The following is a 142,976-nucleotide window of genomic DNA, read 5'->3' as shown; positions in this document are numbered from 1 at the left end:
ACGCGCCCACTGTTCAAAACGTAAGTCAAAGTTCCAGGTTAAAAACTCCTTTATTTGTTATCAAATCCTTAAAATCTGTAGAAAAACAGTGATCAAAAGACATTCTAAGCTTGAGCGGTCAGCAAAAGTCGACTTCCCCATCACCCACTCATTCACAAAAATTCCCTCGGGACGTGAACAGGTGATATAGCAATCACTATTACTATTACCGACACCATGTGACCCAAAGCTACGCCTATCCACAACAAGGCATTTAGGTTGCAACGCAGCACAAGCCAGGACTCGAGCACTGATGCACAAATAAGCAAGTACCTAGACAGCATAAATGACTGTGACTGTGATGCACTCACCTTTTGGTCAAAAAACAAAGAGCGTTTCCCTAGTCTACACACTGTTGCCTTGAAGGTCCTCTCAAGCCCTGCTTCTTCTGCCCCAGTTGAGAGAGTTTTTAGTAGTGGAGGCATTCTAATGAGACCCCACCACGCACAGCTAGGCTATAAGATGTTGCAATCTTTAGTTTTCTTGAAGTGCAATCAATCACTGTTTTAAAATGTGAACTGTTTTCTCTCCCTCCTCTCTGAAAATATGCTGTTTGTTCATCAGATATTTTTTGTTCATAATATTTGTTCATAAGATATCTGTTATTTGTCTGTGTTCTATTGTTCCTGCCCTACTGAACAACAGGCTTGATTTCATTGGCAGTGTGTTGTAATCACATGCCACTGAAGACATCAAGATGGCAGAATCTTTTAAGCACTTGTTCTTATTCTTATTAATGCACAATTTCTATTGCTATGTAATATTTGTAGTTTGCATCTGATTAATGTGAGGTGTGCATGTGCATAAGTAAATGTTTTTCAACTCGGTCACTCACACCAAACAAAAGAGCATTTTGTGTCAAGTATATAAAAAATGTAGCCTAAAAAACATTACAGATCTATGCAGTATATTAATCACTTATATAATTTTTTACATAAAGATAACATTAAAAACTCACGTCTCATCATGATTGATGTCTCAATCAGAGACATTATTCTATTTTTTCCAACACATTCCAGACATTCTTGTTTGATGAATTTCCAACAGTTTAGGTTCAAACATATTTTACATTTTTCTCATCAGCTGCAGTTTGAGAAAAGAAATCTATAATTGTGAAGAAAACTTAGCAGTGTCTGATTTAATGTGCCTTATTTCCTGCTGAGGCTCCACTTCTCACTGTGTGTTTCTATGAAGTCTTGTACATTTAACATATTTTGTACTCTAAAAATCCAAACACAGTTTGTAAATATGTTCATGTTTCCTCCTCCAGATGCTTCCTCTCAAAAGCTTCCCTCTGTGTCAGTGAATCCCTCTGCTGAGATAGTGGAGGGGGCCTCTCACCCTGCGATTGTTAGGATATTTTTAAAAAGGGGATTAAAAAATAAGAAAAATGTAATAACAGAAAGTCATTTTTAGCTGTTTAGACCATCTTTGCCTGCTTATGCCAACAAACAATGTTGGGGTGTAACGGAATACATGTACCAGCATAACAGGGGGGTATTTAAAATACAAAATATGAGTAACTGTATTCCGTTATGTGTTACCGTTTAAAAAGGTGGTATTAAGAATACAGTTTGTACACTCAATATGTAAATGACACGGCTGTCTTTTCCTGTGTCAGGCTGTCCCCTCTCTATTTGTGGTAATTCCATGCCGATGGAAACCCAAACAAAACACGCATTAAGAGGCTCTAATGCCGGGGTCTCAATCTCGGGGCCCATGTCACCTTTACTTGCGACCCACATAATTTATGTGTTTTTGCCACACACTCGCACTCTCCTCCTTAAAGCTGTCTCACTCACTGAGGGGTAGTGATCCTGATCCTGAAATATCGATACTTCCAATACCAACGTTTCATGTTGCATGATCAATTCCCATATGAAAATATCAATATCTAATGTAATTACATTTGATTTTATCATAAAAATGACATACAGAGAAAATTAAACTCAGAAATTAACAGGATAGTCAGCAATACCCTGTTAATAGGTTATTGCTGACTCTCATTCATGTGCGTGCTACGGCTCCGCATGAGCGTGAGCCAATGAGAGTCCGAAGGCACTTTAGACCACAAAACATGCAATCTTGACTTTGTTCACAGATCATAACTGCATTTACGTTCAACATAGAACGTAAATGCGATGTGCTTTGTGCGATGTATGTGTGAAAACAGTTAAATAGGGATGGGTACCGGTTCTGACGTAAATGGTAGTAACCAGACCAAAAAGCAGCGCACATTTCGGTGCTTTATATCGGTGCTTTTTTTCCTGAAATGTCATACACTTTGGATTCTAACCAATCATTTTATAGTTAACATTGTTATCTTTTTACAAAAAAAACAGCTAAACATGAAAGGTTTTTGGACAAAGTTTGTGTTCTCCATTCTTTAAGCACCGGTTCAGCACCGTTTCAAAAGTACCGGTTTGGTACTGGTATCGGATAAAACCTAAATGATACCCATCCCTACAGTTAAATACTGTGGCAACACGACAAACCTCATTAAAAAAAAATGGGGTGCCGCTCTCAATGGGAATTGGCTCTTCTGATTCACTACATTGTTATGATTTAATCTTTGTTTTCTGAGTTACCTTTGTTGCAGCTGCTCCAGTTCCTTGATTGAAGAGGCAAGAGATGGAAAAGGGGCAGAGCGAGCTTTAATGGAGGACTGCAAATTGTCTCATTCCATAACTCGGGACCATGGGGGGGTTTGGAGTTCATTATGTTAGTTTCAGTTAGGTTTTGTGTGTTTTTGTCACGGCTGGGGCAGCAGTCGTGTGGTGGAGTTAAATGAGGACCCAAGATGCAAGAAACGTCTAGATGCAGGTGAGCGTTTTATTTACAAATGGTGAAATATACACAGAAACGAGGGTGGCGAGGACTGCACAAAGACAAGAACCTAAACTGGGAAAAACTAATAAACCTGGAACACGAGATGGAACAGAGAGACACACGGAGAGATACCAACTAACGCAGAGAAACACAGACGACGCGACGAGGAGCACAGGCAGACACACACTATAAATAGGTAATCAGGAAATGGCACACAGGAGGGGACACAGCTGGAACTAATGGGCATAACGAGACACAACCAAGTAAAACAGACTGTTTTACTACATGACTCGTGGACACGAACAGAGCACAGAGGAAAGACACAGGTAGGGCTGATAAAACACTTGAGCACTAAACACAAGAACCAAACCCTAAGAACTAATACCAAAATTAGAATAAACACTAGTGATGGGTAGATGAGGCCTCGTGAAGCGTTTCAGCACATTCCCCAAACTGTATCGATACTGTGTCGACACAGTGTTGCTGTTTTTCTCCATACTGTCACCTGCTGGACTTTAAGTATCATTGCAGGCAACTTACTTCAGACTTGCAACAGACACTAATTCAATGACCTAGTCATACTTGCATACACTGTAAGGTATTGTACTGTCCATGGAATCATTTTATATCTTTTACATTTCAAATATTGTAGACATCTTTAAAATATATTGTGAATGACATTAAGTGAAAATTAGAATGAAAGTATTGTAAATGTAATTTTACCCATTTAAATGTAATTGACTCAGAGTTTATTATAAATTTTTATTCAGAAAAATAAGTTTATCCAATGTTTTTGCATTCAGTCTATTGTGGTTTTTTTTTTACACTATTTCCCCAGCTTTGGAAAATACACGTTCACTGTAATGCCAGGTGGAAAAGGTTAGGATAAGATGTTCGTTAAAGGATCCTCTGATCGTGGAATGTTTCTCTCCGCCAAGTAGCGCTGGACCTCAGTGATGGAGTCTGCTGTTGCATTGTTTGTTTGTCTGCCAACTTCTTCATCGAGCCGATGCCACGGGTTTTCTGAAATAATAAAAAATTAATGCCGTTTTAGTTTTTGTCATCTACTCCAAATTAGTACACATTAGCATCAAAATAAATGTATGAATAAGCTGATAATACTGAACTTGCCTGGAACAGGTGACTGCTCTGATGAAGGTCCAGGCTGTGGCTCAGATGTTGTGCGGGCAATTACTGCAGCACACTCCACTTTTAGGCAATTGACTGCCTCGCTACACTTGGAGGAACTACGAAATCCGAGTTTTTTAAATCTGGGGTCTAAAAGTGTTGAGAGGGTCAACACACTTAATGACTCCAGATTAGAAGCAGTGTCTGTGACACGATGCCTAAGTTGGTCATGGAGATGGGTGGCAGCTTGTGTGTGTAGATGTAAAGAGTTCCGCTCAAGTGCACAATATAGCATTTTCATCATCGGGATTACCTTTGATCCTGAAACTCTCCTCAGACAACTCCACTGTGGCCTGATGGAAAGGGGCCAACACAAGAAGTGCTTCCCTTATGATGTTACATTCATCAGTCGTAAGTGGACTTAAATCTGTTGGAAGAGAAGCAAGAGATACCCAGACTGCTTCTTTCTCATCATGTAGCCGTGACAGCATCTGATATGTGCTGTTCCAACGCGTTGGTACCTCGTTGATAAGTTCCAAGATGGGCCGTCCCATCTGCTGCTGCACTTGAGCAAGCTTTTCTTTGGCTGTAGTGCTGGATCTGAAGAATGATACGATTTGTCTAGATTTATCTCTTATGGATGAAAGTTCAGGGATTTGATCGCATGATTTCTTGACTAATAAATTGAGTTTGTGTGCAATGCAAACTGAATGTCGAATTTGGAGCAATAATGTTTGGTGCTGCATCGGTCACAAGACACCTTACCTTATTTGTGATGGCCCAGTCATCCATCATGCCCTTTTTGAATTGGGCCAAACTGTCTGCAGTGTGACTTTGTGGAAAGTGTTTCACACCCAACACAGATGTACACAACTGCATTTTCTCATTAATGTAGTGACAGGTAAGAGCCAAGTAAGCCTCCATATTCAAAGAGGTCCACAGGTCGGCTGTTATACTCACTGCCACAGCTTGCTGTACTTCCATTTTCACTCGTTCGAGTTCCTCCGTATGTTTTTTGGCTATCAATTCCTTTACGGTCTGAAGATGAAACAAAACTAAATCAGTATGCAGTACAAACCTTTCTGGTTGGCAAAACATATGATGGATCAAGGACCTGAACCAGCTCCCTGAACCCCTCACTCTCCACAATGCTAAGGGGTTGGCAGTCCTTTATAATAAAATTCAGGACTGCCTGGTCCAGAGCAATCTTCCTAGATGCTTGATTTCAAAATAATAAAACATTAATTTAAAAAAAAAAAAAGATAAAGCTGCTCAATGTCTATATAGGCCTACCTGTGTTCATTCTTGGTGTGTTTGTCTCCTGATTTTCATGTTTGGCTCTGTAATGCCTAAACATTGAGGAGGTGCTTTTGTTTGTGTACGAAAGCTCCGCAGAACAGATGCGACATTTAACCTGCAAAAAATAAAATAAATATTTTACACTGCAAGTCACAATGCTGTTTTTCCTATTCTGATAGATTACACTGAAACAAAGGCAGACACACAGTTAACTTATTTGCAGTTAAAAGATCGAAATGATCCCACACAGCAGAAACTTTTCTTTTTCTTTCGGGCTCCATTTTGTTGTAGAGGGATATGTATTTTTTTTTTTCTTTGTGAGAGTAATTTTGGATTTTTTGGTGGCGACTCATTCCGTTGACAGATGCTGATGCGGTACCTTTTAAACACAGTTTGGCGTGTTGGCAATGAGCGATACAGCAGCTGTATCGATCACGTGACTTTTTCTTAAAGGACACACTATAAGGTATTGTACTGTCCATGGAATCATTTTATATCTTTTACATTTCAAATATTGCGTCAGTGTTGCTGGACCCATCACTAATAAACACAAAAAACAAGGGTCGCTGGGTCAAATGACCCAGGATCATGACAGTTTTACCCCCTTTTTGTGGGCTGATCAGCCACTATTTAAGTTTCCCCTATGTCTTGTTAAGTTACCTCAGTTTTTTTGAGTTATCAGTATTGTTTGTCAACTTTGAGTAGAGTTCTGTTATTTTGACCTCTTTTATGGGCCAAGATTTTGATTCTTTTTGCATGATTTAACCAACTATGTTTTTGGGTTAAATAAAAAAAATCCTTTCTTGGCCTTTAACCTGTGCCTAAGTTTCCGTCACTGCTCCGTCCATCACAGTATCTGATCGATACTTTGTTTCTCTCCCCCTTAAGTTCAGTAGGTATAACTAAATTGTATTAAATAAAGTTTTTAAAATTTTAATTTCAATCACAGCTCACACCCTGTATTTTCACTTCCCGGCAGACTCAAGACTATTTTGTCATACACTCTGGCAAACCCACACATGTGGTAAAACTGTGGGCAAAAGTGATTTTTGTCATGGCTGTGTGCAGGCAGGCAGGGGGATAGGACCCAAAATGCAGGACTCGGAGGCAGACATGAACTCAAAATACACAGCTTTATTGCTGGAGCAACGGAACAGAAACTAAACTAAAGTGAGAATACAAAAAAATAAACTAAGCAGGCAGATGACCGGAACACACAGATAACCTGAGGGTGCGACATGACACTGAGCAAGGGCAAACACAGGGCTAATATACACAGGGAAGTAATCAGGGAATGGAAGACAGGAGGGAGACACAGCTGGGAGAGATCAAGGCTAACGAGACCGGGGGAGCAAAGCTGGACACACTGGCATAGTACACAACCTTTCAAAATAAAACAGGAAACAACAAACAAAGATGCAGACTAAGAAACACGGACTTTACACGGGCAGAATTAAACCTAAACTAAACATGAGACACAACCTAAGAGCTAATCCCTCACCAAGAATAACTGAAACAGATCTATAATAATAAAAATTAACAAAGCACCAGAGCATCAGAAAATAATCCATAATGCAAAAATAAACCAAAACATAAGAAACTCAAAATGCTGGGTCAACACTGACCCAGAACCGTGACAATTCTTTTCTTGTCCTTGCCTAAGTGTGCTTGCTTTTTCTTTTGGGTTTGGTTTTTTTCAAGTTACTCATTACTTTCAAAGTAACTAGTTACCAGGGAAAGTAACTTTGGTTTTACTCAGAATTCTTCTATAATTGTGTTGCTTCCCTAACTGGATACCAGCTTGCTTACATGTTAGCACTATCCTGCCACAAGTAGTGCACTTGTGGCAGGATAGTGCCACCTAATGGCCTGAACCTAGAATGGCAGTGTAGTAGTGCGAGTGCAAGTTAATGATGAAATGAATGGAACTAAATTTGAAATTAACAATGTTTGTTTTATGTCTCACTTTTTTATCTGTCTGTTTTAAATCGATTTCTATTGTTTCAAACCGCTATAAATCCAAACACATCATTTTGGGGTTGATGCAGCAGTGTTATAAATCTAATCATTGTACATAGTATCACTAGGAAGAAGCAGTGGATCACAAAACACCACATACAGTGTGTTGAAACTTTTGAAAAGTATATTTATTTTTGCCATTGAAATGGGTAGAAAGTTTACTTTTAGCAGTGCCAACATTAAACTGTGCCTCAGACCATTTAGGAGCTGTAGGTATCAAAATAGTGCAAAAAATGGTTCAACGTGAACACAGTGAGGTTTGTCCATTCTGTGTAAGCTGAACTGCACCAACTGCAGACCTCGTGTTCAGTAATGATGGGCAAACAAATTATGGCAATAAATGTAGTTTACCGATTTGAGATAACCTGCACATGATACTTGTCTTGCTGATGCTGAATGCTCTCATGATACAATTGTTTACCAGTGTGAAGTTTGATTTCACTTCCAGATCTTGTTTTCCAGGCTATGATGGTGTGTATGCAGGCTTCTAGCAGAGCCAGGTTTTGAGGAAACTTAGTATGCAAAACACACTAACATTTTTTATTGCAGTGTTATAGGTCCGGGGTGGTGCTGCTCCAGAGGAGGAGACGCCTTGATGTTGCCTGGGACATGCTCTGGCTAACCTTTTTCTTTAAGACAGGAATCTAGGGTTGATGAGTTGACTCATGGGAGTGTCCATGCGTCAAGAGGAGGGGTCCAGAATTACATGAATTACATGAAACTATGTTTTCTAAATTAGGATTTTTGCAGTGATTTGTGTGATTAACAGTTCATTTACAGGTATTGAGCCTATGCAAAGTGTTGCATCCATGTTCAGATGAGGCTTTGATGGCCTATAAGTGAAGTTCACTGAACTAAGGAGTGTTATTTGATGATGGTTGACATGCTTTCCAAATAGACGTTTTTCCTCCTAGCAAGGAAATATAGGTGCAGCAGTCAGAGTGTTGCTGAAAGGAATCTCCTGAGAAATCTTCAGAGGCCCAGTGAGAAGCAAGAACCATTCCAGGCATAGCTGACAGCCCAGGCAGTGGTTGAGGTCAAAGGTCGAGCTGGATGGGGACCACGAAACTGCGTTGGAATGAGAGCTGTGCCAAGGGGGCTTTCCAGAGGCCAACAGAGGAGATTGTGGACAACAGATGGAAACCTGAAGCAAAATATTTAAAGTTAAAGTTTATTTTTTTAAGTTTATTTAATCTGGAATAATATTCCTGTCTGTTTTTATTCATATTTATGTTTAAAAAACATTGTTTTTCTGTGTTCAATAAATATTTATCTTGTTTGGCCCCCGACCTAAAGCGTGCCTTAAGTTTTGGCCCCCTGTGCAATTGAGTTTGACACCCCTGTTTTAAACCCTTTGGAGAGAATGAAATGTAAGTCGTCCTTTCTTTATCCAGGATTCAAATGTTTTTAGGGAAAAAGTCTCATCATATGTGCACCATCTGAAAGTTTCAGCATAATTTGTATTTTATATAATTTGACAACTTTCTGCCATAATTTCAATGTAAAGCTTTTCCAGTTCAATTTTATGTCTAATTTGTCTGCAGGAAATCCATCTGCAATAACTGCTTGAAGTGTAATATTGGTGCATAATTCAAATTCAGATTTTTTCCATTATCCTTGTAGTCTTTGTTGTCCTGCAAGGTAGTAGTTTCTTAACCCTTGTGCCATACTGGGACCTTTTTGGGTCCCTTTGTTTGTTCGCATGAAAGCCATTTTCACTGTGTTGGGTGTAATATAGACAAACTTGCCAAACGGCTTCGTTTTTGTAAAATATTTAAAATTCCAGTCTGATTTTCTTAAATCAGCCTAACACGGCTGAGCAGCAAAAATACTCACACTGATCACCCTAGGGACCGTTTTGGGCCCATTGACTTCCATTATAAACGCTATTTTTCACGCCAGAAAAATTACGGTCAAAGGGATCGTCAGGTCTCCAGCTTAGGTTTCGTTTTGGACTACAGGCCTTAGAGTTGTAATTTTTTTATTTGTCCACCGGGTGGCGCCCTTGCTTCACATTTGACCTCTGCTGGAAAACAGCGGGCTGCTTGGACAGACCTGCCGGAAATGACGCCTCTTTTCCGGCGTGCAGCAGCGGCTTCGCCCGCTGATTGGGCGGACCATTTTTTGGTCCCTAGGACCATGAGAGGGTGCATTTTTTTTTTAGTCAACAGGAAATGACGTATTTGTTGTCACGTGGTACCGGAAGTGTGCGCTGGAAAAAGGAGTCCGACGCAACATGCCCCGATCATCGTCGCGAGTTAACCCGGGAGAATGCACTCATTTCGGCCTCGACGAGCAGCATTTGCCGCCTGGAGACCATTTTCTGGTTCTGGAAAAAAAAATAAAAGGCAATCGAAATGACTCTTGGTGCCAATCTTTAGTCCATCTAAAGGCCTAATTATAATAACAATCAAATATTACTTCAAATGTTTTTTTGGGAAAATATTTAGTTTTTTAGTTTTTTTTTTAGTTTTTTTGTAATTTAAAGGGTTAAAACAACGAAAATATAATTAAAACTTTATATGAATATTTCAGGGAGAAGTAGTTTTAAAAGACTGACCAATTTAAAGTGAAAAAAAAATTAATATTTAATATTTTTATTGCACTTTTTGGGCGTGGTCGATAGTGTGCATTTTATGAAATGCGCTCCTGGAAAAAAAATAAAAGGCGATCGAAATGACTCTTGGTGCCAATCTTTAGTCCATCTAAAGGCCTAATTATAATAACAATCAAATATTACTTCAAATGTTTTTTTTTGAAAATATTTAGTTTTTTTGTTTTTTGGGGCTAAAAAAACAGGGCGCTCATGTAATGAAACTGGGATTTAAAGGGTTAAAACAACGAAAATATAATTAAAACTTTATGTGAATATTTCAGGCAGAAGTAGTCTTAAAAGACTGACTCATTTAAAGTGGTAAAAAATATTAGTATATAACATTTTTATTGCACTTTTTGGGGCGGGACCTTTTTTGGTCCCCAGGGTGATCAACGTAAGTTTTTTAAAGGATGACACTTAAGCATGGTAGAGCCATCCCTCCTCTTTCTTATCCTTGCTGCAGAACACTGAAATGATTCTAGGTTTCATAACCTGCCAGATGAATTAGGAAATCTATTTGTCCCACTCTGTAAACTCATTATCACGTACTTCTACCGACAGTGTTCAAAAATATATAAAAGATAATATATAAAAGACGAGGAAGGATATTCATCTTCATTTTTAAATAGTATAAGGTTCCATCTTTGAGAGTTTAAGTTTAAATAATCAGCAATTATATCAGATACAATGTCAGGCACATACCACAATGTGCCCGTGCACATTGTGCAAAAATATCATTTTGCACAATTATAAGTGAGGGTGGAAGATGATCGTAACAGATGGCAGAGAGAGGGGAATCTTTCCCTGACATTTGCATGCTTTTTTCAAACAAACATGATCGACATAAACTTGTGCAGCTATTCGCTGTGAATGGCAGGTGTGGCCATTCATTCCTTTGAGGCACTGCCTCGCTTTTTCTGTCATTTCCACATAAATTCTATGTTTACTTTAAAACTCCCTGTTATTGATGTGAGTTAATGTGAGTCTTAAAGTGTCTGACCTGAACCACAATGTTAGAAAGTTGTGTCCAAAAGAGGAAAGTAAAAATTGTTTTAAAAATACTCAGTCAGTGAAAATAGCTGACAGTGATATGACCCGTACCACATACAGGAGAAGACCCACAACATTGTCAAACTCATTTCTTTTTAACAAAACAAGCCAGAGATGTTTCAGTGTGAGAATAAAACCTGAAGTCTTTCCAATTCTGTATTTATGTTTACAGCCTTACATGCAAATTCTTACATACAAAGCAAAATTTTTACATTTAATTTTAAATCTTTACCAAGGACATAATAAAAATGCAAAGGCATAATTTACAGTGGTTCCCAGCATTAAGCACCACTTAATGATCAAAATAACAAAGAAGGTAGAAAAACAAATGTATTTTTGGTTCATCAGGCTGAGAGTGAGAATGACTTGAAGGGATTTCACAGTTATGTACAAGAATTACAGATCCTTCCATCGTCATTTTTTTTTCTAAAATGTATCTTGAATAAAAACACTTTTGATAACAAAACAAATACATGCTAACTTGTTTTGACTAAATATGATGATGTGGGAACTTTCAGGCTAAATATCTTTAGCCTGAGTCTCTGTCACGGTTCTGGGTCCGTTGGACCCAGTATTTTGAGTTTATTGTGTTTTGGTTCACTTTTGCATCATGGATTATTCTTTGTTTCTCTGGTACTTTGTGTTTCAGTTATCTTGGTGTTTTGGATTGTTTCTCGGGCCCCCCAGCAGCCTCAAGCCACGTCTGCTGGGGGGCCCGAGGAGCCCGTCCAGCCTCAAGCCACGTCTGCTGGAGGGCCCGAGGAGCCCACCCAGCACCACGCCTCGTTAGCTGAGGGTCCTGGAGGACCCAGCCAGCATATCCTCACATCTGCTGGCGGTCCGGGGAAGTTTGTTCAGCTACCATCTGCTGAATCATCCCCTGTGACTCCTACACCGTTGCCTGCATCCACATCACCGCCTGCAGCATTCACGCCACCGCCTACAGCATTCACATCATCACCATTCGCATCACCGCCTGCAGCGTCGCTGCCGTCAGGTTCCGCGTCCGGCCTCCGCGTCTTCACCCACGCCTGGTCCGGCCTCCGCGTCTTCACCCACGCCTGGTCCGGCCTCCGCGTCTTCACCCACGCCTGGTCCGGCGGTTGCCACACCGCCGTCAGAGCCAGCTCGACCTGTTCCGCCTAGCCTCTGCCGGCCATTTTCCAGGCCTATAAGGTGGCCTCATGGCCTTCGGGGACGGCCTCCGGAAAAGGTTCGTCGCCGCTGCTGGCATCGCGGCTGCCCTCCGGACCTGCTCAGTGGCCGCCACTGCCTTCCAAGTGGTCGGCCTCCGGAACTGTTCGCCCGTCGCCGCCGTTGCCGTGTGCACGGTCGGCCCCCTGAACTCGTCGTGGACTCTAGAGCTCCTTGTTTTTTGTTTGGTCTCTGTCCCTCCGTCCTGGACCCCCTCCACCTGCCCTGGCCTGGTGCTTTGTGCTTTTTTTGTTTGGGGCTGTCGGGAGCCAGCCCTTTAAGGGGGGGTACTGTCACGGTTCTGGGTCCGTTGGACCCAGTATTTTGAGTTTATTGTGTTTTGGTTCACTTTTGCATCATGGATTATTCTTTGTTTCTCTGGTACTTTGTGTTTCAGTTATCTTGGTGTTTTGGATTGTTTCTCATTCTCTTGTTGTGATGATTATTATTATTATTATTATTATCATTATTAAAGTTTCATGTTTCTATTATCCATGTTTTAGGAATGGTGCTTTCATGTATAGTTCAGTTCCATGTTTCATTTTCTGTCTCTGTGTTGAGTCCATGTCTCTGAGTTGTGATTCATGTTTCCTGTTTTATTGTGAAAGACTTTGTCTTATGTTAGTGTGTGCAGCTTTGTTCCCCATGTCTCGTTAGCCCTGATCTCTCCCAGCTGTGTCTCCCTTCTGTGGCCCATTTCCTCATTACTACCCTGTGTATTTAAGCCCTGTGTTTTCCCATGCCCGGTGTCGCGTCGTACCCTCAGATTATGCCTGTGTGTTTTTGGTTTCGGTGTTCAGTCCTCACTTCATGTTTTGTTTTCTGGCCAGCAATAAAGCTGAGGTTTTTGAGTTGCATTCCGTTTTCCGAGTCCTGCATTTGGATCCTCCTCTCTGCCTGCCCGCACACAGAGCCCTGACAGTCTCAGCTGTGTCAAACATATCGCTCACTCTACCCACTGTCTGCCACACTGCACCGAAGTAAGAGACAGAAAGCATTAAAGGATGAACTGCTGAAATGAATAACAGAAGATTGACATTATTTTTTTTGTATAAATGATACCATTAAACAAAAGCATCTCGGTGTCTTTCATAGTGGGCACAAACATTTCTGTAAATTAATAGAAATTGTTGATCATTTTGATTATGGAGCAAAGCACAGAAAAAGAACTCCCAGTACTGTCTCTGTATTTTATTTTTTATATTTATTTAGAGTATAAGCTCAGATTTCTTTGTAATGACATTAGATTGGCTGACTGTGGAAAAACACCACAGGCTGCTCAGCGCAGGTTTCATACATGAAGAAGACATTTTAAATTGTGGCAGTCTTTGTTTTATTAAGCAAACATTTTAGTTTTAATGGTCTAACACACAAAAGGGCTGTTTGTGACACTTGAACTGAACACCTGCTGTAACCTGACTGGACTTGACACCAGCTGTTCCTGCTCCTCCTTGTCATCTGTCTGTGCTGCAGTCAGAGCCTTTGACGATTCATCGGGATTCAGTCAGGATGAGAGTATACCTAATGAAGAGAGATTAAATGCTCAGACTGAAACAGCTTCACTCATAAAACATGTGCATGTATTTCATAATAAGTCATTTGCTGAGTGGCATTTGCGCCAACTCCAATAATGCAAATAAACAAACCTCAGTCATCTCTACAGGTTCATTTGATTCAGTTTTTAAGAGGATGCGCTTCTTCCTCCTGGATATAATAAAAAACAACAACAACTTTAGTATAAATGTTATGAACTTTCAACTTTCAAGCTAAGGGTCTAATGGGAAAATAAAAGAGGGGTAAAGTGTTTGTATTGTTTTACCTCGTCAACAGACTCAAGACAAGCAGAGGAATCAGGATCAGGACCACCAGAGTCAGCCTGATGATATTCATGATTATTATTTTGGATTTCCCTAAAACAGAGACAAATACATGGCAGAGATTTCTCAGCAGTGAGATTAGATTGTTTGCCAGGTGATGCTATTAGTTATTTATTGTCATAATCCACTCATACAAACGTTTTTCCTTTAAAATGAATGAATAAATAACTATTTATCTTATCTCCAGCTGAACATATCTAAAATATTTTAGGAAACAACAAAATGGGCACGGAGTCACTTTAATTAAAGGTCAGAAAATAGAGCAAGTGCAATCATATAAATATCTTGGGACCATAATAAATGAAAAACTGAACTTTGATCAAAATTGCAAATCAGTTTGTAAAAAGGGTCACCAGCACCTTTATTGCCTTAGGAAACTTGTTCATTTCCACATTGACCAAAAAATTTTAACTTTGTTTTATCGTTCTTTTATTGAGTCTGTTTTATCCTTTTGTTTGGTGGCATGGTTTGGTCAGACCTCTGTCACAGAGAAAAACTCTTTAAATCAGATAGTGAGATGGTCCAGTCGTCTGATAGGTGAGCCACAGTCTTGTTTAGCCTCCCTGTACTCTAAGCAGGTACAGAGGATGGCTTTATCAATCCTTAAAAATGGTTATTATTTTTTTTAGAGATCTGCACTGAAAAAAGACTAACATTGAACATCTATGGATAGAGACGTAGAGTTCTTCTGTCCATACTGATTCTCAGACTTGCAGGAATAATTCCCACTGTTCTCCAATTTGATGGAGATAAAGTGATAAACATCCTTTTGTCCCGTTGAAAGTACTTTGTTGTCCTTGTACCAGGTGTATTTAGCTGCTGGATTAGCATCACTGCTACAGGTCAGAGTGACTGAACTGCCCTCCACTATCTCAGCAGAGGGACTCACTGACACAGAGGGAAGCTTTGGAGCATCTAGCAAACATTAAATAAAAAACATGTATATAATTACATTCTATTAATGTTACCAAGTGTTATTTTTTTAGAGATCTCCACTGAAAAAAAAAACAACTAACATTGAACATCTATGGATAGAGACGTAGAGTTCTTCTGTCCATACTGATTCTCAGACTTGCAGGAATAATTCCCACTGTTCTCCAATTTAATGGAGATAAAGTGATAAACATTCTTTTGTCTTGTTGCCAGTACTTTGTTGTCCTTGTACCAGGTGTATTTAGCTGCTGGGTTAGCATCACTGCTACAGGTCAGAGTGACTGAACTGTCCTCCACTATCTCAGCAGAGGGACTCACTGACACAGAGGGAAGCTTTGGAGCATCTGTTAATATATAAGAGTTTAATGTAAATTATCAGTGTCTTACACACACACTGTTAATGAAAAAACTAAGTTACATACGTAAAAGAGTACATTGATGTGTTATATTTATTAAAAGACATTCACAGAACAAATAAAAAAATCCTAAATAACCTTTAGTCCAAAAAAGTGTGACAAAATTGTGTAAAATATAAATAAAATACAAATACAATATATTGTTTTGCAACTCATCAGAACACAGAAAACATACCACATGTTAAACTAAGACAATGTACTTAAAAATATATTTATTTTACTCACATTTCACATCAATAGTTCTGCTTTCAGATTTATTTTGTCCCAGGTCATTATCAGCTGTACAGTAATACTTTCCAGAGTCAGAGGGCAGGATGGAGCTGAAAACATGTTGGTTTTGGTAACTGAGAGGGTTGATGACATCCTCCTTGTACCAGGTGTAGTTAGCTGCTGGGTTAGCATCACTGCTACAGGTCAGATTCACTGAACTGCCCTCCACTATCTCAGCAGAGGGACTCACTGACACAGAGGGAAGCTTTGGAGCATCTGGAGGAGGAAACATACAATATGTAATTACAATATATACAATATATAGTTAGAACCAAATTTTCAAATATTAATAGCTTATATTCTAAAAGGAAAACATTGTAAACTTCCCAAAACGAAACAAATCAGCTTTATTGAGGAGTAAAGGAGTAAGAGAAGTGAACTCACACACTGTTAGAATGGAAAAGCTCTTATCCTTTCACAGCACAGTTAAAACTGTCTGCAGGTTTTTCTTCAGCTAAAAACTTGTTTGATTTCAATATTAGAGGAATCTCAATGAAACCGCTTTGCTTTGAAGAATTGCTTTGTGTGTAATGAGAAGCTGCAGTTGATGTTCTCAGTTGGATAAAGCAGTCTGTTATTTAAAGAAATGTCTCAAATATTTGTATGAACACACTTTTGAAAGTGGAAATGATCGGATCAAACTATATATCACTATTTACTGAGATTTCGATGTAGACATTTGTAACGGTTCTTACATGTGTTCATATACAGTGGCTTGCAAAAGTATTCGGCCCCCTTGAACTTTCCCACATTTTGTCACATTATAGCCACAAACATGGATCAATTTTATTGGAATTCCACATGAAAGACCAACACAAAGTGGTGTACACGTGAGAAGTGGAACGAAAATCATACATGATTCCAAACGTTTTTTACAAAGAAATAACTGCAAAGTGGGGTGTGCGTAATTATTCAGCCCCCTTTGGTCTGAGTGCAGCAACAGAGGTTGTCTAAGAGAATACTGGGAGCAACAACACCATGAAGGGATAAAGTTACTGAGAAATTTAAAGCAGGCTTAGGCTACAAAAAGATTTCCCAAGCGTTGAACATCCCTCGGAGCACTGTTCAAGCGATCATTCAGAAATGGAAGGAGTATGCCACAACTGTAAACCTACCAAGACAAGGCCGTCCACCTAAACTCACAGACCCAACAAGCAGTGCGCTGATCAGAAATGCAGCCAAGAGGCCCATGGTGACTCTGGACGAGCTGCAGAGATCTACAGCTCAGGTGGGGGAATCTGTCCATAGGACAACTATTAGTCGTGCATTGCACAAAGTTGGCCTTTATGGAAGAGTGGCAAGAAGAAAGCCATTGTTAACAGAAAACCATAAGAAGTTCTGTTTGCAGTTTGGCACAAGCCATGCGGGGGACACAGCAAACATGTGGAAGAAGGTGCTCTGGTCAGATGAGACCAAAATGGAACTTTTTGGCCAAAATGCAAAACGCTGTGTGTGGCGGAAAACTAACACTGCACACTCTGAACACACCATCCCCACTGTCAAATATGGTGGTGGCAGCATCATGCTCTGGGGGTGCTTCTCTTCAGCAGGGACAGGGAAGCTGGTCAGAGTTGATGGGAAGATGGATGGAGCCAAACACAGGGCAATCTTGGAAGAAACCCTCTTGGAATCTGCAAAAGACTTGAGACTGGGGCGGAGGTTCACCTTCCAGCAGGACAACGACCCTAAACATAAAGCCAGGGCAACAATGGAGTGGGTTAAAACAAAACATATCCATGTGTTAGACTGGCCCAGTCAAAGTCCAGATCTAAATCCAATCGAGAATCTGTGGCAAGATCTGAAAACTGCTGTTCACAAACACTCTCCATCTAATCTGACTGAGCTGGAGCTGTTTTGCAAAGAAGAATGGGCAAAGATTTTAGTCTGTAGATGTGCAAAGCTGGTAGAGACAAACCCTAAAAGACTGGCAGCTGTAATTGCAGCAAAAGGTGGTTCTACAAAGTATTGACTCAGGGGGCTGAATAATTACGCACACCCCACTTTGCAATTATTTATTTGTAAAAAATGTTTGGAATCATGTATGATTTTCGTTCCACTTCTCACGTGTACACCACTTTGTTGGTCTTTCACGTGGAATTCCAATAAAATTGATTCATGTTTGTGGCTGTAATGTGACAAAATGTGGGAAAGTTCAAGGGGGCCGAATACTTTTGCAAGCCACTGTATCTTAGATTATAAAACATATCCTGCCATTTGTCCTCCAATTTTCAAAAGCATAAAGCTGACTAATTTCTGCAATAGGCTGGATGGAATACCCAGCATTCATACCCTACACACTTTTTTTTATTAGTGATATGACCAACTAGAAATATTGCTGCCCTTGCTAGTCACCTTAAACTCTAGTCTGTGGTCTTCTTATTGTATTAATATATAATGGCAGTTACTTGTTCAAAGATGAAGAGCCCACTGGCCAGTAACCTGGGCTGCACTCTTGACCGATGACTGAGCATCCAAAAAGAAGGAAGGATGTAAAGGAGAACCAGGAAAGGAAGCAAATGACAGCCCACTGGCAAAGGCAGTCTCATTCGGCATAAAGGAGTGGATGCTAGCTTGGAAGAAACCAACTTCTGTCTGTGCTGCTAAGGTTAGCCAAACTCTGCAAACTAATAAGCATATTTTGAATTCAGTGACAGCAGCACATTTTCAAAAGATCTGGAGCAGAGACACTTTTACCTTTTTGAGGGTCTGAATATCACAGGCATCCAATATTCATCTCAGTCAATGCAACTTATGCACACAGATTTCTCTAGATTCGCTCAGTATTTGATGGTATCATGTAATGTAGTTTGTCAGATATCCAGAGTCTTAAAACATAAAATCGTGGACGATAATTTTGTAAAATTCCCACAATTTGTAGTCACAGGTTTTTACAGATTGAAGAACCTTTGCCCGTCTTTATTTCTGAGAAACTGCGTCTCTCGGATTTTATTTTTATACCCAAACATGTTGCGAGACTGTTGCCAGTTAACTTGATGCAACATGTTCCTCCAGATGTTTTTAGTAACTCTTAGTTTTCCAGCCTTTTGTTGGCCCCATCCAAATTTTTGGACTTGTGTTACTGTCATGAAACTCAGAATGAACAAATACTTTACTTGTACTCTTTAAATCGTACATTTTCTCAGCTGATATTTTTTTATGTTCTATTATGAATAGAAAACATGTAAAATTTGTTTATGACATTTTCTAATCATGGAATTCTGTTTTTTTTTTCTATTTGAATGCATAAAAATAGTTCAGCTCACACACTCAACCATTGAAAATAAAAAGAATAACAGTATTTCTAAAAACTGCAAACATGGTCTTCGTGATATGTAATTCAAGTTTTTCCATATTCCTGCAGCAGTCTCACAGCTCTTCAAAAAGTCTTTACAGCTTATAAATGTATTTTACTCACATTTCACATCAATAGTTCTGCTTTCAGATCTCTTTTGTCCCAGGTCATTATCAGCTGTACAGTAATACTTTCCAGAGTCAGAGGGCAGGATGGAGAAGAAAAAATGTTGGTTTTGGTAAATGAGAGGGTTGATGACATCCTCCTTGTACCAGGTGTAACTAGCTGCTGGGTTAGCATCACTGCTACAGGTCAGAGTCACTGAACTGCCCTCCACTATCTCAGCAGAGGGACTCACTGACACAGAGGGAAGCTTTGGAGCATCTGGAGGAGGAAACATAAGAATCACAACAAAACCAAATTTTAGAAATTTATATTCTAAAAAGAAAACATTGTAAACCTCCCAAAAGAAAGGCCTCTGACTAAAACTAACATACAGACACATTCACGTAAATAAAGAAAAATTAAATATAATTCTCTTAATGAAACAAAAAGTAGTGAACTCACACACTGTTGGAGAAGGGAATTGCTCATATCCTTTCACAGCACAGTGAAAACTGTCTGCAGAATCAAATGTGTTGAGGTGTAAATATTGTTCGTCTGATGAAAGCTTGTGTCCATTCCTGTACCAGATGTAGGAAGATTGATCAGGTAGCTGACAGTTGTTGTGACATGTCAGCTCTTTCCAGTTAGAATAAGAGTTTACTGTTGATCTCCTCACATGTACCTGGAGCTGTGGACCTGGGAGCAAACAACAGATATTATATTAAAACAAACTCTCAACATACAGACAGCTGAAAAGCTTATAAATGTTTAAAGTTACTTCCACTGAAAATTATTTTACCTGTGACAGTCAAAGTGACTCCAGGTGATCCAGAATATTTCCCTCCTGGATCGTTTGTTATGAATTTGAACTTGTACTCAGCTGAGTCGCTCTCTCTCAGGTCTGTGATTCTCAGAGTGCAGTCATTGTTTTCACACTGATACTGAACTCGACCTGAATACTCTGGATCTGTTTTCAGGTCCACAGGCTCATTATTTTTGTGTGTGATGAACCAGAATTTTTTGACAACTCTTGTATTTCTTCCATTTATAGTCGATGGGTATCTGAAGGTGCAGCGTATTTCTGCTGTTGCTCCTTTGAAGGCACAGACCTGAGTAGAAGTGTAAGTCACATCCCAGACATCCTTCACCACTGTGAGACAGAGAGAGTTGGATATTAGTCAGTCACAACATCCGAGGACAGAAATGAAAACGATGTGATAAGGCCTCAGTATAAGCCCATGAGAAAGGTCTCCTCCCTTCAGTGACCTCAGTGTAGGATAACTATTTATGAGCTCCGACTACACAGGTTGTGTGATCAACAGAAAATACAAACCAGTAGTGTTACCCTTATGAAAACCTATAAAATCTACAGCTCATTTGCCACATGGCTCCACAACATGGCATTATGTTAAAGCATAAACTCACCCACTGAAGGAGAGTGGAAGTTCTCATATCCTCTGACAGCACAGGAAATCCTGTTTGTAAGATCCAGGTAGTTTAGAAGAAGATTAGATGTTTGTCCTGTGATGATCTGTTCATTCTTGTACCAGATGTAGGAGAGATTATCAGGACAACTGCTCTCACACTTCAGATCTGCTGACTTAGAAACACCTCTGACAGCTGATCTGCTCACCTCCACCTGCAGATCTGCCCATTAGTAAATAAAGAACATTAAGCTCAGCTGACAACATTCAGATAAACCACACAAACACACTCACAGCAAACACTTGGATTTAAAATAGTAAACGAGTGGATGAACATGTTACCTGTGACAGTCAAAGTGACTCCAGGTGATCCAGAATATTTCCCTCTTGGATCGTTTGTTATGAATTTGAACTTGTACTCAGCTGAGTCGCTCTCTCTGAGGTCTGAGATTCTCAGAGTGCAGTCGTTGTCTTCACACTGATACTGAACACGATCTCTGTACTCTGACTCTGTTTTCAGATCCACAGGCTCATTATTTTCGTCTCTGATGAACCAGAATTTTTTGTCAACTCTTATTCCATTTATAGTCGATGGGTATGTGAAGGTGCAGCGTATCTCCACTGTGGATCTTTTTACAGCACAGATCTGAGTAGAAGTGTAAGTCACTCCCCAGCCATACTGACCCAGAACGACTGTAACACAGAGCACATCATAACAAAAAATAAAGTTAGATTAACAAAAATTAAACAGACTCATTTGGATTAGTATTTTTCTGTAGGCTACATTTTCAGCTTCATGTCATGGAAAACAAAGTTTGCAGGTTTTTATTTTCAGCTAAAGATTCATCTGATCTTCACATTAGACGGCAGGAACTGAGTGAGAGCAGCTGCTTTGTAGACCGAGTGTAATGAGAACCTGCAGTTACTGTTGTCATTTGGACAGATAATTAGACTCTCACTTAATGTTAGAATAAAACAAACTATAATGAAAAATGATTTGCTGATGATAAAGGTAAATGTGTAGAAGTTACAGGCTGCTAGAGTTGACTGCATTGACCCACTGTTGCTCTGTGCACAAGGTAAGATGAGCTTGAAATTAATTTAAACATATTTCAGCCATCGTATGAGAGTGAAGGCAGCATGGAGATGGTTAGCACTGATGATGGAGACAGGAGAGGACATGGGAGAGGAGAAGCACGTGTAACAGTAACAAACACATAAGAGTAGAAACCTTTGTTGGAATTATTGCTCATGTAGTTTAATGTATTTCAGTCTAAAATCTTCAAAATCAGAAAAAGAAACAAAAAAAATAAAGCACAACTAAATTTTGAATAATTGTATAAACTTGTATAAAAGTAAGTTATCGTTGGGTTGAAAGCCTTGTTACTTTTTGTTTTGTTATATATTCTGTTGTGTTTAATGATCATTATTTTCTGACCTTGATGGACGATTTCATTTTTAACCAATCGGATTTGTTGTCCCGCCTTTAGCTGTTTCCTGTCTGTTTACACTGGTAAAGCTGCTTAGCGCTACACCCGCTAAAGGTGTACCTACAATGCTAAAGGAATGTTGTTGCTATTCAGGCTGGATAGCGGCTGAAGCCTGAGGTCTGTTCGGTCAGCTGCTACATCTGGAAACCTGTTTTTTGTGAATACACGGTGCTTTGCATTGGTAAGGTTGTTTTTTTTAATTGGATATCAAGAAACAGAGTCCACAGAGAACTTCCACAGACCTTCTGGAAATCAACAGAAGAATGATGATCTTCCATTGCGATGGATGGTGAGGCACAGCTCATATGGAACTGAATCTTGCAGTCCGATTGTGGCAGAACAAAATGTGCAAAACATACGTTGATTGTTGGACTGGTTTCACACCAGTAAAGTGCCCAGATCACCCAACAGGCCTGAACTGGACAACACTGACATTGAAAAGACCCAGGTCTGAATTCATTTTACTTTATTATATTTTTTTGGTATTCGTGCACGCACGCTGTATTCGCTACTGTTGTTGGTTGTAATACAGCTTACAATATTTTAATACAACGAGATGCAGTTTCAACATCTTGTGGTTGTGTTTTCCTTGTGGTTACCCATCCTCTTGGCTCCTACCATTCCTTAAGTTTCTAAAATTGGCCATCTTTTGTTATTTTTCTTACATACTGGTTACACGGGCAGAGTGGCGACGAACGGAACCACAAAGAAGAAGAAAGAAATAAAAATCGAGGCAACCATGGTCCTAAAGTACTCTTTTTATTACATTTATGGCTCTTTTAATGGGACATTAACTGGAGGGACAACTGTGCCACTGTCCATGAAAGAGCTGAGGAGAGCCCAAGGGTCACCCCGCAGCCGTGGAGCAAAAGCCAGAGGGGGTTGCAGTGACATGCCCGTCACTGCAATGATATAGATTCTTACACAGTCAGTATCAGAGTTTTTGTTATGAAAGGGTACATTTTAGATAATCAATTATTAACTCAGAAACACTCCAAAACAGAAAGGCACTAATCACTACTGTAGTACTCTAAGCACTACTGAAGAGCAGTGGTTAGACCCAAAATAAGCCTAATGGAGTATTTTGTTAGTTTAGTCAAATTGAGTTCTAGCACACACTTAAAACATCCACTGCTGACCAAAATGAAGCACAATAAACAGAAATAAAATGGAAAACATAGGAGAACAGGACAGGATTTTAAAAAGAAAGTAAAATAATAAATAAATAAAACAGATAAAAGTAGTTGGACCTCATTCTGATTTAAAGGGTAAAGAATAAAAAGTAAAAATGTAGTCTATGGAATTAACAATTTCTTACACAAGTAACTTCTAGGATAAATTACACCCAATGACACTTATATAATGAGAGACACACTGACACATAGAGACACTTCAGCAGAACCACAAAGAAGGACACAAACACAGACACAGAGACATGTTCTCATATGGGGACGTTACATGTTGGCTTTTCTGTGTAACGAGCTAAAAACTTCCATTTCACAGATAAAGTTTTGTTAAACGTTAAATGACTCGTTCATTTTACAGAGCAGCTAGAAGTGGCTGTAGTGTCACTATCACTTAGTCAATGGCAGCCATGACTTTACAATTTGGTCTTTATGTGGAGAAAGAAAAAAGGAAAGAGGTGAAGTGAGACTGCTAGTCTGGGTTTTGTCAGCATGAAAACAAAAAGAGGAACAAACAGTTCACACTGATAAACGTCGGCCATGTTCATCCTGAGGAAATCCACTTAAACACAACAAATACATTCTGTGAATCTAAGACGACAGATGATTTATAATAATTAGACTAAATTATTGGGTCTTTCACCCAAACATCATTAGTGTCCAGATTTATGGCACTGGAATAAAATGCAGATAAAATGATTAGACTGTAAAACTCTGAACTGCTGAGTGTTAACAGTGCAAAGAAAAACATTCAAGAATGGAGACAGAAGGCTGGAGCTGCAGAGCTGTAAGGACAGACGATGTTTCACACAGCATCATTTTACAGATGGAAGAAAAATACATTCACCTGAAAACAAATCAGTGTCTGAATTATATTTTCTGTCACATTTGGTTACTCAAAGTAGAATTACTCACAGCAGACCAACCTGTCACAGTGAGGAGAACAAATCCACTGACTGCTGTTATTACACTCATAGCTGCTCCTCTCATTGCTCTGTGTGAGCCGTTAAAATGCAAGTAGATAACTGACTGTCCTTTCTGTAAAGCAGAAGTCGACTCAGCACAGTCTTTAAGATACAGAAGTGAAGTGTTAAAAAATGACACCCTCTCATCTTCCTCCTTATTTGCATACATGGTTAACCAGATGCAAGTGGATAAAACTTCAAGACAGCAAAGCTGCAGTTTTACCAGCAGTGACAGCGTGTCTGATATTCTTTACAACGTCTTAGTCATCCAGGAGATGCTCTCTGTGGCAGGAAGCCTTTTTCAATCTGTGAACAAATGTTTTTGATGTGATACAAGTGTGTGAGATGGACTCACAACACTTTACAGAATTAGAGCTGAGCTCAAAATGAGGTCAGAGTTAAAAATGAGCGTGGTCTGAACCACGAGTGCTGAGAAAAGCACACATGAACTGTGAAAGCTAATTCCTGGTTATCTTCTTTGCATATTCATTATAGTTTAAATGTGTGTGTAGGTGCCCGTATGATCTGCTGACTAAACACAGTGTACATAATAACCTTGATAGCATAGAGTAGACAATAGAGCTCTGCCCGTCACTTGATATTGGCAGAAGAAGCGTGACGAGACAGGTTCAACTTTTTATTGCAGACAAATTCAACAAATGCACGTTTGCAGATTATCAAGTTACACATGAATATTGAAAATGCAAACTGGTTAATACACACGGCAGCTTCAGAAAAGACATCAGAGGGTTGCTCTGTGTGTGTTACATACTACACATATTACACTTGTGGTTGGCAGAGTTGGTTTATTGTGGTGCTTTTCAGTGTTTCTGCAGCATCTTGCACAGCAACAGTTGTTACAACACAATTCATCAGAAACTCTGTTTTCACTTTAAATAAAGATCAAGTTTGAATCAAAACATCAGCAAAATGAACAGCTGTGGTACAAGTGTTACACCTGTTACAAGTGGTAACAGGTGTAACACTGACAATCTGATCATTGCATTTATGGACTGAAAACATTCAATAATGATGTGAGTACTGTCACATCAGCTGTTTGTCTTTAAGAGAGAAAAGTCAGAGGAAAGAATCAAACCCATTTCATTTGACTTCACTCGTCTGTCATTTGTCTTTTAGAAGAGACGAGGAAATGGAAACCAAAAGGTTCTGTACGTTTCTCTTTGGAGGCATTTTTGAAACTGTTTGAAAGAACAAAAGTGTTTAACGAACCCATTTTCAGATCAGTGGAGCCAAGCAGATAAACACTTTTATGTTCTGTGTCAGAAAAAGTGAAATATCCCCACATTGATCTGACATGTGACACAAAACAGAGAGATTAACACTGTCTGTCAACAGAGGCGACAAAATACTGACACTTTGTCCTTATGAAGAAGTGCAGATACTTGTACTTAAGAAGTATTTAAAAATGCTTGATATTTAAAGTACTGTGAAGTACTGATTCAACATCTTTATTTAAGTCAAAGTACCGAGGGCTCTGAAATGTACTCAGTTTCTACCAGATAGTTTTGTTACAAGTTTACAGAACCTGGTGCTACATTAATATAATCATAATATAATATGAGTACATGGGAATACTAACTATTAACTGTTCACTGTCTTTATTATAGACAGTGAACAGCTGGTATTGTATATTTACTTTGAACATGTTAAAATAGTAAAACAACAACAGAAAAAAAAGAGTCAAAAAATACAAAATATAAGGAAAACAAAATAATAATTATAAATAACTTAAATGTTCAAAAAGCAGTAGGAAGAAGCATAATCTTATTTAATCCTGCCCCCTTTTCAATATTTAATAACACACTTTTTCTTCCAGTTTAGGCCCTATCCATCATAAACTCTTCCTTACAATTTGTTACATGTTTGCTTTTATAGAGTAACACATCAAACCATATGCAAATGTACAGCTATATATACTTATATATATATATATATATATATATATATTTGTGTTTATTGAGATTATCAGTGGTCTTGTATGTCTTCCATTTTCTGATGATTGCTCCCACAGTTGATTTTTTCACACCAAGCTGCTTGCCTATTGTAGATTCACTCTTCCCAGTCTGGTGCAGGTCTACAAAACTTTTCCTGGTGTCCTTCGAAAGCTCTTTGGTCTTGGCCATGGCGGAGTTTGGAGTCTGACTGTTTGAGGCTGTGGACAGGTGTCTTTTATAAAGATGATGAGTTCAAACAGGTGCCATTCATACAGGTAACGAGTGGGGGACAGAAAAGCGTCTTACAGAAGACGTTACAGGTCTGTGAGAGCCAGAGATTTTCCTTGTTTGAGGTGACCAAATACTTATTTTCCACCCTAATTTACGAATAAATTCTTTACAAATCCTACCATGTGAATTCATGGATTTTTTTTTTCACATTCTGTCTCTCACAGTTGAAGTGTACCTCTGGTGCAAATTACTGACCTCTGTCATCATTTTAAGTGGGGGAACTTGCACAATCGGTGGCTGACTAAATACTTTTTTGCCCCACTGTAAGTGCAAACAGGTGCAAGGTAAGTGATGACACGTTCTGTTGCCCTCCAACATCCTCAGGTTCTTTTGGAGTCAGACGCTTCTGGGAAAGGCCTTTTAACCTTTCACTTGATGACAGCGACTCTGACTAGGTAATGTTTTTAAACTAAATGTTTAGGTTGGCCTCTGCGTCTTGCAGTGTTTGTAAGACACTATTTAAATGACTAACATTTTTTCTCAAGCTCTAGCTCACTTCTTCTTCTGTGAATAACGGTTGAAGAAGTTCCTTTTTTTTTCCTTCTTTCTTTGTGGGGGAAGCAGACAAGCCCGGCTAAAGGGTTGTCATGTAAGTCAGCAATAAACCACAACACCAATATGAAGATTTTTCTTTCTACAAACTTTAGATAATCTCTCACATGAATTTTCATTTCAGGGATCCAGGCTGCAGTGATCACACCCATCAGATTCACATTGATGTGATAGTTACATGTTTGCTCACTGGTTTTTCTCATGTCTGCAGATATCACCAGTATCGCAAGGGCTGGGAGAGGCAGCCCGCACCGGGGGAGCGGGATCACCACCAGCTGCGGTGGAGGATCCGGGTATGTGTGGGATGAGGCATGAAGTTATTACACCGTCAGTTTCATTGACCTGGGCAGCAATGTTTGTTGGAAGTACTTATGTTTTTTTTAATGTATTTTTTCAGGAGCAGCTGGCACAGGGAGTAGTGCCAGTAAGTAACTCTCTGTAAGGAACACACACACTTCTTTGTGTGTGCATTATAAATACAATTAAACAGCGTCCGACAGTGCTGCAAACAACGTTGGACTGGTGGGTAATAAGCAAGAGAATAATGCAGAAAACTGATTTTTAGATGGGAAACTCTTCCTCAGAGACAGAGCTCTGCATGAAGTGTGATTTTATCGTGGTGGAAGAAAAACAGCCACAGTAAGAGGGAATAAATGACGATGTTTATGTGAAGAGATAAGATAAGATAGAACTTTATTAATCCCTCGGGTGGGTTCCTCTGGGAAATTCGATTTCCAAAAAAGCACAGCACCGACAGAAGTTACAGAGTTATACACACACACATATATATAAATACAGAGACAATATAAATAAAATATAGGAAGGGGATAAATAGAATAAATAGGAATAAAAATAAAAATACAAGTGAATTGCACATTTCAAGTATTGAGGTCTATTGCACCGTTGACTATTTACAAAAGTATTGCACAGTGAGGTGAAGAGGCACTACAGCTTAGTTGTTCCCCCCTCCTTTGTCCTCCTGTTTCCCCTCCCTCTCCCCTCCAGAGAGGAGTTAAACAGTCTGATGGCGTGTGGGACAAAGGAGTTTTTAAGTCTGTTAGTTCTTGTCTTTGGGAGAAGCAACCTGTCACTGAACAGACTCTTCTGGTTGTTAATGGCCGTGTGCAGAGGATGCCTGGCATTGTCCATAATGTCCATCAGTTTCTTTAGTGTCCTTTTCTCTGCCACTGTCACCAGAGTGTCCAGCTTCATGCCGACCACAGAGCCAGCCTTCCTGATCAGTTTCTCCAGCCTGGATGAGTCCTTCTTTGCTGTGCTGCTCCCCCAGCACACCACAGCATAGAAAAGTACTCCAGCAACCACCGACTGGTAAAACATCCTCAGGAGCTTCCTGCAGATGTTAAAAGACCTCAGCCTCCTGAGGAAGTACAGTCGGCTTTGGGCTTTTTTATACAGGTGCTCTGTGTTGCATGACCAGTCCAGTTTGTTGTCCACCCACAGCCCGAGGTACTTGTACTTGTTGACCACCTCCACCTCCTCCCCCTCTATCTGAACCGAAGCGAAATATTGGGGTCTACTTTATATTCCAGCTCTAAAGTCAATGTCGTCTTCACTCATGAAGATTTTTACTGTCCTGGGGACAGGAGAGAGGAGTCTCGTCAGAGGAGCCATAATTTTATAGCTTGCAAAAGTAGAAACAAATAAGTGTTCATTTGAATTCTTGTCTTAGTGAAAATGGTCTCACTTTCTGCCCTTCACTGTTTGTGTCTAAGGCTAAAAAACTACTTTATCTAAATTAAACGTAACTCTAAATATCACATATGTAGTTGTGTGTGTGCGCACACACGTTTTTTTATGTATATAGACTTCTTTTCAATTATTACTCATGATATAACAGTGTGCAGACAGGCCCTGCGAGGACATGAGGAGGAGGCAGTGATAAAAGGTGTGTGAGGCTGCTACAGGCTGTGGATCCCTCACCAGCTGGAATAAAAAGAGCACAGCTAACAATAACACGTGTACCAGTTGTTCCTGTTCTGTGCTTATTCCTTCACCCCGAGTACCAACAGGGCCATAAGGCGTGTCAGCCACACAGGGCTTCAGATTCCCAGCAGTCAGTGAGGAGATAGGAGGAGGCTACAAAGCTCAGAGTAACTTGGGTTAGAGAACCTGGAGCTGGTGGAGTCATAGCTGCCTTTGTTCAACACCATCTTCTCATCTGGATTGCAGGACATAACAGCATCCACAGGCGAGGTTAATTCTACAGTCATCATTTCCACTGAGTTCAAGAAGAAGTGAAAGTATTCACTGGGGAACCCACTCTGGAAGAGAGAAGTCACAGAACAGAAGAGGGCTTAGAAAGATTGGAAATATACAAGATATTCAATCTCCACTTTAATGGAATCAGTTAAATAGGTAAGCATCAGGTGTTTGGGGTGCTTCACTCATACTTGACTGAATTTGAATTGCTTGGATCATGAAGGTCATAAGTCTGTGACTGGATCAGTGAGTCGCTTTGTCTGTCTGGTTACACCTCCCACAGAGTTCACATCTATCTGCAATACTCTGTCTTTTTATGGTACATGTTGTGTTGCTCGACTTTTTGCACTGAGCTTATTTTTGCTTTTAGACTCCTTAAACTCTCTGTAGCTCCCTGCTACTTTACAGGGTTTTTTTCAAGTGAATATTTTTAGACATGAACATTAGACCTTGATGCAGTCTACCTCTGTGGTTATACGGTGAGCCTTGTTCCCAGCAGACAACAGGTTAACAGAAAATACTGTGAAGTGACTGTTGTTGTTAAATGGTGCTGCATTAATAAAACTGTACTGAACTGAAATCAAATCATTGTATAATAAACTTCCCCATGAACTTCTCCAGCATCTGATTTTAACACTGTGATGAAGCACTCTACTCTTAACCCTGACCCAGCGCTCCAGCCCCTACCGGTCCGTGAGTCACTTGAATTTTACAGTGTTTATTTATCGGACAAAAGAAGTTAAATTAAACAGCTGTCCAGTACCTGTGCAACAGATGGTAGTGATGGTTCAACAGAAACATCCTATACAACAACTGATACAGTTATATACATAAGCAGAACTGGGGATACTCGTCCTTAACTATAACAATATCCATAACATCAACACTCCTCTACACATGGTTGTATTTGAAGCTGCAATGCTTCGCAGCCAGAAGCACACCCCTTGAAGCAGCACAGGTGTGGGCAGCACCTGTGAAATTTAATTTACTTGGAAGAAGTGAGTTATGGGTTGAATTGTCCATCCTTGTTCTATTCTGTGTCACCATCTTTCTAACCATGCTGAACACCCTCTCTGATGATGCCTTGCTGTGTGCCACACACAATAGTGCCTTCATCAAATGCACCAGAGTCTGGAATCTCCCATCTCTCCCTAGCATGGCCCAAACCCTGTCAATCCTTGCTTCCTGAAGAAGATCTTCCCTGCCAAGCACCTGGTACTCCACTAATTCTTCCCTAAGTCTATCCAGGCCCAACCGCAGCTGCAGCAGACTTTTCCCTAGCTCTATGACTGCACATGAAAATGAGCAAATTAAGCACAAGTGAGCTGGAGATATAATTGCTTGCTCTATTATTATACTCTGTAACTTCTGAAGTTGATTATTAAACAACTACCACCATCAATTAAAAAAGGGGATGTACCTGAGTTTGGAGAAAATTGATGCCGTGACGCTGGATCCAACACGGTCAGGCTTTGGAGGATGATGTTGTCGAGGGGGGATGCAGTCATCATCTTTGTGGTCACAGATACAAAGAAGTCTCTCACTGCTTTGTGACACATGATCGGATCAATGATTACAGGCATTGTATGATGGATTATCAGTCAGTTAGCTCTTAGGAGGTAAGCTTATTTGGACAACACAATAATCATAATGCTTACTGGATCATCATTGGGACAGAAGAGTAAAGTTCATCCATGTTGTCCTCCAAGAGGCTTTGTGCAGCTACTGCAAGAAAGAGTTCTTTGCCTGGCAACTGTAGGCTGGCATCCATGAACTTGATGTCCTTCAGTGGGACGTCAGCAATAAGGCTGGCAGTGAGAAATCTTCCCATCAGTCTTCTCACCAGGCCGGTCATCTCCCTCCTTGGGTAGCCTATGGACCATCACTCCTTCAGCCTAGAAACACAAGACGGATTATCAGTTTTGAAAAATTATGAGAACAGCTTTATTTATTATCACAATTATTAAAGTTTATCTTTTGCTGGGCTGGCTGAGCTGAAACATAACCTTGAACTCTGCCAGTGGCTTCAGAACCTGGAAGAAGAACTTTGTCTTCTTGCTGGTTAAATGCTCTGCCAGCATCTTCACCTAACCAGGCTTCTCCACATCCTCATACTGGCCTGCAGTGCATCCCACTGGTTGAGCACCCGCTTTATGCAAGTCAGCAAGCTGAGCCACCTGGTTGCACAGTATTGGAGTATCTTCAGAGTCTCTGAGTCAGTGAACTGCACAAACTCTTTGAAGATTTCAGCATGTTTGGCACTAAAGTTGAGAAAGGTCAAATAAAAATACATAAATAAAATACAATCAGGAAAGAAATTGTTAAGTAATGAAAAGCCAGGAAGCTAAAAATGATATCCAATAACAGTCAAATTGTGGAACAGAGGCTCTCTTTTAACTTATGTTCAAGTGTAACATGTAGCATATCAATATGCTTACCTGATGTCAAAGAGCATAAATACTGCTGCTGATGTGATCAACAGGCTGGCCTAGAGCCCTAATGCCACATCCTGTGGCCAGCTGGACTTCGTCACCTCCTTCTGAGTTTTCAAAGAGAAAACCCTGGCCAATATCACAAATTCCTTTAAATAAAATAATATTTATTTAGAGAGCAATTTTCACTGACGACAGCCACAAATTACTTTATAAGAGAAGCGTGAATACAAAATACATACTTTATCAGACCAAAGGGTTGGTTTTGGCACAGTTTAACCCTCACGTCATACTTTAAAAAACTTACGTTCGTCACCCTGGGGACCGTTTTCTGCCACGCCCGAAAAATGCTATAAAAAGATTATATATTCATATTTTTTTCCACTTTAAATTAGCCAGTCTTTTAAAACTACTTCTCCCTGAAATATTCATGTAAAGTTTTAATTATATTTCGGGGGTTTTAACCCTTTTAATCGCAGTTTAATTAGCCCCCCAAAACAAAACGAAATATTAAAAAAAAAAACATTTGAAGTAATATTTGATTGTTATTATAATTAGGCCTTTAGATGTACTAAAGATTGGCACCAACCTTCATTTCGATCGCCTTTTATTTTTTTTGCAGGAGCAGAAAATGGTCTCCAGGCGGCCAATGTTGCTCCTCTAAGCCGAAAGAAGTGTCTTTCCCCGGCATAAGTCGCGACGATCACCGGGGCATGTTGCGTAGGACCCCTTTTTCCAACACACACGTCCGGTACCACGTCACAACAAATACGTCATTTCCTGTTGATTAAAAAAAAAATGCACCCTCAAACGGTCCTAGGGGTTGAAAATGGTCCCGCCCGATCAGCGGGCGAAGGCGCTACTGCACGCCGGAAATGAGGCTTCGTTTCCCGCAGGTCTGTTTAAGCAGCCCGCTGTTTTCCAGCCCGGGGTCAAATGTGGAGCAAGGGCGCCACCCGGTGGACAAATAAAAAAGTTACAACTCTAAGGCCACTACTGCAAACGGAAACGGAAGCATTACCGATCACGATCGATTTGACCGTAATTTTTTTGCCGTGAAAAATAGCGTTTATAATGGGTTTCAATGGGGCACAAAACGGTCCCTAGGGTGTCAAGTGTGAGTATTTTTGCTGCTAAGCCGTGTTAGGCTGATGTAAGAAAATCAGACTGAAATTTTGAATTTTTTACAAAAACGAAACCGGGTGGCAAGTTTGGCTATATTACACCCAACACAGCGGAAATGGCTTTCATACGAATAAAAAAAGTGGCAGAAAAAGAGCCCAGTATGACGTGATTAAACAGTTCATAAAAAGCTCAGGGTTTTAAGTGTTATATGTAACAAATCTCTTCTTTAAAACTCAGTTTATTTGTCATATTTTCTCTCTCAGGTCTGAATGTTCACAGCATGCTGAAACATGAAGCCATCGTCCTCGCTTTGGAAACATTTCTGTAGGATAAGCTGCACTGGCACGATGAGCGTTACACGCCTCTCCACCCGTTGAAACTACCCTACTCTGACTTTCCTTAAACAGTGACCTGTAACATATTAACTGAGTTAAGTGAGTCATTAATAAATAACTCAAATGATAACAAACTGAAAAGTTTTCTTAGTCACTGATGTTTAGAGAGGCCACACTCATTATGGTTCACAGGAGTTCAGGAGTGAGCGATGAAAGTGATGCTACATCAGAGTCTGTCTCTGGACTGGTTGTTTGAGTTCAGCAGGAGGTGGGGAACCCACAGCTACCAGTGGCGCCGCTTGGTTGGTGGGAGGATCATACTTCAGGTTCAGTATTATAGTTACGTTCTTCCTGGTCAGTTTTTTAAAGTTCTGGTACAGAAAGAGAACTAAGACAGCCACACCATCACCTGTGGCTGACCACACACCATTAATGATTTGACTTCTCAGTGTTGACAAAATATTTCCGGTGGCAACATAACTAGAAGCCAAAAGTTCACTTTTGAAAATTCAAGACTAAAGTTCCACATTATGAAAAGTTACTCCAAAAAGTCTACAAAGGTTTTCTTTTTGTCTACCAAAGTACATTTTTGTAACTTCATGTGTCGAAATAGCAAATAAAGAGATTAAGGAAAGATTTACAGTCAGAATTACCAGAGTTAGCAGAGCTACCGTAGTTCAGCTTATGGACTTTAATAAGGACAGATAAGAATGGTGAGAGTTTACATGCTGTAACTTTAATGATGCTTGAAAATAATCCAGGAACTGCACTGAGCCTGTCCAGTCAGCACAGTCTGTGTAATATGTGAATAATAATACATTTGACTTCTCCTCCCTTTTCCAATTAAAAGTTGCCAGTAGGGTTGTTGGACTTTGGGACCATGGAGCTGTGGTTTAAAAAATTCGTACACAGTGTAATTACTGTATTTGGACAAAATAACCATTAACTGTAGTTTAAAAGTAGGTTCACGTCAGGGCCAGTGGGGTTAGGAGTAAATTGGATTTAGTCACTGTCTGTGGCAAATAAATTCAATTTACCACCAGAAAAAGCCACAAATGGCAGTAATACTTTTTAAAACGCCTAATGACCAAAATCAGGTAACTTAGGTGCACCTGCTTAACTGCTCATTAACACGTTAAGTGGGTCACTTGCCTGCGTGCAAGAAAGCAACAAGTTTTAATGGTGACCATCAGGAAAACCAACACACCCACACTTAAAATAGGGTACACAGATTTATTTTTCCTCCAAGGCAGCAGCAGCAGACTAGCAGCAGAAGACAGTTCTGTCCTGCAATCCAAGGCCATGGTCAAAATTACTGGTCTCGTCAGCCTTGTGTTGTTAGGGAGTGGGTTTCTACACCAGATCCTACAACTAAAACCTCTACCCCTCTTAGTCTTGGGCAATCGTGGTTCAAGAGTTGGCAGTTTGTCTTGTAATTGGAAAGTTGCCGGTTCGAGCCCCGGCTCGGCCGTTGTGTCCTTGGGCAAGACACTTCACCCGCTGCCTACTGGTGGTCGTCAGAGGGCCCGGTGGCGTCAGTGTCCGGCAGCCTCGCCTCTGTCAGTGCGCCCCAGGATGGCTACGATGTAGCTTGGCATCACCAGTGTGTGAATGGGTGGATGACTGAATGTGTAAAACACTTTGGGGTCCTTAGGGACTAGTAAAGCGCTATACAAATACAGGCCATTTACCATTTTTTGTACAATTTCCTCTCATTGGTTACCTCCTCCTCCTTTTCTGTGTTTTGCCAGTTGTCAAACAACGATATGGTCCATTACCGCCACCAACTGGCTCGGAGTGTGAACCAGAATTCACTCATACCAAAGAATCAAAAAAATAAAAGTACTATTGCAGTACTCCATAATAGCAACGACTGACCTGAGGCTGTTGCTGTATCTCTAGATTATCCACCACTAACTAAAAGTTTCCGTTGCATACACATTCATGTAGACACACAAGGGGCTGACAAAAATCATCTAATGCGTCTCTTCATGGGGGGATATGTGGAAGAGAAAATAACTGACAACTGCACAACACTGTTTCAGCAAAACATGACTTTATTTGATTCCGTTTCACTTCTGGCTGGACTCTGACTTGGATGTGGACGCCCTCAGAGAATGAAGGCGGCGCCTCATGGCGATCTGTTCCTGGCGCTTCTCCTTGGCCTCCTGTCTACAAGAACAAATGCGTGTCAGTCAAACAGCTCCCACATGTCCAACTTTGTCTCCTTAACATTTCACCATCAGGTGCTCCTTGAAGGTTTTCAACCCATAATCGGCCGAATGCCATTACAGCTATATCATGCAAGGCAACTCAGAACTACACTGCTGAAAAACACAGTCCGGTACTTTAAATTTCAAGTGACTCACGATTAAATCACAACTTAAAAGTATATTTAAGGTCAGGAAATTAATTACAATATGTTGTTAGACACAATGCACTTGATGTAATACAGCCGCTCCAACACTCGTGGAAATATCACACCTGCCAGAAATGTATTTGTCACATTATCTTCATTGATCTGAACCACTAGAAATAAATGTAGTGTTCAGCTACACGACAAAAGCAGACTAGTGTGATCTTTGATTCTCAGCAGCTGGTTAAGAATAAAGGCCTAGATTAACACATACCTTCATCCTCTTGGCCAGCAGCTTGGTGTACTCCGAGGCCTCCTCCTTGATCTTCTGGGTGCACTGTCTCTTGAGAGCCATGCGGCGGCGCTTGCGCTGCAGCGCATGAGGAGTCACCAGTCTCTGGATGTTGGCAGCCTTAGTTCTGGGCTTCTCACCTACCAAAGCGAGAGGATTGAAAGAGTCAATACTGACACAGTTCAAGGTCAAGTGCGGTAATGAGGAAGAAGCTTAATGTTCTCACTTTCTGTACACACAACTCGTACTGTACTACCTCAAAGGAAGCACATTGCTTACTTTCCAATTCTACAAAAACAGTAACTTTGATCTCTCTGCAGTTGGATCATCATAACTTTTTCAACAGCACAATGACCCCAAACACACCTATGTGTGGCCAAGGAAAGTGATGGTGTGCTGCGTCAGATGGCCTGGCCTCTACAGTCACCTGACCTAAACCCAATCCAGACGATTTTGGAAGAAATGGACGCAGAGTGAAGGCAAAAGGGCCAACAAGTGCTCAGCGTCTCTGCGAACTCCTTCAAGACTGTTGGAAAACCATTTCAGGTGACGACCTCATGAAGCTCATTGAGAGAACGCCAAGAGTGTGCAAAGCAGTGATCAAAGCAAAGGGTGGCTATTTTGAAGACTATACAATAAACATTATTTGAGTTATTTCACACTTTCTTTGTTTACTACATAATACTATATGTGTTCATTCAAAGTTTTGATTCTTTCAGATACAATCTACAATGTAAATCGTCATGAAGAAGAAAACCATTAAATTAGAAGGCGAGTCCAAACACACTCACTCTCTGATATATAAGATATAAGAACACACACACACACACACACACACTATGACTATTAGGAAATATTCTTTGGTACTGACACAAGATGAAATATGAGAGAAATATGTAAGATGTACAGGATCACCTGACAAAGCTGTTCTGCACAGTCCTGCAGCAGATTCTCTCTGGACCTGCTGCCTTCTTTTCCTTCGTCCTTCTGGGCTGTCGATGTGGGGTTGGGCTGGGCCGGTGCGAGGGATCCCCCCCCCCCCCCAGGTGGGATAGTGGGGGTGGTTGGGGGCAGAAATGAAAATCCATGTGAGAGATTATCTAAAGTTTGTTTGGACTGGGGTGGGGTGAGGGATGGGGCTAGCTCTGTGCTTGCCCCCCGGGGGACAAGAGACAGTACAACTGATCAGTTGAGAAGTCAGTTTACCTGATCAGTTGTGCTGTGGGTTGGGGCTGGGCGGGGGTGAGGGATGGGGTTTACTTTGTTGTGTTGCCCCCTGAGGAGGGGGGGATTGCTTACAGGCACAATGCCCTGCGTCAGCTGCTCCTGAAAAAAATACATTAAAAGAAAAAACAAAACAAAAACATAAGTACTTCCAACAAACATTGCTGCCCAGGGTAATGAAACTGACGGTGTAATAACTTCATACCTCATCCCACACATATCCAGATCTTCCACCGCAATGGGCGCCGGTCCACCGCCAACTAAAAAAACTATATACAGATGTGGTGTGGGGGAAAAGGGGAGTCAGGCCGGGGAAGCAGGTTTCTGAGTCACTCAGTGTAACGAGAGGAGACAGGGTTCAGATTCAGCTTACTCGCTTGAGACTTGAGAATACATCACTGTAGAAAATTCATGTGAGAGATTATCTAGAGTTTGTAGCAAGAAAAATCTTCATATTGGTGTTGTGGTTTATCCACGATGTGCTTTTGGTCAGGCTTGGCGTCTGCTTCCCCCACAAAGAAAGAAAAACAGAAAAAGAAGATATTACATCTTCAACAGTTATTAACAGAAGAAAATGTGAAGGCTAATTTCAATAAACTACTGAATTCAAATCAGTTTTATTATTATCATATATCTATAATATAGCACCAAATCACAACAACAAAACCAGTTAAACCAAATCCAGTTAATCTAGAACACTGGCAGCCTCGCCTCTGTCAGTGCAGCTACAATGTGACGTGCCATCACCAGTGTGTGAATGGGTGGATGACTGAATGTAGTGTAAAGCGCTTTGGGGTCCAGAGGGACTAAGTAAAGCGCTATACAAATACAGGCCGTCTACCATAAAAACACACTCGTGAATTATCGTTAGCAAGATGCCAAATTTAGCAAGAGACTAGCATACTTCTTTAGCAAGCACGTGGTCTCAACTCACCAAGATAAGCTATGGGCGGGAACACAGCAAGGTGCTCCGTTAACTTAACACATTAAAGTTTTCAAATCAGCTTTTGAACAGTGCAAACACTGGTTTATAACACTTTTTTCTGCATTAAAACTCACCAAAACGATGGATAGTTCAGCTCATTTGCTTTCAAAATGTGAAAGACCTAGCTAATGCGTGATGGTGGTCCTATGCGTGGAAGGTGGGACTAATATTGCTTCTAAACAAATGAAATTATCAACACCAAATGTGATCCTCTCTCTAACTTTAGAGAGAAAATCACATTTCCTCTTTTCAAAATAATTGTTTTTTCAAAATAAAAGAGTGAGAATGCATTTGTACAAAAAAAAAGCAGAAAGAAAGAAATAAGAAAAGGCGTTTTCTCTACTTGTTTACACTAACATCTGGATTGATTTACTAACTCAGCCTGACAGTATGTCAAAATAGATTTTGGCACAACTGTTTGCAAGTTTGGCTTTTTTGTTTGTTTGTTTCAAATTTCTTTCTGAGTACAGCATGCAGTGAAATGCTTGCATCTGAGCAGACAGGTTGCAGGCTGCAAGACGTTTTTATAGATGATGTACCCCAGGTAACGCGTTACTGTAATCCGATTACTTTTTTCAAGTAACGAGTAATGTAAGGGATTGTATTGTTTCTTTATGTTGTTGTGGGTTCTTAAGAATGACACCATTACTTGAAGAGAAGGTATTTTATCGAACTGCGGTTCACATGTAAACAAAGCTTCGCCATCACAGTCTAGTCAGAGGTAACTCCCTCTGGCTCTCTAGCTCCCCCTACAGTCTAGGAGTATTAACAACATAAAACATGATACTAGGCAAATAAGGATTTGCTGTTATCATTACAGGGATTACTATTGCAAAACAGGTAATTATACTGTTACTTTCTTGTAAGCGCGCTGCGTTAGTGCAACTGATTTTTTTCTTGTTTAAAACAAACACCACTCACGCCTCACAGATGTAAAGCTGCCTGCGTAAAGATGAAAGTGACTTCGTACAGCCACGATTTGCAGGCGCTGTGCAAGAGGTTCGGGAGCAGAAGTCCCATTGTACTACTGCATGAACACGCTTTTCACACATGGTTGCTGTACGCATAAAGCTGGCTGTAGCTTTTTAGCTCACAGCCCGACACATACCAACAACAGCATAGATGGCACAGGCGTCAAGGCGGCGAGGCGTGAATGCGGGTGCCGCTCAGGTGCGTCCGCCTCCTCTGCAGCGGCGCTGCACACCACGCCCCGCCACACACATTAACCAGGTAAAATACATATTTAGGCAGAATTTTGCAAATATCTATTTTTCATTTTTCAGCACATAGTGCTTTTTTATTTTTTTAAAAGTCAGATCAAGGCTCCAAAAGCCCAAAGGAGATATAAGGGCTCACAACAGTTTTTGTTTGCTACATGGATCATTTTAGTTCAGCTGGGTGTCTTTCCTTTTGTTAGTTCAAAATGTGTTAATTACATGAATAAAATGTAATTTTCTCTGTAGCACTTCATGGATTTCATAAACAACACACCTTAGTTGTTCACACAAAGCATAAAGGTAAAAAAACCAAACAAACAGTATATACAGTGTTATCTTCATTTTAGATGTCAAAAAGTATTTGTGGCTCCCAGTGTTTTCTTTTGCATGCATGGAAACCGGGTCCAAATGGCTCTTTGGGTCTTAAAGGTTGCTGACCCCTGCCCTGGATTGAAACAGGGGTCAAATGTTTCCTGGTCTTCCTAAAGTCCACGATCAGTTCCTTGGTCTTTGCCACGTTGAGCTGAAGATGATTCTGCTCACACCACGTGACAAAGGAGTTGACCACAGCCCGGTACTCTTTCTCATCATCCAACCACTGCAGAGTCATCAGAAAACTTCTGAAGATGGCAGGTCTCTGTGCAGTGGCTGAAGTCTGTGGTGTAGAGGGAAAGGACAGAGGATGGTCCCTTGTGGTGCCCTTGTGTTGCTAATTACCTTGTCAGACACACACTGTGGAAGACGCACATATTGTGGTCTCCCTGTCAGGTAATCAACAATCCAGGACACCAGAGAAGCATCCACCTGCATCGCTGTTAACTTCATCATCATTCATCACATTACGAGCATATGTACTTTTAGTTTTAGTTCACACTGACCGTGTAATACTCAGCAACCAGTATGTGTTTTACTCTGTCATTGTTCACACGAATTTAATACAAAAATAAAATACATTCTGTAACAAAGACCATCACCCAGTTTAAGGTTACGCCACAACTGACCTAAATTTACAGTATTGGTAATTACCAAAATCATTTTCTACGGTCCTGTAAAGGTTAATCCACCAGTATGCACAAATTCTTTAATGAAAATGATAATATCAATGATAAAATACAATTATTGTTGTTGCCCATGAAGCTTCATTTTTACTGTTTTACAAATAAAGGGGGTAAATAAAGGATTTTTTTTTTTTGGTTAAGAGGCCAAATTATATTTAGTTGCATTCCTGAACAGAAAATCTATTTTTAGTGGTCGAATGTTAAGTTTAATTAATTTCTGTTTCTTCAGAGAAATCCAGTGTGTCGGCCCAAACTCCTATAAAAATATTAATTCAACCATTTTAGCAGCACACTGAACAATGTGTACAAGAGTAAAAACATCCAGAATGATTGTGATTCAGATCAGTACAGTATCAGTGGTGTTAAAGTGTTTTTTTGTGTCACCTGCAGTGAAAGGGGCACTAGTTCACTGATTCCACTTGTTTTGGGGTTTATTGGTTCAAATTAAAGCTAAATTAGCTGAATTGTATTTTGCTTTGTATGTAAGTAAAAGAGCTGCATCAGTGTGGCAGACTGTTAAAATAAGAAATACGGTACTGTAGTTAGAAATAGTCCACCTGTCAGCTGATCATACAGCTCATCTTTCTCTGTGTGCTAATCTGGGCTTTTTATGGCCCGTATGTAAGAAACAGTTTGAAAAACTACAAAGGGATATGCTTTTAAGATGATCCATGGTGATAGATCAACAATGTAAAACGTCAGACTTTAAGAAGAAAACAGGCCCAGTTTGTGAACCCAAAATTCAGTTAAATATAATCCTTCTCTGGGTGGAATCCAGAAATGGAAATCCAGCTCACCTGCTCACCTCCCGTTCCTGTCCTCTCGGATTGGGTGATTCCTTTGCAATCAATCATCAGAATACTCCCCTGCAGCTTCCACTGGCATTCCCACCCTCCCAGTGACCCTCCTCATATGCCTCCTCACCATGTCCAAGTAAAAGCTCACTCTCTCTTCTATGAACTCAAAAATACACTATATGGCCAAAAGTATTCACTCTTCTGCCTTCACATACACATGTATTTGAGTGAAATCCCATTCTTAATCCACAAGGTTTGTTGTGATGTCAGCCCACCATTTGTAGAACAGCTTTAACTCCTCTGGGGACTTTTCACAAGGTTTAGGAGTGTTTATGGGAGTTTGTGAGGTCAGACTCTGATCTTGGATGAGAAGTCTAATTTCATTTTCTACTTCCACAGCAAACCCACTCATCCATATCTTTTTGAACCTAGTTTTGTGCTGGTGCACAGTTATATTGGAGCAGGAAGAGTCCATCCCAAAACTCATCCGTTGTCTGAATTTTCCTGATATGATGATTTTACATTTCCTACCATTTCATGGCTGAGTTGTTGTTGTTTCCAATCACTTGCAGTTTGTTATAATTCCACAAACAGCTGACTGTGGAATATTTAGTAGTTGGGAAATTTCACGACTGGACTTATGAAATTATGGAATATGAGGTTTGATTGAATGAATTAAATGTGAGATAAAAAACCTTGTGGCTGCGAACCCGTTTTATCAGCTACACTGTACACAGTTTTTATGTCAATAAAATGCAAGCCGTACGAAACAGATGCTCGACATACAGTAAGCAACAACAACAAAACTCCCTGGACTTGCACGGTTCTCATTTATTACTCTTATTTCCAAGAAAACATCAAAGTGAGGTGGAAATATATCACGGCACAATGCTGGAACATTCTTTCACAGACACGTTTGAAATCCTGCAGCTGGAAACACATTCATAAACATATGAAGACATTAAATGGATATCAAATTATTACTTAAAGACACAGACAAAAACAGCCACCAAAACAGATTATGGACAGGGCCATAACACCCCCCTTCCCAAGACCAAACATCTCCCCTATAGATGTTTGGCACTCAGGAGTTCAGAAAACCACGCGACAGCGCATCTGCCATTACATTCTCTGTCCCTTTTTTGTGATGGATCTCCAGATTGAAATCCTGCACTAAGAGGGACCATCTCATAAGCCTTTGGTTAGAATTTTGCATCCTAGTCAAAAACATGAGGGGGTTGTAATCGGTGTAAACAATGACAGGTGCTGAACTAGAACCGACATAGACCTCGAAATGCTGTAGAGCAAGCAACAGAGAAAGAGCTTCCTTTTCAATGGTACTGTATTTCTGTTGGTGGGAGTTGAATATTTTTGAAAAGTAACCATTTGGGTGATCAACACCCTGCCTATCCTCCTGCAACAGCACCGCACCTGCACCATCGGCGCTGGCATCCACCTTGAGTTTAAACGGATGTGTGAAAGCAGGAGCGGCAAGCAGGGCCGGCCCGTGGCATAGGCCGTATAGGCAAATGCTAAGGGCGCCGGCCATCAGGGGGCGCCACGCCAGTGCCACAAATGTTTGGGGAAAAAAAAAAAAGAAAAAAAGTTGGTACTATTATTTCTAAATACAAAAAATAATCCCACGTTAATTAAAATGCAAAGTAAAGCTTATTTAATAGAAATATTATTTGTTACAACATTACGCCCCCCCTCCCCGCACGGTGCGCCCCCTCCCTTCCCGTATCATGGTTCCTTTTGGACGTCACCACCAGAGGCGGAGCCAGACATTTGAAACACCCGGGGCTTAGCCCAAAAGGGTAGTATGCATGTGGGATTTTTTTTTTTTTTTTTTTGGGGGGGGGGGGGGGGTTAGAAATGAGTGAAAGATTAATAGGCTCTGTTTTGAGTTTTGTTCAAAAAAGAATGTCTTCTTATAGGGAAAAATATATATCACATGTGCAGGACACCTTAAACTAGTTTTTTAATTAAGCAGCAAGGCAGAACAAAGTCAGGGCTGTATCAAGACATGAGGACTAAACCCCAATTCAACCAGACCCAGAACTGATCCAGAATTAAAACAGGACTACAAGAGTTCAAAATCAGGAGTACTTGGGATTTAACCAAGACAGAACCACAATCAGAACTAGATGATAGTAGCACTAAAAATCATCATAGACCTGCACTACACTTGTTTAATTCTACCAAAGTCCACTATTTAGATTGAGAAAAGTTTATATAATTATTTAGCCTTGTTGTGCGAACAAGCCTGCATAACTTAATAAATATAGAATTTGAAAAATAACAAACCTAAAAAGAAACACTAGGTACGAGATACATGAGGACCTATGATACGGTGATACTTTTGGTAAACAACCATTTGACTAACATGTGTGTCTCACCTGCTCTTGTTCATCTCTGTTCTGTCCTCATTCTCCATCTCCCTCTCTGTTCCTCTCTCTCCCTCTGTGTGCTGACAATCATCAAATATACAGGTGAAACCAGATATTTACAAACTCTTCAGATAAAAACACAAACACTTTTTTAATTGCAACATCAAATCAGACTAAATGTTTATTTTTTTTGATTGATAAATATAAAAAACACATTTGTTAACTTTAAGAGTAAAGAGAGAAACTATCTGTATTTCTTAATTGTAAATGGCACCAAATTGTATTCAAAATTGAGCCACACTTATGGAGGTCCACAGTTCTTCTCCTGGTGTTTTGGTTGATATCGCTTGGTTTTCCCATTTCAAAGAAACAGGCTCTGTGTTTTGCCTTATATGCATCCACAGCTGTGCCACCACTTTACTCACATGGACTCTGCTAACCTATCAGAAGCTTCTTCAGCTCAGAATGGAATCGTCTGGAGTTTTCTTATTAATTAACAATAAACTTAGTGTATATGTACTCCTAAATTTGATGAAAGTGATAAAAATAGATCTCTCTCTCTCTTTATTCTGACATTTAACTAATTCAAAATATATTTCAATATTTATCTAAAACAAAAATTTACTCTAAATTGATGTTGTACAGTAAAAATATTTTATGTTTTCTCCCTAAAGTGTATGTAAATATCTGGTTACAAATGTGAATATCCTGCTGTGTACTGAAACCCCTCTTGTTTTGCATAGAAATATACTGAACAACATACAAAGCATAATATATAAAATAACATTTACCTGAGTTTTTTCTTTGAAAGAACCCTCTAATGTCCATTCTTATATTTCAGTACATAACTGAAACCGATTTAGTCGGGGAGGGTAAGAACTGAAAATATGAAATAAACACACGTAAGCTAAGAATCTCTTAAAAAAATAGCATTTGTTCGGCTTTTCATTTCGCCATTTGTTGATTCACTTGAAGAGCGAGTAACGTAATATTGGTCAAGTGATCAGTTTGATATCAATCTTTCATGATGCACCGTCATATTTACATTATTTGTACAGTAGGAATGATTTGCTTTGGTACCTGGTCAAACTTAAGCTCTCCTTAGTATGGCTGGCTCCGTTTCTCCAACAGCGCACTCACTGCTGGCAGCAGCTGCCCCACCCCCTCTCTCAGTCGCTTAGTGACTGAGCTCGGATCATACCAATATCAGGGGGGATTCACGCACAGTCGTAAATTCCCACAGTGTGCACTATGTGCTTCGAATATTGTGTGTACTTTTTGTTTTATACAGTTGTCAGCCAGGCATCTAACTATGAAAAAATTACACTCCAAAAGACCCCGGGCTTCTGACAAAACAACCCGGGCTTAAGCCCAGTAAGCCACCCCCACGCTCCGCCCCTGATCACCACAACAAAAAAATCAACACAAGATGTCAAAGCGGCCAAAACTGTCAGGTGCCCAGGGAAGAAAAAAGAGAAAAGAAGAGGAGGAGAAACGAGAAAAAGACAGAGGTAGGTAACGTTAGCCTACATGAAATTATTTGTCTGAATGTGATAGTAACCTAAATTTTTAGCATTAAGCTAATGTTACATGATTCGCTAATTGCTAATCAATAAATAGCTAGTTAACTGTTTTAACGTCAGTTAATATTGTGGAGGGGGCTAAATTGTTATGGAAAATAATAATGTAACGTTAGGTAATTACAGTACTCCCACCTTTCCCACCATTCCTCATTTGTATTCATCTTTTAAGCAGGTGTTTTTTGTTTACATTGTTATTGCCTTCTGGTTAGCTAACGTTTACCCTGCAGGTAATAGTCACTTTTCCACCCCTGTATATATTATAGTTGTAAGCCTAGTTGTTAAAGTGCACATCATTAATGTTAATTAAGCAATATCACATGAGAGGGAATGCTGTTTTTTAATATGAGCACTGCTGTGATTCGGTCAAAGATAATCATAACATAACATTCTCATATGATATTATACTGTTACTTTGCATTCTGCTATTCAGCATTTCACTGTAATGATGACAATAAATTGAATCTAATCTAATTTGCATATCAGTTAAGATCATACATATATCTCTTTGGTTTCTCATTTATATTATATCATTTCATTTTATTCCTGGAATCATATGTTTTTATTATTAGACTTTAATACTCAGTGGTGTCACATACTCTTCTCTTCAGATGCACTGTTGAAGTTTCTAAATCCCACCCCTGGGCCATCTACCACGTCTACCGCTGCTGCCTCCACTTCAGCAGCACAACCCACCAGTGATGCAGCATCAGCAGCACAACCCAGCCATGATGCAGCAGCATCAAGCGGTCTTCCTGTTGCCTCCACCTCAGCAGCACAACCCACCAGTTTTGCAGCAGCATCAAGTGGTGTTCCTGTTGCCTTATTTATATTGTATTTTTAATTTATTTTATCCAACTTGTTGACACGTTTTATTGTATTTATGTATGTAAAATTTATTGTATTTCATATATTCATTTTTTATTTTTTGTATTCATTTATTTATTCATATATTTTTTTATCTTGTTAATTATTCTGATTGTGAATTTGCTTTCTTTAAGTAAAAAAAAAAAAAGGTCAAAGAAAAAGCTATTCGGTTTCTTGTGAGTACATACACTACACTGCCGATGTAGGGGGGCGCCACCTAAAATCTTGCCTAGGGCGCCAGATTGGTTAGGGCCGGGCCTGGCGGCAAGTACTGGTGTGCTGCAGAGGAGAGCTTTGAGAGACTCAAAAGCATTCTGGCATGTGGGGGACCATACGAATGGTTTTGACACACTTGTGAGACTGGTGAGAGGTGCAACTACATCTGCAAAATTCTTACAGAAGCCACGATAATAGCCAGCCATTCCAAGGAACCGGCGAAGTTCACGTCTAGTGCGAGGCACAGGGAAATCTAGGACAGCCTGGATTTTAGCCAAAAGGGGGCGCACCTGTCCCTGACCCACCTGCTTCCCTAGATAAGTCACAGTGGCCTTACCAAAGTCACATTTGGCAAGATTTAGGGTAAGGGATGCCTCTTTTAATCTTTCAAAAATCTCCGTGAGTGTTTCAAGGTGTTCTGACCAAGTCTGTGAATAGGCTACAATGTCGTCCAAGTACACTTCACAGTTTGTGACACCACCTAAGACAATGTGCATAAGGTGTTGGAATGTGGCAGGGGCATTTCGAAGGCCAAAAGGCATGACGGTGGATTGGAGGAAGTGATCAGGAGTGACGAAAGCAGAAATTTCAGATGCACGCGGAGTGAGGGGAACTTGCCAATAACCCTTTAATAAATCCAGTTTGGTGACAAACTTTGCGGAGCCAACCCTATCAACACAATCTTCCATGCGGGGAAGAGGGTAGGAGTCGGGTTTGGTCACACTGTTCACTTTTCGAAAATCAGTACAAAAACGTGGGGTCTTCCTTCGGCACAAGAAGGCATGGGGAACTCCAGGCACTCGAACTAGGGACAGCTAGCCCATTTTCCAGCAAGTAGGAAACTTCTTGCTGAAAAAGAGCACATTGTAAGTGAAGGACTTTGCTCAGCTAAGAGAATTGGTCCTGCTGGAAGAATTCAAAACGTGTCTTCCAGAGAATGTTGTTGTATATATCAATGAGCAAAAGGAGGATTTGTTGTCTAAAGCTGTTATTCTAGCAGATGAGTTTGTGTTGACCCATCGCGTCACGTTTTCAGCTATGCGCCGTGAATGGGCCCCGTTGTCTAAACCTGCAAGGAGTTTGAGGGTTTCTCCTAAGCGTCAAACGCGCCCTGATCAGGTTCCCATGACTGTCCAAGAATGCTTTTATTGCCATGATACTGGCCATCTCATTGCCAATTGTCCGTCGCTCCGTCGCAAAGAGCAAACTCACACATGGAAAAAGCCAAAAAGTGTTGGTTTTGTTCAGTCGGTTTCTACTCCTAATCCCGTCAGGGATGAACCAGGAAATGACAGTCTTGACAGCAGTTACCGACCTTTCATTTCACAAGGGTTCGCCTCACTGACTGGAATAGAGGGGGATCGCGTGCCGATTGTAATTTTGCGCGACACTGGGGCTGCCCAGTGGAAAAGCGCGTTGCCTTTTTCAAGTAACTCGTTTTGTGGTGCTGATGCTCTCGTGTGGGGAGTGAAAATGAGTGTGTTACGAGCGCCGCTGCATAGAGTCTTCCTACAGTCACCTCTCGTTTCGGGCCCGGTAACAGTTGGGGTGCGCGCTCGCTTGCCCGTGCAGGGGGTTACTATGATTCTGGGGAATGATCTAGCCAATGGAAAAGTTTTCCCGATCCCTGAAGTAATTGAAAACCCCGTCGATGATTTTGTTTTTGTTTCTGAGCCTGCTGCTGACAGTCTGCCCTCTGTTTTTCCTGCCTGTATTGTCACACGCGCCCACAAGCGCAAATATAGTGATGTTGAGTTGTCTGACTTTTTTCTATGTTCTGAAGCTGTTCCTGAGACTGCTCAACTGCCTGTGGAAAAAGCTGAAAAATGTGTGTCTGATGAAATGCTACCCGCTACACCTGACCTGTCTTTTGAGGTAAACAAAACAGATTTTATTCATGCGCAACAGAATGACCCGACTTTGGCCAAATGTTTACTCGCCGCAAATTCCAGCGATCAGAATCCCCGTGTCTACAGCATTGAAAATGATGTGTTAATGCGCAAATGGCATCCTCCCTCATCTAGTGATCTTGGCTGGAATGTATTTCAACAAGTGGTTGTACCGCAAAAATTCCGACCCCAAGTACTCAGCCTCGCACATGACAGTTTCTCTGGACATTTAGGAATTAGGAAAACTTACCATCGTATTCTGCGTCACTTTTTCTGGCCAGGTTTGAAGTCTAAAGTGACCAAGTATTGCCGTTTTTGCCACGTTTGCCAGGTCAGTGGAAAACCCAACCAGGTTATTCCTCCCGCTCCATTGCATCCAATCCCGGCTATAGGGGGACCATTTGAGCACATAATCATCGATTGTGTAGGTCCGCTTCCAAAAACAAAGTCAGGACCATCAGTACATCTTGACTTTGATGTGCACCGCCACACGCTTCCCCGAGGCTATTCCGTTACGCACTATCAAAGTCAAAGCCATTGTCAGAGCATTAGTAAACTTTTTCTCCACTTTCGGTTTGCCTAAATCAGTTCAAATGGACCAAGGGTCTAACTTCATGTCCAAGATTTTCGCTCAGGTCTTAAAATCGCTATCCATCAAGCATCAAAAATCCAGTGCATATCACCCCGAATCACAGGGTGCGCTTGAGCGTTTCCACCAAACCTTAAAAGCCATGATTAAAAGACATTTAACCAATCCTGTTAAATGTCTGGCTGGGCTAACGTTTGGGATCTGAATGGCAGCAGGAGCCTCCGCCCCTGGCGTCATCCGTCCACTGGCAGCTTGTGGAATGGTTGCAGCAGCTTCTGCTCCCGCATCCACCACCAAACCTCCAGTCGCCTCAACCGGCCGAGGTTTCGACTTTGCAAATACCCCCTTATCCACCAGCTGTGCTGTCAGGCACTGCTTAATTTCTGCCTTTTTAGCATGTAAAGGCACACTAACATTAAACAATTCTGCCACCAACAACAAATCTGCCTTTGTGCATCGATCCAACTTATCCATGATGGGTTGCAGTGCAAAACCATCCACGTCAAAAGTCATTGTGACTAGATCACCCCCAACACTACAAGAAAACTGCCAACCAAAAACTGCAGACAACCCACAAAACACAATGAGCAAAAAGAACGGCAAAAGAAAAGAGCGGACGAGCCCCCACTTTATGTTACGCCCCAGTCTAGGGGTACAGGAACGCAACATAAGTTTGAAAAGATTGCCCCGCCCTGGTCCCCAAAACCATACACAGAGGGAAAGCCAATTTCTTAGTGAATGGTGGTTTATTTCTCTACACTGCAAAATGAAGCTCCGGGGTGAACAAAGGCCAAAATAACAAACAAAACAAGCTAAGTCAGGAGGAGGTGCTATCTAAAACCCTATGTGAAATCAAACATCAAACAAAAGACAAGCGCTACACCTAACTCCCTAACTGAAATAAACAGGAGAAAACAGTGCAAGGGAAAACAATAAGGCAGCTCACCCCTTCTGTTCCAGTGCTATTTACAATGTGCTATTTACAATGAAGACTAATGTACACACTATATACAGAACTCAGACAGTCGCAAAAGTCACAGGCACAAATGTCTCAGGTTTTGGAGGCCAGGGTCAGGTCTGCTGCTGCTGTCAGTGGCTGCCCCGGGACAACTGCTGGTGATGGATTTTGCAAAATGATACAATTGTAGGTTTTTATGAAAAATCAGTAATTTCCTGGACGCCGCAGGTCCAAATTCTGGGTTATGGATTTTTCTCTTTTTATTTATTCATTTATTTATTGTGACCAAACGTTTCTATAGACTCAACATTACTTTTAAGAAGGTTGAAATGGAAACAACATGTATTTGTGGCAACTACATATAATCTGTGAACATGGAAACAACTTTATCCCAGAAGGCTGATTCTGATCTGGACGAAGCGTTTTCACTGGGAGAAATGTTTCGTCGCTCATCCAAGTGACTTCTTCAGTCTCAGCTGACTGCAGGTTTCCCCAACCTTATAAACAGTCAGTGTAGTGACTAACGCGTTATTAAGGAACCCGTTATAGTAACTACGTTATTATTGTGGTAACGAGCACGGTAACTAGTTATTATGCCAAAATCAGGAACACATTTATCGTTACTGGGATTTAGATAGGGTCGTTATTCGTTACTTCGTGTGCTGCGTTCGACTTACCTCGGAAATCGGACCATGAACCTGGGAATGTCTCACTCGAGTAAACGGCGTTCTGGTTAGTCGGGATTCCAATATGGCAACGCCCTCGAAAACGGTTGTTTTGCTAGCCCTCTATAAAAACAAATTACTTCTAAACACATATGCAGCTCATCTGCAGTCTGGCGTTACCTACATCTTCCTACCACTTAATCTACCATCATACGTGTGGGACTAATAAAGGTTATCTTATCTTATCTTATCTTATTTTATATTTTATTTATCTAGCTATATTATTTTAGTACTTATCATTTAATTTATTTCTCTTTGTGAGGCTGAAAATACTTTTTGCAGTTCAGCTTACAGTTTACACAGAAAGGACAAACCTCACTGTGTTCATGTTGAATCATTTTTGCACTATTTTGATACCTACAGCTCCTAAATGGTCTGAGCAAGGGTGTAGATTTGGTTTTGGCATTGGTGGGGACGGATGATTCAACCACCGAACCCTGCCCTGTTTCTTTTTTTTTTTCTTTTTTTTCTTTTTTGTCTTTGCTTCTTGATTAAAAAAAAAAAAAAAAGGAGAAATATACGTGCCTACATGTGCTATTCTGCATGCTTTTAAACCATTTAAAATTACAATTCATAGTTTTATATGTGAATTATATAACGTTAAATTACTATTAAACAAATGACTGACTAAACTATTTTAAGGCTTTAGTTTACTTCCACATTCCATATAAATCAGGTATCACACAAAAATAAAATGGCTTCAAATACAGTCATGACAATAAAAGAATATGGCTTTAAGGACTTAACAACATTACTTCAGTTATAGTACACCAACATCTCTGATACATTAGCACTAAGGGAATACTGAATGTCCATAAAACTACTCATCTAAGATTACCACAAAGTAAAAGATCTCTCAGCAAAATTATGCAACATTTTAGGCACTATTGCCCCGATCAAATCAGTGAGCTGAGATTTTTTTATTCTAAACATGAACTACTGTTACAGCTACTGGTGTCCCACACAACAACTCAATGTCCACTATGTGAAGGAGCCAAACACATGCCTTCTCCTCTCGTTAACTGAGATGAACTGCTGGCATATTGGTTTTACATCTATACTGTCCAGTCTCTCCTGGTGGACATACAGCAGCATTGTTTAATCTCATTTGAGTCATTGTTAACCTTAGCCATCTTTTTAGTTTTCTGAGATCACTGAAGCTTCTTTCAGCCTCAGTACATGCGTTTTATCCTCAGATTAAAATTATTATTCTGTGCTTGATGTGCCTCATGTTTGGCCCTGGCTCCTCCCCTCTGACTGCACTAGGACATATTGCCACCTGATAAAATAACACATTGATTCGTGCCATATAAAAAGTGAGACATGTCAATTCAGATTCTTTGTCAAATATACACTAATGAATCAATTTACATCAACAGCCTAACAATTGTTATGATAATAAATACTAGTTAATCTATAGCACCAAATCATCAGTCAGTCACCTGTGACCTCGCCTCTTCACCTCTGTCCGAGCTACAACATGGCAGAGCTACATGACAATAAGAATAAAATGTGGAGCTGCTTCAGTGTTTCTGTCACTTTGTGCAGATCTTGACTCATCAGTAATGTTTGTAGGGTGAGTGCATTTTTTAAAACAATTTGTGAAAACTGCACTACAAGGTGGAATATTTGCAAAATCATGACTACCTCATGATATTTTGTCTCAAAAATTAACCCTATGAATATGTCAGTGCCATTAGGATGAAATTATTGTGTCACCAACATTTTAACGTTAGACATACAATTTTAACAGCCTCTGTAAACTAATATCCTGGCTTGCTCGAGGCTGCCGTTTTCTCTGACATTTTCAATCAAAATTAGAAATGCTACTCTGAGACTGAGCTAACTAATAGTCCTGCATGTTGTGCAGTTAGTTTACAAAACACGCTATTCATGGTTACATACAATTTTAGACTGATGCGGGCCAAAGCCTAGCATAGCCTGTAACGTTATTGTGACGGACACATTTTATGAGTGAACTTGGCTTTAAGTGACTTACAGGTTTCTTTGAAAAATACTTTCTTATATCCAGGTTCTTCCTTGTTGCTGCCATCCTCCTCGTCTCCTTGCAACATCAGTAATGTTTGTAGGGTGAGTGCATTTTTAAAACAATTTGTGCAAACTGCACTACAAGGTGGAATATTTGCAAAATCATCACTACCTCATGATATTTTGTCTCAAAAATTAACCCTCCTCTCCTCCTTGCAGCGCAGGCTTGCTTGCCGCTGCTAAAACTAAACAGAGCTCCCTGAAAGGCACAGCCAATCACATTGGCCATATTTGTCACATGAGGTAGGACTCCAGTAGAGAACGTAATTTAACTCTTTCTGCACCGCTGGGTGAATGAGACGTTGACAGATCGCTTTTTTTTTCCTATCAGGTTTGTTTTTCTTTACTCGAGGAGATCAAATTAATAATCGCTGGATGTTGGTGGGGACACGTTCCTTCCATCCATGCCAAATCTACGCCCTTGGGTCTGAGGCACAGTTTAATGTTGACACTGCTAAAAGTAAACTTTCTACCCATTTCAATGGCAAAAATAAATCTACCTTTCTGAGTTTCTGCTGATGAATTGTGCTGTAACAACTGTTGCTGTGCAAGATGCTGCAGAAACACTGAAAAGCACCACAATAAACCAACTCTGCCAACCACAAGTGTAATATGTGTAGTATGTAACACACACAGAGCAACCCTCTGATGTCTTTTCTGAAGCTGCCGTGTGTATTAACCAGTTTGCATTTTCAATATTCATGTGTAACTTGATAATCTGCAAACGTGCATTTGTTGAATTTGTCTGCAATAAAAAGTTGAACCTGTCTCGTCACGCTTCTTCTGCCAATATCAAGTGACGGGCAGAGCTCTATTGTCTACTCTATGCTATCAAGGTTATTATGTACACTGTGTTTAGTCAGCAGATCATACGGGCACCTACACACACATTTAAACTATAATGAATATGCAAAGAAGATAACCAGGAATTAGCTTTCACAGTTCATGTGTGCTTTTCTCAGCACTCGTGGTTCAGACCACGCTCATTTTTAACTCTGACCTCATTTTGAGCTCAGCTCTAATTCTGTAAAGTGTTGTGAGTCCATCTCACACACTTGTATCACATCAAAAACATTTGTTCACAGATTGAAAAAGGCTTCCTGCCACAGAGAGCATCTCCTGGATGACTAAGACGTTGTAAAGAATATCAGACACGCTGTCACTGCTGGTAAAACTGCAGCTTTGCTGTCTTGAAGTTTTATCCACTTGCATCTGGTTAACCATGTATGCAAATAAGGAGGAAGATGAGAGGGTGTCATTTTTTAACACTTCACTTCTGTATCTTAAAGACTGTGCTGAGTCGACTTCTGCTTTACAGAAAGGACTGTCAGTTATCTACTTGCATTTTAACGGCTCACACAGAGCAATGAGAGGAGCAGCTATGAGTGTAATAACAGCAGTCAGTGGATTTGTTCTCCTCACTGTGACAGGTTGGTCTGCTGTGAGTAATTCTACTTTGAGTAACCAAATGTGACAGAAAATATAATTCAGACACTGATTTGTTTTCAGGTGAATGTATTTTTCTTCCATCTGTAAAATGATGCTGTGTGAAACATCGTCTGTCCTTACAGCTCTGCAGCTCCAGCCTTCTGTCTCCATTCTTGAATGTTTTTCTTTGCACTGTTAACACTCAGCAGTTCAGAGTTTTACAGTCTAATCATTTTATCTGCGTTTTATTCCAGTGCCATAAATCTGGACACTAATGATGTTTGGGTGAAAGACCCAATAATTTAGTCTAATTATTATAAATCATCTGTCGTCTTAGATTCACAGAATGTATTTGTTGTGTTTAAGTGGATTTCCTCAGGATGAACATGGCCGACGTTTATCAGTGTGAACTGTTTGTTCCTCTTTTTGTTTTCATGCTGACAAAACCCAGACTAGCAGTCTCACTTCACCTCTTTCCTTTTTTCTTTCTCCACATAAAGACCAAATTGTAAAGTCATGGCTGCCATTGACTAAGTGATAGTGACACTACAGCCACTTCTAGCTGCTCTGTAAAATGAACGAGTCATTTAACGTTTAACAAAACTTTATCTGTGAAATGGAAGTTTTTAGCTCGTTACACAGAAAAGCCAACATGTAACGTCCCCATATGAGAACATGTCTCTGTGTCTGTGTTTGTGTCCTTCTTTGTGGTTCTGCTGAAGTGTCTCTATGTGTCAGTGTGTCTCTCATTATATAAGTGTCATTGGGTGTAATTTATCCTAGAAGTTACTTGTGTAAGAAATTGTTAATTCCATAGACTACATTTTTACTTTTTATTCTTTACCCTTTAAATCAGAATGAGGTCCAACTACTTTTATCTGTTTTATTTATTTATTATTTTACTTTCTTTTTAAAATCCTGTCCTGTTCTCCTATGTTTTCCATTTTATTTCTGTTTATTGTGCTTCATTTTGGTCAGCAGTGGATGTTTTAAGTGTGTGCTAGAACTCAATTTGACTAAACTAACAAAATACTCCATTAGGCTTATTTTGGGTCTAACCACTGCTCTTCAGTAGTGCTTAGAGTACTACAGTAGTGATTAGTGCCTTTCTGTTTTGGAGTGTTTCTGAGTTAATAATTGATTATCTAAAATGTACCCTTTCATAACAAAAACTCTGATACTGACTGTGTAAGAATCTATATCATTGCAGTGACGGGCATGTCACTGCAACCCCCTCTGGCTTTTGCTCCACGGCTGCGGGGTGACCCTTGGGCTCTCCTCAGCTCTTTCATGGACAGTGGCACAGTTGTCCCTCCAGTTAATGTCCCATTAAAAGAGCCATAAATGTAATAAAAAGAGTACTTTAGGACCATGGTTGCCTCGATTTTTATTTCTTTCTTCTTCTTTGTGGTTCCGTTCGTCGCCACTCTGCCCGTGTAACCAGTATGTAAGAAAAATAACAAAAGATGGCCAATTTTAGAAACTTAAGGAATGGTAGGAGCCAAGAGGATGGGTAACCACAAGGAAAACACAACCACAAGATGTTGAAACTGCATCTCGTTGTATTAAAATATTGTAAGCTGTATTACAACCAACAACAGTAGCGAATACAGCGTGCGTGCACGAATACCAAAAAAATATAATAAAGTAAAATGAATTCAGACCTGGGTCTTTTCAATGTCAGTGTTGTCCAGTTCAGGCCTGTTGGGTGATCTGGGCACTTTACTGGTGTGAAACCAGTCCAACAATCAACGTATGTTTTGCACATTTTGTTCTGCCACAATCGGACTGCAAGATTCAGTTCCATATGAGCTGTGCCTCACCATCCATCGCAATGGAAGATCATCATTCTTCTGTTGATTTCCAGAAGGTCTGTGGAAGTTCTCTGTGGACTCTGTTTCTTGATATCCAATTAAAAAAAACAACCTTATCAATGCAAAGCACCGTGTATTCACAAAAAACAGGTTTCCAGATGTAGCAGCTGACCGAACAGACCTCAGGCTTCAGCCGCTATCCAGCCTGAATAGCAACAACATTCCTTTAGCATTGTAGGTACACCTTTAGCGGGTGTAGCGCTAAGCAGCTTTACCAGTGTAAACAGACAGGAAACAGCTAAAGGCGGGACAACAAATCCGATTGGTTAAAAATGAAATCGTCCATCAAGGTCAGAAAATAATGATCATTAAACACAACAGAATATATAACAAAACAAAAAGTAACAAGGCTTTCAACCCAACGATAACTTACTTTTATACAAGTTTATACAATTATTCAAAATTTAGTTGTGCTTTATTTTTTTTGTTTCTTTTTCTGATTTTGAAGATTTTAGACTGAAATACATTAAACTACATGAGCAATAATTCCAACAAAGGTTTCTACTCTTATGTGTTTGTTACTGTTACACGTGCTTCTCCTCTCCCATGTCCTCTCCTGTCTCCATCATCAGTGCTAACCATCTCCATGCTGCCTTCACTCTCATACGATGGCTGAAATATGTTTAAATTAATTTCAAGCTCATCTTACCTTGTGCACAGAGCAACAGTGGGTCAATGCAGTCAACTCTAGCAGCCTGTAACTTCTACACATTTACCTTTATCATCAGCAAATCATTTTTCATTATAGTTTGTTTTATTCTAACATTAAGTGAGAGTCTAATTATCTGTCCAAATGACAACAGTAACTGCAGGTTCTCATTACACTCGGTCTACAAAGCAGCTGCTCTCACTCAGTTCCTGCCGTCTAATGTGAAGATCAGATGAATCTTTAGCTGAAAATAAAAACCTGCAAACTTTGTTTTCCATGACATGAAGCTGAAAATGTAGCCTACAGAAAAATACTAATCCAAATGAGTCTGTTTAATTTTTGTTAATCTAACTTTATTTTTTGTTATGATGTGCTCTGTGTTACAGTCGTTCTGGGTCAGTATGGCTGGGGAGTGACTTACACTTCTACTCAGGTCTGTGCCTTCAAAGGAGCAACAGAAGAAATACGCTGCACCTTCAGATACCCATCGACTATAAATGGAAGAAATACAAGAGTTGTCAAAAAATTCTGGTTCATCACACACAAAAATAATGAGCCTGTGGACCTGAAAACAGATCCAGAGTATTCAGGTCGAGTTCAGTATCAGTGTGAAAACAACGACTGCACTCTGAGAATCACAGACCTGAGAGAGAGCGACTCAGCTGAGTACAAGTTCAGATTCATAACAAACAATCCAAGAGGGAAATATTCTGGATCACCTGGAGTCACTTTGACTGTCACAGGTAAAATAATTTTCAGTGGAAGTAACTTTAAACATTTATAAGCTTTTCAGCTGTCTGTATGTTGAGAGTTTGTTTTAATATAATATCTGTTGTTTGCTCCCAGGTCCACAGCTCCAGGTACATGTGAGGAGATCAACAGTAAACTCTTATTCTAACTGGAAAGAGCTGACATGTCACAACAACTGTCAGCTACCTGATCAATCTTCCTACATCTGGTACAGGAATGGACACAAACTTTCATCAGACGAACAATATTTACACCTCAACACATTTGATTCTGCAGACAGTTTTCACTGTGCTGTGAAAGGATATGAGCAATTCCCTTCTCCAACAGTGTGTGAGTTCACTACTTTTTGTTTCATTAAGAGAATTATATTTAATTTTTCTTTATTTACGTGAATGTGTCTGTATGTTAGTTTTAGTCAGAGGCCTTTCTTTTGGGAGGTTTACAATGTTTTCTTTTTAGAATATAAATTTCTAAAATTTGGTTTTGTTGTGATACTTATGTTTCCTCCTCCAGATGCTCCAAAGCTTCCCTCTGTGTCAGTGAGTCCCTCTGCTGAGATAGTGGAGGGCAGTTCAGTGACTCTGACCTGTAGCAGTGATGCTAACCCAGCAGCTAACTACACCTGGTACAAGGAGGATGTCATCAACCCTCTCATTTACCAAAACCAACATTTTTTCTTCTCCATCCTGCCCTCTGACTCTGGAAAGTATTACTGTACAGCTGATAATGACCTGGGACAAAAGAGATCTGAAAGCAGAACTATTGATGTGAAATGTGAGTAAAATACATTTATAAGCTGTAAAGACTTTTTGAAGAGCTGTGAGACTGCTGCAGGAATATGGAAAAACTTGAATTACATATCACGAAGACCATGTTTGCAGTTTTTAGAAATACTGTTATTCTTTTTATTTTCAATGGTTGAGTGTGTGAGCTGAACTATTTTTATGCATTCAAATAGAAAAAAAAAACAGAATTCCATGATTAGAAAATGTCATAAACAAATTTTACATGTTTTCTATTCATAATAGAACATAAAAAAATATCAGCTGAGAAAATGTACGATTTAAAGAGTACAAGTAAAGTATTTGTTCATTCTGAGTTTCATGACAGTAACACAAGTCCAAAAATTTGGATGGGGCCAACAAAAGGCTGGAAAACTAAGAGTTACTAAAAACATCTGGAGGAACATGTTGCATCAAGTTAACTGGCAACAGTCTCGCAACATGTTTGGGTATAAAAATAAAATCCGAGAGACGCAGTTTCTCAGAAATAAAGACGGGCAAAGGTTCTTCAATCTGTAAAAACCTGTGACTACAAATTGTGGGAATTTTACAAAATTATCGTCCACGATTTTATGTTTTAAGACTCTGGATATCTGACAAACTACATTACATGATACCATCAAATATTGAGCGAATCTAGAGAAATCTGTGTGCATAAGTTGCATTGACTGAGATGAATATTGGATGCCTGTGATATTCAGACCCTCAAAAAGGTAAAAGTGTCTCTGCTCCAGATCTTTTGAAAATGTGCTGCTGTCACTGAATTCAAAATATGCTTATTAGTTTGCAGAGTTTGGCTAACCTTAGCAGCACAGACAGAAGTTGGTTTCTTCCAAGCTAGCATCCACTCCTTTATGCCGAATGAGACTGCCTTTGCCAGTGGGCTGTCATTTGCTTCCTTTCCTGGTTCTCCTTTACATCCTTCCTTCTTTTTGGATGCTCAGTCATCGGTCAAGAGTGCAGCCCAGGTTACTGGCCAGTGGGCTCTTCATCTTTGAACAAGTAACTGCCATTATATATTAATACAATAAGAAGACCACAGACTAGAGTTTAAGGTGACTAGCAAGGGCAGCAATATTTCTAGTTGGTCATATCACTAATAAAAAAAAAGTGTGTAGGGTATGAATGCTGGGTATTCCATCCAGCCTAATGCAGAAATTAGTCAGCTTTATGCTTTTGAAAATTGGAGGACAAATGGCAGGATATGTTTTATAATCTAAGATACAGTGGCTTGCAAAAGTATTCGGCCCCCTTGAACTTTCCCACATTTTGTCACATTACAGCCACAAACATGAATCAATTTTATTGGAATTCCACGTGAAAGACCAACAAAGTGGTGTACACGTGAGAAGTGGAACGAAAATCATACATGATTCCAAACATTTTTTACAAATAAATAATTGCAAAGTGGGGTGTGCGTAATTATTCAGCCCCATGAATCAGCACTTTGTAGAACCACCTTTTGCTGCAATTACAGCTGCCAGTCTTTTAGGGTTTGTCTCTACCAGCTTTGCACATCTACAGACTGAAATCTTTGCCCATTCTTCTTTGCAAAACAGCTCCAGCTCAGTCAGATTAGATGGAGAGTGTTTGTGAACAGCAGTTTTCAGATCTTGCCACAGATTCTCGATTGGATTTAGATCTGGACTTTGACTGGGCCAGTCTAACACATGGATATGTTTTGTGTGAAACCATCCCATTGTTGCCCTGGCTTTATGTTTAGGGTCGTTGTCCTGCTGGAAGGTGAACCTCCGCCCCAGTCTCAAGTCTTTTGCAGATTCCAAGAGGGTTTCTTCCAAGATTGCCCTGTGTTTGGCTCCATCCATCTTCCCATCAACTCTGACCAGCTTCCCTGTCCCTGCTGAAGAGAAGCACCCCCAGAGCATGATGCTGCCACCACCATATTTGACAGTGGGGATGGTGTGTTCAGAGTGTGCAGTGTTAGTTTTCCGCCACACACAGCGTTTTGCATTTTGGCCAAAAAGTTCCATTTTGGTCTCATCTGACCAGAGCAGCTTCTTCCACATGTTTGCTGTGTCCCCGCATGGCTTGTGCCAAACTGCAAACAGAACTTCTTATGGTTTTCTGTTAACAATGGCTTTCTTCTTGCCACTCTTCCATAAAGGCCAACTTTGTGCAATGCACGACTAATAGTTGTCCTATGGACAGATTCCCCCACCTGAGCTGTAGATCTCTGCAGCTCGTCCAGAGTCACCATGGGCCTCTTGGCTGCATTTCTGATCAGCGCACTGCTTGTTGGGTCTGTGAGTTTAGGTGGACGGCCTTGTCTTGGTAGGTTTACAGTTTTGCCATACTCCTTCCATTTCTGAATGATCGCTTGAACAGTGCTCCGTGGGATGTTCAAGGCTTGGGAAATCTTTTTGTAGCCTAAGCCTGCTTTAAATTTCTCAATAACTTTATCCCTTCATGGTGTTGTTGCTCCCAGTATTCTCTTAGACAACCTCTGTTGCTGCACTCAGACCAAAGGGGGCTGAATAATTACGCACACCCCACTTTGCAGTTATTTCTTTGTAAAAAACGTTTGGAATCATGTATGATTTTCGTTCCACTTCTCACGTGTACACCACTTTGTGTTGGTCTTTCATGTGGAATTCCAATAAAATTGATCCATGTTTGTGGCTATAATGTGACAAAATGTGGGAAAGTTCAAGGGGGCCGAATACTTTTGCAAGCCACTGTATATGAACACATGTAAGAACCGTTACAAATGTCTACATCGAAATCTCAGTAAATAGTGATATATAGTTTGATCCGATCATTTCCACTTTCAAAAGTGTGTTCATACAAATATTTGAGACATTTCTTTAAATAACAGACTGCTTTATCCAACTGAGAACATCAACTGCAGCTTCTCATTACCAGAGGTGGGACCAAGTCATTGTTTTGCAAGTCTCAAGTAAGTCTCAAGTCTTTATCCTCAAGTCTCAAGTCAAGTCTCAAGTAATGTCAGGCAAGTCAGAGTCGAGTCTCAAGTCACTGGTGTAAAAGTCCGAGTCAAGTCACAAGTCTGAAATTTTGAATTTCAAGTCCTTTCGAGTCTTTAAAAAAAAAAAAAAAGAAAAAAGTATGTTGCAGTTATGCTAAATGTAAATATTAGACCATGTAATTTTTAAATCTGTGTTTTTCTCAACACATGACAAAATAGTGAACTTAGAAAATATACACAAATTGTGAAATTGCACCTCTTTAAAATGCAGCTCAATTAAACCTAGCTCCAAGAATAATTTTTACCGACAGTTCTGAGATAAGCTGCATGTTATTCTTGGATGCGGTTGTAGGACCGGTGTTGTGCCAAAAAGTGATTGTCTGCCAAAAACTGATTTCCGGTATTTGCCAAAAAGCGATTGCTCATATTTAAAGTGCTATAAGTAACTTGTTGGGCTATAATATGTTAAACATATGTCAAATGCATCCCTTATGGATGACATAAAGTCATCTTGAGCCACAAACAACATTCGTGTAGCAAGATACAAGCCGCAATCAGTTTTTGGCAGCGACTTTTATATAACCTTTATTTATGCAGTAAAAAAAATCTCATTAACATTAAAAATGTATTTTGTAAGAGTAAGTTGCCCAACAGGACAGCAGAAATGGCAGCAAATATTACAATAGTTCTGTAAAAATATTTTAAGTGGGGATAAAGGACCGGATTGGTTATAATGTAAGTACAAGTTGTAAAGATACTTAAAAAACAGATAATTTTTTAATTCTTTATGTAACCCCTTTGTATCCCCTGTTCACCGAAGTCTATTTACGAACATACGTAAAGATATTACACATAAAAAATACACAGAAACACTGGAAATCAGTTTTTGGCAGACAATCACTTTTTGGCACAACACCGGCTTTAAAATCGCATGACAAAAATATCATATACATTAAAAAAACTGCATCACCAACGTAGCCTGGACAACATTTGCTAGTTAGATGAAGTCAGCTATCTCATCGTAGCATATTTATATGCATATTTATAATTATACGGTTCTTGTGAGTGCATACACTCGTGAAGTTTAGTAACTTCCGGTCACTGCAACAAGCCCAGGTACAGTTTACCGACGGATGGGTGCAGGACCTTGAAATGCACCGTGTAGAACGAAAGACCATCGTACGTATCATAAGTTTACCAGTCTCACAAATAGTCTTCATAAATACACATTCGTTATCCGTTTATTAATATAACCTTTGAGCTTAACGGTAATTAATTAGTAGTGGAAATAATTTCTGGTACGCCTTACAGAAATGTAGCAGTGACAATAATATTGTATGCTGTAATCGCACTGGGCAATTAGTGATACAAAACAACTGTTTTATTCTGTGAATAAAAGTATATGTTTTTGTCAATGTACCATAATAACAGAAGCGAAACGCAATATTGTGTCAGGACAATTCACTATTTATGCACAATAAATAAAGGAGCATAGCGCGACAATTTCTGTTCAGCGACAGACTTGCTTGTAACCTATATCACCAATTATGTTATGAAAATGACGCATTAACTACTAAAAAACACTGACCTTCGTGTAAATGCTTGGAGCAGACTAACCTGTGAGCTGAAGGGTTCTGGGACGTTATATTTGGTCTTTGAATGGCTGCAATCCAGTCGCCTCTTTGTTACTTCGGAAACATGGCTCGAACAATTTCTCTTCAACGACGTAATCCGATAACAACCGATCTCTTTACCCGTCGGCTTCCCGTGGCTGTCATGCGACCGGCTATTGCAGTTAATAATACAACAGCTTCTTGACATTTTTGTGTTTCTTTTTATCGCTGTGTGACTGATTTCAATTGAAAGCCTGTGTGCGCTAGTACCGCTTGCCACGAGTTCCCAGAATCCTTTGCGGTTCTACCCGTGAATGACGTCACATTTTCAATCTCTATATAATATGCATGTTAAATTTTATATTTGGGGTAAAATATCAAGTCTTTTCAAGTAAACCGGTTCAAGTCCAATTCAAGTCCCAAGTCATTGGTGTAAAAGTCCAAGTCAAGTCACAAGTCTTAGAACATTTTTTCAAGTCAAGTCTAAAGTCATAAAATTAATGACTCAAGTCTGACTCCAGTCCAAGTCATGTGACTCGAGTCCACACCTCTGCTCATTACACACAAAGCAATTCTTCAAAGCAAAGCGGTTTCATTGAGATTCCTCTAATATTGAAATCAAACAAGTTTTTAGCTGAAGAAAAACCTGCAGACAGTTTTAACTGTGCTGTGAAAGGATAAGAGCTTTTCCATTCTAACAGTGTGTGAGTTCACTTCTCTTACTCCTTTACTCCTCAATAAAGCTGATTTGTTTCGTTTTGGGAAGTTTACAATGTTTTCCTTTTAGAATATAAGCTATTAATATTTGAAAATTTGGTTCTAACTATATATTGTATATATTGTAATTACATATTGTATGTTTCCTCCTCCAGATGCTCCAAAGCTTCCCTCTGTGTCAGTGAGTCCCTCTGCTGAGATAGTGGAGGGCAGTTCAGTGAATCTGACCTGTAGCAGTGATGCTAACCCAGCAGCTAACTACACCTGGTACAAGGAGGATGTCATCAACCCTCTCAGTTACCAAAACCAACATGTTTTCAGCTCCATCCTGCCCTCTGACTCTGGAAAGTATTACTGTACAGCTGATAATGACCTGGGACAAAATAAATCTGAAAGCAGAACTATTGATGTGAAATATGAGTAAAATAAATATATTTTTAAGTACATTGTCTTAGTTTAACATGTGGTATGTTTTCTGTGTTCTGATGATTTGCAAAACAATATATTGTATTTGTATTTTATTTATATTTTACACAATTTTGTCACACTTTTTTGGACTAAAGGTTATTTAGGATTTTTTTTTTGTTCTGTGAATGTCTTTTAATAAATATAACACATCAATGTACTCTTTTACGTATGTAACTTAGTTTTTTCATTAACAGTGTGTGTGTAAGACACTGATAATTTACATTAAACTCTTATATATTAACAGATGCTCCAAAGCTTCCCTCTGTGTCAGTGAGTCCCTCTGCTGAGATAGTGGAGGACAGTTCAGTCACTCTGACCTGTAGCAGTGATGCTAACCCAGCAGCTAAATACACCTGGTACAAAGACAACAAAGTACTGGCAACAAGACAAAAGAATCAGTATGGACAGAAGAACTCTACGTCTCTATCAATAGATGTTCAATGTTAGTCTTTTTTCAGTGGAGATCTCTAAAAATAATACTTGATAACATTAATAGAATGTGATTATATACATGTTTTTTATTTAATGTTTGCTAGATGCTCTAAAGCTTCCCTCTGTGTCAGTGAGTCCCTCTGCTGAGATAGTGGAGGGCAGTTCAGTCACTCTGACCTGTAGCAGTGATGCTAATCCAGCAGCTAGTTACACCTGGTACAAAGACAACAAAGTACTTTCAACGGGACAAAAGGATGTTTATCACTTTATCTCCATCAAATTGGAGAACAGTGGGAATTATTCCTGCAAGTCTGAGAATCAGTATGGACAGAAGAACTCTACGTCTCTATCCATAGATGTTCAATGTTAGTTGTTTTTTTTTTCAGTGGAGATCTCTAAAAAAATAACACTTGGTAACATTAATAGAATGTAATTATATACATGTTTTTTATTTAATGTTTGCTAGATGCTCCAAAGCTTCCCTCTGTGTCAGTGAGTCCCTCTGCTGAGATAGTGGAGGGCAGTTCAGTCACTCTGACCTGTAGCAGTGATGCTAACCCAGCAGCTAAATACACCTGGTACAAGGAGGATGAAGACTCACCTAAAGCATCAGGACACAACTTCACCATCAGCAACATCAGACCTGAGCACAGTGGGAGTTATTACTGTGTGGCCCACAACAGCAGAGGACGTCATAATGTCACCTTACAGCTGACTGTCAGGGAAGGTACATTTTTTATTTCACTTACTCATTTGCTCATAGATGTCATAACCCACTATATATAATAATGTGTGTGGTAGTAATGAGCAGCTCATGGCATTGTTTATAATCAGTGCATGGACACACTAAACAATAATAGCAAACTATTCACAATCACTCGGAGTTTAACTTATACAAATCTATTAATATGGTGAGATAACAATAATGCTCACAAAACAAACAAACAAATCAAGCAGTCCATCAATTACAACTTAAAAACCAGCAACATTTATATAGAAGAGAAAACAAAGCAAGGATTATTGTCTGTAATCCGTAATCTGGCTGCATATAAATACATGTTTTTATTTTTTATATTTGTTTTTAAATCACAGATTTCCCGAAGGCGGCAAAACTAGCTGTCACTGGAATAACTCTTGTGGTTTTCCTAGTTATTATATGCCTCTTGGTCTTTTTCCTGCTTGCGTGAGTATCTGCTGCACATTAAAAATCACCTTTGTTGGTGCTCAGATTGCTTACTTTTAATTAAGTTTTTCATTCCTCCCCCTGACCTAGAAAAAAGAAGCCCTCAGCGTTATTTCCTGTGCCTGGAAACAGACGGGACAACAACAACAAGGTGAGCATTTAATAACTGAGTGTGAAATCCTGTGAAACTGCATTCTGGTTAAAATTCAATTTGAACAGTCAAAGTGAAGTTTAAAATTCCAAAACACCTGCAGAAGAAAAGAGTTGAGCCACCCCAATTAGACTCATCCTTAACAATGTTTTTGATAAACTCAAATGTGGCTGTAGTTCTCACAATATTCTCTGTAAATCAGAGTTTTCTGCTAAAAATGTCATGAGCAACTGAGACATTAATAATGTCCATTCAGGTGACATCACGACTGATAAACCACCCAGTGGTATCAGACCCCCTGCTGTCTGTGGCCATAGACGCACACTGATTTAAAACTAGCTTGGAATCTCTGGATGTCTAATCTAGCTGGCTCCATAACATTTCCTTGAACATTTTCTTGAACAGGTTTCCTGCACATCTCCAAGTCAGCACACAGGGAAGACAGAGGTAAGACTGAAAACCAGATCTGAACTGCAAAAGAACTTTATACTGAGAGTCAGGGTTGTTGAGGGGGAGCTCTGGGCAACGTTACTTATCTTACTTTAAATATGAGTATGAGTATGCTTATTTATCCCTAAGTTGGTCAATCTCTATAACATGAATATTTATAAACATAAATAAGTAAAATGACTGTAAGTAGAGCAAATGAAGGAAATCAGCCAAAGTTCAACAGGTTTCTGAACTCTGTGTTTTTTCAGTCTCCACCCAGTCACTCAGAGGAAGATGAAGAGCTTAACTATGCTAGTGTCCGATTCTCAACGAACCAGACTGATCCCATTTATTACAACATCCGATCAGCTGGATCCCGCAGACAAAAGGTGAAAGAGGAGGATGAGCATGTAGAGTACGCTGCAGTCAACTTCAGTCCTGCCCTGAGGTAACCAGCACTAAGAATTTCAGTTGTATAGATGCATGCATCCATGTAAGGAAATCCAAGAACGTAACATTTACAGTGGGAAAAACATTTCATCCAACTGACTTCATAGCCTGAGGGTAACCGCTGTGGACTTTAGTGATTCTCTGACCGACCTGGCCTGCTGCTTTATACACTAGAAACATGAACTTGGGCACACATATTACAGCACGCCTCCTTCATCCATCCTATTTTTTTTTCTCCAGAACTGTACACCAGGACAGTGAGGAGGATCCGTCTGAATTGTACAGCACAGTCAAGAAAATCTGATAAAAGCAAAAGGAAGCCGAACTGTGGACCATTCTTTAATTGTCAGTTCCTAATAGAGCTACTGGACAGTAGATATGATTCTACAATATAATTTTGGTCAGGCGTTCATTGTCCCCTGAGGGTAACTGCTGTGGACTTGATTGTCTGATTTCATCTGAAGTTTTGTACTACACCTCTAGTTTTAACTTCAACTGATATTTCTTCAAAAGAGTGTCCAGATGTTTGGGGAGTAGAGGTTATTTTGTCATTTTCTTTGAAACTACTTGTTCAACACTGGAAAAAACAACAAGTCCATTCAAGATTTTTCAGGTTCTTAAAGTTTGGTACAAATATGCAGGTTATCTGTTGCTGTCTATTGCCAAGATTTAGTGCAAACCTTCATGTCCACCTTCTGATCCACCATCAGGCAAAAAATTCATCTCATACGTTTGTTGGAAGTCATGTATACTTGACTAAAATGTATATTTCTTTTAGTTTCATGAGACATAGGAAATGTTTTTGCACTGCAGCACTGTATGTAATAGCTAATACATGGTAAGCTTGTATTTATTAATATTATTAATATTATTGTTGTTGTAATACATCAGTATGCTGAGTTAAAGAGCACCGAGTTATTGGAAAAGAATATGCGTCCTGTTTCCACTCCATAGTAGTACAGAATAATATTTTACACATTTTCCACGATTCACTTTAGTTCTGTCTGTTTTATATTTTGTCTGCATCATTCCTGCTCTCAGTTGTTTAATTGTAATTTGCTTAAAGTAAAACCATCATTATTTAAAAGAACTCTTCTGTTTCCTGTTGTTAACTCTGATGGTGGTTTTGAATGTTGTTTTAAATGCATTCTTTTCACACTGATTGTTTATAACATGCTTTACAAATAGAATAATCTTTACATCTGAGTTCCCGAGTTCATGTTTTTGTGTCAGATATTTCTGTTTCAAAGCATTTCTTGTGTTATTTCTTGTATTATATTGTAACCATGTGCCTTTGTGTGCTCATGTTAGTTTTTACTTCATCTGTTAGCTTTTGTATTTTGTATATGGTGGTGCAGTGGTTAGCACTGTGTACTCTGGCTTCCTCCTACAGTCTAAACCATAGGCCGAGAGGCAGGGTACACCCTGAACAGGTCACCAGCAGGGCTAATACAGAGAGATAAACAACCACACAGCTAAAAAACCCATCTTTTTAAACTTGCTTTTAGTTGATTTTTATTTTTAGGTTTTAGCTTCTGTGAAGCACTTTGTGATTTTTATCTTGAAAGGTGCTATATAAATAAAGTTTTACTTACTTTTTACTTACTAAACACATGCAGTAAGCGGGGTTATGGTGATTTGAAATTGCTCCTAGGTGTGAATGGTTGTTTATCTCTCTGTATTAGCCCTGCTGGTGACCTGTTCAGGGTGTAACCTGCCTCTCGGCCTATGGTAGCTGGTATAGGTTTTAGTCCCCTTGTGACCCTGATAAGGGTAAGAGGATGGATGGATGTTAGTTTTCTGTCATTGTTGTTGACCGTCCTGAATAGTTTGTTGCTGAATACTCAGCTCCATCAGATCATCACTTACCCCAGTACTTCCTTGCCACCCTGTTTCTTAATTTGTCGTCATTTTTCATTTCTTATCTTCCATGTCTAGAGGTTGTTTTTGTGTCTGTGACTTAGGTTTTTTTCTTTCTTTTTCTTTTGTTCATTGTTCTGCTGCATGATCACCAGTACGTGACCACTTCCTGGATTTGACTAAAGGTTTGGAACCACACCTGTTCAAGTAGATGGAACAGTAGATAAATAAGAAGTCGGGGGAAGTCTAATGTCAAACCCATGTGTTATGCAAATGAATAACAGATAGATTTCAGTACACCTATTAGTAATGCAGCACATTGTTAAAGGGCATAGGGCCAAGTATAGAGTCACAGATTCATTTTTTCTAGTTGTGAACTATGTAAATACAAATCTAACAAGACGTTTCCTGTACAAAAAGGGCAGGAAAAGAAATGTTATGAAGCTTGCATCTCTTACCAAGTTGCCTTTTACTGGCACGTTGTTTATTCTGCAGAGAGGTAAAGAGGAAGGATTTAGCAACATCTTAATCTCTTTGAGTGTTTGAAGTGATTAATCATTTGTTCACTGTTTACTTTTAACTTCTTGTATTGTCACTAAAATCACAGAGAAAGCAGCTGTAAGTCTGACAGCAGCAGAGAGTGGATGTATTGTTCTTGTCCTCTTAGTGTCCCGTCAGTCCATCCATATTTATACTGAAGAGCACTTAGCCTTGTTATTCACAGCTGGTTTAATGTAGATTACAAAAATGAACCAGCCCCGTTCTATGATGACTGCTGAGCAGGTGTGTGTCTGTGCATTACTGCCTCGTTCATGTATCATTACAGATTATGTTTAATCAAATATTTCATTCAAACTGTTTATATATATCTGTGTGTGTGTGTGTGTGTGTGTGTGTGTGTGTGTGTGTGTGTGTGTGTGTGTGTGTGTGTGACTGCTCTAAAATGTACAGCATATGCAGCCTTTTGTTACCATCTCTCGCTGCATTCAGAATAAATGTTCTAAACAAGTGAATGCATTTGTTTAAAAATTCTGTATCTGTCCTCTTGAATTTTGATTTTTTTTTCTATCATATGCTTGTGTCTGTAATTATGGAATAATTTAAGGTATTTGCAGTTCATCTTTTAGTTCGAAATGAAGTCATCGTTGTTGCAGCTACCTCTCCAACACTGCCTTCTTCCAGAGTTAGACCACATTCTACTTTAACCCTCTGTTCATCTAACCTCAAAGCAAAGAACCAGGCACAGTTAGAGTGTTTTCAGAAGAAACTGCAACACAGTGGGATGTTGTGAAAAAAGATTGCATAACCAGTGTGTCATAGACTTCCTGTTATTGTCTTTCTCTCATACACCACATCATGTATACAATGAGAGGATGCAAAGTATGATGAGAAAAGAGTTGCGTTCAAAAGCAAGTGTCTGCTGTAGTGAGATCTAGCTTTCACCAACTGCGCCTTATCTCTAAGGCTAGGCATTATATTCCGCATGAGGACCTGGAGAAGCTTATTCACGCTTTTGTGACCTCCAGGTTGGATTATTGTAACTCCTTGTACTATGGTCTTCCCTCTTCTCTTCTTCTTAAACTGCAAACAGTCCAAAATGCAGCAGCCCACCTTTTGACTGGTACCAGGAAATTTTGCCATATTACCCCTGTTCTAGCTAGCCTGCATTGGCTGCCCATAAAGTACCGTATTCAATTTAAAATATTACTCCTTACTTTCAAAACTATTAATAAATTAGCGCCAAGTTATCTTAGTGAACTTCTCAAACCACATACTCCTGCTAGAACACTCAGATCTGCCACTCAACTACTTCTGACCCAACCCAGATCTCGACTGAAGTCCCGGGGTGACCGTGCGTTTGCTCTGGCTGCCCCGGTACTGTGGAATACCCTTCCTCTCGACCTCCACGCATCTGATTCCATTGCACTGTTCAAATCACGACTAAAAACCCACTTATTCAATCTTGCCTTTCCCTCTAGTTAATATTTCTTTTATGATTTTATATCATGCACTTCTATGCTCATTTAAATTCTTGTTTGCTTTGTACCTGTTGCTTTCCTATGTATTAGTGACAGTTATCTGCTTGCATATTTAGTACTTGCTTTGGTCCTATTTCTATTATCCTCCTCCTATACTCTATTTTACTTGTTAAGCACCTTGGCATACCCTTGGTTTTTAAGTGTGCTTTATAAATAAAGTTTATTATTATTATTATTAAAAGAAAATTAAGAACAATTGAGAGAAATTTACGAAACAACACTGGCGAGCGACAGACTGAAGAGACAAAGTGACCAAAGGAAACTAACTGCAGACTTCCAAAACCAACACGATGAAGTTCCTGCGACTCGTCGTCTCTCTGATGACAGGATCACTAAAGATCCTGTATATGCATATATATGTTTACTATATTTCAGTGTCTGAACTCTACAAGTCCTATCTGTATAAGAAGGACGTCTACAACCAACTGAAGTTCTCAGACACACAAATTCAATAACTGTACATCACATTTCTCTTTGCTCTGCAGGTTATGAGGCCTTCTTTGAAGTGGCTGCATATGCAGCATCATGGGTTCAATTCAGCTGCAGATAACCAAAAACAAATAAAAAAATATGATTATATTGATACATTTATTCCCAGCAGAACAACCTTAGCAAGCTCACAGAAGGATGTGTCAGAAAATACAGGATTTTCTCTGTAACATGAAAAAAAAATAAAAAATCTCAAGGTGGTCATTAAACATCTTGAACAGGCAGGTCGTGGGTACTACAAATGTATTTTATCAAAGATCAAACTTATGTCCTGTCATTAAGAACATGTTATTGGAACCTGGTAAGAAATGTGTGGATGTTGTTAAGAAGGAGTAGTAGTAGTGATAGTAGCAGTACATGTGGTGTTTAACTATTCTTTAGTAGCTAAAAAGAACAATAAACAGTTCCAATATAATGAAAACCTTTCGCTTAGTGTAATCAGTCAGAGCTCGCTGAAAGAATTCGGATCATCCTTTCTGGAACTAAAAACTGAAACTCAGAGTTACCATCTTTTGACTTCCTCAAGTTTAAATTTACACTTACAATTTGTTGAAGCTGCTTTCTGGAACACAGCCCCGGTCTTCAGCTCTCAGAAATCTCTATTACAAACATTTCATCAGGTTTACCAGCTAAAGTGGATCTGTTATATGTTTTTGTGACTTTTTCACATACATGTAAACATGTATGCTCTTGAATACCATTCTGGTCGTTTAGTTTTGGAGTAACCAACCAAATCAACAGTTCACTGCACAACCTCATCAGCTGGCACAGAGTCAACTGTTGGTTGTTTTTGAGGCCTAAAGACTAATATTGCATTAGATATATGACCAAAGTTTAAACAATAGTATGAATCTACTTTTAAACTGGTGCATGTTCATAATAAACACTGCCAGCGTTTTAAATAATGAGAAGGTTCAGGTCTCAGACTGTTCTACAAACTGTTTTAGGAGGGTTTATTTTCTAATATTGGAGCAGCATGTCACAGAGTTTTCATTCCTAATGTAGTAAAGTGTGAGTGGAAGTGTAGAAGGCATGCTTTTGTTTACCCAGTTAGTCCAAAAGGGAACAGAAATCTGAAAAACATGATCTGTCTCGCCTCTGATGCACAGAAGCCCCACCCACTAACAGTTCAAGACTTCCTTAAAAGGAAAGCTGTCTTAAAGGGGGAGGAGCTAAATAGTTTCTTTCAGATAGAGCATAAACTAAATCAAGTCTCCATAAGCAGCACTGTAAACAGACTGATTACATTCATCCATTCAGTTTCTAAAACTACGTATTCAGGGTCTCAGAAGGCCGGGGCCTCTACCCAAGCTGAGGGTATTTGAATTTGATCTGTAAAACATGCTCTACTAGAATATATCTGCATAATTTTTAAAATATGGAGCAAAATGCATCTCCTTCAAAGCAGAGTATTGATGATAGATTGATTAAATATGGATTGATTTCTATTTCTGGTTTTGTCCACAGACCCGGGGTCTGTGATTTCAGTTGTGGTTCACTGTCTGCATGTGCTGATGTTGCTGCTTATAGTCATCACATGGTTTGTCTTCAGATATCTCTGACATTTTTTCAATTTCGGAAAATCATTTATAATAAGATCTTTCTCATTTTATTTTACATACAATCACAAAATCAAAAACATAAAATGCAGAAATTATTGCATGGTTCATGCTAAATAGAAATGAGGATTTGTGGCCAAAATCATTAAAATACAATGATAAAACCTTTCTTTTTTTAATGTGTCTGAAGAGGAATGGAGCACAAAGGAAAATAAATGAGCTAGTGTGTAGCATAAAATTGTACTACATAATATCTACACAAAAAAGCACAGCACAGTACCACACTCAGTGAAAATTCACCATCCAAGGCTGAAAAGTTAAGCCAACACAAGCACCAAAAGCTGCAGCTCCTCTAATGACTAATTCAGGTTTTCTCCAAATAGACTCCTGTGTTAAACCTCTCAACTTTATGGCAGAAGATGGAGACCATGGTCATGGTCTCCACAGCTTAATGTTACCTTTAACACATTTTTTTCTATTCCCTTTTTACTTGTACGTTGCCTTTAAGCATGTTCAGTATGTGTTTATGTATTGCTCTGGCCCTGATTATATGAAACTAGCATTTACATAAATCATTTCATTAGTTAAAAAGCAGAGAGATGCCAGTTAACACAACTTTCATCTGAGAGAAAGATGCCGCTGCTACTAGTACTGTTCAAAGAGGCAGACGAACATCTTAGATCCAACATTTAACTGCTGAAGATTAATAACATTTAAATTAGAAATATGTTTGACAAGTATTTCTGTGGATAGTTAGCGAGGCCTGCAGCACAGGTGGTCCTTCTGTTGTCTCGAAAACTTGCTAAACAGTTTTTACATTTAATTGACAAGTTTTATTTAAAACCTGTAATTTACTTCAGAGCAACACACTTTACACCTTAATAAGAAGTGAAAAGCCAACAGATCTAAAACATGTAGTAAATATAGGCTTTTGTCAGCAACACTTGCTGTTTTAAAAAATGAATATTATAAAATGTGAACACACATTTATTTTAGTCTGTGAGTCACTGGCTTTAGTTTCTTCTTAAATATTGTTTTTCTGTGTGACATTATTTCACACATCATGGAGCAATTCATTTGTGCGTCCTTTCATAATGTACAAAATGGATTTTTATTAATAAATTAACTCCTCTTTTTTTCATTACATTGGAGCTTTTATTTGTGTGTGTGTTTTGGGTTTTTTAGGGCCTCATTTAACCATCTGAGGTGGGATTACATCAGATTGACTTCAGTTTGTGGAGAGTTCAAAGTGGCTAACACTTCACTTTTCTGAGTGAAATTCTAGCAGTCGTAGCGTACAGCCTGGACAGACTTCTACAAGTCTCAAAGTACACAAGCTTTTTTGCGCCACAGACCGGAATTTACAGAGAATTACTGGCAGCTGTGGTTGCCAGAATTTCACGGTGAAAGATGAACTGTAAATGTAGAACACAAAACGGTATCCTATTTTGGTAAAAATTAAAAGCACGGTATGTTTCGAGTAATTAACATACAGTTGTAACTTGTAAATTCAAATGAAAAAAGCAGCAAAGATTGTCATTCATACAGAGTTATTATGTAAATTGTAGGGTGATTAATTGTAGATAATGTTACAGATTTTTCCTGTTGTTTTCTAAGACAGTGTGCCATATTACTGTAAATTAATATATTTTCAACATATTAGTAGTGTAAAAATAAAAGCAAATCACCGTTTGTCAATCATCATCATTTACTCTTCTTGATTTAATGGTAATTTACCGTTGCCATTTTACAGTTTTCTAGGGTAATTTTTACATACATTTCTTACAGTGCAGTTGCAAAAAAAAAGAAATTTAGAAAACCATAAATTTCACACCCAAGGCTAAACTCTCGCGGCCTGGTTGCAAATGACTCACAGACGGGTCCGTGGCCTGGTGGTTGAGGACCGCTGCCTTATAGGACAATTAATTACTAGTTCTTTTCTAATAATGTGTCACTGAAGTATAGATCATGAATGTTGCTGGTTATTTCCTGTCATGTTTAAAAGCTGAGGCTCACATTACTCTGTTGAACCATTCAGTCCTCAGCTCCATTGAAAACAAATCCATGTTTTTTTCACAATTTTATTGTCCTATAACGTAAAAAATACAAAAAAAAAAGATTCTATATATTTCTACACTTTTCCATTGATATTACATTAATCCAGACAATGTTATAACAATGCAAAATGCAAACAATGCATTAGTTGTATGACGTCCTTATACGCTCTGTTGTTTGTGCTACGTGTTACCCCAGAACTCTAAATACAAACATAATATAAATATAATAAAAACATAATACAAATTTGATTTGTCACAGTTGTTTATTTATGTGAAAAATACAAATTTTGTTTATAAACATCTAAAAGAACCAGCTCGAATAACCTGTAAAGGATGTAATCATGCTCAGTTTTACTTTAATATACCAATTTATTTATAAATCTTACAAAACTAGGGAAAAGTCTGCACTTCACACAGACAGCTGACTGAAAAGCACGTCACACTCAGTGAACAAATTTCCTTCGTGAGTGAAACACAGATGTCTGCTGTGGTGTTGTGATGTCCCATTTTCATATAGCATAAAACCAAATGTATGTTTTTTTCGATCCTGAACAAATCCATGAGAAAATCTGAAAGACCCAGGAGGCTGCTGCTACAACTTTAATTCATGTGAACTAATTTAAACCGAACTCCTGCTGGAAGGAACAAAATATGAAGAACAAAATAACTGAAAATGAAACCTGACACTGTACAAACACAGATCAGTTTAATGTGCTGTGCCTAAAGCTCATCGATAAAAACATTCTCATGAACATCTCCAGCATGTTTCTAGCTCATATCCATGCTCTCTGTGGCTCCTATACCCCCACCCTCCCCTCCCTTGATGCTCTGGTAGATAGACGCCATGTCAGTGCTGGTTTTGATTTGATTGGCAAATTCGGCCATGCTGGGGCTTCTTTCCACCTCAGGTACAGCCAGCAGGGCGGCGACAGCACGCATGGCCGAGCGCCGCAGCTCCTCCTGCTTTTCAAACTCCTGCTTCACAGAACCGGCCTTCACCTGCAGGTGGAGGAAGGAGACGGAGACTTCATTTCAAGGCAGAGGGAAACTCAAGGTTACAACTCCAGGTTTGTAAAGATCTCTGTGTATTTTACCTTTAAACTATAAAAAAAAAGGTTCATAGAGAGTAAGGATGCGGTTTTTATAAATAATTTCTGGTAAGTTGTGTTTAAGAGACCATCAACTCCAATCCATGCAGTTTTTTTTTATTTTCTGAATCATAATGTTTTAATGAAGTGTTGATTTCTAAGACTGTGTGTCTGTTTGAGTACTTTGGTGGTGACGGTCGCTTTAAGTGGTTCCACCAGCCTGTCCAGTCTCTGGAGAACAGCAGCAGGACACAGAGAGACCAGTCTGGCCAGCATCAGGAAGGTCAACATCTGCACAGTGATATTAAAAACAAGGAGAAAATGATCAAAAATAAATCATTATTTTCTGATTGCTGGTGCTACTGAACACCCCAGAAATCATTCCACAGGACAGAAGGTAAAGAGGTGGATCATTTTTACTTTAACTATTTTTCCACCCACTCTGATATCATAGTGGTCTTTGAGTCCTTCCTCTACATGATCCAGGAACTGCAGGATGTCCAGCCCCTCCAGGCAGCTGTCCAGAAGACTGTACATACACTCAAATGCAGCTTTACGCACATCCAACCCATCATCAACAGTGTGCTTGAACGGACCCATCTCCACCTGCAGCACACAAACAGTAAAACGTCTGCACAGAGCATGAACAGAAACGCCTGCTGCTTCTAAATCAGCTAACTCACTTCTCTGATGAGGTCCTTCCTGATCTGGGTCTCCTTGTAGAGGTGAGGCAGCACTCTTCCCAGGAGACCGCGGATCAGAGACGGTTTGTTATGAGCTGCTGAGTTAAACATTACCAAGGCGATACGTCGCACATTGATGTCCTCATCCTGCAGGGTCTTCAGGAAGTCACCTGTCACACAGAGATGACATCACAGCTTTTTATTTTTCAGAGCCTCATCTGGGTTTTTATATTTGAGTCAGCATTAGACTTCAGTTTATATTTAAGATTAAATGAACATTTGTTTTGGTTTTTAAGTGGGATCATATGAGGAACTTATCTGTAGTCAGTGTATCACTTATCTGTCAACACATCCAAGCATCAATCTGTGGGGCTGAAAAATGCTACCAACAAAGAAGGGGGAAAACTGCAGTTCCTATAATGGCCACACAGGTTTGAGACAAATGAGAAGACTCCACTCAGGCAAGTCTGCTGGACCAGACAGGGTGAGTCCTCGTGTTCTCAAGGCCTGTGTATAAACTGTTCCTGATGAGTTTGAGTTTGCAGACAGTCCTGGTGCTGTGGAAGACATCTGTCCCAGTGGCCCCCAGGACTACAGACCCTTGGAAAGTCTCATCCTTGACCTGCTATGAGCTACAGTCAGGCCTCATCAGGATCCCCTTCATTTCGCTTACCAGCCCTGCGTCGGAGCAGAGGACCCTATTCATCTACCTGCTCAATTGTGCAGAATCCTCTGCAGCTCAACGTGACAAAAACCAAAGAATTGATTGTGGACTTTATGGGGATCAGGAAACCTGTTTCAATCCAGGAGGACAAAGTGGAGGACTATAAATACCTCAGAATAAACGTTGATAATAAGCTGGACTGGGTTAAAAACACCACTACACTCTACCAGAGTGGCCAGCGCCATCCTCTATGCCGTTGCATGCTGGGACAGCAGGCTGAGGAACAACTTATTCTATGCTGTTCTTATTGTCTTGGGGACACTGTAACTGTTAGAGTTTGTATTGTTGATTGTTATTTGGCGTTTGTCTGGTTCTCTCCCGTGCACGAGTACCATGAAGAAGTTTGCCTACTTGCGTCTTGCTTGCAGTGTAATTATATTGTCTTCAACGTTCCAGCAGATGGGTTCAAGCTACAAACCTATCAGTAACCACATAATTTCCTCAGGGATTAATAAAGTATTCTGATTCTGCTTGAAAGGCGAGTCAATCTGATTATGAGACATGTTATACTATGTGTAATGATACTACCGGTACAAGCCTGTATTTCAATGCAGTGTGATTCTTCAGGAATTGAAAGGGAGAGCATACATCTACAATGAGTGATGTTACATCTGACAGCATTGACAAAATGAGGCTTGTTTCTCTGACATGAGATCACTGCTTCGTGATGTGCCTCGAGCTGTTGAAAAGATGCAGGAATTTTAATTTTCTGTGTGAACTGGATCTGGCGTGACTCTGAGGATCATCACAAGCTTGCAAGGAGATTATAAGAATATTATGGAGCCAACAAGGTGAAAAATATCCGCAGTTAGGGAGCATTTAGACATGATATCTCCTAATAATGACACACATCTTCTCAAATCAATCTCAGAGAGGATGGTTGGTTAGAGGTGTCTGTGTGTATAGCAAAAATAAAATACAGAACCTGATATCCGCTGGTATGCACCCCACATGTATTATCACAGCTGGGCTGCTGTACATCGAATGAACAGTAGATGTCATTACTTCAAAATGAGCAATTGTTCGGAAAGATTCGACACATTCATGGAGCTTCATCGCACCATCACCATCTACAAGTGTTCCAGTCTACCCGTTGGACCAGGTCAGCAATTAAAGTTTTAGGTTTAGAACTTGCTTTCACACAGCCTTTTCCAAAGGGAAACACCAGAATTGCTCGGCTACCTCTGCAAATCTGCATATGTGAGCCATTAACGTTTCACCATGAAACTGAATCTTAGAAAAATGTTCCCACTTTACTGTAAAAAGATGAAGAGTAATGATGTAACATGGGATGCAAACATTTACCTATGCAGTCTTTCAGCAGTGAATCTATAGGTGCCGGGTGGTCAACAATAGTGAACTTGATGGCTGTTACCACAGTGCTGCGAGCTAAAGGAGAACCTGTGGAGACAATGTAACAAAAATAAAGATTTTTGTATATATTTTTTTCTCATTCATATTGAAGCCATATTAATACAAAATGTCAAGACCATGTACAGAAACAGAGATTGACCATGAAGATGTTAATTCTGCATTATTTGTTGCATCTGACATAAAAAACAAAAATATAAAACAGTTCTTAAATATCATCCTACCAGTTTTAAGTTGTTGTTTAAGTCGAGGCAGAAGTGCTGCCGGATTGACTAAAGTGAGTTTTCCCAAACATTCAGCCACCAGGTTCCTGGTGCCCTCCTCCTGACACTCGCAGTTCTGAAACAGCAAGGCCCACACAGACTCTACATGGGGCGAGAGACTGGAGGCTGGACAGACACTGAACAAAGAGAGAGAGGGGAGGAAGGAAACTTTAAGAAAACTTTAAACTTATTTTATTCAACATATGTCATGCAAATTTTGTTGCAAAGCTTTGCAAAGTTTTTTGGCAAAATCTATCATTTTTATCAGCTTAAATATTAAACTGTTACTGCAAAATTCACACTTAAACTGCAGTGAACTCATAAATGATGCTTTTCAATGATCACCTGCTTCAGAGAACAACAACAGATTATGGTGAATTAAATGCACACACACACATTTAGCCAAACATTCAACAGAACACACACCTGATGACTTCTTTGAGGGAGTGAAGGAGCAGGTACTGTCTCCGTGGCTGGGCTGAGATCTCCTTCAGGAGGAAGGGCAGGTAATCGCTCAGGCAGCCGACGGCCATGCTGCCTAAAGCGCAGGAGGCTGCCGTCTTCACCTGAAATCACAAACAAGATGTCCACACAGTCGGCTGTCTGAGCTTATTTAACCTTTGTCGCATTAATTCATCGACTGAACTAACCCACTCTACTCTCCACACAGTTTGCTCCACAGAGCTAAAGCAACATCTCATTCTGAAGGATCTTTTTTACTGATTGTCAGATCTCTAAATCTTCTTTAAGCTCTGTTTTCACACCTCCTGTTTCTGGCCGTTGTGAAACAACTATCAGACACTGAAGAAGCACTTACCTAATAAGTAGTAAAACAAACAACTGGCACTGATATCAAAGCAGTAAAAGGGTAAAAAACAAAACGGACTTTTTGACTAATTAGGTTTCAATATCAAGGAAATGTAACTGTGATGTGGGGGAAACAATCAGTTTTCCTTTGTGGAAAATAAACAATCGGATTTGGAGAAGCTCTTCTTTTAACTAAAAGATAAATTTATTCATTGTGAATGAAAAATTTAAATATTCAGATGTGGATAGTGTGTCCTACCTCTTCACTGGTGGAAGAGAAAGCCTCCAAGATGACTCCCTGCACCTCCTTACTTCCTCCCAGACTGCCCTTCCTCCCCACCTCCCCCAGACACAACAGGGCGAGGACACGAGCAGCCTCTGGAGAGCCGGGATTCTTCACCTGAGGAGAGGAGAGGGCAGAATTTCAATGAGGTAAGTGTTAAAGTAATAACAGCAAAGAAAACAAAGGTGGCTTCTAAGAGGACAGTTTCAGATCAAATTTTATAAAACAAACAAACACGAAATTTGTCTAACAAATTTATATCTCATGTCTGTTTGTGTCACATTCTTAGAGGAAACCTCCATTGAAGCTAAAGCAGAGTACAAATGCCAGACTCTCACACCTGCTGTATGAAGCCGGCCACAGTGCCAGGAGTCTCTTTGGGAGAAGCAGAGGACAGAGCAGCCACACAGTGAGCGACTGAGTGGTAGGACTGCCTATGGACGATGCTGCCATCTGCAGAAGACTGAGATCTGTGAAACGGCTCCATGAGAGACTTCAGCAACTGACTGAGAGGAGAGGAGAGGAGAGGAGAGGAGAGGAGAGGATTATAATCCCGGGTGTAGTATTTGTGTTGATATGTTGCTAACACTAAATGGACTGATCTGATTAAATCTTCCAGTTATAGTTTAACAAAGGTGCTGGGAAAAATGTTCTGATTCATATCAAACAATATAATTAAAGATCTTTAAGAAAAATTACAGATAGAAATAAAAAATCTTGAGCAAACAGGAAGAGTGCAGACGGAAAACGTAGACCTGTCAGAGTAGAATCCAACCAAGCATTTGCGCTGACCATTATTATATTATTCTGTAAAAAATATATCATACACGAAAATAAGTGTACTGCAGTGATTGAGGCATTTCACCCCAACTGAATGTTCGTCTGGTCTGGATCCAAGATCAAGCTTTGCCTGAACAAAAAGCATTTTCAGGTATATGGACAGTATGTACACAAATGATAGAATATAATTAATCTGATGAAGGTCACATGGACTGAAATATACACACAGTCGGAGGAAGACACACTATACATCTTGCTCATATGTTAATCGGCAGTACAGGAACATCAACATGACTTGCTGATGCAATGTTGGGTTAGTTGAGGCTAACCAGGTCACTTGTGGTCATGATTAACATGTTTTAAACAAGACTTTAGCAGCTTGTGAGTGCAGAGTCTGACTCTTATCTGACAAACCTTCAGGGGAAAGACTTGCTTTACTGCCACTTTAAATAGAAGATGTTATCAGGTTGTGTCATTCTCCTGGTTTGGTTTAATTATCTCAAAGTCAACACAGAACAAACTGACTCATGCTTATTTTCTCAGACCAGACAAACTTCTCCAAAGCCAGAGAAGACATTACACAACAGACTGAGTATTCCTCCCTCTGAATACTGAACTGATATTTATCTGTAAAAACTTTGGAGTTCCCCTGCAGATGGTAATTACATGAATATTCATTTCTTGGAGATAACACTCACACTGACGTCTACACCCAGGGGATGTGATTTAATGTGGACTCCTGGGAATCTGATGGTGTTTCAATGCGCTGTTTCATATTCTTGCTGTCTAATAATATAAAATAATGACTTCTAATCACTTAAACACATTTGAACTGTGGCTTTTGGAAGGTTTTCATGGCATTTGATGAGATAACTACTGTTTACATGCCTGAGGGAAACACTGGAATGATGCACTGCTGCTCTTTTAAAAATGTGGGCTAAATTAGAGGCTTTCCAACAACTATTTAAAAACATTTGATTCATATCAGTGATTAAAATTCATTATAGTTTAACGAAAACATTATAAATAAGCCATTAGCAATAATCCTCAGCACTAAACAGCTTTCCCACTCCAAAACTGTTGATCTGTCCAGTGTTATTAGGATAAATGACCCAAAGAGATTCACAACCACATCCTATCTCACCTGTAGCTCAGATTACTGGTTTTGGACAGCACCAGTGCTTGCAAGTACTCGAGTATTGCTTCCAGAGTGCTACCCTGCAGGAGCGGTGAATGGATGAGTCTGAAGACTCCCGGCAGAACAGACGAGCTGATCTTAGCCAGAGTCGAGGGGTAGGCTTTGGCCATACCGGTGAGCAAGGTGATGGACACCTAAACAAAGGCAAACTACAGGTAGATTCAACCACAACATGTTTCATGTGTCCAACAATGTCTGCAGGCAACATCCTGTTTTAAGGAAAGCTGACTCAGCGGCCTGTGAACTTTTGAGTCATGCAGCTACGCTAACAGAGAACAAGGAGAAAAAATCTAAATAAAAATCAAAATGAGCAGAATAAGATCCCCGCTTTCCACCAACACATGTAATCTGAGCCCTAAACTTTATGTTTGATATTCCTTAACCCACTTCCTAAATGTATATGTTTTTCTTGGTGTGAACTATATGATGGAACAAAAAGAACCACCTCCAAAAATCTGCAATTACACATTTTTTACCATAATACGACATAAAATAGGCACATTACTGCTTTCTAAAAGGCAATCTCAAAAAGTAAAACTTCCTGTCACTGTCTGTCTAAGTTCAAATGTCATGCACATGCACGTTGATTCATTTATGAAAAAAAATTTTATTCTATAGATTTAATTCTTGACCTGATTCATGTGCATGTTCGGTTCAGTGCCTGTACCTGTGAAACATGCATGTCACTCTCATCCACCAGAGTAGGAAGTTCGCTCAGCACGGGCTCCAGGGCTGCAGGTTTAATGCTGGCAGCGTGATGAGTGACCAGCGCCGTCAGACACGCCAGCGTCCCGAGCTTCAACGCCCGCTGATTCTTCCTCAAGAAAGATCCCAGCACAGAGAGCGCTTCTGGCAGGATGGGTGACATGTCGATCTGTAGAAAAGGACAGGAAGTTACTAAAATCTTTCAAATTAAATAATGTGTTCATTAAATTAAAAAAACAAAACGAAAGTCATAATAAACCTTTAACGGAGAGGCAGCGATGAGGGTGATGGTCCTAACTGCTGTTAGTCTTGTGATCTCATTCTTTAATCTCTCCAGAAAGATCGCCAAGACTGCCTGAACTTCTGCCCTCAGGTGGTCACCAAGGTGACAAACAATGTGACCCATACAGGAAATCGCTCGTTCTTTTACTTCCTGGTCGATGTCTGTTGCTTTGAGCCGCTTCATCGTTACAGAAAACACCTTTGGGAAAAATAAATAAATTAAAATTATAAAGAAAAGGTAGAACCTGTTCCACACATCAGGAAAGCCTTGTGAAGGCACCAGCACAGCAGCACAAAATTCCTGGTGCCAAAGTATGAACCAGCGATGTCAGAGACCATGAAGAGGGAGCAGTCACAGAACCTTTTGATCACAGTTTGTTTCAGATGTTTTTAAAATCTATAATTCTGTAGAAATACTTTGATTCAGGCAAGCAGGAAAGCACCGGCAAAGTCATGTTTGTTCATTTTCCTTAGACAAATCACAGTATTTAACCTGCCATTCACAGTCGTTTTTCATTAATTCTTTGCTCCCACAACACATGAAAAATGATAAATAGACAGGATGCTATGGAGCACAATTAAATTAAACCGCCTCAGACCAGAAAGCAAAACAGTCCTGAGCTATTTCACCTCTTTAACGAACGGTTTAGGGTCAAATCCTCCTGCTTGTCCCTGCGGTCTCATCACTTTGACCAGGTGCTGGATGACCAGCAGAGCCTCTGAGGTGATTTTATAGAACGTGTCCTCAATGCATGCAATCACTGGGGGCAGCAGCACCTGCAGGGGTCACAGCACAAGTTAGTCTTTACATTCTCATTATTGTTGAAAAATTTAGTGATTCAACTTTTTAAAGCTGCAGAGCCCCCGAGTCATTATGAGAGACAGTGTACAGGTTTCAAGACAAAGCCTTAAAAGAAGTTTTTGAAACCTGCATGTGTGGCTGAAAGGCCTGAGGAGGGTGGGAGAGGAGCAGGACGTTGAAGAAGGAGAGCGCATCGATCCTCATGGTGGACAGGGTGGATTTGTCTGTCAGGGAGAAGACGATGCCTGCAGGAAGGAGGGGACAGGAACAGAAAGAAAAAAAGAAAGAAAGAGTGGGAGTAAGGAGCCAAAATACAGCAGCTGAAGTGAAAGAGAAAAGCTACTGGGAGACTTAGGAACAGCCGGTTGTAGGAAATGTGTGAGTTTTAGATCTTAAAGATCTTAAAGATCTCCCTTAAAGTCTATGTGACTTTGCTGAAAAGAGAGTGAAAGTTTCTGACCAGTTTGACGGTTAAGAATTAATTTGTAATGCATGTGTGTGTGTGTGTTCCTGTCTAGCTATCTTTGTGAGGACCGAAATCTGGATTCTACTATACTTGTGAGAACCAACAGTCATTTGTGAGGACACGCAACCCGGTCCTCACAAATTTGAAGGCATTTAAAGGCATTTTTGGGGCTCAAAATGTGGTTTTAGTGTCTGGGTTACAATTAGGTTATGGTTAGGTTTAGGGTTAGGGTTAGGCAATCATTTTTAATGGTTAGGGTAAGGGGCTAGGGAAAGCATTATGTCACTGAAGGACCTCACTAAGATAGTTGAATGGGGTTGTGTGTGTGTGTAGGTGTGTGCCTACCAGGTATCAGGGCAGGTATATGCTCTTCCAGGGCTCCCGGTACAGTGTGAGCCAGCTCAGTGAGGAGACAGAAGCAACCCTGTCGGGATTTGATGCTCTTCTCCTTCAGCTGTCTGTGGAGGGCCTTTACAGTCGCCGGCACCTGGACACACAAATCGCCGCACAATTTATTTCTGCAATTCATATTTACGAGACGCTCAGCAGAACTGGAAGACTGCAACATCTTAGATATGGACACGTTTGTTTAAAGGCGAAGAAGCTCAAGCAGGTTTTTTCAGACAGAAAGTGAAGGGTCTGTTTAGGCTCATATATGGGATAAGCATGCAGGCATTTGGAATTGTAAATCATAGAGAGCTACTCTGATGGAGTCCAAGAATAAAAAGATGATGCTAGAAATGAGCAAAGATCAGCTGATTTGCCTGGACTGTTAGGTAGTCTCGACTCTGTAGCCTGCCTTTTAAATTTAAATACCAAACATCTTTGAATTTTAGGTAAGTCAATGACACCTTTAAAAATGTAATTTAAATTTATCTACTTTTCAGCTCTACTTGTGAAACTCAATTAAACTCCATCCAAAAACTTCTCAGCACCTGTTTTTTCAGCAAGGCGACTGCCGGCTCCTCCTCTCTTCTCACCCCGGGATCTGAACCAGACACGATGAGGCTGTGGCGACTCGATGCCACCCGTGTTTGTCTCAGCAACGTTGAAAAAGCAGTGAAGACGTCGGCCCTGACGTTCTCCTCGCGCTCCTTGAATCGTGCCAGCAGAGCGGGGCAGATGGAGGAGTAGAAGGAGAGCAGGAGGTCCAGACGCGTGCTGATCAACGCCTCCAGACACTTGATGGAAGAGCGCCGCACCTTCCAGCTCATGTCATCGTCATCACTGTACTCGTCGTCTGACTCTGAGTGAAGTCGTGAAACGAGAATAAACTCGATTTGCTTCATACAGGTGACGGATGGAAGACAGCAAAACTCAAAAGATCTCACATTTTGTTGTGTGAAGTTTGTAATAGTTTTAAGAATCGACAGACTCAATCTGAACAAAAACAGCCGCTTTTGTTGAAAAGTTCTTTCTAAATCAGATAAACTCACTTAAAGAATACAGGTACAAAAATCATCCATATGCAGCCTAAATGTCTTTAACTTCAGTGTTTTTAATGTAGTCTGTGTTCATACAAACATTTCATGCTTCAATGTCAGTTATAAAGACCTGCTTTAAAGACTGATATTTATGTTTTAAAATACATATGAAAATGTAAACACCAACAACATAGAGGCCTATTTGGGAACCAAGAAAACAGCATTAAAGAATAAAGGTTGTCCTGCTGTGGTGTCAGCTGCAGGTAAGGACTGTTGTTCTCTCTGAGCTCTCATTTGTTCACATTTTCACGCCACTGAAAACGGACAAATGATCAGTTATCATTTGGCCATTTGGAATGTAACCATGGATGTACAGATCGTAATCGCTGGATTAATTCAAAACTAGACACCTAAAACATGATGATTGATTACCATCATGTTCTGTATGTTCCTGTTATTTGCTTCCTGTTAATAGTTTTTCTGCTAAATTTCTATTCACAGACACACAGATCTCACACACCTTCCTCAAGCTCATCATCTATGTCCATTCTATCTTCATCCTCCTCCTCGTTGTCATCATAGTTGTAGTTGGGGTCAAAGGTCATATACTTAAGACAAAGTTGAGTCACTGTGGCAATGTGAGGCGACATCTCCTTTGGACACCTGCCAATCAGGAAGTAACAGAAAGAGCCACAGTAAGGACACGGAGTGTGGGTATGTACGCCTGTGGGTCATGCTGAGGGGACAATGACCTGTTTACAACATGGACTGAACAGAGGTCCCAATAGTGCAGACCTTACCAAAGTGTGGGGCCCGCCCCCCTATGGGGGGGGGGGGTGCAGAGCCATTACAGGGGGGGGCGTATGAAAGGGGGGGAAAAAAACAAAACGCTTGGACACTGCTAGCACGGGGCGCCTCCACAAACGCAAAGCAGGAGATGAAGCATCGCTGAATATGTTTCCAAACCAACTTCATTCTAAGCCAAAGACTTGAAAATATGGTGAAGCATATCTGCTCTTTGGCTTCACCTGCACAAGTGCTGAGGTAGGTCTCCCTGCAGGGTTGGTTTTCCCTGCGTCGGGAGCAGCGCTGGGCTGTTCAAATCACGGACTAACAGTATCCCACAGCTGTTAATGCTTTTAAATCCATTTTGCACGGAGAGGCATTTTTTGAAAAATGTATTGATAGCAATGTTGAATATTATTACACATGAAAAAAAAAACAACTACACGTAAAATAATCACACGGTGACGCCTCTGCCTTTCTAAATAGAGAGACAGTAACTGCGTGTGTGTATGTAAGTGTGTAAAAAGTGCAGACAGTCAGATTAACAGTATTTTGTCTCTATCTGCCATTCTGCAATTCATCTCATGTAAACAATAACGTGGCGCACAGCGTGACGTGAAAAAAGGCTCATACCTTTGACATTGCGTGACGAAGTCTGTATTCCTCGTCCACACGTAAACGCAAAAAAGGAGTTTTAAAAAATCTCCGTTTTAGGTGGTTCCAAACGCCGTTTACGTGTGGACGAAACAGCTGCGTGTTCAAAAATACCCGTGTAGGTGTGGATGTAGTGTAAAAGAGTTAGTAGCTTATTTTATTACTACCTGTAATTTATTGCAGTTTACTTGTATTTCCTTAATTGTTTACTAAATGTTTGAGGTGTGAAAGGGAGCAAAATATGGGCGTGTGTGGTTGGAGGATGTGTTTGTGCGTGTGCATGAGAAGGGGGGGGGGCATTTTTCTTGTAAAGCAAAGGGGGGCTTAGCAAAAAAAGTTTGGGAAACACTGCTATAGTGAATGTATATAAAGACTTGCTTCAAGGTAACAATTAGAACAGGGTTAGGTCTGTAGAGCTTCTGGTTATAGTCAGTGTAACTCTGTGGGAAATCAGCGTGAAAATATTGTCCCCTAAAGTGATGGAAACATGACTTTGTTTGTACCTGCGTATAAAAGCTTCAAAGGCCTGGAAACAATACTCTCTCAGCTCATCATCTTCTACTCCGGTGAACTTTACCACCATTGGGATCAACTTCTCTAAATGTTCACCTACAAACCACAAAGAATGGGAAAAGAATCTACACTTTAGATGTTTTTCTTCACTAAATGACACAAAAAATGCATGAAGAACCAAAGTTTAAAAAGATCCACGAGTCTGCAGCCATGTGGGGGCTTCATACAGTGCAAGGGCACCAGATGAAGGGCCAAGAGCCGACTTCCCCCTACAGGGAAAGTTGGAGGAAAGTCATCATCTTAGCTATCAGTGCTAAATTGAATTCTAGATCATCTGAAAGGCATTTACATGTCTGAGTGTGGAACATTTGCTACATTAGTGAAACTAAGAAGATGTATTCTATAAAAAACAGTCAGAATACAGGAGCGCTGGACTATCAACATCTGAAACCTTTCAGAAGACCGGTCACTGTCCTACTAGTTTGTTTCCCCATTCAGCACTGAAGGCGGCATAAACACAGCATCAGCTCACCGACTCGATGGCCGCCCTGACGACTAATGGTTGCCAGGCACTGGATGTATGTTCTTGTCATTGATGTGGGCGGACCCTTGGCCAGCTCTTTCATCAGGTGTTCTGTCAGCTGGGAGAAGAGGGCAGGGCTGCAGCAGGGCACCAGGTGACCGAGAGCTAAGATGGAGCGCTTCCTGACCGCCATTCTGGGGCTGGTTAACTGCAGCATCCAAATGACGAATGAATGAAGAAACATTAACGAGCAGATAAAGGGACAAATGAGTAAAAATACAATCAAATAAACTGTACAACAAAATGAATGAAAGTCATCATAAAGCTGTTAAAGCATACAGTAAATATACTGAAAGCAACGTGAAATGAGAGAAAGTGATGTGCACGATTCTTATAAAAACGGGTTTCTTATAATAATATGAAAAATATCCTGCTATCTTAAGTATACTAATAATTATGTCTAAAAACAGATGACAGTGATTTTTTGGGTTGTCATGGTAGCACTACACTGTAAAACCACAGTTAACATTTGAGCGGCTGAGTGTTTCTCACCTGAGGCAGCAGGCTGGAGAGCAGAGAGCTGTGGAAACTGACCAGTGCACCACTCAGCCTGTGGAAAAAAAGCAAACAGTGAAAAGCTTAAAAGTTCAGCAACGTGTACCGTGTGTGTGTGTGTGTGTGTGTGTGTGTGTGTGTGTGTGTGTGTGTGTGTGTGTGTGTGTGTGTGTGTGTGTGTTTGAGCTGGTACTTTTCTAATGTGGGACAGTCATCACGTTTGGACCGAGATCTTGTTTTTACCTTCCCAACATGTCCGACAGGATGTCCAGGGCCTCTAACTGCACAGACACATCATCGTGTTTCCCCATGGCACCAATCAGCTGGGAGGTAATCTTCTTACACACGCTGCCTGTCAGAGTCAAACCTGTGGATCCAACCCAAAACAAGGATGTTTAAAGAACTTTGAGCTTCCACTGCCTTCAAATGATCAGACATCCTGATTTCAGCTCACATTAAGGACTGTAGTTGCTGAATAATTGTGACAATTAAGCCCAGATGGCAGCGAAAGTGTGCAAAAATTAATGGTGAAAAAGTGACAATTTACAATTATTGGTTATTATTTAGTGAAAACACAAATATGGCATGTTGTAGCTGTGTAGGTAATTTCAGACACTTTTACATGCAGTCCCAGGAAAATTACAAACTTATTAAAGTAAAATATGAATGACTGTCTACAATGTAAGCTTTGCTTCTATGCCATGTATTATTGATGCTCTTCATACTCTCGAAGTTGCCCCTTTAACATGAGATGGAAATCCACCATTAAAAGCTGATCATCACGACGAGGAGACAGGTGGGAGGACAGTGAGCGCTCACCTGAGGATGTGAGTGGCAGCTCTGCGATCACGGTCTTCAGTCCCATGCTGGAAATGTCCCTCAGCTGCTCTTTGTCCGACGTCATGTTTGAACACAGCACGTCCACCATCGTCTCCACCTGGGGCTCCTTCACTTTGCTCACCAGAGGCGCCAGGCTTAAAAACAAACACACCAAGTTAAAAAATGTCATAATTTTGTTTCAAACCACTATTTGTTTAAATAATTATGTGATAGAAATATGACCTGTAGTATCTAACCAAGCACTTTGCAAAAACAAAAAGGTGGCTATCTAACACACAGCCTGCTACACAGACACCATCAATACTTTAAGTCCAGCAGAAATGAAGGTACCACTCTCATTTTAGTGCATTAACACTCTTATAGCTTGCCTTCAAGACCTTGAAAGGGACAAAATCATTGACCGCCTTACATATCACCGCCTTTACCCAGGGGATGCCATACCCTGCATTTACGGACTTCCTAAGATCCAAAAGGAAGCTGTCCCACTCAGACCCATTGTCAGTAGCATAAACTCAGCCACTTACAACATCTCGAAACACCTTGCTACTGTCCTAGCACCTCTTGTGGGGAACACCCCACATCACATCAAGAACTCCACCGACTTCACCGACAAGGTCCAGAAACTTACCCTGGACCCAGATGAAACCATGGTGTCCTTTGATGTAGTCTCCCTCTTCACTTGCATACCCACCACGGAGGCAGTGGAGACTGTCAGAAAACAACTACAAGAAGACAGCTCCTTGGAGGACAGGACCAACTTCACACCCGATCAGATTTGCACACTGTTAGACCTTTGCCTCACCACTACATATTTCAAATATAACGAGGGTTTCTACAGACAAAAACATGGCTGTGCCATGGGCTCCCCCGTGTCACCTTTTGTAGCCAACCTTTACATGGAGGAAGTGGGCCATCTGACCTCAGGAAATCACATGATAGGGTGGGGCCAGGTTTCAGAATGAGCTCACCCGAAACCCTGGCTGATTGGGACCTACACCCGCTTTCACACCTTGGCTCATGTGATTAGGTAGAGGCTCGTCAGGGGGTCCTTTGTCCCTCTTTGGGGGGAAACTCCCACTGGGTTTAAATCTGGGACTCTCCACCATTTGGCCTTAGAACTGAAGAAGCTTCTCGGATGAGAGGTGAAACGTCTTCAAGCAACTTAAACAAGTCCAGACGCTTTTCTTTCCAAGCTCCTTAGCCTACGATGACCTGGATGACTGAGAACCTTCACAGACATATTAACACTCTTATCCTTATTTAATTCAATTCAGGTCAATTCTGTTTTATTTATACAGCGCCAAATCACAACAACAGTCACCTCAAGGTGCTTTATAGTGTAAGGTAGACCCTACAATAATACTTACAGAGAAAAACCCAACAATCACATGACCCCCTATGAGCAAGCACTTTGGTAACAGTGGGAGGCTCCCCGCTGAACTCTGATATAATGCTGTCACTTTCCATTACCTTTATTCAAAAGACAAAAGTTTCCAGAAACAGACTTTCGAGTAAATGGGAGTAGATGATACAGTAAAACTTAAAATAGTCTATAACTCAAGGGTTGGGGATAATGCAGCCCTCTGGTGGTTAAACCTAGTTAACCCTTCCACAGAGGATAGTTACAAAGAGCACCTTTCTAGGAATCCAAAAATAAATCTGGATAAATAAAATACAGTTTACATGAACTAAAGGGCCCGTGGTTGAAGCTAACCTTTGACCCCTGACCAGACTGTGGAGTTAAGGAAAAGAAAACACACCAGGACACTGACTTCTGGCACCGGTTCACACTGTGCGTACGAGTGAGATTTTTACCATTTCACAGCCAGGTTCTGCACCTCCCCATTCTTGTCTTCCAGCAGTTTGAGCAGCATGGTCACAACTCTTCTCTCGCTGTCCTCGTCCAGCTTAATGCTGTCCTTCTGCAGCTCCAGCATCAGGTCATTGGTGGCCATGAACCTGCACACACACACACACACACACACACACACACACACACACACATAGAGACCAAAGTTAATAAACTGATCTGTGAATCCTTTCAGTAATCCTTCTTTTCATTACTGCCTCAAAAAAGGGTCAAATAATGAATTAAGTGTCTAGATTTGTTTAGATGTCTATTTATTCTTTAATTAGATGCTTTTTCGACACTTCTGTTACAATTGTGGTCTTTCAGTAAAGATGTGCACATTACTTGTCCAATAAATATTTAGCTCATCAATTCAATGACAACAAAGAGAGAGGTAGAGGTTGGTATTATTAAGTAATTCAAATCTATACTTGTGTTGTTGTTGGCTTATAGATGTGTTTATAACACTCAAAGAGTTATCAAAACATGTAAAACAGTTGCAGAATATACTTTTCTTGGTCATACATGGCAGTAAACCCAATATGTGTTCTCCAGTGTTAAAAACATCTCCAAAGATATTTTGCAATGTATTAAAAGATTTTTAAGACAAAATAAAATAACAAAAATCTCCAACATTCTTGAACCTACTGCTATCTACCTGGACAACAACGACTCACTTTATCAAAATATAAAACTATTTAGATCATGAATTTATCATGTTAGCAAAAAATCCCTACTTCCAATTTCTGTAATTGAGTACTTTAAAAAAAATCACAGCCGACACAGATATTTACAAACATATTTTGATAATGATTAAATTAGTCAATAATATTAATATAATATTTGGAGTTTTTTATGAAAACGTAACCTTGGTTAGGTAAAATTGTTACATCTATTTTTTGTTTTCAGGTAGAGAAAACTAATAAATGATGTGTCGATTAAATAAAAGTAATTAAGACTGTATAGAGGGCACTATTGTCTCCTCTGTGGTAAAATGGCACACACAAGTCGGGGTTTTAAAAAAGTGTCATCTCACTGTGAGAGCTGCTCACTGTTTCTTACCTGAAGTCTTTGTCAGTGGAGGTCATTTTCTCCAACAGGTTGGAGATGTGGTAGGACACACTCGACATCTTTCCACTGTTTAGGCTGTCACTCAGGCTGAGAAAAAGTTTTTTTCCAACGGTAAACTCAGAAAACTGGCCACCAGATTTAAGCCGACAACATGGCGAGGCTAGGGGGGGCAGAGAGGAGAGCTGACGGCCTGATGGAACCCGACACTCGGCGTGCCCGGCCAAAAATAGACGGCAAGGGAAAGTGGTTCAGCTTTGTGGCGCCGCCGTGTGGACACACGGAGTCCAACCGGCCATACGGAGGCGGTAATGTGCCGATAAACCGAGTTTCAAGTCTTATTTTTACGCTAATTTGCCGAAAAAAATGCCGACGGTTATCGGTTAGCATTAACCGTTTGGAGTTTTATCCCAACTTTATTGATAAACAAATTCAACAACAATTACAGTAGCCGTTTAGATTTTTTTCTCCTCAACTTTATTGATAACTCACACATGCAGCACAGTTTGGGTTAACTGTGTTCTTCATGTAACCACGTAATAATAACAATAACAACAACAATAATTATTATTATTATATAATATAATAATAATATTAATAATAATAATAATAATAATAATAATAATAATTAACAAATTATTATTATTATATCGAAGTTTGGGTGAGGTTTGAGTGGAAACAAAAACAGAGTCACCTGACAAAAAAAGACAAAATTATGACAAGAAACTGCCCATATTTAATGAAAGAGATATTTGTATGTTTAAAAATCAGTTCAAAAAGAGAAAATGTAGCTTTTTTAAATATTTTCACTAATATGGGAGGGATCGGATTTTAATTTATTTAGAATGTGTTCATATTTAGCTTCTAAACAAGGTTAAGGTGATCTCGTCTAAACGCTTATGCGGAACACTTGTTTACTGGTTGTTGTTTCCGCCGGTATGAAGTGCAGTTGGACTCTGTGGGAAGCGGTTATCTTACTTGTTGCCACGTCGGAGTAGTCGGTGAAGCCGGTTTCTTTTAAAAAAGGAGGATTACTCGTGTTGTTCGGGGTTTCTGTGTCAGTCACGGTCATGGTGAGTTTGATAACTTTGCATTTAGGCCACCGGTGAAGCTGTTCGCTGACATTTGTGGCATTTTCCCGGTTACCGTTAGCTGCTGACGTGCCCAAGTCCAAGTAGCTCCTTAGCAAAGTGGCTAGTAGTAGCAGGAAAATCAATGAACATTTTAATTCATGTGCAGTATTTGTGATTATATAATGTTTGCTCATTTCAGGTTTCTGTTATTAATACCGTGGACACCTCTCACGAGGACATGATTGTAAGTTTTCCATTTTTTTCCTTTTTCATTTAACCGAAACTAGCTGCTAATCACAGCTGATGTTAGCCTTCTTGTTTTAAGTACCTGTAAGTGAGCTTTTACGCGTGATAACTAGAGATAGAAACATGTGTACAATGAAACGTCAGTAAATATTATCACTGTAACGTGTTATCCATTGTCCTTAAACCCAGTTGTAACAAACTGATATTGCTGCGATCTGACACTGCTAGCTGATCATCAGAGACTGATACTGTTCTGTTAGGATCATTGTCCTAATTCATGACCCTGTTTCAGTCAAGTTTTAGCTGTCGGACTGATGACTTCACATTTGACTCCAGAATAAAAAATATCTGGGGGTTTTCTTGGATAACAAAATTAGATTTGAGAAACAAATTAATTCAGTTGTTCAGCGGTCCTTGTTTTAAATTAAGGCTCATATCCAAGGTGAGATTATTTTTATCCTTTAAAAACTTGGAACGAGCAATCCATGCGTTTGCCTTATTTCAGCTGGATTACTGTAATTCACTTTATGTTGGTGTCAGTCAGTCCAGTTTGGCAGGACACTTGTACAAAATGCTGCAGCCGTCTTTTGACTCCTGTGAAGAGACACCAACATTTTACCCTGGTGCTTGCTTCCCTTCATTGGCTTCCAGTGCAAAATTAAAATAAAATTTAAAATCTTACTTTTGACTTAATAATCGCTAAATTGTCAGGCACCAGACTATTTGTCTGACCTTTTGCAGCTTTATATGTCCTCTAGAGGCCTTTGATCAAGTGATCATTTACTCCTTACCTTACACAAGTCTAGGATGGTTCATAGAGGGAATTGGGCATTTGCGGTTGTGGCACCGAAAACGTGGAACGATCTACCTCTCCACATTACAAAAGCCCCAACTGTCAATCCTTTTAAATCCCATTTTGAAACATATATTTTCGCTTTGGCTTTTTATACTGCACGAGAGTTACCAATTCTTTTTATCCTAATTTTCTTTTAATTTTCTTACCTGTTGTTGCTGTTAATGCCACTGTTTAATTATTACGTTGTGCAGCGCTTTGGTCAACTCTCTGTTGTTATTAAATGTGCTTTATAAATAAATAAATAATAAATAGAATACTTTGGTATACAGAGGAGTTTGTGGTTGACTTGTAACTGCAGGGTTTCCATGTGCAGTGGCTGCACAGCAAGCCCAAATCAGCACCTCTTAACCATTGTGCTGACAGTTGGTCAGAGATGTTTGTGCTAGTACGCTGAGTTTGGTTTTCACTAGACTTCTACACCTGATCTTGTCTGTCCAAAGAACATTATTCCAGAAGTGCTACCATGTTCTTTAGGGAGAGACGAGGCTTTCTCCAAACAAACCAGACTTGTTCAGTTGTACTCTCTTGTGCATTTCACATACTGACCAATACATGTAGCGTTTCATAGAAACAATAGGGTGTACTAAGTTTATTTCAAAGATCTACTTAAAGTTTTTTTTAAACGGACTTTTTTCACATGTCTATATGTCACTATGTTTCATAAAGTCCAGACTACTAAACTAAATTACATATAAAAGAACATTTGAGTTGATTAAATTAACAATAACACCAGGATTGTCAGTGGGTGACGACACACAGCAGAACATCATCAGCCCACTCTGAACCTGTTTTGTGTTAATTCACACAAACAGTGATTTTCACTGTTGATTGTGATCATTAAGTCATACATGATGAAGCACATTGAGCTGAGCTCCATCTTTGGCAAAGGCTATTAAAAGAATAATTTCAGAAACAAATCATTAACAACTTGCCACTGATACCCTGTGACTGTTGCCACAGATACATTTGAACTTGACTTAGCTGTACGTTTGTTATAAACTGTAACCTGTACGTCTGCTGTAGGACTTTTGTGTTTTACACGTTTATCTGAAGTAACCCCTCAAAAACATGAAAGGGACACAATAACATTAACTAACTTAAGAGGGCAGTGGTAGACCAACATGTTCAATGAGGTAACGACAATGTTTGTGTCAAAGCCGGTTTTGAATACAGTGCATTCATAGATATGGCTTCATTTCCCTGTTGGAAAGAACAGTCTGATGGCAGCTGTGAAAATACTCTTAATGTTGCAAACTGATTTATTGTGTTTACTTTTGGCTGCTGACTACAGCCACAGAAAGCACATTATTTAGATTTAAGGCTGATTCTCCAGCAAAGGAAGATGTGCAAAAGCTCCTCAGTATCCGAACTATCCCTTTTAAGAGAATAAAGTATTTTCTTTTGACTAAATCATTGTTGCAGCATTTATCCTTTTTATTTTCAGTTAGATGATGTTTAAACTATCACAGAACAATCACCATGAGCATTTTTAAGTTCATTTTACTTTTGACTTTGACTTGTTGCTGAAAATGTATAAAATATTCTTTAAATTGAAAGGTAGAGGTGGAGGTTCTCACTCAGGTTTTTACATTTTGCTCTGTCTGTTTCAGCACGATGCCCAGATGGACTACTACGGGACTCGGCTCGCCACCTGTTCTTCTGACCGCACCGTCAAGATCTTTGACGTCAGAAACGGAGGGCAGATCCTTGTGGCAGACCTCAGAGGGTAAGAAGTAGGGCTGGCCCATATCATACCATTCACGGTAATACCGGTATAATGTTGGGCAACAATAAGAAAATGAAATATTGTTATAGACTATGGATAACTGCATTTCGTTGCCCTGTACCTGTGCATGTGCAATGACAATAAAGTTGAATTCTAATCTATTCTATAAACGTGCATGCGCAGTGCCTTTGTTTTCATATTCACATGGTGGAAAAAGCATGGCGGCGGCAGAGAATGAGAAGGGCGAAAGCTGATCGTTGAATGAAACAGATGAACCAGAACTAGTTTGTAAAAATGCTGCAGCTTCACTGGTGTGTAACTGGTTTGGCTTTTGTCCCTCAGATACACAACAAAGCACTATTTTTGGCAGAGCATGCTAGCGGGTCGTCGTTATTACCGTGTTTTTTGGAAAATACGGCACACTTAAAATCAATTCTTTGATTTTTCTGACAATCAACAGTGCCCCTTATAATCCCGTGTGCCTTATGTATGAACTCTGGTTGTGTTTACTGACCTCAAAATGATTTTATGTACACGGCGCTCGAAAATCTGTTAAATGTTTTAGTACGACTTTGCTGAGCTACGAAGCCGCACCGCTTGATGGATTGTCGGAGCATTACGGCTGTCGTAGGCAGGAGCCTCGCGGAGTGATACGTGCTGAGCTTCAACATAATGTTACCATACTGTGTGTGTTTAACCTCTGTTTAAGTTTTGTGGATATTATACATGGTTATGCTGAGGATATGTCGGCCAGTTTCCACTAGAAATGCCTTTTGGTTAAACTGTCAGCGAGAAATTTGCATTTGCACGGTAAAAATTTTTATATCGCTTTAATATTTTGTCTAGTGTCAATTATATCGTCAGTTATATCGTTATCGAAATTTTCGAATGTATATCGTAATAAATATTTTTGGTCATATCGCCCTGCTCTACTATGAAGCCTCAGTTTGTTGAGCAAACCAAGAGTCTAAAGCTAAAAAATGAACTTGTATCACTTGTGGTGATGAAATATAACTTGTTGGCACTTTTGTCTGCTGTAATTTAATTGCCAGGTGACAAATCCAGGTACTCAGTGAAAAACAGAACTAATTTGCATCTCTTGTGTTTTGTAGCCACGAGGGTCCCGTGTGGCAGGTAGCGTGGGCTCATCCAATGTTCGGCAACATCCTGGCTTCCTGTTCCTACGACCGAAAAGTCATTATTTGGAAAGAAGAGAACGGATCCTGGGACAAGATGTACGAGTACACCGGACACGAGTCGTCAGGTGGGTTTGATACAAGTTTAATCTCAATTCTTGTCTTATACATGCAGGTGGCTTCACACAAGAAAAGATCAGATCCTCACAGATTATTTAATTCATGTTCTTTGTATTTACAATTACAACACTATACATTTAATATCTTTTATTGAACACTTAGGACATTTACTGGATCTCCACGGATACAAGAATAAATCCAGGGTGCTCAGTCCAAGGCTTTTCAGAAATTAACCAAAAAGGCCTCTGATTCATTTTCCTTATTCAACCTGCCACATTTTTGTGTCGGTATAACAGGGCTGGGCCATATCATACCATTCATGGTAATACCGGTATAATGTTGGGCAACGATAAATAAAATGAAATCTATACATGGTTATGCTGAGGATATGTCGGCCAGTTTCCACTGGAAATGCCTTTTGGTTAAACTGTCAGCAAGGAATTTGCATTTGCACGGTAAAATTTTTATATAACTTTAATGCACATAAAAAAAAACAGCTGCCACCTGCCCTCAGAGGTTGATAACAGTCTTTCTAAATGGTAGAAGGAAAAAGTCTGAATCTCAAACTTTAGGTTTTTAACCAACCTCATAGCAAAATGCCACCAAAGTTGAAGTATATGTAATAATTTTACTAACTTGTCGAATATATATGAAATATATTTAAATATTTTTAACTTTTAGTGGATTTTCCTGTATTCACATTATTGTTCTCACCACAAAGAAAATCACTTTGCTTTAGGTGTAAACACAAAATCTGGGTTGGGCAATGTGTTTTCACAGAAGATCCAGCCATCACTGTCTGTGTATTGACTGACCTTTTTTGTTATTTGTGGTGTATCGGTGTTATGGTTTTTAACCATCATTTTCTAGTTCCTCATTTCTGTAGCTCCACTTTGTAATTGCCCTTCACCACAGTGTCTTTTATCAGATGCCTCACTGTGGGTTTTGGGGGGGGTGTGGCTCTACCTGTCAGCCACTTTACCTTATAGTGGCATCTTGCATGTTATGTTTCCTTTTTAATTGCTCAATTTTATTGTAGTGATTATGAGAATTTTTCTCAGTAGGTTAGTGTGTTTTGATCTGGAGTCCCTCTGGCTGTTTTTTCCCCTCCTTGTACTCTTTTATTTGTTTCTTTTTGTCCCTTCCTCAGAAATCCGGTGTTGTAGATTGTGTCCTCGGTAGAATTAGAAGTTTAACAGATCAGTTTGGTGTGTCAGCTCACAAAATAATGAAGCACAATTTATTGCATTAAGATTTGATAGACTCCTCAGGCCTCTGTCTCATTGAGCCTCCTCCTGTGTTTCCACAGTGAACTCAGTCTGCTGGGGTCCATATGAGTTTGGTCTAATCCTGGCCTGTGGCAGTTCAGACGGAGCAATTTCCCTTCTCACGTTCACTGGAGATCAGCAGTGGGATGTCAAGAAGATCAGCAATGCTCACACTGTGAGACTTACAAACTGCTCTGAATGTTTGAAATGTCACTTTAGCAGCATCCTGCATTGGATGTAACACACTGTTGTGATTCTGCTGCAGATTGGCTGCAACGCTGTAAGCTGGGCTCCCGCTATAGTTCCAGGCAGCTTGATTGATCAGCCATCGGGACAGAAGCCAAACTACGTCAAGCGCTTCGTCTCCGGAGGCTGCGACAACCTGGTCAAACTCTGGAAGTAAGTGCTCATGTTTTCTGAAAATCTCTGAAGGAAATTACAGTTCATACCATAGGTGCATCTACTAAAACTTTTGGACACGTTCTAATCTCAGTAAAAAGGTCAAAGGTCAACTTTTCTGAAACCCACAAAGGATTTTCAAATTTATACTATAGGTGCATACCAGGAGGTTGATGGGTAGCACTGGCAGTGTTCCTGCAACACACTCAAAGTAGAAGCATTTAAGAAATTATTATTATTATAACATAGTTGTGTAAGACATGAACACTTGACCAATCAGAAGCATTGAACACTACAAAAGAAACCTGAGGAGTACAAACATATTTCAGTGGAACATAAATCAGATGTTCGCTCTTCAGAAAGTTTCGGTTCTCTGGGGAAAGTTCACTGATCTTGATATTTAATGTCACCACAGCACAAACACGGTGATCCTTGTGTGACAAGTGTGGTAGTGGTGAGTGGAACCTCGCAGCAGAAAGGCTTCTGGTTTAAAAACGTGGCTAGAGCCTTCCTGTGCCTAGTTTGCATGTTCTTTCAGTACCCTTGTGGGTACTCCTCCTTCCTCCCACATACCACAAGACACACTGGGTTAGTTGGTTATCCTAATTGGCTGAATCCAAGGAAGATACATTTCTTGCTTGAAGTATAGACAATAAAGCTCTGCATGAGTGTGTGGTTCAGGGTGGCTTGTGGTCTGAAGCATTTTCTTGTTTTGTTTTTGGTTTTTTTCTTAAACCTAATTGTCACTGATTGATATTTCCTGCCTGCAGAGAGGAGGATGGGCAGTGGAAGGAGGATCAGAAGCTGGAGGCTCACAGTGATTGGGTGAGAGATGTTGGCTGGGCTCCATCTATTGGTCTTCCCACCAGCACCATTGCCAGCTGTTCTCAGGTGAGATTTGATGTGATTACACATGCAGAACATGCAATTTATTCTGCTTTCCAGCACCTAAAACATAAAGTGTTCATTCAGACATTATAAATAAAGTTTTGATAACTTAGGTACAAGTTTTTCACCACTAGATGGAGCCAGAGTGTGCCTCCGGTTCAGTCAAGTGTGAGATTAAAGATCCACCAGTTCATAAGCGGGTTACATTAATCTGTAGTGCTTCATAAAATGTGGTATCATATAAAAGCAAGTGTTATTGGCAGCTTGCAAAAAAGTATTTGAATAAAATCAAACCATTCCTGTTTTTCTTCCACTGGGGTTATGTGGGAAATTGTTTTCCATTCTTCCAGGATGGACGAGTATTTATCTGGACGTGTGACGACCCTGCAGGCAACACCTGGACGGCCAAACTGCTCCACAAGTTCAACGATGTGGTGTGGCACGTCAGCTGGTCGATCACTGGAAATATACTGGCCGTTTCAGGAGGAGACAACAAGGTAGAAAATACACATTTACACCAAATCCACATAAAATTATAGATATCATTTGATTTCCTTCTGTCTGACTTGGTTATATGCAAACTAAACATGCCACAGTCTGGAAGAATATATTTTATTGATATGGTTTTATCAACCTGCAGTGAGCTCTGCCCTTATTTTTTTTTAACCTTATTGATTCAGGATATTATGGCTGTTTCTCAAAGCTAATATTTAACTCTAAAGAATAAGTTGAATTAGATTTGAGCGCTGACTCTGATTTTATTTATAGTTTATTTATTAAACTATTTATGAACTTTTCAGGTAACGCTGTGGAAGGAGTCGATGGATGGTCAGTGGGCGTGTATCAGTGATGTCAGCAAAGGCCAGGGCGCAGTCTCCACCATCACAGACACACAGCAGAATGAGCAGTGACCCTCGAATTAAAACACACACACCCATTCCGTGACCCCTGACCCTTCGATGATGACCCTCAGCCTTCAGAGATGAAAGAATAAACATGCTGGACATTTGGACTGAAAACAAGACGCCCACAGTGATGAAGCCTGGTCTATAATCTGAGTTTTAGGCTTCAGCATGAGTTGGGTGCCTGCTGAAAATCAACAAGGAGAATTTATTATAGGGAAAGAAACCATTACAACTCAAAGAATCATCGCTCTCTGTATTTTTACTTTAACGTTTAGAAATCCGGACACAACTTTGTTTGTTTAGTCTTTAGCTTCATCAAAGTTTAGTTCTTCCTGCTCTGCTCCAGAAATATTCCACCTCCACTGCTGGAGAACAAAATTACCATCACCCTTAATGCTCCCAGCATCCTCAGGGGCAGTCGTCCTGACTTTCAACACTTTATTCTAATTACTAGTTCACTCAAATTGGCTTTGGGTGAACCAAGAAAACTATAAAAACAAAGCGGGTGAGCCCACCTTCACACCTAAAACAAACTCTCATGTTCTCATAGTGAAACAAAACATGACTTGACTGCCTGGTTTGGATTTACATTTAATGATAAGTGGATAAATGTTTTATTTGGTAAAATGTTTGCAGACTCTTTTCAGCTGTTAAATGAATAATCTGCCTTAACAACCATGAATGGAGCGATCGTTTTTCTCCAGGTGTATAATCAGAATCCATTGATTTTTTTTTTTCATGTTTGATGTAATTAAATAACTGTTTAATATTAAAACAATTTTAATGTCTTTTTTTCATTTATATAATAACCATGGCTGGGCAAAAGAGTCCTTTTCTACTAACATACTCTTACTACAGGTCTCATTCATTAACACACATTCATAAATAGCTTTTTTGCTAAACATTCACACCCTTTGATGTATCTGGGTCAACTTGTAGTTTAGTATCTTGATCAAGAACACTCGGTAATGCTGAGTCAGGGATCGAACTCCTGGCCTTCTTGTTAATGCAATGACCCTAAGCCACAGCTGAGGGGTCACCAATGGAGGTAGATCAGCATGTTCGATTTGGCTCAGATTTTAGTCCGGATATTTTTCCCAGATGCCTTAAAAATGCACGGCGTCAACGTTAGCGCCGTCCAGCCCCACGCACGGGGCGATCCGCGTTAATGCGTGTGTGTGTGTGTGTGTATCCAGTAAAAAGAAACAGTTTGTTTCCACCTACAGAATGGTAAATGGACTTGTTCTTATATGGCGCTTTTCTACTCTTATATGAGCACTCAAAGCGCTTCATACAACTAATTCATTCACCGTTTCCAAGTTGTTAAATGCTTGCTATCTATCATTCAAACTCCGATGGATGCATCGGAGACTAACATGAGGTTAGTATCTTGCCCAAGGATATTTGGCAAGCACACCAGAGGAGTCTGGGATCGAACCAGGAACCTTCCAGTTAGTAGCTGACCTGCGCTACCACCTGAGCTACAGCCAACAACACTTATTCTCTTCCAGCTCTGTTTGTTTTTACCGATCCTGGGGGAAATATGTAGATATTTATCTGCTAAATGCTCCACCGTGCGCACCGCTGTTTAGCAGAAGTTTCCTGTTGGGATGCAGAAACTCTCCCGTCAGTCACAGTTTACCTGCCGACCTGTTCTCTGCTTTTTCCGTGTGGCAGACAGTCCATGTCTTTTTTTTTTTTTAACCTGGGCGTTTCCTTTAACTGCCTGATTGGTAGCCAATCGCATTCTCGGCTAACAAAAACATTCTCCTCCTTGCGCATAGCTGTTACAGGTATGTCTCGTTTGATACGCTGTTCCTTTTGTATAAGCCGCCTGTTGTAGAGACTGCCTCCTCTGTGAAGACGCCGGACCGGTATGTAACTTCTGAACTCATCATTTTTGGTTTGAACATCGTTTTATAACTGGCCTAACTGGTGGTCAAACAGCTGTATAGAAATAAACGCGCTCAATATTTGATATCTTTAAAATGCATTCTTTGCTCTTGCTTGCTTTGGTAAATATTTAGGGATGGTCAGCCCTACAAATAATTCATACACTTTATATCTGCTGGACTGTTGGAGTAGACGTTAGTCTGTTGTTACTCTTTGACACGGTGACAGTCCAACCAGTTTATCCTGTGGCACACCTGCGCCTGAGACCTCTACCAGGAACCAGGATTTCGTCGGATCCGGGTAACTTCGAAATTTTCGGCTAAAGTGTTTCATTTCTTGCCGCGGTCCATCCCACAGTATCTTATGCACATTAAAGATCAACAGGCATGAAGTCACCGCCCACTGTTCTGTCAGTTCTCCGAAAAAACCCCATCACAATTCCTGGAAAAACCCTCCAGCTCTTTGTGCAGACAGAAGGAGCGTCTGAAGTTTTTCCACTAGCGTGAAAATACTTTGCGTTTTCCAGGGGGTTAATATGAAATTCTTAGAGGCAACGTTATCATCTGAGTAACAATTTTATATTTTTAAATAAGCAGCACAGCACCCATTTGTACTTTCTGGCCTACATACTAGAGAGTATTCAGGGAATTTAAAATAGAAAGTAGCTCGTCCACAGAAGGACTGGTAGCTCCCCTTACGATAAGGGTTCAGATCACGCGAACAGGTGTGAAATGTGTGTGTTTAGTTAGTTTGTTTGTTTGCTTGTTTTAATCAATTTTAAATCATGCTTTTTATTTGTTTTTGTTTCTAATGTCTCTGTAAAGCACTTTGAATCACCTTGTTGTTGAATTGTGCTATACAAATAAATTTGCCTTGCCTTGCCTTACATACAGGGCTGAACTGGTAATCTGTCATTTGCCTGATATGCTGATACACTTGTTTCCCCACGATTCAACACATACTTCCACCAACAGAGCAAGAAAAAGACGGAAAGTGTAATTAGAGAGAATAAAGCATTAAGTGACTATTAGTTAATTAGGTTTAACTATTTTTTCTTTTGTTTTTCAGGGAATAAAACATTTAATTGACATCAGTCCTGTTTCTTTCTGTCTAATCGAGCCAGGTTTTCGAAGTAGAATTTGAATATTATATGACAGTTTTTTTTTTAATTCTATTTCAATTTTTTGCTTGTACTATTCAGCTTTACCACTGCTTTGTGGAACTGTACAAATATTTACACTGTGTGCTGCTTTGAATGAGCACAGTGGGCCGCCTGGACCAAAAATGCTGATGATTTTTGTTTTTTTGTCCCAGTGCAGATCAGCCAGTAATTTAAAAATTGTTCTTATGTAATTCTTAAGATTCTTGTTATGATAAATGCCTCAGGAGGGTTTTTTTTTTTTTTTAAATCATCTTCATATGGGTACTGAGAGGAAACACCCATAATGGTGTGGCACGTGGAAACCAAGTAAACTGGTTTCCAACACAAATGATTGCTTACTTACTCAAGAGAGAATGCTTGCCCTCAGGATTAATGATGGAGGTGAACATTGTCTTCCACTGGAAGATATTATAATGCAAGAAGAAACTAAAAGGAAAAAAGCAAGGCTCTCGATGAAGTATCAGACACCGGCTAAGGAGATGAGGAAGAGGGCATCCGCTTCCAATAATCACTCTATCAAATGTGAGCTCTCAAGAGTTAAATTAATGAGCCAATACTACACATCAAATGCGAACAGGATTATAGTTGCAACAACGTGATCTGCTTCACTGAAATGTGGCTAAACTGTAATCAGACTTTGGAACTGTGTGCATTTAATCTGAGCTGTCAGAGATGAAATATAAACAGGAAAGTCAGCAACGAGCAGACCTGTACAAAAAATCTTCAGACAGTGGATTTAGACAGCTTGCAGTCATGGTGGTGTATGCCTCAGGTCCCTACAGTAAGTTCATATATTGGACACATACAATTCTGTGCAGGCACAATCAACTGATCACCCAGGATTTTTTTTTTTTGAGACTTCAACATACTGTTTATACTTTCTGATCTTACAACAATATGTTGACTGTCCAACTCGTTCTACAAGGATTCTTGGCTGATATTATGGCAACATTTAAAACAGTTATAATGTGGTATGCAACCCACATTTGTTAGTCTGGAGCCTCTCGAGCGTGTGTTCTTTCATCATTGTTATTTTGTTTATGTAAAGGACATGTAGCTACATGATACAGCATACTAAATAATAAGATACAATAGTTCTATTGATGTTTTTCATATGCATGTTTTTGTAAGAATGTGGGATAATAACTACCAGTATTTTATTATGACTTAATTTGTGATTTGGTGAAGTTAAGACAATGATCCACTATTTTAGAATATAAAGTAATTCAATTCTAATCAATTCCAATTCCATTCTTAGGCTGCTGGCCCAGATAAGCATAAGAAAATGGATGGAGGAATGTAAACACCTGATGCATAGTTGTGTAGTTTTTGTAAGCGAGTAGTAGGCTACATAAGAACAGCGGCAGTTCCAGAGGTCATGTCTGAACACGAAAAAGGAATTGTCAAGCTAAAACCTGTCAAATGAATCCAGGACCCTGTACACAGTTCAACAAAGCCAGGGTATTTTTTCCTTTATCTGCATCACCCTAACATGCAGTTAACATCTGACCAATCGCACTGACTGATGTACCAGCAGTTACTGGATGAGTAAGGATGGAAGAGTAAACTATAATTATAGAAATAATACAAAGATGTTACACGCATAATACAGAATGAATGCAACACAGCTGCTCCAGTTAAATTAATGAGGTTTCAACAGTTACCCACAACACTGAATTTAAACGCTTTGATCTATAAGACCGTGAAAGAGCTACTATATCATACTATATTTAAAAAACTGTCGCTTAGAGTTCACAGAAAACAAACTAAAGTGGCCGCTAACAATTTCCTACTAATCCTCACGGAAAACTACTGGAGAACTTTAAATGCTGTCTGCACAAACAGCTCCGAGGGATCTTCCAGGAATAGTGATGTTTTGTTTTGTTTTTTCAAAGAACTGACAGGAGAGTGGGCGGTGATTTCACGCCTGTTGATCTCTAGTGTGCACACCTGCCTAACATCAGTGCTGTGCTGATTGGTCCAACAAACTGGATTCAACAGTGCGCGGGACTCCAGCAGCTGTGCTATAAAACAGGTGGATCTGGTTGGGATTAAGTTACCTAAAACACTTCTATAATGCATGTAAGAAGCCTTTTCAAAAAAAAGAACTGAGAAGGACGCAGGTGAGGTGAGAGAAGGCGGAGAAGGATCTGCCTCCTGTTGCTGCTGCAGAGAGATGCACAGAGACAGAGATGGCCACTGGCTTAGATACGAACTCTGGTCGGAGAATCGGAGCGTCTAAAGTGCGGTCAGTGATGTCAGGCAGGACGGTCGCTCTCCTTTTCTTCTCTCCTGTCATTGGGCACTCTGAAGACCGTGCAATATTAAATAAACATTGCCTTATAAAATAAACATACAAATAATCTCACACAGTCAATAGGCAAAGGCAAAAAAGTAATAAATAAAATTATATACTAAATCTAAACTAAGGCATAAAAATTGAGCTTCACTCTGCCTCTGAGGTTTACTGGTCCATGTACATGTCTGTTGGTTTGTGAAAAAAAGTGTTTCTTTTAAATATTAATATAATTGAATTAACACAGTATTTTACTTTATTTCTTTTAATCTGAAAAATGTTAAGATTCACCAGTTTGCTGCAGAAATTGCCTCCATGTGAAATGGGATGGCAGCATTTGATTAACTTCAGCAGGCTTAAACATGGTATCAGACTAAGTTGACAGTTTATCTGTATATTTTAATACAACGTCTGATTACTGCTGATTTTGTTTTCTGTGTAAAACAAACAGTGGTGGATGGAGCAGCTACAAATTTTGCTTTTCTTCACGTTGGAGTCTGTTGATTAGGGGCTCTGATGAAGGGCTCCCTGTAACTTGTTCCCCAGTAATGGTTTAAAGGATGATCGCAAGAACAGCAGTGCTATATTCTGTCTCGTTTTGCATAGTGCATTAAATGTTAATGGACTCGTCACTGCCCCCAAATGCAGAAGAGCAGTCAGTACCGACAGGAAGTTGATTAAGAAAAAATGCAATTGCAACCAATTTAGATAAGTTCAAAAACATTTTGAAAATAGAGAGAGTAAGCCCCTCAGGAGAACATTGTAACAGAAATACAAGAAACTTCTAACACAGGTTAGGCAAAGAACAATACCAAAGAACTAGAAATCACCAAAATCTAACTGAAACAAAAAATTCACATAATTAAAAACATAAGCACTCGGTCACGAGACTCAGGACAAAGACTATAAACCCCTCAGCTGTATGCAAACACAGGAAACACAGCTGCTGATAAAAGACAGACGGGCGTGGTGTGGTTTCCATATGCTGTATGTATGTGTGTGCGTGTGTGTTTGTGTGTGTGTGTGGTTGAGAACTTCCTGCTGCTTAGACAGTTTGTCTTTGCAGAAGTCAGCGTCAGTGTGTTTGCTGGCAGATTAGCCGCTTCTTTCATTTTTCATTCTGCTGTTTTAGCCACACTCGTGAGTATTATTTTAAAATTTTTCGTTTTACTACTTTTATAAAGTGAATACGTATCTGCATTAGTTAGAATTACTCGCTTTTAAAATCAGTAACAGCGTTTTTGCTTTCATTATAAGGGGAGTCAAAATGAAACCTGAGTACTGCTGTTTGTGCCGCTGTAATGCTCGAACACCCACAGTGTCTGTGACTGAACAAAGAGCTGAAGATGTTACATCCTGCCAGTTAATTAATGTGCATTCAGGGAATCCCTCAGTTAAAAAGTTTTTATTCAAGTGAAATAAAAGGCACTAAATAACTTTTAAGTATTTGATCTTACTCATAAGATATCCATTATTTGAAAGTAGTATGAGCTGCACTTCTGAAAGTGTTTAGAGTAGTTCAGAATACTGCATATGCATTATTGATACGAAACTATTTCTGTCATTCAAAACCATTAAAATGTTCCACGCTGCATAAGCAATATTTTTACTTTTGCTACATTGAGCTAACTCGAGCCGGGCCTTTCAGTGTGAGGTTTGAATGTTCTCCATTTGCCTTTGAGTGTGACTTGTAGTTAAAAGCACTTTGAGAGATCAGTAACACTAGTAAGGTGAAAAAAGCAATACATCAAAGTAACAACATTATAGTTGCACCCATGAGCTAATAAATAATGTACAGAAAGACCAACTAGAATCCATTTATTCTGAGCAGGACCCAACCACACATGACCTCCTCACACTGCTTTGAAGGCCCAGACTAGTTTGGAATAAGTGATTTTATGTTTTAGTTAATGTTGTAGTTTGAAAACGGTAGTTCAGATGAAGTTTTTTAGATATAGCAGTGAGAATACAGTTTAACAGTCATCACATATTATATAATAATAATAGGCTTTCATGTTTTAGCTACATTGGACACGATACTGTGTGATAGTAGAATTTCTTTTTCAAAAACAAGTGTAAAACCTAAAAATATATTATCCCTGCTCTCTGAATTTAATTACTTTTAAAAATGTTACTGTAATGAGAAACCGCATTAGAGGAACTGGAGTGCCAGGAACTTCTCCATTTTCAATTCCAAATGTTGCTCCTGTGCTGTTAAGTAGAGGCCTTCACCTGGGAAGTTGTAGCTTGAAAGTCATCAGTGACTTATTTTAGTATATTCATGATGCAAAATAACCAACCACAGTTTTTTCAGTGTTTAAGTTTTAGTTTCTCTTTCTTCCCTTTGCTTTGGTTTCTTCTTTTTTCTGCCACGCTTCTCCATTTTCTTCCTCTGTTTTGATTCAGCAGACATTTGAACAATTCATCACACACTGTGTGTTGATCGTCTAAAACAGAGTTGATCTCTTGCAGAATCAAGTCAGAATGAAGATAGCAGCCTTTAATGGCAAGAACCTGGGACATAAGAAAGTCCATGACAAGTCTGTCGTCAAACACCTCATCAAGGTGATAATAATTTTACCTTTACAACAGACAGCTTTAAATCCAACATCAATGACAAAATGTGTAACACTTAAATGATGTGTTTCCTCCAGATCATATCTCGGTACAGTGTGATTGTCCTGCTGGAGGTGGTGGATAAGAGCGGCAAAGCCATGGAAACGTTACTTCAAGAACTCAACAAAACTGAGTGAGTTCCCTGCAGTGATAGTGTGTGTATTTAATTATTTTATTTACAACATTTTTATGTAGAAAACTGCATGTTTAAGTTGCTTCTGTTTTCCTCAGCACTAACAGAAAACGCCCCTACAAAAAAACTGCCAGCAAACAACTGGGACGAGACACCTACAAGGAGCAGTATGTCTGTTTCTACAGGTGTGTGAGTCTAAGTTCACTCGAATACAACATCTCAGTGGTTATTAATCAGACTTTAATTTGTGAGATTCATGGCCAGACACACTGATGTCTGACTATTTGTGTTTATCTCTCAGACCAGATGAAGTGACGCTGAAGGACTCACACCAGTATGAAGATAATCAGGCTGGAGATGAAGATGCCTTTGCCAGAGAGCCCTTCATCCTGCGGTTTGATTGTCCAACTACAGGTTTGTGCTTTTTACTGTGTTTGAGTAACGCTTTAGGTTACAAAACAAAACAAGTGGAGGTGCCAAACACCCTGAGATCTGTGTATTGGCTCAGCAAAGGGGAAAGAATCACAGCTCACAATCATTTCTAATTTTCTTAGTGTATTTGCTGTGATCAGCTGACCTGCTGCTCTTTGTGGATTTACAGAACTGAATTCAATAAGATGTACACAGTTTGACAAGCTATAATGGCTGATGTCTATCCCCTGCATTGACACTACACTGTTTATTATCTTTACACTAGACAGAATACAGCTGGTATAAAGTCAGAATTTAGTGAATGGATCTAAACATCATCAGTTTAAGTTTCACCTAAATCTGACCACGAGCACTACAGTCACTGTGCACCAGTCCAACACAGAGCTTTGCTGTGAATCCACATTAACTCAACCTAACCTTATTATCCTGGACAAAGCTGCTGTTACGACCCGGCCTCGGGGCGACGTTCCATCTAAGCTGCACGCGTGCGCAATTGTTGTGCACAAAAAAATCTAACCGGAACTAAAATGTAAATAAATAAGTTAAAATTCATGTTGTTTCGCAGTGTGAGTCAGTGAGTGACCGGTGACTGCTCCATGATGCGATTCACATTCGTATATACGCAGCTAATCAACCTCGACAGGCTATGACAGCGTCCTTGTGTGCCGACGCCGCTGTTTTAGCTGGCAAAGCGGCGTGGCTCATGTGGAGTGAATGACAACGTGTACAACCATTGGAGATGTGAGCAGGACAGACGGAACAACTGACGGGAAAAGTGTGGACTTTATACCAGTTTTTAAATTGTGTTGATAGGTCACGTAAAACCAGAGTTCTGATAAATTTTTTTGCAATGTTTGGTTTTCTTCCTGAATACTATCGTTGTTTATATTTACTGCAGGAAGAAACAGTAAAATCAGCGTTTTATACGTTTTATTGGGGGGGGGGGGGGGGGGGGTTAAAAGGGAGAGTGCAGTTTTACTTAGTCCAAGTACAAAACATAAAGCTGATGTAACGCACATAGGTTTATAGCTATTGCTACTTTTCACCAATCGTCCCTTAGTTTTAGGAGTCACAGCGGTGTTTTGAGATGTGAGAGATTCGCGACATTTTGTGTTTGGAGTCTAAAGTTAGTGTGTTGTCTTGTGTAGTTAGTGTGAGTGTAGTCAATAGTTTTGTTGTGTGTGTCAGAACAATGAGGCGACTGCTGAATGTCACAGGTGTTACAGCAGTGATACATCTCCTCTTGTCAGGCCTGCAGGTATCAGGCTGTTGTTCTCCTTCATCTCATAGTGGACAGAAATTATTTTTTGGAGCGGCACAAATAATCTGTGTGGCATCAGATTTGATGCAGAACAGCTGATTGTTCTGTAAATAGTTTGAAATGTTTATTTAAAACTGCCTTGGCTGCATTATTAGGTAAACAGCTGAAAAAAACTTTGTTGTTTGCAAAACTCAGTAACTTTTAAGTAACTATATAAATAATTGCCCAGCATTGGTCATTATTTACTGTATTTTGCAGACAGAGAGTTACAGGACTCTCTCCCAGACCACAGACTCATAATACAAGTCAGAGCTTTATAAAAAAAACTATTTTACTTTTACTTTATTTTTACTTCCAATGGTGTTAACATACTACAGAGGTCGTGAACAAGATTCTTTCACATTTTCATTGTAAGTGGGCTAAAGCAGTTAATTAAAAGTAATCTAACATAAATGCAAACGCTGTAATTTGATTATTTTAATAAACATGTCATACAGAAATGAAAGAGAACATTTTGTTCATTTGTTTGTTTCTACACGAGCTTTGTGTGATTTGTAAGTATCTGAGGCTGAGACCACAGAACTGTAAAACATGATTGTTGTGTAATCATGTTTTACACAACAATCATTGTGTATTATGTAATTTAATTATCCATAAAATCGTCACATTCTCTGTAAGAACTATTGAACAGCGTATATTTTAAAGGCTTTAAAACCAAGTAAGTAGAACTTGCTCATAGGGGGTCATATGATTGTTGGGTTTTTCTCAGTATCTACAATATAAAGCGCCTTGAGGCGACTTTTGTTGTGATTTGGCGCCATATGAATAAAATTGAATTGAATTGAAACATCGCTAATGTCACAAAACTTTGCCGACATGTGGCCAACAGTAATGTTTTAATGTTCTTCATTATTAAACATTTGCACATAAATAAGTTACATAATATTCAGTACTTACATTTGAAAGTTTACTCCTTGGCTGCCCCGCTTCCGCCGTTTTTTTTGGCAAAATTATCCACACCCACCGCCGCACTAGGAAGTCTGGGATATGTTGGGCCATGAAGGATACGCCGACCCATCCTTAAAATTCAGGGAAATGAAGGACACATTTGAGGCTGCATTTTGAGCAGCCTTTGAATTGGGACAGCCTTCGTCGCGTTGATGTGACGTAATCGGCCTTAAAATGCGGCCTTTAAGGCTGCAGACCCTGAATTGGGATACAGCCAAAAACACACACACCAATGGGAGGAGCCACACATCAAAACAGGTGGCATGCGATCACAAACCACAACATTTCTTGGAATCAAAGCACTACCTAATATTTTCATGTAACATTTGAATAACACAATATTAGTATAGCTTAGTTTGTTTTGCTGGTTGTTTCCCAGTATCAAAATACACTAATCCAATATTTGATTAAAATCATATTACATGGGGCGACCGTGGCTCAGGGGGTTGGGAAGCGTATCTGTAACCGGAAGGTCGCCGGTTCCATCCCCAGGCTCTCTGTCCTGGTCGTTGTGTCCTTGGGCAAGACACTTTACCCTACTTGCCTACTGGTGTTGGCCAGAGGGGCCAGAGGGGCCGATGGCGCGATATGGCAGCCTCGCTTCTATCAGTCTGCCCCAGGGCAGCTGTGGCTACAACCGTAGCTGCCTCCACCAGTGTGTGAATGTGAGAGTGAATGAATAGTGGCGTTGTAAAGCGCTTTGGGTGCCTTGAAAAGCGCTATATAAATCCAATCCATTATTATTACACGCAAGCTTTAAATTTGCAGTTTATCAAGCACCACTGAACATCATTACCTTTAAATCTAAGCTCTCTTCTTCCTCTCCTGTCTTGTCTTTCTTACCTTTCTCCATCTCTGAGTGAAGTTAGCTCTCTTTCTTTTCTCTCCCTTTGAAACAGAGCTGCTGGATCTTTAACTAGCGACACAGTGCACACAAACAGTTTATGTACGTGCTGATGTGTTGAGCAGATAGAAGCGCTGCATTTAAAATTACCTGCCACTAGGGCTGCCACAAACGATTATTTTGATAGTCGACTAGTCACCGATTATTTTTGCGATTAGTCGACTAATCAGATCATCATCCATTGGACGTACAGCTTATTGCACCAGCAGCATCTGCTCTTATATAACTATCATTAGCTTACAGCTTGAAGTGTTTCAGGTCTGTGCTAACTAAAAATAAAGACAAGATGATAGTTTATTAAAGTTTAATGAAATCTGCAGATTGTTTCGGTGAAGTTTAATAAACTCCTTGCTATCTAAAATATAACAGGACACCGGAGTAAATTCTCGAGCATCTCACACTTCTGATAATCAGCTGTCTGCTTGATGTTTGTTCAGCTGTGTAAAAACTATAACTTTATTTAGTGCCCAATAAACACAGGTTATACCCTGTATTAGCCATTTCTGTCCTTTAGATTCTTACTTCATATTTTTCACACTAACAACCTTGGCAGTATAGTCAAACAGAGGGAGCCTGTTACCTGAGCCTGACAGTGATGCCTGATAGTGTAGCACTCCACCTTCTCATCTAAATATAAAAAACTGTATTTCAGTTATGGACGATCTGGTCCTGATCCCAGTCCACACAAAGCCAGAGGACTCTCTGAAGGAGCTGGACGAGCTGCATGATGTAGTTGAAGACATCAGGAAGAAATGGAAAACTGATGTAAGTTTTATGTTTTGATTAAAAAATTCAGACCAATTCAGTTGTATTTGTATAGAGCCAATTCAACACAACAGTTGTTTCAAGGGGCGTTATAGTAAATAAAAAAAAAATGCATGATGACCCACTCCACCCTGCCTTTCCCCCAGCCTGCTTGTGTCACAGTTTGTTTCTGCAATAAAGAGAGGGTTTGGCTTATTTCAAATAAGCAACACTGCACCTGGTCAGGTGTTGCTAGTGATTATACTGACTACATACCTTATAGCAAGGTTAAGTTCTTGACTATGCGGCCTGGTGTGTGACACGTATGACCATGAAATTACCTGGGATTTGTTGCCTTTTAGAATATTTGTAGAATATAGCTGAATATTTTCTCTTACAGCAGAAATCTTCAAGCTGAAATACTACAATATCTTTCTAAAACTAAACAATTACTTTTAGTTTCTAAACCTAACCAAGCAGCGAATAAACAACAAACTGTGAACTAAGCTCCAAAACAGGACACAGATCAAACTCCCTTCATTCAGAATCTTAATAAATAACTTTATCTGACCTTTGTTTTAAAGCAGATCCTGAATATCTCACCTTGTTAATCCATATAGTGACTCAGATTATAATATATTTTTAACTACTTGATTTTGTCATCCTTTAGACAGACCGATAAGGAAGGAAGTCTTCAAGCTGCTTTGCTCATTAACAAATGAAAAGAAAACTTTAAAAACACAAGTGCATAAATCTTTGTATCCTACAGTGAAGTGATGCTCAATAAATGACAGCTCTTCACGGGATCGCATAATAATGAATATATCCTACCATATAAATCTCTGTGCTGTTATTTAAAGAATACATTAATACCATTAGACATTAGAGTGTCACATACTGGCTGTAACAAACATCTGTCATTGTACTAAGTGAGTTCTGCTCTCTTTTGGCATTTTTTGGCAGAATATAATGCTTTTGGGGGACTTTAATGCTGATGGACGATATCTCTCCAAGAAGAAGAAGGAAAAGATTCGCATCTGCTCTTCTTCCTACAACTGGCTCATTGATGACAATGTCGACACCACAGCTAGCAACAAAAATGATAACACCTACGACAGGTGACACACATATAGCACTTTCTATGCCCGAGTTTAAAAAACGTTTTATATAATCACTATATAATGGCACGACCTTTTGGGATATTTCTAATTTCTATTTCTTTGCTTCTGGTGTTTTGAAAAATTGTGCATAATGACCAAAAGGAAATAAGAGTTAGTTGTTATTTGTTTGTTAGAGTTTGTCTGTTTTGTCTGTATTGGGAACGTGCACATGAGGCTGGATGACTCACGAATTCTGATTAAATCTACCTGTGTGTACATTAAATTTGTGTGAAAAAAGTGCAGGAATTCAGGAAATAAATCAGTATAGCTGTAGTGGAGGCATGTAGTCCCAGACTCTTAATGTTTTAAAGATTTTTTTCTCAGAGTGCCTCTCACATAAGAAATAATATTGGCATCAGTGACTTTCAATTTGAGACAGAAAATGGAGAAATAAAACTATTGGCGCTTCACGCTATAAAGTAGACAGACAGAAATAAGTTCTTAACTGTTTAAAAGAAATGCGTCTCCTCTTTGTCAAACAGAATTGTTGTGTATGGACAGACCATGCTGAACGCCATCGTACCCAACTCGGCCAAGTCCTTCAACTTCCAGCAGGAGTTTGACCTGACCGATGAGGAGGTGAGTTTTTTCTAAGCTCAAAGATAGAAATGATTTGACAGGTTTTAGCATTTTAAAGGACACCATGAGTGTTGTCATTCAACTTTTTAAGGCCCTGGGCATCAGTGACCATTACCCTGTGGAGGTGGAGCTGAAGACCAAAGATGCGTCTGGGGAAGGACAATCTAAGAAAAAAGGTTATTTTTTCATCTCTGACTCTTACTTTATTTATATTTGACAGCAGGAATGGAGATTGATAAGAATTTAGTGATTCTGATGCCATTATTGATATCATTGAGTTCTCATTGGCTCCGCTTTAAGGGTCACCACCGTCTCTAAAGGAATATATTTGTGCAAATTAATTACACGCTGTGTGGTCAAAGGTTACATGCTGACCTCAATGCTATGATCAGCATTGAGGTCATAACTCAAAAGAGTAACATATTACACAGAACACTCTTATTAAAAGTAATGCAGTACATTACTACCATTACTTCCAGGAGAAACTAAGTACTTATACTACACATTACATTTCTTTTTTCTATAAAATTACCTTAAACAAAATGTCTCATAAATACCACATACAGTGGGATGCAAAAGTTTGGCAACCTTGTTAATAGTCATTATTTTCCTGTGTAAATCGTTGGTTGTTACAATAAAAAATGTCAGTTAAATATATCATATAGGACACACACAGTGATATTTGAGAAGTGGTAAGCTCAATGTAACAGGATAAACCCGAGGCTACAATCCCACGAACCAGCATGAATCCCTATCCTAATGAGGACACACATACAGTGCTGGTATTTGCTTTTTAGGTATGAACACAAAGCCTGCAACACAAAGCAAAGATGAAAACCAGACCAAAGACACTTTAAAACAATCGCCACGTGAGTCTACTGTAGGAACATGAACCAGGAGAAGTGGAAGCTACATCCTGACTACTCATCACTGCTTTTGTTACCTGTGGCAGATCAGGGACTGGCTATTGGGCTGGGATCGGCATTCAGTCAGCTTTAACATCACTTTATTGAACACTTTTTATGATTTTCAAACTCACCCCAACCGCTCGCAGCAGATGGCCCCGCCCCTCCCTGAGCCTGGTTCTGCTGGAGGTTTCTTCCTGTTAAAAGGAAGTTTTTCCTTCCCACTTTCGCCAAAGTGCTTGCTCATAGGGGGTCATATGATTGTTGGGTTTTTCTCTGTATGTACCCTACAGGGTCTACCTTACAATATAAAGCACCTTGAAGTGACTGTTGTTGTGATTTGACCCTGTATAAATAAAACTGAATTAAGGAAATATATTTCTAAAGGTGCTATTGACATAAAATTCTCACCAGATGTCAGTAACAGCCCATCCAATGCACACATTCAATGAAATCAAAGTATACATGTCCATAATTTATGTCTAAAATGACACGGGGAAAATGTTTTCAACATGCTCACTGAATTTTATTTCATGCTTTGAACAAAACCCTTTGTTGGTGATAACGGCATCAAGATGCCTACTGCACGGAGAAACTAGTCACATGCATTGGGTGCAGGTGTGATTTTGTCCCATTCTTTCAGACACCCAGTCTTCAAATCCTGAACTGGAACCTTCAGTGGTTTAGAAATTCTTCGGTAACCAGTGTTATCAGTATGTTTTGCAACAACAAGGCTGCAAAGGTGTAGAGTTTGCTCATTGGCTTCATCCTTCATGAGATGTTTCCTGTGTGACACCTTAGTAATGAAACATGGTTCTATAAGCCATTAGTTGAGACTAAACCAGCTGATTTTAATTTGCACTAAATGGCTTTTTTTTTTTCATTCCTGTCCCGTTTGGCGCTGCAGAAATCAGAATTATTGTCTGAAGGCCAATTAAAATGCAAAACAAGTGGATCATTGTGGCTTTGCCATACTGGTCCACTTGATTGAGCTTTATTATTTATTTATTTTTTTACTTTTACAACTTATTACAATTGGAACAGACAGGGCTAGGGGATAGAAAAGGGAAAGATGTAGACAAGTTCAAGAAAAGGGGAGGGAAAGAAAAACAGCAGGGAAGAAGGACAGTAAGAAAACTAAAAGCGTCTTTTTGCCTGTTCCTTTGTTCATGTGTTCAATACCTTTTCGTTTGTCATTTCTCTTTATTACACATAACTTTAATGGGTTGTTACTGACATCTGGTGAGAATTTCATGACAACAGCACGTTTAGAAATATATTAACTTAGAAAATTGTTGACATGTGCAATACTTATTTTACCCATTGTATTTCCTCTTTCTAATATTAACAACAGGACGACAGGAGCAAAAAAGAAAGCAAGGACAAGCATCCAACATGCCAACCAAGAGAGGACGTCGGGCTGTTTAGTGTTAAACTTTAACAATCTTGCTATTAATTTTTAAAATTTGGGTTACTCCAGTTAATTTTTAAACTCAGTTTTTCTTCAGATTTAACAGAAAACCACATCAGGTGGTTCAACGTGATAAAAAAATAACTCTGTTTGTCTGCTTTACTGAATTTACTGTGGAAAAGACAAATGAGTGTAAAGATATTAGTACTACATGGAAATTAGGTTAGACTATGTAAGAAATAATTGTTGTTTTATTATATGTTTTCCAGACACCTTCCATGAACTTATTTTGGTTTCTCTTGGTCACTGTATAGATAGCATACCCCACAGGGTCTACCTTGGGCTATTTTGCTATTTAGAGTGGGAACGTATGTATAAATATTTTACTTCTGAGCTAAGGGCATTAGCAGGAAATAAAATGTATTAACATTTTTAATAATGGAAATGACCATAAATTGTTGAAGAGCATGCTGATAAGTGAATAAATGTTTTGTTTGGGAAAATATTTGCAGATTCATTTCAGCTGTTAAATTGAGAATCTACCTGAATAACCAGGAATGGAGGGATTGAAGCATATTTTGTTCCACCAGTTGAATAATGATGGACTGTTTTTTCATATTTGATGCAATTAAATGACTGTTTACATTAAACCTGTCATGGTGAATTGGATTAAAGGACTCAGGTGCGAGACTCCTTGCAGAATGACAGTGGATTTATTTACAGTGAAAAGGTGAGTTAACAGTTCGAGTCTATAATCCAAAAAGGGCAGTGCAGTGATACGGCGACCTCTCCTCACAGTGACAGTGCAGTAATAATCCACAACAACTCCTGGTGCCGGTGTTGACCGGCTCCTCCTCCAATCCCTGAACCCTGGAGGCAGATGAGAAAAAACACACGCTCAATAACGAAAACGTCCTCTCCTTCACAAACCGGGTATGCTAATCATGACTACGCTACCCGGTTTAGTTCAACGTTCCAGCGTTGGTTGTGACTCAACCGCCCCGTTAAATAGGTCTGCGCTGGCAAGGTAATTCTGCACAGGTGCGATGATTCTAGCTCAGGACACTCCCCTCCGGTCAACTGCCGTTCCGTGCCACGGCTTCCGGAAGTACATGTTCCAGCAGAAAAACACATGCACAGGATGGAGAGGAGAACACGACACAGTACACACAAACACCACAACAAATTGGCAAGACGATCAGTGAGGACCGTCTAGCCATGACAAAACCAATTCTTGCTGTTTTTAGTTTTTACAATAACCATGGGCAGGCTGGGGTACTCGAGAAAACAGATGTATGAGTGCCACTTATGACTAGTCCTTTATTTGTAAATCGACTGTACTTGAATAATTGAGTTTCTACTGAAGTTTAAGAATACCCACATATTTTGTGAGGGATTATTCTGACGGGTCACCATAGCAGGTAGATCAGCATGTTTGATTTGGTTCTATTTTAGTGTTTGTTTTTTGTTTTTTAAATTTAAGCGTTAACTGTATTGACAGAAATACACTTCCGTATGATTATATGTTTTGTGAAATTACAATACTCACACTACCTATCCATATCACAACATTTTATATGAGTACCACACATTGCTGTGGCCAAACAGAAGCCAGGAAGAAATCAAGTGTCATGAGTCACTTTGTTGCCATTGTTGCTGCACAGTCTTCCCTTGAAAATATGACAGGAAGGAAACAGTGTAACGTCACAGTGTTTGCCAAAATGATTCTTGAGGACGTTGTTGAGGAAGGTAGTGTGTGTGAAGCTTTGATTTTTATACATGAAAAAAATTTGGTCTCACACGCAAACATTGTTTTCCATCCTCTTTACTCTCTTTGTAGCTTAGTGTTTGTATGTTGGTTGTATTTTGTTTTCATGTCTCAAGGAACCTTTTAACTTAACGATCGTGGCTCAAGAGTTGGGAGTTCGCCTTGTAATCGGAAGGTTGCCGGTTCGAGCCCTGGCTTAGACAGTCTCGGTTGTTGTGTCCTTGGGCAAGACACTTCTCCCGTTGCCTACTGGTGGTGGTCAGAGGGCCCGGTGGCGCCAGTGTCCGGCAGCCTCGCCTCTGTCAGTGCGCCCCAGGGTGGCTGTGGCTACAATGTAGCTGCCATCACCTGTGTGTGGATGGGTGGATGACTGGATGTGTAAAGCGCTTTGGGGTCCTTCGGGACTAGTAAAACGCTATACAAATACAGGCCATTTAACTTCTGATTTTGCATTTTAAGTCAGTAGTTTAATTTTATTAACTCTATTTTAATGATTTGGCTTGGTCTTCAATAAGAAAGCTTTATGCTTTTAATATTCACGGTTTGTTGAGTAGTATTACTTAGTTTCAGAACCTTTCTGGCCATTAGCTCAAGGTAATGTTTTTGGATATCATTCACTCACAGAAAATATGTTCAATAAAAAGAACCTAATTCACAAGTTGCTTCATGTTATGAGTAGCACTTGGCCAGGGTGGGACAAAAGAACTCACTTTTAACAGGAGTGTGCTGCACAATATGTACACCCTACTGAGCATACTCACTTTAAATAAAACAGCAATGAAAATGCAACTTTCTTGTGTTCTTGTGTTTAAAGAGAATTATACCACGGAGTCAGGTACTTCTGATTTGAAGCCTTAGTTTTCCTTGGAGCTACAGTATCCAGAGTCGTACGTAGTGAGGAGGTAAAATTATTAACAAGATAATCGACCTCTGTTGGAGTAGCGTTCAGATAGCTGCTCTGCTCTGTGTTGGTACAGGGCATTGAAGATGATAACAGTGGGTGGATTATATTCTTAAACTTAGTTACAGCGCTTTCAGAAAGACATCTACTGTGATAAAGTCTACTCTCCACCGCTGTGTAATCAATTATTGTAAATGTTATCAGGAAATGATCAGACAGGAGAGGGTTTTCAGGAAACACTGTTAAATGTTCAGTTTCTATGCCATATGTTAAAACAAGATCTAGAGTGTGATTAAAGTGGTGGGTGGGTTCTTTTACATTTTGAGAGAAGCCAGTTGAGTCTAATAACAGATTAAATGCCATGTTGAGGCTGTCATTTTTAGCATCTACATGGATGTTAAAATCACCCACAATAATTATTTTATCTGAGCTCAGAACTAAATCAGATATAAAGTCTGAGAAATCAGACAGAAACTCTGTGTAAGGCCCAGGTGGACGATAGATGATAACAAGTAAGACTGGTTTCTGAGGCTAAGCATCAGGCTTTCAAGTGAATTAAAAGTCTGTCTTGGTCTTTCATTAATTAATAGGCTGGTGTGAAAAATTGCTGCCACACCGCCCCCTCGGCCTGTGCTTCGAGGTTTCTGGTAGTTAGAATGACTCGGGGGTGTTGATTCATTTAAACTAACATAATCATCCTGCTGCAACCAGGTTTCTGTAAGGCAGAGTAAATCAATTTGTTGATCAATTATTAAGTCATGTACTAACAGAGACTTGGAGGAGAGAGACCTAATGTTTAATAATCCACATTTCACTGTTTTTTTATTCTTTGGTTCAGGTGTGGATACTGTATTGTTCTTTCTTTGTGATTGTTTATGTTTAAGTTGTTTGTTGCTGGTTTTTAGTTTGTTTTTTGTCTGTTTGGGAGTTGACACAGTCTGTGTGGAGATGGGTTTTTTTTTGGGGGGGGGGGGGGGGGGGGGGTAGCAGGAGGAGAGAAGCTGCAGAGAGGCGTGTAAGACTGCAACTCTGCTTCCTGGTCCCAACTCTGGATAGTCAAATTTTGGGGGGTTTAATAAATTTGTCCATATTTCTAGAAATGAGAGCTGCTCCATCCAAAGTGGGATGGATGCCGTCTCTCCTAACAAGACCAGGTTTCCCCCAGAAGGTTTGCCAATTATCTATGAAGCCCACATCGTTTCTGGGACACCACTCAGACTTCACTTCTGTGAAGGCCTCTCCAGGGAGGTGGGTGTGGCGCCCAGCAAAGGTAAGCTGGTACTCCAGCCGAGAGTGGGGCTAAGAATTCAGGTCTGATTGCTACAGTGTTTGCTTAAAAAAAGTCTTGAGAGCATTGTTAAGGAAGCAAATGTTGTTTTAAAAATACTAAATAACAATAAAGAAGCAGAAGCAAACAGAGGTGCAACCCAAAGCAGAGTAAAGAACAATAACACGTACAAGTCATCTGTCCGTGTTAGTAGTGTTGTACCGTCTGTGAACATAAAGAAAGGTCATAACATCACTACTTCCATACGGCTTAAAACCCTGCTCAACTTAAGGTACCACATCTTGTTAACTTACCTTATATATTTCATTTTTAACTATAACTGAAACTGCAAACACATATTTAAAGTTTGGAACATAAGTTTTTGTACGTCTAATGATGCAAAGCTAATAATGTTAATGATGCTGATACCCTAAATATTAATGATCCAGTTATTTCTTGGTCTTTCATTCAACCAACCACTTTGATCAAGTTGCATCACTGGTGGGATTCTTTAAGTTTCTGTCAAAGATTTATGCAGTTGACAAAAACATTCATCAAAAACATTTAACATCTGATTAATAATTCTTATTATTTTGACATGATTTGAATGATTTGCAAGCTTTTTCAAAATCCCTTTACCCTTATAGTGTACTTCTTCATATTACATACAAATATGTAATTGTCATGGTGCTGGGTCGTTGACCCAGCGTTTTGTGTTTGGCATTATGTTTATTATTATTACTGATTTGATGTTTAATTTCTTCATGGTTATCTTATTAGTATGTAGGTTTCATTCTCAGGGTTTCCAGTTCGTGGTTTATTTCCTGTGTCATTCTCCTGGTGCTTCGTTCATGTCCCTGAGTTTGTGTTTGTGAATTTCCTGTTTTACTCCACAGTGTTAGCTTGTCTCTTCCTGTCATCTTGTGAATTGGGATCAGCTGTGCTCCCCTCCTGTGTGTCATTACCTGATTTTCTTGTGTGTGTGTATATAGTGGGTGCGTTCTGCTCGTCTGCGTTTCATTGGGGTGTTTGTTCCTTAGGCTGCATCTCTCTGCCCTTCACGCCGTCATGTTATTATTTCAGGTTTGCTCTTTAGTTTTCTTCACTAACTTCTCATGCCTCATTGCCTGTTTTTGTTATTCTGCCACTTTGTAAATAAACGTTCATTCATATCATCAGTCTTTTGCCTGCATTTTAGGTAGTGATGGGCAGATGAAGCTTCATAAAGCACTTCATCCAATTGGTTCATCCCCGCGCAAAGCTTCTGGAAGCTTCATTTGCTCTAGTAGGACATCTACTGGACGTAAAAATATTAGTTGGCATGAATTTGAAGAGTGTGGCACACAGCCTGTAAATGTCAACAACAAAAGGAGTGTGTAAAACATGTATATTGTAGTGATGGCAGTATACTGTGTATATTTATACTGGCATTTATCTTACTATTAAATTAGAAAAGTAGTGTTACTGTAGTTAGAGCTGTTTCTAGTATTAAATTGTCATGGCTTCAGTTTTTTTGACTTATTAGAGATTTAACTGAAAACCACATCAGGTAATTCTCTGTGGTAAATGAAACACCCTCTGTTAGTCTTTATTATAGTACTCAAAAAATCAGGATGAATGTACTGTAGAAATTAAAAATTAGTTTACAGATATTAGTATTGCATGGAATTAATTTTCCATGGTAAACCTGAATTTCAATATATAGATGGATAGATGGATGGATAGGTTTTAAAGTCATAATAAATATTATTCGTGCACAGAAACAATATTTGAAACATTTTCTTTATTCTGCATTGAGAGCAAACACTGACAGAGGCATAGCTTGCACACTTACAGTGTGCTGATGCAAAGCTTTGTGTAAGAAAACAATACTTGAAACATTTTCTTTATTCTGCATTGAGAGCAAACACTGACAGAGGCATAGCTTACACACTTACAGTGTGCTGATGCAAAGCTTTGTGTAAGATTTAACTTTTTCCCCCCTGGAGAATCCTCCTGAACCAGTTAACGTATTTTGAGATATCTGTATAGACATTGGGGACATCCGGATAGTCACACTGTCCCAAGTTTTCACCAATCTTCCTGTTGAAAGAAACAATACCGACAGCCATTCCCTTGCAGACCAGAGGGCCACCAGAATCACCCTGTGAGAAGGAAGTATTTACTTTTTTCATGTGATACTTAATGCAGAGTGCTCATATATTTCTCAACCACAGAGCAGTTAGCAAGAATTTTCAAGGAAAGGACAGAAAACATACCTGACAGAATCCTTTATTTGTGTTGTATCCACCTGCACAGATAACATTGGGAGGACTTTTGGATCCAGGAAACTTTTGAGCCCAAGCATTCTGGCAGACTTGTGGGCCGATGACAGACACATCCACCACTCTCAGGTCGTCAACAACATTACCACGAGTTGTTATCTTACCCCATCCAGCCACTTGGCACTTCTCATTTTCATTTAATGTCATTTCACGGAGGGGAAGTCGAATGAATTGAATTGTTTTGTTTGGTTGGACAGGTGTAGACAGCTAGAGGCACAAATTTAAAGAGTAAAGATTAAAAATAAGTGAAAACATGTAACAGCAACACAGAACATCTATCATTTATCTTTTTTTTAAGTAAGCACTTTTTCCCTCAATTAGAAATTTGTTTTTCAATAAGTGCATTGTAAATCCAGACACTCAAAAATAAAACTTCCAGTGTGGTGTGAGAAAACAAAAATAATAAACCTTACTTTTAAAAGCATGATGTCGTATCCAGAGTCAACATCCTGAAAATATGGGTGTTTGTATTTGTCAGCAATCTGTATCACAAACTTATCAGCACTCCTCAGATGGTGGTTACCAAGGACTACGTACCTAGGATTCCTGAATAAAATATAATAATGAGATCATCAGTAGATTTTCTGCAGTTACATAAACAACATGATGAAAATATTAATAAATTTTTATAGTTAAATTCAATTTTATGTATTTACTGAATTTATTCAAAATTTTTTATGGTTTTAGTTTGTAAGGGAAGAACTTAAATAATTATTATTACATTATACAGTACTAAATATACATGTCATGTGTATGTATATATATATATATATATATATATATATATATGTGTGTGTGTGTGTGTGTGTGTGTGTGTGTGTGTGTGTGTGTGTGTGTGTGTGTGTATATGTGTATATATGTATATATGTATGTATATATATATATATGTATATGTATATATATGTCATATATCTATATGTAGAGAGAGAATTTATATATATAAGAAATAAATAAGAAATTTCCTTGGAGGAAAGATTACTTACAGGTCACAGTGTGCAGCAGTCATTACAAGGTTCTCAGACACAAGAAATCCTCCACAAATATGGTAGCCTCTGTAATCCTGCACTGATGCCATATACAGCATTTCGTTGTCTGGGGCTATTTGCCCATTTATAATTTCACTTCCGAGGACTAGTAGCATTAGGAGGAAACAAAGTTAATAAAAATTATTTAAAAAATATTAATATTCCACACAAGTATTCATGGTGCAACTTACCATTTTGCCCGAGGAATGTCAGCGCATAAATGACCACAAATGACTGCAGAGCAAACATCTTGGTGGTGAAATGCTCGATCTGTTATGTTGAGGCCGACGGGTCAGTCCTTTTAAGCAGTTTGTACCAACCAACATCTGACTTTTAACCACTTCCTGTGAGTAACATGTTTTTGAAATTTTCCACAGCAAATACTTCACTATCACTATCACCATATGTTATATGTGCACCCATTTCTCATTAATAGTATTGAATTTCAAACAAACTACAGCTAAATCTTCTGCTTACTAAGAAATGCTCCCTTTGTTTTTCTTTGGGTGGACAAGATGCTTTAGCTTGGAACTAGAAAAACCAAAATCAAAGTGAAGGGCTCAAATAGATACTTGAGGATTTTCACTTTTGTTTTATTTTATTTTGCAGTTATTCGCAGTAAACCCAAACAACCACCATCTTCACTCATTGCACTCCCACTGGCATCAGCTGGAGACCTGCCAAGGTAGAAGCTGACTGGAACAACAAAAATTGTTCTCTGATAACAAGACTGTTGTTGGAGCTCTTGTCCCTCCTTCACGACCAACTGGGCTCACTGGAGACTTGTTGACCTCTTCTTTCAGCTGAACATGGGACACACACACATATGCATGTAATTGACACAGACACCCCCCCCCCCCTCCAAAAAAAGCTTCTCCCAGCTGACGTAGGTGACAGGTCTGGACCAGCGCTGTAGGATGGCAGGAGGACGGGATGGCTGTTTGTCTACACCGGCTCACTCCATACTCCCACCCCGTTGCTTGTCATGTCTTTTGATGGTGTAAGATGTTTAGATTAATGTGCTTTATGTGCTGAGGTGTTTTTTTACTGACCTCAAGCTGCTCTCCTAGTGGAGCCCAGTCTGAGTAGAGTCCTTTTTTTTCCTCCTCCTGTCCCAGATGTTGTGTATGTTCATTGTTTTGCTACCTATTCTGACCTGTCTTACCAATGTGATGTTTGTGTAATACAGTGGCTTGCAAAAGTATTCGGCCCCCTTGAACTTTTCCACATTTTGTCACATTACAGCCACAAACATGAATCAATTTTATTGGAATTCCATGTGAAAGTGGTGCACATAGGAGAAGTGGAACGAAAATCATACATGATTCCAAACATTTTTTACAAATAAATAACTGCAAAGTGGGGTGTGCGTAATTATTCAGCCCCCTGAGTCAGCACTTTGTAGAACCACCTTTTGCTGCAATTACAGCTGCCAGTCTTTTAGGGTCTGTCTCTACCAGCTTTGCACATCTACAGACTAAAATCCTTGCCCATTCTTCTTTGCAAAACAGCTCCACAACTGCTCTGTGACGCCTCAGAGTTTGTCTAAGAGAATACTGGGAGCAACAACACCATGAAGTCCAAAGAACACACCAGACAGGTCAGGGATAAAGTTATTGAGAAATTTAAAGCAGGCTTAGGCTACAAAAAGATTTCCCAAGCGTTGAACATCCCATGGAGCACTGTTCAAGCGATCATTCAGAAATGGAAGGAGTATGGCACAACTGTAAACCTACCAAGACAAGGCCGTCCACCTAAACTCACAGGCCGAACAAGGAGAGCGCTGATCAGAAATGCAGCCAAGAGGCCCATGGTGACTCTGGACGAGCTGCAGAGATCTACAGCTCAGGTGGGGGAATCTGTCCATAGGACAACTATTAGTCGTGCACTGCACAAAGTTGGCCTTTATGGAAGAGCGGCAAGAAGAAAGCCATTGTTAACAGAAAACCATAAGAAGTCCCGTTTGCAGTTTGCCACGAGCCATGTGGGGGACACAGCAAACATGTGGAAGAAGCTGCTCTGGTCAGATGAGACCAAAACGGAACTTTTTGGCCAAAATGCAAAACGCTGTGTGTGGAGGAAAACTAACACTGCACATCACTCTGAACACACCATCCTCACTGTCAAACATGGTGGTGGCAGCATCATGCTCTGGGGGTGCTTCTCTTCAGCAGGGACAGGGAAGCTTGTGAGAGTTGATGGGAAGATGGATGGAGTCAAATACAGGGCAGTCTTGGAAGAAAACCTCTTGGAGTCTGCAAAAGACTTGAGACTGGGGCGGAGGTTCACCTTCCAGCAGGACAACGACCCTAAACATAAAGCCAGGGCAACAATGGGATGGTTTCACACAAAACATATCCATGTGTTAGACTGGCCCAGTCAAAGTCCAGATCTAAATCCAATCCAGAATCTGTGGCAAGATCTGAAAACTGCTGTTCACAAACGCTGCCCATCTAATCTGACTGGAAAAGTTCAAGGTTCTTGGTCTGGCAGCAGCAAAACAGTTCAGAAGGCCACCCATGACGGCGAAGAAGCCCAGCTAATGGCCTGGAAAGTGGCCAGTGCCGACGAGGTGCTGGCACAGGATGTGGACGTGCAAACCGAGCAGGACCCGATGGCGGCGTGGCAGACGCAGGAGACGAGGAAGGACCAGCTGCTTTTCAGCTGCTTCTCCACTCCACACTCAGCTCCTCTCTTAAGCCACTGCGTCAGTGAAATATGGAGCATCTGATTACTGAGTGGCAGCAGCTGCCCTGCCATCCAGCCTCGCACTGCCCCTCGATATACCAAGCCTACCTTGGATGAGCGAGACACAGATACCTGAAGCCATACCGACCGTGACCACTGAGCAAGTAACTTGTCGTGATCCTGGGTCCTTTTGACCCAGCGTTTTGTGTTTTCTCTTCTTGCGATTTTGGTTCTGTTAGTATTTAGTATTTATTTATTTATTGTCATTGTCAAGAACAATGAAATTGCGTTTGGGGCTTCCATACAACCCCAAAAAAAGAAGAAAATAATAAATACCCCTTAAAACCCAAGTGTACATATTTAACCCAGTGTGACTCCAATGCAATAAGACAATCCTTAGCAATAATGTTCGTAGAAATTTCTCTGTTTAGTGTTTACTCTGTTTTGCCCGTGTGTTCCTGTATCTAGTCCGCGTTTCTTAGTTTGTGTCCTTTCATGTGTAAGTTCCTGTTTTATTGTGAAGGTCTGCGTCTTATGTGAGTGTTTCAGTTTGCCTCCCTAGTCTCGTCACGTTAATCACTCCCAGCTGTGTCCCCCACCTGTGTGTAATCTCCCTGTGTTCTCTGAGTGTATTTAAGTTGTGTCTTCTGTCATAGTAGTTGCTGGTTTGTCTGTGTTGTTTCCTCTCGGTCTCCCTGCATCTCTCCATGTGTATTTCCCCGGACCTCCCTGCATCTTCGTTTCTGGTTTGTTTTGTTAGTTTTACCCAGTTTAGGTTTTCCTGTTTCACCTTCACCCACACCATTGCTGTTTGTATTTTCTTTTGTTAAATAAATACTCATCTGCACCAGAGCTGCCGCATTTTGGGTCCTATCTCCAATTCCGCACGTCTGCCACCGTAGTCGTGACATAACTACTACACTAACCCCAAAGGAAGGGGTTACATGAAGAGGATGTGGGACCTATGGAATCTTTGATTCCCAGCATCCATATTGTACACCCAACCTATCAGAAGAAGGAACAGCTCGGAAGTGGAGATCGAAGAGGTGGAACACAAATAGTATGGCAAGGGGGAGCTAGGTCAACAGGTCAGGTAGAAGATATCGTATATGAAAAAATAAAATAAAATTCCCTTCTCTCCACTACAGGTGGTCTTTATCCTTCAAACTCAGGTTTTTTTTGTTTTTGTTTTTTACCAGAGGCCTGGGGGCTTGAGGGTCCTGTGCAGTATCTTAGATGTCTAGGACTGGGCTCTTCTGGACAGAGATCTCGGATGTTGATCTGTTGCCATTTTTTTATTGGTTGACATGGTACATTTTTCCCGCCTATAGGAAAGAGGTGGCTTTTTTTTTTCTTTCTTTCCTGTTTTTCATGGTGTCATTAGGAAATGCTTTTTAAAAAATGTTTCTTCCACACAAAAGTGACACTAGTACTCAGAACAAAAGTATCGCTTACTTTTTTTTTCAATTTCAATCAAAGCAACAGAATCACAATGTCTACTAAAATAAATGTATCACATAACCTTGTGGCCATAAAATATAGAAACTGCAATTAACCCAGCCCTCATGAATGTGGCATCAATAGAAAGCCCAGGATGTCCCTTGACAGTACAGCAGGAGTCATAGAAATTGCATATATAGTGCTTGACATAGAGGGCTCAGACTCATGTCCTTAACAGAGGACAAAGATGATTTGCTGGGTATTAGGAGGTTATCATCCGTCTGGGTTCTTGGCTAGCTTTGCATTAGCATGCTGTTTGTGCAGATGCTTGTTGTTTTAGCATCGTAATGCAGTTGTTTCTATCCTGGATGCAGGTTCCACTTTACCATCCCACTGTTGTCCTTTTGTGCAATAAAATAAAAAGAATGTCCATATCTCCTCCGTCTTCTCCTGAAACCTATCCACCACCCATCTCCAGTACGTAAACTGAAATTAGCTGATTGTAGCGCAGGAAGAAAAAAGGGTTTCCCCGTGATAATTTTTCTTTTGTTTTTTTTTTGTTTTTTTCTGCCATGTCAATAACTGAAGAACCTTTGTAAAGTAAATTATGGTATAATTATAGCTGTAATGTACTTACTGAAATTAGTACAGCCACACATTAAATTACTGAAAAATGAAATGTGATTACAGTAGTCTGTCACTCTAACATACCACACCCAACACTGTCACCTAACACTTTTTGAACACTGTCACATCAATATTATTTGAATCCTAATAGTTTTATTCTTACATTTAAAAAACTTCATTTTCATCCACAGCTATGAGGACTATAGCACGTTACTTAGTCCCTATGGACCCCAAAGCACTTTACACTACATTCAGTCATCCTCACATACATTCATACACCGGTGATGGCAAGCTACAGCCACAGCTGCCCTGGGCCGGACACTGGCGCCACTGGGCCCTCTGACCAACATCAGTAGGCAATGGGTGAAGTGTCTTGCCCAATGACACAACGACCGACAGTCTCGGAGCCAGGGCTCGAACCGGCAACCTTCCGATTACAAGACGAACTGCCAATTCTTGAGCCACGATCGCCCCACCTGTGCCAGGTTTAAGTCCAGCATGGCCCAGGGACTCCAGCAGTGCGGCTACTCGCTGCACATGCTGCACCCAGGTGTCGCTGTGGATGATAACATCATCCTAATAAAGCAGCATAAGCCACGTGTACATGCAGCACCCATTCCATGTGTCGTTGGAAGGTGGCTGGTGCTCTGAGCAAGCTGAACAGAAGTGTGATAATTTCGTAAACACCGTACGTTGTGAAGAAGGCTGTGGAGAGTCTGCCAGTAGCCCTTGGTTAAATCAAGTGTAGAGACAAAATGTCGGTCCAAGCGCTCATCGATACGAGCATCAGATCAGCATCAAACTGTAACACTTAATAAACATACACAGATACAGAGTGGTGCATGAAACATTATGATAACAGTGTGAACAAACTGATCAATGTGAGCTGAATGCCACATGATCTCACTGGTATCTTCTGATAAGTGGGGTGTGGAAATAGTGACTTTGCTGGAAAAGGGAATGGGCATTTAGAGTTTTTGCTAGTGAATTTTCTCTGTGTTCAAATTTTTTCATGCATACTGCTATACATGGAGCCACATCAAACTGATTTAAGGTGGGTGTGAAGGATGGATGTGTTTTTTAGGGTTTTTGCACAGATGCATTGTGGATACATCTCTGGCCTGATGAATAACTGACATGGAACCATTGTGGTAAAACAGATGGCATAAAAAGTGAACGTAACTACCACAGTTTTCTGAAATCTTCTTTTGAAATTTCAACATGATCACTGTCACCATACTGGTTGCAAACAAAACAAAGAATAAAGAAAAAAAAGGGTCGCAACGAGGAGTGAAACTGTTTACTCAACTTGTCAATTACAATAACTTAGTGAAACTTAAAAGAGTGAGTTTAATATATAAAGTCTTACACTCCCTTGCTCTACCACCACTAAAGCAGTTCATTAGGCATAAAGAAAGCTCAGACAGGACCACTCGAGCTTTAATCCGAGGAGACTTGTTTATACCCCACAGACGGACAGCATTTGGGCAGAACGTCCTCTCTGTCAAGGGAGGCCATCTGTGGAACAGTCTTCCTCAACCCATTAGAGAATGCTCTACACTCAATTTGTTTAAGGCAAAGGTTAAAAACTGGTTATGGACAAATCAAGTGTGTGATCATGTATGAGTTGTATAGTTTTAATGTTTTATTTGGGAACAGAATGGTGTGTATGTGTAAGTTTGGTGATGGAGTTTTTATTATGAATGAACGATGAATTTTTATGAATTATTATGTCTATTTTTTATGCTTAAGGACAACAGATTAAAATTAGCCTTTGGCTATAATCTGGTATGTTTACATTCATGTAATTTTTTTTTACATTTATGTTCATTAACCTGCACTGTCCTAAATAAATAAATAAATAAATCTACAAGTCATGCCAATGAGCTCAACAGTGACGATCCTCCTTTCTTATACACTTTATGACAAAATTTTATCAAATAAACTTCATGTTTTTTTCAATATGATCAGATAAATGGGACTGAGTCCATCCACTCAGCAGGAAAGTGTTAGGTAAATACATGTGGCAGGCAGAGGGTTGGAGGCCAGCAACTAAGGGACTTTATTTTTTTCTAGCCTGTAAACTATTTAGATCGATAAAAAAAAAATGTTTAGCTTACAGGGTGTTACATATCCAACGCAATTCAATTTTACTTGCCAAATCAGAACAGTTACTTCAAGGCGCATTATATTGTAAGGTAGACCCTACAATAATACATACAGAGAAAAGCTCAACAATCATATGACCCCCTATGAGCAAGTGACAGTGGGAAGGAAAAACTCCCTTTTAACAGGAAGAAAGCTCCAGCAGAACCAGGCTCAGGGAGGGACGGGGCCATCTGCTGCAACCAGTTGGGGTGACAGAAGGAAGACAGGATAAAAGACATGCTGTGGAAGAGAGACAGAGATTAATAACAAGTGTGATTCAGCAGAGAGGTCTATTAACACCTGTTGAGTGAGAAAGGTGACTGGAAAGGAAAAACTCAATGCATCATGGGAAACCCCCGGCAGCCTACGTCTATTGCAGCATAACTAAGGGAGGATTCAGGGTCACCTGGTCCAGCCCTAACTATATGCTTTAGCAAAAAGGAAAGTTTGAAGACTGATCTTAAAAGTAGAGATAGTGTCTGTCTCCTGAATCCAAACTGGAAGCTGGTTCCACAGAAGAGGGGCCTGAAAACTGAAGGCTCTGCCTCCCATTCTACTTTTAAATACTCTAGGAACAACAAGTAGGCCTGCAGAGCGAGAGCGAAGTGCTCTAATAGGGTGATATGGTACTACAAGGTCATTAAGATAAGATGAGGCCTGATTATTTAAGACCTTGTATGTGAGGAGCAGGATTTTGAATTCTGGATTTAACAGGAAGCCAAAACAGGAGAAATCTGCTCTCTCTTTCTAGTCCCTGTCAGGACTCTTGCTGCAGCATTTTGGATTAACTGAAGACTTTTCAGTGAGTTTTTAGGACATCCTGATAATAATGAATTACCATAGTCAAGTCTGGAAGTAATAAATGCATGAACTAGTTTTTCAGCATCACTCTGAGACAGGATATTTCCAACTTTAGAGATGCTGCGCAAATGGAAGAAAGCAGTCTTACATATTTGTTTAATATGTGCATTGAAGGACATGTCCTGGACACGGTGACTCACAGTGTTACTGGAGGCCAAGGTAATGCCATCCAGAGTAAGAATCTGGTTAGATACCATATTTCTAAGATTTCCAGGGTCGAGTAAAATAACCTCAGTTTTATCTGAATTAAGAATCAGAAAGTTAGCGGCCATCCAGGTGTTGATGTTTTTAAGACATTCCTGCAGTTTAACTAATTGACATGTGGCAGGCTTTGATTTACATATAAACTCAGAAATATCAGATAAATCAGGAAGATGAAAAGTGAAAAACGGCGCAAAATAGACAAAAGGTTCTGGAGAGGGGACAGACACAACATTTGAACTGAGTTGCTGGTGGATGTTATTGATTCAGCATCAATAACATCCACCAGCAATGCAGTGGCTGAACAGCATCAAGGAGTTACAGATTTCCGAAGAATAAAAGTGTGGTGATAAAGCGTTGGGGGGTTGAATTAGTTTGTTGAGAACTAAAAACAAAATCATTGCGTTACCCTCATAAGAACTGATAATACCCAGTGTTGGTCAAGTTACTTGAAAAAAGTAATCAGTAACTAATTACTGATTACTTCCCCAAAAAAGTAATCCCGTTACTTTACTCATTACTTATTTTCAAAAGTAATTAATTACTTAGTTACTTAGTTAATTAGTTACTTTTTAAAAACACGATTTACAACCTGAAGAGGTGATAAAGCGATAGATCTTTCAGCCCAATTCTACTTTTTCTGCATAATCCATCATACAAAATGTAATCAGATGGAAAAGTCTCTTTTTAAAACTTGTTTTATTAGTTTTAATCTTTTAACTTTATGCATCAAGCAAAGATTTAATTATAAGCAACATTCTCTGACTGGAAGAAATTAGTTTAACATTTAAACCTATTTTCTGCACATTCCAGCTCATAAAATAAAATATTTTTTGTGTTTACACTCAGTCTTTCAAATAGATGCAAGTAAAACACAGCAGAACATAAATAAAGTCAAAGACTCAGCGGTCCTGTTGCTCTATTTTCACCTGTAAAGCAGGAGTGGGGCAGGCGGAGGGTTACCCTGGTGCAGGTGTGCCGCGGTCAGTGGAAGAATCCGCGAGTTTCTCTGTGAGTTTCCCATTACGTCGTAGCTACTCGGTGCTTGCTCGGAAGTTTAGGGGTTTTTTCGCTGTAAAAAGAAGTTTTCTTCCCACGCACAACGGACACTAATGTTTTTGTCACTTTTTATGGAATCAAACTCAAAGTAAGGTCAGTACTTCCACGCTTTAAACGCTGCACGCTCATACTCTCTCCCACAATCGATATGTGATCCATTGTTGATCTGCACACAGCTGTTGTCACGAACGGCGCACTCGCTTACGTCAGTGTCGTGAGACATTCTCGCAAAAAATCACGGTTTTAGTAACGCAGTAACGCAGCGTTCCTACGGGAAAGTAACGGTAATCTAATTACCGTTTTTGCAATAGTAATCCCTTACTTTACTCGTTACTCGAAAAAAGTAATCAGATTATAGTAATACGTTACAAGTAACGCGTTACTGCCCATCTCTGATAATACCTGAGTAGAAACTTTGTTTGGCCTTGTTGATGGAGTCTTTATACTGAAGTATGGTATTTGTAGTTTTCTGCATCAACAGTTAAACCAGATTTCTTGTATGTACGCTCTTGCTGCCGAGCTTTGGCCTTCAATGCTCGAGAATGTCAACATCAATGTTCTTGATGTTGCGGAACAAGATGAGATGGGTTGGCTTGGTAGAGGAGCAGCTGAGAGTGAGGTTAAATGAAAGGAGGAAATGGTCAGTTATGGGAATTTCATCAGCAGAAAGATTTGAGGGCGTAAGACCAGAACAGCAGATCAAGTCCAAGGTGTGTCCTTTGGAGTGAGTGGGAAAGTCAATAAATTGTTTAAATCCAAAGCCCTTGAGACAGAAGGAAAAGTCTCTGGTGAGCAGAAGGTCCAGTGAGCTCATATGCAAGGCACTCTAGGGAGCTTAAAGTATCAACATTAACTGGCAGGACTTTCAAGTGCTGGCGAAAAATGATCATGAGGCACCCCCCCACGACCTGAGCAGCGAGGTTTAAAAAGTAAACAAACCCCGGAGGAGTGGATTTATTTAGCTGAGAAAAGTCATCGGGTTGTTTCCAGGTTTCAGTTAAACAGAAAAAGTCAAACTTACAGTCAGATAGGAGGTCTTGGATGAGAGGTCCCTTATTTGTCAGTGAGCTGATATTTAGAAGACCGAAGTTGAGTGGAGAATTTTCTTTTTTGCTAATTGCGGTGGGTGTCCTGGTCAGGTGGGCTAGAGATCGGTGGTTGACAGCCCGATCAGAGGTCCTGCGAGGGCGGCGAGTAGCAGACCAAAACGATTTAATTCCACTGGAGTTGAGGAAAATTCTGTGGGACCCACGATGGATGTATCTCCGGCGAGGCTGGAAAGTGATGTCCGGGTGGCAGTGGAGCGCCGCCGGCAATGGGAGCGACAGCTGTCCGCGAATGCGCAGGAGCTCAGCGGACATATAGCGGAGCAGTCCAGCATCAGGACAATCCAGAATAGTGCCGACCAGCTCAAAAACATCTCGGCCCACATCTATCCCAAAAAGGTAGACATCTTCAATGTCCTCGATCGACAGTCCCGCCAGGCACACGACACTCCAGTTTTTCCACCCGTCCATCGTGTATCTGGCAAGGAATGTCCTTCCAAGACAATCAGGCTCCCCTTAATTCAGCTTTCATCTTTCTTTTTGTTATTATATTTGTAGACTTGCTTTTCTGAACTCAATAAAAGCTGCTTTTGGATATATGGTCCGCACAAGTCAGCCACTAAAAACAAACCTGTCACGGTTCTGGGTCAGGTTGACCCAGTATTTTGAGTTATGTTTTGGTTTATTTTTGAATGATTGTTCTTTATGTTTCTCTGGTGCTTTGTTGGGTTTTATGATGAATCTGCCTTTCAAGTTACTTTGGTGTGTTTGTTTCCTTATTCTCTTAGTGCTTGTGATGATTATGATGATGTTCTATGTTCCAGCTTATTCTGGTTTATTCTTAGTTCTGCCCGTGTTAAGTCTGTGTTTCTTAGTCTGCATCCTTGTGTCTTATTTCCTGTTTTATTGTGAAAGTCTATGTCTTATGTTAGTGTGTGCCGCTTTGCTCCCCCTGTCTCGTTAGTCCAATTTCTCCCAGCTGTGTCTCCCTCCTGTTGCCCATTCCCTGATTACCACCCTGTGTATATTAGCCCTGTGTTTTCCTGTGCTCAGTGTCGCGTCGTACCCTCAAGCTGTGTGTTTCCTCGTGTGCCTCGCTGCAAAGTGTGAGTTTATAGTTTTCCCAGTTTAGTTTAGTATGCTTTTCCCCTGTCAGCAAATAAAGCTGAGTTTTTTGAGTTCATGCCTCGAGTCTGAGTGCCTGCATCTTGGGTCCAACTCCTGCCTGCCACACAGCGATTCATGACAAAACCATTTTAGAATATATTTCATTATTGTAACCTACTTGAAGTACAATTAGAGAATCATTCTGTGAATTTTACTTGTTTCTTTCTTGAGGTTTTTCTGCTTTCCCAAAAAAGGAGCAGTTCTAAAAAACATTCTTACAACACCTATTACTGTTGGCACCTAATAATTGGCCCTCCATGATGCAGGCTCTGCTGGAGCATTCTTCTTGTTAAAAGGGAGTTTTTCCTTCCCACTGTCTATTAGATTGACATGATAAAATAAGTAAATATACAGAGTAGCACATTAAACATCATGAAAACAGTTTGAACAAACTGATAACACTCAAATGTCACATGATCTGATTGGATTCTTCTAATTAGTGGGGTGTGTAAATAGTGACATTTGCTGGAAAAGGGAATGGGCATTTAGAGGCTTTGCTGTTGATCGTTCTCTCTTCTGTTCTCTCAGTTTTCATGTACACCTCTAGACATGTAGCCACATCAAATTAATTTAAGGTGACTGTGAATGATTTAAAAAAAATCTTTTGATGTTTTTCAGTGTTTTTGCGGATATGAAAATCTGACAGGAAACAACTGTGCTAAACAAAGACACCATGAAAAGTGATTGCAACTACTGGAGGTTTCTGAAATCTTCTTTGGAAATTTCAAAACTATCACTGTCGCCATGCTGGTTTCTAAACAATAAACAATAAACAAACCAAAAAAGACTTGATGAGGAGGTCTAAGTTTGACAGTGAAACAGTTTGCTAAACTTGTCAAATACACGCCGTAAGTCAATGAGCTTAAAACTGATAATATTGCTTTCTCCATTCTGCCCATTACCCAACTTAGGATAGGGAGCCATCTGGGCTAGCCTACTCCACACCCCACCTCTGTGAGCAGATGATGAAATCAGCCTTGACCATCTGTGTCCCCGGCCTATGCACCACCTTAAATGTAAAAGGCTGGAGAGCCACGTACCACTGGGCGATCCAGGCATTGGCATCCTAATAGCAGAGAGAGTCGACTGTCCATTGGATGGCCATGAACTACTTCTTCACCGCACAGAACCAAGCGTCTCCTCCAACAGGGTCCTTCTGATATACACCACAGGGTGGTGCCCCCCTTACCTGCAGGGGCAAAACGGCCCCCCTGTTCGAGGAGTCTCTCTGCAGAATAAAAGGGAGGGGGAAGGGGTTCCCTACAGAGAGCCTTCTTAACCTGCACGAATGCCTCCTGGGACTGCTCCGTCCACTGGACCAGATCTGGGGCACCCTTTAGGGTGAGATCAGTCAAGGGGCTGCTCAGGTCAGCCAGCGCCAAGTACCGCCTCACCTCCTTTTTGGCCATGGGAGGTGGGCAGGATATGATGGCTGCTGTTGTATCCATCTGCGAGAGCACCAGATATCCCAGATAGAGTCCCTCTCTCTGTTGAACTGCGAACTTTTTCAAATTAGGTTTAAGTCCAGCATGGCCCAGGGACTCCAGTAGTGCGGCCACTCGCTGGACATGCCCCACCCAGGTGTCGCTGTGGATGATAACATCCTCCTAATAAAGCAGCACATTATGCCACGTGTACATTCAGCACCCATTCCATGTGGCGTTGAAAGGTGGCTGGTGCTCTGAACAAGAACAGAAGTGTGATAAATTCGTAAACACTGCACGTTGTGAAGAAGACTCTTGGGAATCTGCCAGTGACCCTTGGTTAAATCAAGTGTAGAGACAAAATGTCGGTCCAAGAGCTCATCGACATGGGCATCAGATCGGCATCAAACTGTGACACTTAATAAACATACACAGATACAGAGTGATGCATGAAACATTATGATAACAGTGTGAACAAACTGATCAATGGGAGTTGTGGTCACATGATCTCACTGGTATCTTCTGCACTCAAAAAAAGGAAATTGGGTGGTTGTTACATTTACAAAAGTCTAACTTGTCATTTGAACAAAATAATTTTGTGTTTCTATGGAGAACACAATTAAATCATGTTGGATCTGCATGAAATTCAACAACTTTCTTCTTGTTCAGATGACATGACACAATCTAGGAAGAGTGGTTAGTTGCCTGGACTCATGAAATTCACAAAAACACACGAGATTTCAAACCACAGGAAGACAACCACACACACACCACGTGTATGCTGTTACTATTTATTATGGTTTAACTTGTCAAGGACAAAAACATAAAGAAAATTCTGCATCATAGGTTTCCTACATTTGTTAAGTCTGTATTAACAGCTCAATGCCATGGTGGGTCGTGCTGTTGACCTCTCCAGGATGTAACCTGCCCCTCTTACCAAATCACTTCCGGAGCCCAGATAGATAAGAAGATGGGTGGATTGGAAGTTGCTGTAAATCCGTTGAATTTTTGTTGAACATTATGTAATATGAATACAACATGTACTACAGATGTAAGTTACATTTGTTCATTCAAGAAGATTATCGTTGGTGTAACAAACAAATATTTTACTAGGTCATGTAACAAGACTGAATTTTGATGTGCCAAAGTGATATAAAATAAAAAATAAATAAATTTAATTAGACTAACTTGGTACAAACATGTTGATTGAATAAAAGTCAACTTAATTGAATGTTAATGTCATGGTGAATTGGATTAAAGGACTCAGGTGCGAGACTCCTTGCAGAATGACAGTGGATTTATTTACAGTGAAAAAAAGTGAGTTAACAGTTCAAGTCCATAATCCAAAAAAGGGCAGTGCAGTGATACGGCGACCTCTCCTCACAGTGACAGTGCAGTAATAATCCACAACAACTCCTGGTGCCGGCTCCTCCTCCAATCCTTGAACCCTGGAGGCAGATGAGAAAAAACACACGCTCAATAACGAAACGTCCTCTCCTTCACAAACCGGGTATGCTAATCATGACTACGCTACCCGGTTTAGTTCAACGTTCCAGCGTTGGTTGTGACTCAATCGCCCCGTTAAATAGGTCTACGCTGGCAAGGTAATTCTGCACAGGTGCGATGATTCTAGCTGAGTACACTCCCCTCCGGTCAACTGCCGTTCCGTGCCACGGCTTCCGGAAGTACATGTTCCAGCAGAAAAACACATGCCCAGGATGGAGAGGAGAACACGACATAGTACACACAAACACCACAACAAATTGGCAAGACGATCAGTGAAGACCGTCTAGCCATGACAGTACCCCCCCATTAACGGGAGCCTCCCGGCGACCGACCAAATTTGTCAGGGTGCCGGCGGCGGAATTCCTTCACCATAGCACCATCCAGAATCGCAGACCGCGGCACCCAAGCACGCTCTTCCGGACCATACCCCTCCCAATCAACCAAAAACTGGAAGCCCCTACCGCGACGCCTGGCATCCATAATCCGCGTGATGGCATAAGCAGGAGCGCCGGCAACAACCCGGGCGGGCGGCGGGGGCCTGGAAGGCGGGCACAAAGGGCTGGTCCGGACCGGTTTCACCTGGGAAACATGAAACACATTATGAATCCTCATGTTGCGAGGAAGGGCCAAACGAACAGACACCGGATTCAACACAGCTTGGATCGAAAAGGGCCCAATAAAACGCGGGGCCAACTTCTTGGATTCAGTTCGTAAGGGAATATACCTGGAAGAGAGCCACACCTGCTGTCCAACACGATAGGCAGGGGCCGGAGTGCGGCGACGATCGGCCAACCTCTTATTCTGTGCCGTCGTCCTTAACAGAGCCGCCTTGGTGGCGCGCCACGCCCGCCTGCAGCGTCTCATATGATGCTGAACAGAGGGAACGGCCAGCTCACCTTCAGTGATGGCAAGTAATGGTGGCTGGTACCCCAGCGACGCTTCAAACGGAGACACACCAGTGGCTGCCGACGTGCTGGAATTGTGGGCGTACTCAATCCAAGCCAACTGGTCACTCCAGGTGGATTGGTTCGAGGAAACCACACAGCGTAACATGGTTTCCAACTCCTGATTCGCCCTCTCTGCCTGACCGTTCGTCTGAGGATGAAAACCGGAAGACAAACTCACACGGGCCCCTAGTCCTGAACAAAACGCCCTCCAGACCCGGGAAGTAAACTGGGGGCCCCGATCAGAAACAATGTCTTGTGGAATCCCATGTAACCGAAAAACATGCTCGGTAAGAAGCCGAGCCGTCTCTAAGGCAGTCGGGAGTTTGGGCAACGCCACAAAGTGCGCCGCCTTGGAAAAACGATCTACAACAGTTAGTATGGTCGTGTTACCTGATGACGACGGTAGACCAGTGACAAAATCCAAAGCAACATGCGACCAGGGGCGCTTGGGGACTGGCAGAGGGTGCAAGAGACCGGCCTGGGGGGCACTGGGGGTCTTATTGCGAGCGCAGGTAGGGCAGGCCGCAACGTAGTCCCGAACATCCCTGAGAAGAGAGGGCCACCAAAACAAACGTCGCAGGAAACTCACGGTGCGGTTCTTACCAGGGTGGCAGGAGAACTTTGCTGTATGGGCCCAGTGTATAACCTTGCCCCGGACCGTTGTGGGAACGAACAGTCGTCCGTCAGGGCCCGTCCCTGGGTCCGGCTCCTGTTGCTGGGCCTCTTTAACCATCCTCTCGATCTCCCATGTGATAGCTCCCACGATGCAAGTGGCGGGCAGAATGGGTCTCAGCTTCTCTCCGTCATCCGTGTGTGGTGCGAATTGGCGTGAGAGAGCGTCGGGTTTTGTGTTGCGTGATCCTGGTCTGTAGGTTATAGTGATATTGAAACGTGTAAAGAACAAGGCCCACCTGGCTTGACGTGCGTTAAGACGCTTAGCTGCCTGGATATACGCCAAGTTCTTATGGTCCGTCCAAACCACAACGGGGTGTTCACTTCCCTCCAACCAGTGCCTCCATTCCTCCAGGGCCAGCTTAATGGCGAGGAGCTCCCGATCGCCCACGTCGTAATTCTGTTCCGCTTGGGTCAGCCGTCGAGAGAAGTAGGCACATGGATGCAGCTTGCCACCCACCCGCTGGGAGAGAACGGCCCCTACCCCCGAATCCGATGCGTCCACTTCCACCACAAATGGTCGGGTGAGGTCAGCCTGGATCAAAATGGGAGCAGAGGAAAACAGTTGTTTCAAACGAGCAAATGCCTGCTGCGCGGAACTAGACCATAGAAAGGGCAGTTTGGGAGAAGTGAGTTGTGTGAGGGGAGAAACCACCTGGCTAAAGTTCCTGATGAACCTCCTGTAAAAGTTGGCGAACCCAATAAACCTTTGCAGTTCTCGACGCGTCTTGGGTTCGGGCCACTCCACCACTGCCTTCACCTTAGCAGGATCGGCTCGTAGCTGCCCCTCCTCCACAATAAACCCCAAAAACGGCACAGACTGAACATGAAACTGGCATTTCTCACCCTTGACGAACAGTCGATTTTCCAGCAGACGCTGCAGCACCAGTCGCACCTGTTTCACATGTTCGGCTCGAGTCTTAGAGAAGATGAGAATGTCGTCTAAATAGACAAACACAAAATGATTAATAAAGTCACGCAGCACATCATTAACCATTGCTTGGAAGACAGCGGGGGCGTTGGTGAGTCCGAATGGCATGACCAGATATTCGAAGTGCCCCAAATGGGTGTTAAACGCAGTCTTCCATTCATCCCCCTCACGAACACGAACCAGGTGGTATGCATTACGGAGATCGAGTTTGGAGAAGATAGTCGCCCCTTGGAGTAGTTCAAACGCTGAGACAAGAAGAGGGAGGGGATATCTGTTCTTGACGGTGATCTTGTTCAGGCCCCGAAAATCAATACAGGGGCGGAGAGACCCGTCCTTCTTCTGTACAAAGAAGAATCCAGCCCCCAAAGGGGATGTAGATGGGCGAATTAAGCCGGCAGCGAGAGAGTCTGTAATGTAGCGCTCCATCGTCTCACGTTCAGGCCTTGAGATGCTGTAAAGCCGGCTGGTGGGTAATGGGGCGCCAGGGTGCAGATCTATCCCGCAATCATAAGGGCGATGAGGCGGGAGAGACACTGCTAGGTCTTTGCTGAATACTTGAGCCAGGTCGTGGTACTCTGGAGGGACGGCTGAGAGATCGGGTGCCTTCACCTGAGCCGCCGGATTTAGGGGCACTAAACTGGGCACCGCTGCACGTAAACAATGTTCATGGCACCACTCGCTCCAGCCTGTCACGCGTCCCTGAGCCCAGTCGATCTGCGGATTGTGCTGTTTGAGCCATGGGAACCCCAAGACCAAAGGGGTGCCGGGGGCTTTAAACAGAAACAGGGAAACTCTCTCAACATGGTTACCAGAAAGAACTAAAGTCAGATCGACAGTGCGATGGGTTATTGCCGCTAACGGGCTGCCGTTAAGAGCTGAAACCTGAAGAGGCTCCCGGAGAGGAACCGCGGGGAAGCCCAACTGCCTAGCGAGCGATTCATCCAAAAAATTTTGTTCAGCTCCAGAGTCCACTAATGCACGGCACTGGTGAGTGTGAGATTGAAAAACCAACTTAGCAGGACAACTCAGATGGGGAGCAACGTTCATGGTCGCACCCGTCAGTACTCCCACAGCTACTGACGGGCCTGGTCGTTTCCCCGAGAGGGGCATGCGTCAGCAAAATGTCCCTTCTTTCCACATGCAAAACACTCACCCGTCTGGCGTCTCTTCCTCCAATCTGTGGAGCTCAACCGTGCTCCGCCTAACTGCATCGGCTGCTCCTCCTCTTCCGCTGACCGCGGGTCCGTCCCCTTCCACTCCAGGGCCGGTAATCCAGTCCGCCACCCAGCGCCTCCCGGTGTCCGCTTGCTGAACTCCCGAAGGTGATCGTCCAACTTAATACATAAATTAATCAACGCACTCAAGGTTTTAGGCAATTCTTTGGAAGCCAACTCACGCTTCAGTCCCTCGTTCAGACTGTTCAAGAAAGCTCCCCGGAGCGCCATCTCCTCCCAACCAGTCTCCTCAGCAAGAATCCAAAAATCCACCGAAAAGTCAGCGACACTCCTCCGGCCCTGTTTCAAAACAAACATCCTATGTGCCGCACTGTCAGGGTTAGTTCCTTTATCAAAAACACTTCGAAATTTGCTCAAAAAATCAGTGTAGGAAATCTGAGGCTGGGAGTTTAGGACCGCTTGTGCCCACTGCAAGGCTCGACCTGTCAACAGCTCCACCATCAGGGTGATTTTAGAACAATCAGTGGCGTAAGCCTGAGGCTGCTGCCTAAACGTGAGGGCACACTGCATTAAAAAACCCCGACTCTTGTCCAAATCTCCGGAAAATTTTTCTGGGACTGGCAACAAATGTTCACGCCGTGGCGGAGGAGGGGAGGGGGGCAGTGGGCAAGCAGCAGCGACGTTGATCGGAGGTGGCACTGGTAAAGGCCCCCCAGCAGCTCCAGGTGGAGATAGCAACATACCTTTTAGCTCTGTCACAACCTGGATTAGCGCTGATTGCTCCTTGGAGAAATGTTGTAACATGTTCTCATGGCGTTCTAGTAGCGCCGCCTGGAGCGACAGCTCGCGCCGCCAAGGTGCCGAGTCCGCTGAGTCCACTTGGCTGGAACGTTCTGTCATGGTGAATTGGATTAAAGGACTCAGG

The 142,976-nt window shown here is 40.4% G+C and overlaps 7 protein-coding genes, 2 long non-coding RNA genes and 1 pseudogene across 15 annotated transcripts; 4 read left to right on the top strand and 6 right to left on the bottom strand.

Annotated features, from left to right (window-relative positions):
- Positions 1 to 3,748: 3,748 nt before the first annotated feature.
- On the bottom strand, positions 3,749 to 4,986 carry LOC147331574 (zinc finger BED domain-containing protein 4-like; annotated as a pseudogene).
- Positions 4,987 to 13,186: 8,200 nt separating this feature from the next.
- LOC147331573 (B-cell receptor CD22-like) lies at positions 13,187 to 24,169 on the bottom strand. The gene is made up of 12 exons (XM_086293979.1): positions 24,072 to 24,169; positions 20,814 to 21,164; positions 20,473 to 20,694; positions 19,847 to 20,197; positions 19,510 to 19,743; positions 19,066 to 19,326; positions 15,606 to 15,866; positions 15,048 to 15,308; positions 14,686 to 14,946; positions 13,974 to 14,064; positions 13,801 to 13,858; positions 13,187 to 13,675 (listed from the first exon to the last, which is right to left on the bottom strand). The coding sequence occupies exons 1-12, from the start codon at positions 24,133 to 24,135 to the stop codon at positions 13,655 to 13,657; spliced, it is 2,436 nt and encodes an 811-aa protein (XP_086150105.1). The 5' UTR covers positions 24,136 to 24,169; the 3' UTR covers positions 13,187 to 13,654.
- Positions 24,170 to 27,943: 3,774 nt separating this feature from the next.
- On the bottom strand, positions 27,944 to 31,382 carry LOC147331572 (uncharacterized). The gene is made up of 4 exons (XM_086294385.1): positions 31,135 to 31,382; positions 30,787 to 31,023; positions 30,549 to 30,674; positions 27,944 to 29,190 (listed from the first exon to the last, which is right to left on the bottom strand). Exons 2-4 carry the CDS (start codon positions 30,981 to 30,983, stop codon positions 29,154 to 29,156), a joined length of 360 nt encoding a protein of 119 aa, XP_086150511.1. The 5' UTR covers positions 30,984 to 31,023; positions 31,135 to 31,382; the 3' UTR covers positions 27,944 to 29,153.
- Positions 31,383 to 32,365: 983 nt separating this feature from the next.
- LOC147331571 (uncharacterized) lies at positions 32,366 to 35,860 on the top strand. Its single transcript, XR_015129264.1, has 3 exons — positions 32,366 to 32,456; positions 32,949 to 33,346; positions 35,672 to 35,860. It is a non-coding gene; the product is annotated as an uncharacterized LOC147331571 (long non-coding RNA).
- LOC147331570 (uncharacterized) lies at positions 35,109 to 38,052 on the bottom strand. Of its 3 annotated transcripts, XR_015129263.1 has the most exons (6): positions 37,952 to 38,052; positions 37,266 to 37,394; positions 37,098 to 37,161; positions 36,584 to 36,994; positions 35,651 to 35,808; positions 35,109 to 35,192 (listed from the first exon to the last, which is right to left on the bottom strand). It is a non-coding gene; the product is annotated as an uncharacterized LOC147331570 (long non-coding RNA). The 3 variants fall into 3 exon arrangements; XR_015129262.1 differs by having other exon boundaries at positions 36,584 to 37,161; XR_015129261.1 differs by having other exon boundaries at positions 36,584 to 37,394.
- Positions 38,053 to 53,508: 15,456 nt separating this feature from the next.
- Positions 53,509 to 66,987, top strand: LOC147331569 (B-cell receptor CD22-like). Its single transcript, XM_086293978.1, has 13 exons — positions 53,509 to 53,642; positions 56,550 to 56,906; positions 57,010 to 57,243; positions 57,427 to 57,687; positions 63,128 to 63,388; positions 63,685 to 63,882; positions 63,977 to 64,237; positions 64,339 to 64,599; positions 64,965 to 65,055; positions 65,146 to 65,206; positions 65,612 to 65,653; positions 65,905 to 66,083; positions 66,326 to 66,987. The coding sequence occupies exons 1-13, from the start codon at positions 53,579 to 53,581 to the stop codon at positions 66,387 to 66,389; spliced, it is 2,334 nt and encodes a 777-aa protein (XP_086150104.1). The 5' UTR covers positions 53,509 to 53,578; the 3' UTR covers positions 66,390 to 66,987.
- Positions 66,988 to 74,773: 7,786 nt separating this feature from the next.
- On the bottom strand, positions 74,774 to 92,188 carry LOC147331568 (cullin-associated NEDD8-dissociated protein 1-like). The gene is made up of 24 exons (XM_086293975.1): positions 91,748 to 92,188; positions 90,652 to 90,795; positions 88,816 to 88,970; positions 88,240 to 88,363; positions 87,994 to 88,051; positions 87,451 to 87,649; positions 86,909 to 87,014; positions 85,486 to 85,628; positions 84,477 to 84,787; positions 83,887 to 84,028; positions 83,202 to 83,320; positions 82,904 to 83,050; positions 82,251 to 82,472; positions 81,954 to 82,160; positions 81,233 to 81,420; positions 79,649 to 79,814; positions 79,285 to 79,425; positions 78,645 to 78,784; positions 78,180 to 78,355; positions 77,890 to 77,985; positions 75,861 to 76,030; positions 75,619 to 75,783; positions 75,361 to 75,468; positions 74,774 to 75,088 (listed from the first exon to the last, which is right to left on the bottom strand). The coding sequence occupies exons 1-24, from the start codon at positions 91,813 to 91,815 to the stop codon at positions 74,858 to 74,860; spliced, it is 3,726 nt and encodes a 1,241-aa protein (XP_086150101.1). The 5' UTR covers positions 91,816 to 92,188; the 3' UTR covers positions 74,774 to 74,857.
- Positions 91,918 to 101,148, top strand: LOC147331567 (protein SEC13 homolog). Of its 2 annotated transcripts, none has more exons than XM_086293977.1 (9): positions 91,918 to 92,061; positions 93,026 to 93,070; positions 95,539 to 95,654; positions 96,767 to 96,918; positions 98,220 to 98,353; positions 98,444 to 98,577; positions 99,348 to 99,468; positions 99,816 to 99,962; positions 100,266 to 101,148. In XM_086293977.1, exons 2-9 carry the CDS (start codon positions 93,065 to 93,067, stop codon positions 100,374 to 100,376), a joined length of 921 nt encoding a protein of 306 aa, XP_086150103.1. In that variant the 5' UTR covers positions 91,918 to 92,061; positions 93,026 to 93,064; the 3' UTR covers positions 100,377 to 101,148. The 2 variants fall into 2 exon arrangements, with proteins under 2 accessions (XP_086150103.1, XP_086150102.1); XM_086293976.1 differs by lacking the exon at positions 91,918 to 92,061 and adding an exon at positions 92,676 to 92,826.
- A 764-nt stretch (positions 101,149 to 101,912) lies between these two features.
- Positions 101,913 to 117,567, top strand: LOC147331566 (deoxyribonuclease-1-like). 4 transcript variants are annotated; one of them, XM_086293972.1, is made up of 10 exons: positions 101,913 to 102,244; positions 108,194 to 108,286; positions 108,376 to 108,470; positions 108,569 to 108,655; positions 108,772 to 108,884; positions 112,728 to 112,840; positions 113,783 to 113,937; positions 114,462 to 114,558; positions 114,650 to 114,734; positions 116,818 to 117,564. In XM_086293972.1, the coding sequence occupies exons 2-10, from the start codon at positions 108,206 to 108,208 to the stop codon at positions 116,889 to 116,891; spliced, it is 900 nt and encodes a 299-aa protein (XP_086150098.1). In that variant the 5' UTR covers positions 101,913 to 102,244; positions 108,194 to 108,205; the 3' UTR covers positions 116,892 to 117,564. The 4 variants fall into 4 exon arrangements, with proteins under 4 accessions (XP_086150098.1, XP_086150099.1, XP_086150096.1 ...); XM_086293973.1 differs by lacking the exon at positions 101,913 to 102,244 and adding an exon at positions 102,335 to 102,563 and having other exon boundaries at positions 116,818 to 117,565; XM_086293970.1 differs by lacking the exon at positions 101,913 to 102,244 and adding an exon at positions 106,700 to 106,861 and having other exon boundaries at positions 116,818 to 117,567.
- A 5,150-nt stretch (positions 117,568 to 122,717) lies between these two features.
- LOC147331565 (granzyme B-like) lies at positions 122,718 to 124,409 on the bottom strand. The gene is made up of 5 exons (XM_086294383.1): positions 124,351 to 124,409; positions 124,118 to 124,265; positions 123,548 to 123,680; positions 123,069 to 123,341; positions 122,718 to 122,954 (listed from the first exon to the last, which is right to left on the bottom strand). Exons 1-5 carry the CDS (start codon positions 124,406 to 124,408, stop codon positions 122,778 to 122,780), a joined length of 789 nt encoding a protein of 262 aa, XP_086150509.1. The 5' UTR covers position 124,409; the 3' UTR covers positions 122,718 to 122,777.
- Between the last annotated feature and the right edge of the window lie 18,567 nt (positions 124,410 to 142,976).

This window comes from Aulonocara sp. 'chitande type north' Nkhata Bay, linkage group LG5 (genome assembly GCF_057382095.1).
Source record: "Aulonocara sp. 'chitande type north' Nkhata Bay isolate Kocher_YH1m ecotype deep benthic linkage group LG5, A_spYH_male_GT1.1, whole genome shotgun sequence".
Classification (NCBI taxonomy): Eukaryota; Metazoa; Chordata; class Actinopteri; order Cichliformes; family Cichlidae; genus Aulonocara; species Aulonocara sp. 'chitande type north' Nkhata Bay.
This window is presented reverse-complemented; position numbering and strand designations above follow the sequence as displayed.

Coding starts and splice junctions, on each gene's coding strand:
- LOC147331573 (XM_086293979.1), bottom strand. CDS start 24,135: ATGAGAGGAGCAGCTATGAGTGTAATAACAGCAGTCAGTGGATTTGTT. Junction 19,744..19,846: donor AGTCACTTTGACTGTCACAG/GTAAAATAATTT, acceptor GTTTGCTCCCAG/GTCCACAGCTCCAGGTACAT. Junction 19,327..19,509: donor ATTCCCTTCTCCAACAGTGT/GTGAGTTCACTA, acceptor TTCCTCCTCCAG/ATGCTCCAAAGCTTCCCTCT.
- LOC147331572 (XM_086294385.1), bottom strand. CDS start 30,983: ATGACCGGCCTGGTGAGAAGACTGATGGGAAGATTTCTCACTGCCAGC. Junction 30,675..30,786: donor TCTGTCCCAATGATGATCCA/GTAAGCATTATG, acceptor TGTGTCACAAAG/CAGTGAGAGACTTCTTTGTA. Junction 29,191..30,548: donor TCAATTTTCTCCAAACTCAG/GTACATCCCCTT, acceptor TCTCTCTTCCAG/AGTGGGTTCCCCAGTGAATA.
- LOC147331569 (XM_086293978.1), top strand. CDS start 53,579: ATGAGAGGAGCAGCTATGAGTGTAATAACAGCAGTCAGTGGATTTGTT. Junction 57,244..57,426: donor ATTCCCTTCTCCAACAGTGT/GTGAGTTCACTA, acceptor TTCCTCCTCCAG/ATGCTCCAAAGCTTCCCTCT. Junction 65,207..65,611: donor GACGGGACAACAACAACAAG/GTGAGCATTTAA, acceptor TTTCTTGAACAG/GTTTCCTGCACATCTCCAAG.
- LOC147331568 (XM_086293975.1), bottom strand. CDS start 91,815: ATGTCGAGTGTGTCCTACCACATCTCCAACCTGTTGGAGAAAATGACC. Junction 88,364..88,815: donor GCTGCCACTCACATCCTCAG/GTGAGCGCTCAC, acceptor TTGGATCCACAG/GTTTGACTCTGACAGGCAGC. Junction 83,321..83,886: donor TATACCTGCCCTGATACCTG/GTAGGCACACAC, acceptor TCCTTCCTGCAG/GCATCGTCTTCTCCCTGACA.
- LOC147331567 (XM_086293976.1), top strand. Junction 98,578..99,347: donor AACCTGGTCAAACTCTGGAA/GTAAGTGCTCAT, acceptor TCCTGCCTGCAG/AGAGGAGGATGGGCAGTGGA. Junction 99,963..100,265: donor TTTCAGGAGGAGACAACAAG/GTAGAAAATACA, acceptor TGAACTTTTCAG/GTAACGCTGTGGAAGGAGTC.
- LOC147331566 (XM_086293970.1), top strand. CDS start 106,715: ATGTGTGTGCGTGTGTGTTTGTGTGTGTGTGTGGTTGAGAACTTCCTG. Junction 106,862..108,193: donor CTGCTGTTTTAGCCACACTC/GTGAGTATTATT, acceptor GATCTCTTGCAG/AATCAAGTCAGAATGAAGAT. Junction 108,885..112,727: donor GTTTGATTGTCCAACTACAG/GTTTGTGCTTTT, acceptor ACTGTATTTCAG/TTATGGACGATCTGGTCCTG.
- LOC147331565 (XM_086294383.1), bottom strand. CDS start 124,408: ATGTTTGCTCTGCAGTCATTTGTGGTCATTTATGCGCTGACATTCCTC. Junction 123,342..123,547: donor ACGACATCATGCTTTTAAAA/GTAAGGTTTATT, acceptor TTGTGCCTCTAG/CTGTCTACACCTGTCCAACC. Junction 122,955..123,068: donor CAAATAAAGGATTCTGTCAG/GTATGTTTTCTG, acceptor TCCTTCTCACAG/GGTGATTCTGGTGGCCCTCT.